The sequence below is a fragment of the Siniperca chuatsi genome, linkage group LG8 (genome assembly GCF_020085105.1).
Source record: "Siniperca chuatsi isolate FFG_IHB_CAS linkage group LG8, ASM2008510v1, whole genome shotgun sequence".
Lineage (NCBI taxonomy): Eukaryota > Metazoa > Chordata > Actinopteri > Centrarchiformes > Sinipercidae > Siniperca > Siniperca chuatsi.
In genome coordinates, this window is record NC_058049.1 from 19,911,242 (window position 1) to 20,052,519 (window position 141,278).

The window sequence follows — 141,278 nt, forward strand, 5'->3', positions numbered from 1 at the left end:
AATGCACTGATACTGTGGAATGGATGCTGTGGGTGGAGAAGGGGGACAGCCAGCCAGCAGTGACCGCAGTAAATGACGCAAGTAGAGAGGCTGTGATTTTAGTGTGGCACTCAAGAGTTCAATCAGGTGTGATTGTACTTAATGGCAGTGAACAACCACACCTGCTTCAAGCAGTCAATACAGACAGAGGAACAATGCCACTTCCCACAGGTGACCTGTCAACAAAGATGCTTTATCAGATCAAACAAGCATCAATGTACGAATTTACAAGCCCGGGACAATGTGCCACCATCAAATCTGTGAGCTCTTGTCTGAAAATAGGCCACAGAGGTATTCAAAAGGGGGAAATAATTTTGATCTGGCAGAACAGGACAACAGACTCTTTGAGAATGGTTGAGAAGAAGCTTATCAGGGTGCTGCCACCGTGACCGCACTGGTAGGATGGAATCTGGCTGAATGAGAGTTTCCATTCTCTCCACAACAATAGAAAGCCTTCTCCGCCTGCTTTCACCCTGCTGACTACACCCAAACATGTCTCCATTTTTTGACCTCTGCTGCTGTTTTGACTTATGTTATACATCATCACCTATGAAGAAAAATGCATGAGAAAGTATAGACATGCTAACATTTCACGAAAGTCATATCAGGTTTTTCTAAACATTGATTGTATGCACAAATGTTGTAGAGAAATTCTGTCTACTTTAAGTTCTAAAAAAAAATCTAAATTGACATATCTGTGAATACAAGTTTCACGCATAACATGCAAAATGAGCAGTTTCTGAGTTGTCTCTGTCCCTTAAGAATTTCCCATCCTTCTTATAGTGAAAACCAAGAGAAAAACAAAACCTAAACCTTTTAGCTGATCTCACCTGGCTGCAATCGTGTCCCAATAGCTCATTACTATGTATAAATTCTATCTCTGCTTTGAGCATGACACACTGAAAAATTGGCATCTTAAAGTGGCCATGTGGAGTTTTCTTGTAAACAAACAAAAGTTATGTTTACATTCAGTGTTACTAACCAAAAAGTATTGTATGTATCCTCAAGGTCTAACAAATATGCTATAAAACAATACATAAAACATTTTCACAGTTAATTATTAAATTTATTTAACTTTTTCATTGTTGGCACATTGCTACACATCTTGTTCTTGTGTGTGTTACCACTGCCAATTGGACTAGCATGAAACAGGCGTCAGGAATGTGTATCGTGGTGCCTGCAAGCTCCTGCATGTGCATCGTCGTAGGCGTGCATGATAAAAACAAAACAGGAACCCACTCATAAAAAGATTGCTCCACAGCGCTACTAGTGGTCCAAAACTCCACAGGGTATCTTTTAGTATTAAGTATTATGTATTCGTAAAATTTTCAAAATGCAAACTACTTTCACCAAACTTTTTGGTGTGCTGTTGATGGTGTAATGAGGAACGGACAGCAGGAGGAGCTCTTCACATCTTCAATAAAAATGAACACATAGTTTTCATGGTGACGATGGCGCAACAAATCAGGTGATAGCTCAAAACAACAACAAGAAAACCTAACAATCCCTGAAAGTATGTCTGGACTTGCAGCTACACTGACATCCAATAGTGCAGGCTTTGTGTAACAGGGGGAAATCTTCTCTGTCTAACTATACACAGTTTATGTCACCCTTGTTCATATGTTTATATCGCTGATAGTGGTGTCAGCCAACAGTCTCTGCGTTGTGTTTTGATGATGATGGCGGTGGACTAACGGCTGACAGTTAGCTAGTTGACTCCAACGAAGAGACACAGACAGCTCCAATGTCGATTCAATTATAATCTGTTTATTGCTTACAAGCACTTTGGATCTGGGGGATACAAGCCCGGTCTCAGTAAAACTATTCAGTATAAAATAAAATCATAATCAAAGGAAACTTACAATACTAATAAATGATTTCTGTAGCCAAGTTCAGTAACCATTAACTGACAAGTTATAGGGCCAATGGTCTAATCTTGACCAAGATCAAAGACAGATCAATTACACAAAAACACTACTGATGCAGATGGATTAGTAGACATAGATAATCACGCTGGATGTCAATATAGTTATTGTCTCTCTCAGATAGGCTATACATTAATATTTACAGATTTTCATTTAATAGTTACACACTCACCTGGGGGATACAAGCTCGGTCTGACTTGTTCCCCCGGTGTTGGGCTTTATAACTGCGTCGTTACCATGGATAGTGTGTAGCCTAGTATTACATATGAAATATAATACAACATACGGCATACAAATATGAAAATAACACAAATATGTATACCTTACAACTATCAAATAAAGGTAAAATTACTGACAAAATTAAATTCTATATTACAAGATTTTGCTATTAGACATAGTAACCATTTAAAGCTCAAATTATGTATTTATTGTAACATGCAAGAGGCAAATGTTACATCTGCATAATTCCTGCTAGTTCAAAACATAGATTCATATATGGTATTGTAATTGCCACAATAGTACATTCAAGATTAGGGCACACTATCCATTTAATGTATAAAGTCATTAATTCACTATGCGCATGTCTGGAATGTAGGAGCAACTCCTTGTAGTGCTGGGAAAAATACAAACTCCACAAATACTGCGCTGGGAACTGAACTTAGACAACACTGGCCTTTTTCACAGCAGACATTTTGACTTGTTACAGTAGGAAAAGCACAGGTGTTACTAATAACATTAATGATGGCTGAATTCTATTCAAGTGTCACGGTAAGCCTTGACACAAGACCAGGACCCTGAGCTTCTAAATGGAATTCAGCCATCATTAATTTCATTGTCTATACCTGTGCTTTTCCTACTGTGACATGCCAAAATGTCTTCTGTAAGAAGGGCCTATTGTTTGCCCCTGAGCCATATTTTGCCCTATACTGAGTACATACCAACCCGCAGAACATTTTCCAAAACACACCTTTTTGCTTTCTCTGTCATATCAAAACAATGGGAAGCCTTAGCAATGGCACTTAGTGCTGAAGGGAAGGTATGACAGAGAGCTCATTAATCATTAAACTGTACCTCCACCCATTAACACAATAACAAACTTGACACAAGGCTGACTTCAATCCCTGATATGAGTATATTTTAAGGTTTCTGGGGAAATTCACTGTTAATCTCAAATGGGAGATTGACTTCTTGAGAATAAATACATTAACAAACTGTGTTTTTGGTTTACTTAACACTGCTAATGTGTAATGCTGCATGAAAAAACATCATCCTGGCTCAGGGATGGAAAAAAAACACTTGGAAAATGACACATACTATAACACTTAGACCTGCATGACAAATTATCCAGTCAACAAAACTATTAAGTTGAGTTTCCTGCACTTATTGTTTGTTTGTCATTGTTCCTGCTTGTCTTGTTTTGTTCATGCCATGGTTAGTCTGATCACCAGGATCAGACCAGTTATTAGATCCAATCTTAAGGGATCACTCCTGCAATTTATGTGCAGTAGTCACTTAAAATTGGAATGTAGTAAATCATATCAGTGATTGATGTGGTGTAAGATAATGGCATCACACATATTAGTGTGGAATTTGCATCTCTAATATTTATGAAAAACAAATCTATGTAACTTACTGTATTATTGGGACAACTCATTACAGATTTAAAAATATTTTTAAAATCTAAGAAAGAAGAGTGAATCTTAGACCTGACATTGGTCAGGTGGACACAAACACCAAACTCCAAATTAATGCAATGTTGCTACGTGTTTGCTGGATATGTTAATACTGTAAGCAACTGTTTGCTAACAAGTTCACAAAATCAACTTAAAATGTGATATGTCAGTGTTTACAGCTTGGATCTGTGCCCCCAAGTGGCCAAAAATCAATCAATGCAGGTTTTAAAAACTATTTCTTTTGTGATTTTGTGTCTGTGTTACAGTTCTTAGTTGCATCATCATTTGCTGGGAAAGGAAACCAATTACAGGAGCATGACAGCACTTTCAGTAAGATCAAAAAGAAAGCAGGCTTAAAAACTGAGTGTATCTTTAACTGACAATAGGAGAGTTTAAATTCATGGTTGTTTCAGAAATGGGTTCATTGTACCCAAAATGTCTTCAAAGTAGCTCCACCAATCCATTATTCCCATTAGTCTAAAACTGTGGGATCATGATTATAAACTAGTTCCTGACTTCATGTATGTGCTGGTTGTGTTTTCCCTGTTTATACTTGTACTGCTACTTGTAAACTTTGTCCCACTTAATCAGTGAATATTAAACTGGAGGAACAGTACAAAGTACAGGTGTGACGTCCACCTCTCTGCCTTTCCTTGTCTGGTAATTAATCCCTTTCTATCCCTGCACCCATCTCTCTGTCATCTCTGTGACCGCCCTGGTGTTGACCTGTGGTGACGCTGCATAGTTGCCTGTGTATTGCTGTGCTGTAGGATCTCAAGTCCTCTAAGGCATACCATGGATTTTCCTGACCATGTTTGAGATTCCACACTCTCTACTTGACGCTAAAACCAGTGATAGAGATTCTTAAGTGAGAGGAGGGAAACATAAATATTACTGTTTCCTCAGAAAATGGGGAGACTGATGTATTGCTGTCATTGGTTTCTGCTCCAATGTCTAATAGTGGTATTATTAAATGTCTGATGGCCATGGCCTGTGAGGCCGAGGCCACCCTTGTATGACTCATTACTTTTACCTCATGCTCGAGGAATCCAGTGACCCATGCACACCACCCTGTAACGGACCTGACCACTGAACGAGACCAAAGGCTGATACCCAGGAGATTCCCTCACGTTAATATCTGCCAGACCTCTCTGCAGTCGGCTGCAGCACATGTGGGTTTAGGTCGCTGTCCAACTCAATATGTGGAGCTTTGAGAAGAGGTGTAGCAAATAGCTGACATGGCATGGTATCAGTGAGAATTTAGACATGTCATCAGCTCTGAATGATTCAGGATGGAGGCAGCAAAGAGCTTCTTCCTGTCAATAATTCATCTCTCTCTCTCTCTGTCTGTTTCTCTCTCTCACCAGCCAATTATACACACATGCACTCAGTCTCTCTCTCTTCTCATTCCTTCCATTCCTCATCGATCTGCCGTCCAGTCCTGGGAGGAAGAGTAGGAGGAGGACGGGTAAAGTGATCAGGCTATGACATCAATTTTTGGCTACCTCATCCTCAACACTGGATAATGCGAGTGTGTTTATGAGTATGGTGTGTGTATGTGTGTGAGTGGAGACGAGGATAGACTCATACCATAAGTAACAATTTCCTCCCTAGACATGAGGGGTCCTGGGACACTAAAGGGACTAGACTAGTCTAGACTAATGATTTCCACTATAAATAAAAACATCTCCTTTCAGAGCACCTTTTTAGTCCATTATAATGTAGCTGTTGTAGCTCATATAACAGTAATCTCAGTCTAGAGCTTCTCTGTGTGATCAAGCACTTGGCCAAAATCAATAATTAGAAACAAATGTTGTAGTTACTGTACAGGTGAGTCATGTAAAGCTTGATAATTTCTGGCTGATGAATATTATTACAGGAGTTTGGGCTGAAGCAATCACAGGAGATGACGTGAAATCTGCAGACAGGACAGGTGGGCACACCACCTGGTGGAGAGAGGGAGGTCTGTATGACACACAGGGGCACACACGCAGGCGGACGACTTGCAACACAGTCATTATTATGCTATGTGGTTGCTAGGCAACAAGGTGAATGCTGGAGTTCACCGGTGTCTCACATAGCCCTCCTTTCTCTTATCGCCACTCTTCTTGCTTAACTCACCGGCTGTCGCGATCAACACAGACTCACACAAGCATGCATGCTCAGACTGCCCACAACCCTGCCCACTTCCTCCTGTAAGAAAGCCTTTTATGGTCATTAACCTGAGCGTACAGGTGAAGCAACCCTTGAGATAAACAGGAGTGAATTTTGTTTGCTTGTTGAAACGGCATTTCTCAAAGTGTCTTCTCCCTTTTTATGGCCTGTCACAATCAATAAAGTCAAAGTTTGTCTTGGGTGGCACATGACAGTATCAAGTGATAAAGGTTCCCAATATAGAACTGAAGGAAAACTGGTAGCTATTGCTGGTAGGCATCAAATAAGGAGAGGAAAGCCATACACTCTTATCTCTGATGCAATCTTTTTATTTAAAATGTTTGTGGATCAACATTTTGGCACATTTTAGTCTCTTCAGGATTAAAGTCAGTTTCACAAGATAAAGATAAAGGCTTGCAAGATGTTTAATGGGTTAGGAAAGAAGACAAAAATATTCTACCACATAATTTAGATTATATATTTCTTTCTGACTTTTCTTTAATCTTGTTTTTTTCTTGTGAAATACTGGATAGTTCTACCTTTTCCAGTCTCTTACAATTATTCAAATTAAATAATCTGAGATACTGAGAGAGGAAAATTGCTTTTAGGTGGAACTGCTCACAACTCATAAATGCATACAGCCTGTGACAGAATTATACACTGCTTCATTTTGACGGGTTACAAACCAAGAAGAGTGTACAGGACAGGCGTTTCAAATCAGGTGGTCCATAAAATGTGGACTCCTTAGGCTACTGTTGATGGCCTTTCTCAGCCAAGATTGACCTCAGGACTCTATGTTCACAATAAAGGTTGCCAATCAGACAGAGCTTACTAATATCTATGTATGACAGGAACCAGACTTCCACCTCATGATCTGGTTTCTTTCCTTTGATCGATACATCACACACAAAGAGTCATGGACAGAATGACTTACACACAAAACACTACTTTATTTCGCTCCGATTCTGCGATACCGTCATCATTAGTTTCACTTTTATAAACTATTGACATCTAATCTCTGGCCGCACAAGCAGAGGGCATTCGCTGGAAAATGTCAGTAAGCACATTGCACATTTTATTCCAAACAACTTACTTATCATCACTTAAAACTCTGCCTGTTATCTAGCTGCCTGCCCTGGCCCATGCCACCCACTCTTTTCTCCATTCATGATACCAGAAAGACAATGTAGAGAGGACTTTCCCGCTGACCAATCAGCCCCCCAGTGGGTCCACATCAAATGTGGCTTCGGAGTCAAACTCACCCACTCATTCCTGGGTGCGGCAAGGATGATGAGACTCCTACAGTGTGTGTGTTCTCCATGTGTGTGTGTCCTTACATTGTGGGGTAGAAAAGTGGTCACAGAACCATAACAATAACAGACGTGCTGGAAAGAGCCCAGGGCCCTCCTAATGATGTCATGGTGTCTGTTTTGTGTGTATGTATGATTGGAATTCAACATAGTCACACACGTTGGGAAGGATGTCTGGAAAATGTTGATAAATGCTAAATGACTATTAGAAATAAGCTACATTATTATAGAAATTTAATATTTTGCTAATTTAAAGCAAAAACACTTGTTATAGCACAAGTAAGGTAAAGCAATGCTATCAACACTGTCCTGAGGGTCCCAGGAGACTGTTTTCAGACTTTGGTTCTTTGAATAGTAGTCTCACATGGTTTTGAATTTGAGCGACATTTGGCATACTAAACAATAAAGGCACACCGTGCTGGGATCTGTTTCAAGAAGCAGGTTTGTTGGATTATCTAAAAAACATTGTAGAACAGGTTTTTTTTTTTTTTTACATCAGATTTGAGCAGGTTCTGGGTTTAACTCAGAAAAGTTAGATAGCCCCATAAAGCTGCTTCTTGGAACAGGCCCAAGGTGTGTGGAAGTGTGTGTGTTTGTCTGGAAGTGATTTTGTATTAGGTGTGCCAGGAGGTTTATACAGATTAGTGTGTGTTCCTAAGGTGTGTCTATCGTTATCCAGGTTGTGACAATACAAACTTAAATAGCTAAACACTGCCTTCCATTGACCATTTCAGAGTAGAAAGTTGTAGGGAGACAGATTAGGCCCAAGTTTATTTTCTGTGAACTATTAATAAACATGGGGTCATTTTGAATTTGACATTATTATTGGCTTAATCCCTACAACAGCCAACCTGTTACTGAGGAGGAAACTGAACCTGTGTGCTATTGCTAGTGTTTTGTTGTTACATACTGTTGCTGTGCAATGATTACTTTTTAACTGATAAACATGGCAGTTAAATTTTTTCTCACTTGTATGACTTGCCACAATTACACAGGTTCAGTTTCCTGCTCAGTAACACGTTGGCTGTTGAAGGGATTAAGTCAGTCTCTTTCTAATCAGTAGGACATCACAGCATCTCTCTTCTGGTTCAGTAGGCATTCCTAATCATGAAGAGTTTTGGATGTAGGGATATAGGGAGTGCTGGTGAAGTAGGTTCCCAGTAATGAAAATGACCCACATACTAGACTTTTTGCCAGGTGCTGTCAGTGTTACATCCCCTCCAGATGTGAATGAACACACTTGTGCGTTCCTGTGGGGCTTTGAGTTGCTTCTTTCAGATGAAACAGTGTTTTGTTCAATCAGACACATGCACACACACACAGCCACACAACCACACACATACACATGAAAGTCCCTCACAGCTACTGGTCAGACCTCTCATTAGTTTTTACTGCTATCCACATCAAAGAAAGGGGCACAAATTTGATCTCTCTGGACTAACAAATTACACTCTGGTTTCAGTTACCAGCATCAGGTTTTGATTAGGAAATAATTGTACTGTTTTAATGTGACTGGGTCTTCTCATGAAAGGTTAGCAGATTTAGACATACCTTTAAGATGGGGCTTCATGTGCTGCTCTAGTGGTCTGTGGCACCCTCCAGTGGTCACAGTAGTACAATACTATAAATGCTATAAATTCATAGTAGCCTATGGGGACACCTCTTTATACTGAATATTAATGCTTTCTCTGTCTTAGAAAAATCATGGTGAGTTAAAAACTTTTTTCAATCACTTCCATGTCATTGTCATAGTGACTCCAAATCAATACCAAAATCACTGATAAATTAGTATTATAAATGAATGTTCATTTTTGCTGTTGCACACTGTTAATAGCAACAGTGTCCTCTAAAAGCAAAGAGTGAACGAGCTGAGGGTCGCAGCTTAATCAAGTGCTTCTTTGCAAAGCTGGTTTCAAAGCAAAAGCTGGCCAACATTTGATTACATTATAGTGGAAATAGCTAGCAATAACTTCTTCTTATGCACTTTGTCACCAAAGTCTCTGTATCTGGAAGTCAGAATGTTTATTAGGTTGTTGAAACTAATATTTGGCTTAATAAACCCAACATTGTAACCTTTTCTATAATGTACTTTTGTATTAATTTGGTGCATTGATGTAGTGTGCCATAACCAAGATGAGGAGTCGGGACAGTGTCGCTGAACATGCCCCATGTGACACTTGCCTATAAAGTCTTTAAACTCACTCCCTAATTGTCTTGTCCATTCTAGCCAGATCTCTCACTGCTTGGTTTAACATTTGATTATGGAAACTTTATAGTATTTAGTGATACATTAAAATATTTTCCAGAATACAATGCAATAGAAGAAGAAGAATGAAGTTACTGATTATATTAACATTTCATATGAAGGTCTTTCAAGACTATATTAGCATGAAGCTTACATGATTGTGAAGTTTTTACACCTCACTTACATGATCTGGCTGGTAAATAAATGCTGAGATAGTGAACTATAGAAACAAATTGATAGAAAAATAGATGAAGGCAAGAAAAAAAGAGGTATGCATATGTGACATATTTTATTGCCATTGTTGTTGTAGACATCATGTGCACAAACTCACTCATCCAATATTAGAGAAAGACAATAATAAAATAAATATGAGGTTCTTTTAAAACAGTATTTTCAAGTTTTTGGAGATATTTGTTGTTAAAGTACACACATCAGTATATTAGTAAACCTATTGATTTATAGTGCCTGTGCATTACTGGTTAACTTAAAGTATGATGTTCTTACACTGTATCAAAAATGACAAAAATTTGAATAGATAATTTTAATAATGTAATAATCTTAAGAACACCTCTTAAAAAAGGCTTCCTCTCTTGTGTTTTCAAAACTATTAACTCAAGAATCACATATCATGTTATAATAAAGAAGCCTAGCACAACAAGCAGCAGCAAATAAACAACAACCACAGAATCGCTGTCTTCAGTTGCAATGTGAAAACTCAAATAACATTACAGGCTAACATTAGACACCCCCTTTATACACTGTGTATTTAAAACCCAACAGGCTCCAGGAAGGCGGCCTCTATCCTCTATTTCAGGACCTTTCCCCCCCTGATGGGGGTAGGTTCGGGGGATGTTTGTGGTAATAGTCTGGTGGGGTGGGATTGGGGCTTGCATTCATCCCTGTAGGGACATAATACATACTCTCCAGGTAGCTCTGGTCCAGTTGTGGATGGTTCTGGGGCTCTGGCTTGGACCCCTGACCAGAAGGATTCCTGTAGTTGACCCCAGGCCCGCTTGGGTGCATTGTTGCTGTGGCAGAGGCCTCAGGATATCGGGGTGGCTGGGGCTGTGCTTGGGGGTGGGCTGGAGGAGGAGGAGCTGCATAGGGCATGTACTGTGGAGCAGGGGCGTACATGTTGGGGTTGTGGAGAGATGGGTAGGGGGCTGCTGAAGGAGGATACAGGCCTGAATGTGACATTGCTTGTTGTGGGATGAGCACTTCCACATATTGGCCAGTCTCTGGGTCAAACAGCATTTTTCTCAGTGGCTGTACAGGCACCTCGATATAAAAATACTTCCCTGTCTCAGGATCCAGGAGCACTCTGCGAGGTGTCTGTCCATAGCTACTCTCTGAGTACAAACTGGAGCTGTCACCCCCATATTCAGAGCCATAGGAAGGCCCCAGGCTTTGAGGGCCACACAGGTACTGGGGATCCAAAGGAGGAAGGCCAGGAGAGTGGCTGTGGCTAGGATCATTGTAAGGAGCCCCAGCCATGCCTGGTGGCTGTTGCTGGGGGGATCTGTGGACAGGGGGTCGTCGAGGGTCAATATGCTGGGGTGGCTGCAACGATCGGTCAGCAGGGCAGGCCTGCATGAGTGAGGGGTGGGGAGGGCCGGGAGGAGGCTGGTGGAGAGGCTGGTACATGGCCGGTGGCTGGCTTGGACCAAGAGGACTTGATTTGGGAGAGCCAGGCTGGTAGCTAATTGGCTGAGGGTCAGGTCTGCACTGGTGGGTACGAAGAGGGGGCTGAGCCACTGGGTAAGGTAATGCCTGTCCTGGAGAGAGTGGAGGGGCAGGGGGGGTGGGGTTATGTGGGCTGCGGTGATGGTGAGGAGGGGTGAGACCAGGGTGGGAAGGGCAGCCAGCTGTGCAGGAGCAGGGAGGAGGGCGGGAGGAGGGTTGATAGCGATTTGACCTCCTGGGGGTCAGATCTGGGAGCATGAGGGGACTGAAGCTTTCTCTTTCATCGTAGCTTGGAGGGTCATCTGAGGCATAAAAACGCAGATCTGTTCTTTGAGAGCGCTCGCTGGAGAGTGATCTGTAGCATGGCTGGTGTGTGTGTCCTGGCACTTGTGTTGTGGAAACAGCAGTGGGTGGTTTTGCATTGTTTGAAGTTACCGGCATTGCTTGCTCATGAGGGTATGCCATCCTAGAATACTGTGGTTGGCTGTCTGGATCCATAACAGCTGGCTGGCTTGGCTGGTTGGCTCCAGCTGAGACAGGTCCAGAGACTTGGTTTGCTTTTGGGTCAGAAACTGGACCTGGAGCTGAGGTTAAACCTGGGTCAGTGGCTGATGTTGGAGCTGTAGCTAAGGTTGTGGGTCTTTGTGTATAACTAGAGATCTGAGGCGAGGCCCCTGGCTTTTGCTGCCGACCTCTGTCATTAGATGCCTCTGTCTCTGATGGTGCTGTTGACTGGTTTGAGAGATTGGAGATGGTGGTTGCTGTTGTTTTGCATGGTGGAGGTTTGAGGCTGGATACTGCAGACACAGCTAGTTTTCTTGTATAGCTTGATGTTGATGTGGACTCACTGGAGATCTTTCTATATATTGTCGGTGAGGACACTACAATTGTTTGAGGCCTCTCCTCACCTTGTGGTTTTACAGTTGGTGTTGTTGCTGATGGTCTCTGTGCTTCACTTGGCATTGCTCCTAAATCTGCAGGTTTAAATTTGCAGCTTGGTTTTGGAGGCACAGCTGGCTTATGAGAATTTTTAGCTATAGATTTAACTTCAATGGTTTGAGGCCTGTTGTTTCCTGTAGAGTTTGAGGGTATCTCTTGTTTCTGTGTTTCTTTAGACAGTGACTTAACCTCAATTGGCTGTGGTCTGAATCTCCTCATTGCAGGGGACCTTGGGGGAAAAGATGGATCTAGTCTTTTCACTGCTTCAAAATCTCCTATTTCCTTCTGTTTTGTAGGAGGTGGCGTTTGCTCCACCGTATTCCTTAGCAGAGAAGCACTTTTTTGCATTGCTGTGTCTTTTACGGTAGGCTTAATGCTAACTCCCTCATCTTCTCTGGTCTTTGAAAGGGTGTCTGTGTTGTCAGACACTGCTGAGGGGCCTGACGTGGTGGATAAAGAAGAGAATGTTCTCTCTCTATGAGACTCGATTCGACCTCCATCTGAAGGAGTGGTGGTCTGAAGGGGGATCTCCAGGCAGTTCACATGCTTACAGGGAACCCCTTTACCTTCAGCTGCATTTTGGTTGTCACCCACAACTGCTCCAATGTCAGCTTGGTAGCCTTTCTCCTTTAATAACATGGAAACTGAGTGGCCACTGCTACTAGGGGTACTACCAGGGGTAGTGGGCCCAGGTGAAGGTGAAGCAGCTGGGGCTTGGAGTGGGACGGGAATCTCTTCCTGGGCTGGAGATGCACATGTCTTGGTCCTGCTGGATCCATCCCTTATTAACACTACAGCAGTGGACACCTCTCTTTCCTTACTGGGCAGTTTGGGGAGGCTTCCGAGCATGGGAGGTTTTCTGTCTGTTCTAACCACCACAGGTTTGTCCTCATTGTCTGGCACTTTATGCATTTCTGTCTTAGCCTCTTGTGTTTTTGCTGCCATGTTTAGATCATGTTGACATGGCTTGGAAATTGCTGTGTTGTTTGCATTTGAGGACTCGGTGACAAGCTTTGGAGACGCCTGGGGTTTTTCACCTGGGTTCTCTGAGTCTGTCTTGCTGCATGACATTTTATTTTTGTCTTCTTTCCAGCAAACAGCCTTGTATTCTATTTGCATTGGCTGTGGACGAGACAGAGGATTTCCTTTGCCCTGAAGAGATGGAGATAAGGTTAGCAGCTTTGAGTCTTTTATCTCCTCTTTCTGTTTCTCTTTCCTCTCCACCCTGAACTCCTCTTCCCTTTCTTCCCTCCTCTCCTCCCTCCTTATTTCTTGCCTTACCTCCCTCTCCTCCACTACTATGACCTCTTCCCTCCGTTCCTCTTTTATTTCTTCCCTCCCTTCCTCATTATAATTTTCCACCCTTTCTTCATTTACATTTGATGGCATTACAGCACTAGTTGCCTTGAAGGACAGGTTATATGTATTTTTTACAAGCCGCCTCACATCTCTAACTTTGTGAATGGGGACCTTAACTTGATTATTCCCATTTCCTTCTTCTTCCTCTGTTTTCTCATCTACACTGGTCTCTACCCTTTCCTCCTTTTCTCTGAAAGACACATCTGGTGAAGAAGCCTCAGGTTTGTTTTCTGCCTCAGGTGTGAGACAGACATTTAGGGGGGCCTTCTTTTTCTCCACGGCTTTGAGTTTAATCTCCTGTGTTTTTGACATGTAGGCACCCTTTTCACCCTGTTGGAGTTGTTTATGGTCCTCTGTGTTTTCACATTCCTGGTCTCTATTTGTCATCCTGGCCTGCATGCTGCTGGCTCCAGTGGCAGAAGGAGCCCCTGTGTTCCCGGCAGTGGCATTTGCTGACTCACCACCCTCCCTTTCGTCCCATGCTTTACTGTCATCTGCTCGTTGTACTCCAGTTCTTAACTGGTTACTATCAAATGGCACTTTCAATTCAGATCTCATTTCAGATCTTAATAAAGTTGCATTCCTGCTTTGAAAATCAACCTCTTCACTCTCAGTCTGTGAAAAGTTAAAACTTCTGCTGCTGCTGGATGAACTTGGCCTGTTACTCGATCTTACTCCAAAACCTTTTGGTGGTTTGGCTTCCTCCTTTGTGCTTGGTTCTCCTCTCACAGGAAGACCTTCAGATGAAAGACTATAATCTGACTTAAGACTGGAACTCAGATTATGTGCATCAGGTTTTGGGGATTTATTAAGTGTTGCCACTGCACTCTCGGTTGGTGGGCTGTTTTCCACAAAAGTGGGGCTCACTTCCTCTCCTGCCTGCTCATCAGGTTGTTTATCAACACTTTGCATCTTCTTGGACAACACACTCTTGATGAGACAAGTGGCCATCTTGGTTTTAGTGCATGTTTCATCCAGAGAAGCAGATTTCTGGAGTTTGGATTTTCTTTCATTCTGTTGATTGGGCTCAGGGCTGGGCTCAGAATGGTAGCATTCTTGCATTGCTGCTGGTGTACTGTGTTGTCTCACGAATGTCTCTCTGGAGTGACTCTCTAGAGATGGGCTTTCCACCATCACTGGTACCCCAGGACTGCTATTTTCACTGCTCTCATCCTGCTTCCCTTCAGCATTACTCTTTCTCTTCAGCTGGATCTGTCTCTTTGGCACTCCTCTTCTCACCATCCTGGAGTCCTCTCTTTCCATGGCGACATCTACGCACTCAAAGCTGCCCATCTCATAGCGCCTTGATGGATCTAGGCCATCTGAGTAGTATGCAGGTGGTTGCTGGAAGGAGAGTTCATCATTGTCCAGCTTTGGAGCAGAACCCCTGAAGTCAGCATAGGCCAGCCAGGCGGCATTGACCCCAGCTGGGCTCTCCTGGGTAGATGGTTGAGAAATGTTGGTAGATGAACGGTGGCTGGAGTTGTACATGTCAAGATAATCTACCTCAGGGCTTGAGAGGCTGTGGAAAGCAGAGTCTGTAAACCACTTCACCTCATTGTCTGCCTCATCAAGCTCACTTCCCATGCTGGAGCTGGAACTCCGGCAGGGCCTGTTTGCAGCCACACGTCCAGGAGCACTATTCTTGTTCTGGGGCGCAGGAGGTTGAAGTCGTCTGCTAAGACCACCACCCCTGTTGTCTTGTTGGGAAGCAAGTCTAAGCAGACTCTGTTGTTGCTGTAGCTGTCTGGTGGCAAGCATGCTCTCTGAATAGGAATGCACTGTTGGCAGTCCCTGGCGGGTCTCTCTGCTTGTGGGAGCTGTTCTGCAACTCACTGGCCCTTTTCTATTCCTGGCATTGAATGACAGCTCAACCTGTTCCCCTCTGTAACTGGCATCCCCCTGCCACCCCTTCCCCTTTTCAGGAACCCGCTCCTCCCTCTTACTCTCTCTCTCCTTCTCCGTATCCCTTTGCCTGTCCCTACCTACCTCTCTATCCTCCTCCAGCTGCATTTCCCTCTCCATCTCCAATTGCGTTCCTAGCCTGACCCAGTGGGCCTGGCTATTATTGTCAACAGGAGCAACATTGGGGCTTTCCTTATTTGTCAACACTTTCTTTAAATTACCACTCTGTGAAGATGTTACAACCTGAGAGGGGCTACGGCTTCTGTTCTGCCACTGTCTGTATGGTTTCTCAGGGGCTATGATGTGGACAGGTGTAAACCTGGTGAGTGGTGGAGAGGGAGTCCGCCTTCTGTTTACATGGTGGGCCATGTCCTCTGTGAACCTCTCTCTGTTTTCACGTCTAACGCTGTTTGACAATTGTCTTCTTGCGTGCTCAGGTGTGCAACCTGATTTTAATGAGCTGCTTTCAGAAGTTAGGGAATAAGTAGTGAAGTGAGGCTGTGGGTTGTCCAGACTCTGCAGAGGTGAGTTGGATGGATCCCTGTGGACAAGTGAAATGTTTGGACTCCTGTTCTTAGATACTAGAAGATTAGGGGAAGGAGACTTGATTTCAATGGCTGGATTATTATAAGGGTCTTCTTTATGAAAAAAGGTGGGGCTAATGGCTTGTTTTTCCTCAGAGAAGGTTAAACTCAAGTTATCCTGATGGCTTGCTTCCTTTGGTGTTGCCTCTCTCTCTGTGCTTTGTTGTTTCAGTGAACTGTCTACCTTTTTGACAGCTAAGAAAGGTGAAGTAGATAAAGGTGAAGGAACTGCAATCACTGGTGATCTGCTTTTGATTTGAGCTACAACTGATTTGTCTCCACTGTATAATTCATATGAGGGTGACACACTCTCTTTTTCCAAATGTGTGGGGTACTGAATTTCTGTGATATCAATTGAAGAGGAATCCCCCTCAACCTCAGCTGTACATGTATTTCTTAGAGGAGGAGTAAGATGTGTATCTTGAGAGTTGTACTCTATGGAGAGGTTTGCTGATGAATGTTGATGGTACCTCTGCTCAGGAGATGGGGCAACAGGTGATGGATCTTTACTTCTATGCTGAGGTGAGGGACTTTGATACTTGTCAGATGAAGGGGTTTGATATCTTGGCTCAGGTGAGGGAGTGTAATGCTTTGACCGAGGTGAAGGTGTTTGGTATCTACGTTGATGCGGCAGAGTTATTTCAGGCTGCAAGACAGAGCTTTTGAAGCCTGATATATGAGGTGAGTCTTGTGGTGTACCAGTGGACTCTGCTAAACTGCTTTGTATACCGTCTCTGCTTGGGGTAGGGCTCCTTGCTTCAGGAGACACAAGTGTCCTACAAGGCTCAGGGGTGGAGAGACGTGAGAGCTCAGCAAATGGGGGAGTGTCCCTGTCCTCAGGCTGAACAACAGAGTAAGAAATCCCAGTGATATGAGGGGACGAAGTGAGGCTTCTTGATGAGGCAGAGTCAAAGTGAGGCTCTAGGAGAGGAGAGACTGATATTGTCTCCACTTCAGAAGACTGCTCTCTCCTACTGACCTCAGGTGAGGATGCTGTAATCCTGATTTCAGGTGAGGGGGCAGTATGTCTGTGCTCAATGGAAGAGCAGTTGCTCGTAACTCCAGGTGATGGAGATAAACTATAACTTACCACAGGTGAAGACACCTGGGTCCTGATTTCGGTATGTGTTGAAATGTCTCTTATTTTATGTGAGGGGCCAAGAGAGGGAGTTCTTGTCCCAATCTGAGCCAGAGAGGCAGCACTGAGCAGGCCAGGTGAGGGAGCTGTGTGTCTTAATTCAGGTGAGACACTCCTCTCCACAAGCTCAGGAGATGTTGCTATTGAAATGACAGGTGAGGGAGGTGTGTATCGGGGGGCAGGTGTAGACACAGTACTGACAGATTCAGCTGATAACCTTGTATCTTGGCTCGCAGGAGTAGTTGCGGTGTCTCTTCCTGCAGTGGAAAGATCTGAAATCAACTCAGGGGTGTGGGTAGAATCTTCAATATCAGGTGTGGAGCCTCTGCTGAAGAGATCAGGCAGGGAGACCCTCCTTCTTAGTTCAGGAAAAGGAGATGATGCTGGGGTATGAGGTGAGTAGGACCTATTCTTCAGCTTGGGAGAGACCAGTGTTTCTCTTGACTGGGATGATAACTCCGTACTACTGGATGAAGGTAATGGAGATGAAAGGATGGCTCTAGATTCAAAGGATGATTCTGTAAAATCTAGAGAAAAATCTTTGGATGTGGGCTCAGGTGAGAGACTGCTGTGTTGATCAAAGTAGCTGCTCTTTGGCTCAGGTGAGACTTGTGCTACCCTGAACTCAGGTAAAGATTGGTTGTTCACTGATTCAGAGGAGGATGAGCTGACACAGTTCCTAGGCTCAGGGGAGGGACTTGGATTTAAAGACAGTGAGGGGCTGTTGTGTCTATCTCTGAAACTAGGAGTGATTCTCCTTGGTTCAGCTTCTGATTGAGTTTCTCTAGGATTAGATGGTGATGGTGAACATCTTTTTTCAACTGAGGAAGAAGATAAGGATGATGCTCTTCCCTCTGGACTGAGGGTATAGGGGCTGTTATGTCCAGGAGAGGGGGTCCTCTCACCAGTGTTGAGGACTTCAGATGATGGGCTAGCTGTACTAAGCTGAGGTACTGGTGATTTGCTTTTTGGTTCTAAATTTGGGCTACTGTCCACAGAAACTTCTGGATGCCCTGAGCTCAGTCCCTTGCCCTCCTGCTGTCTCTTCTCTGAAGACTCACTCTGCAACAGGGGGCTGTAAAGCCTTTCTCTTGAATCTTCAAAGCCCTCCTCTCCTTCACTGGAGCCCTGTGCAGTGTGGTAAGAGCCAGAGGAGTCGTTCAGATCATCCACCAGGGATGATGCAGCAGCTGTTCCGTCCACCTCCCTCTGAGAAGGGACAAAAGCCCCTACAGCAGGGCTGCTTGAGAGGGAGGGCGACTCACAGTCGTCTCCAAAAATGTCACACAGGCAGGTAGTCTCGGAAATGGCACTACGCTGACTAGGGACGTTGATGATATCGAAGATTTCAACGTGGTTGGGGGTACCGTCACGGCACAGGGAAAAGGTGTGGGGGGCACTGCGCAGGAAAGAGTAGCTGTCCCCCTGGAGAGTCCAGCTGTCCATCGCTCGTCCAAAAGCTCCAAATTGTCACTGTGGCCAGTCCCGTCTGCTCCTCTAGTCTGCTCTGGGCTCTGTTCCTGGACTAGAAATAACATATGGTCACCTGGAGGGTGTGTAGCTCATTCATTTATGTCCCTAGTAACACTGATGAATATCATCAAGAGGCAAAAGCTTATTAATAGCAAATATAGAGGCTAAAGCATTGTGCATTGTTTCTGTTTTGTTAGCTTGCCAATAGCAAATTCAGCTTTTAACCCTCAAATGTTCTTAGAATACTTACAATGCACGGAGATAGTAAGCCTCCAAAAGGGGTTCAGAACATTAATATAACTATGCCTTAAAAAGCAGTAGCAAGCAGCGTGAAATCGAAATAAGAGCATATAAAAGAGCATATAAAAACATTAAGCTGACAAAAATATTTAGTTGATACCAGAAATTCAGTGTTTCTACATGTACTTAAAAGCTCACAAGATTACATCAAGACATTATATATGACGTGCAACTTATTTTGAATTACAAAAACTGAGATTTATTTATCTTACATATATGGAAAGTGACAATATTTATATTAGCTCTGCCCAATACATACCCTTTATCTAAACTTTCCACATTGCCTTGGTGTAGGACTGACTAGAGAAAGAGAGCCTGCTCCCTGTGCAAATAGAAAAAGACAGAATGATTGGTACTGTACCTTTAGCCAAAGATGAGGCTTTCCCAAGGGCATCGAGTTCCTCTGTGTTGTAATAGCTGCCCCTCATCCAGCAAACTGTCTCTCAAAGTCCACAGCTGAATCCAGTACTGAGCAGCTTTGTACAGCTCAGTCTGGCAGTGTGAAACTGGCTAGACAACTTCAAAATGTAAAAGGCACTGCCATGTATCAGACTTGAATAGAAAATGTAAAGAGGGGCATCTTGCTCAGACCCATTACATCCTCTAATGCTCCCATCTCTATTTCTGCCCCTCCCTTCTGAGCTGGCCTTAGGGAAATTGCTTACTGAGTCTAACCTGGATCTTTTTTCTTCTCCAGGCTGGTGTTTGGTTGGACATTGGCTTTCCTGTGTGAGCTGGGCTAGGGTGTAGCGCTGGGGGTGGGTGGGTTTATAGTTAGCAGCAGGTGCTGATCCGGCCAGGATGGATGAGTGCGCCTGGAATCTGACACTTACAGCCAGCTCAGTCACAGGGCTCCTCTATATATAGACCCATACTATCAGGGCCAGATAGCCATAGCTTTAGCTGTTTGCCTGGGCATGCTGGTGGGGGAAGAAAGTAGAAATACAGAGCTTGAAGTACAGCCCACACATGTCCACTTAACCACTACATATGAGGTTATACTTAACATTGAGGGTGCAGTTAATGTATGCTTGTATGTATGTATATGTATGTATGTATGTATGTATGTATGTATGTGTGTGTGTGTGTGTGTGTGTTGAATGTGTGTAAATGAAACGTTGTAGCTGGGGTACAACGGGTCAAAGTTTAACACTGACGACCACCCAATTGGCTCACTGGCAGAACTCCTGTGCGCTGCATGGTAGCCAGCACCACTTGCATAACGCTCTCACGTTTTAAGTCACGTTTTTCCTTTTAATGTCTGGAAATTGTATGTTCTATTTTAAATTCCCATTTAAGCTGTCACACAAATGTTTGATGAAAACTGTCAAAACAAAAGGGATCATGTAATTTTAATGTACTTATTATTGTTGCTACAATAGCAGCACCCTCTGAGCCACATTGAGGCTGTCTGGGCATGTTTTATGGTAGTGAGTTTGGATAAACCCTCTGTCCCTAACCTAATACCTCATGGGATAACCATTCATTCTCAGTCATTAAATCAATCAGGGCAAGCCAATGGAAAATCTTTGATTGTAGCCCCGACTGAATGTTGCATAAGGCTGTGACTGAGGGTATATTATATCTGTCGTATCAATGGGTTGAGAGATCACTTTCAACACTGGAAAGTCAACAATCTATTATATGTATGGCATCATACATATGTAATTTGGCCCCCTTTTCTGTCTGAAGTGTCATACATTGCCACAAGTGCACAGATTTTTAAACTTAGTCCTTGACCTTGGTGGAGTTAGTGCAATATGGCTCTACTCACAGAACTACTGTATACAACAGCTATATATCTTTTTTTATTAATACTGTACAAACTCATTTTTGTTTATAGACTTGTGTTTATAGACTCCAGATGAGTGATTTCATATTTTACTGGAGGCTCTAATGGCATGACAAACATGAATCATCAGCCCTCTGAACTCTTAACAGGTACTAAGGAGAGGATGGATGATATGATTAGAACTTATACAGTAAACTGGCATGCACTATTTCATGATGTGTTATAAATAAACATAGATATTACTTGAAAAAACACAGAGTGAAAGTGTAAAATATGGTCTTGCAGAACAATAGTTTTAAAAGGTTGGAGAGGACATCATGCATGCATGTGTGAATGCATATGTGTGTGCTCAGTATGAGATAGTGTGAATTTAAATGTACAGAAGTGCTGATAAATTTGAACCTCTGTGGTTATGGCAGCACAGTAAACTGGAGGAGGACTCAGAGGGAAAGAATGATGAGCACCTCAGCAATGGGGAGCTTTAGTCTACATCACTGATAGATTAGTCACACAGCCTGTTAAAGTCCAAAGACCTCACCCACACTTGCAGCAATGCAACACACCATTAAGCCATGCATAAAACAAAAACTGTGTGGGCATCTATAAGTGGAAAAACGTAATCTAAATCAAGGGGCTTAGCAGGGAGACTGTCCACATGTTGAGCAAATGTCAAATGCTGTCTGGCTCACTTCCTTATGTGTGACGATAAATAAACATGGCTAACTTTTTAAAATTCGTTACGGCTAGGTTACTTTTCCCCCTTGTGTTCCATCTGTGGGATATGATGCTAAATAAGTGTCCAGTATTAATGACAAACAGTAAGAATATAAACATAAGATCACATTTCAAATCTATCTTTTTTAAACTGACCTAGTTGCTCTTTTAGGATGTGATTAACTTTGCATGGCCTAAATCTAAACAAGCCACATTTCTAATGTTAGCTATATTTGAATGTTTTAGCTATCAGTGATGGACAATTTTGAGATACTTGTACTCTACCTAAATATTTCTATTTTATGTTACTGCTGTACTTAGGCCAACTAGTTACTTGGCTGATTAAGACTTTACATACAAAACATATATTGGCTCAAAAAATATGATGTATTGCTACAGATGAAACTACCCAAGAGTACACAAAATAGTTAAAATGAGCTCTACCTTGACCAGCTATAACAATAAAATGTTGTTTACATGGTGATGCATCAGTATCCTTACTGTGCCAACCTTTAAAGGATGAGTTGTGACAGCTTCAAAACGCCAGCGTGCAAGAGAGAAATGTGATTCAAGTGAAAATCATATGGTGCACGAAGAGCTGTTAGTCTTTGATGTCGCAGAGAACATGACTTTTATTGTGAAATGTCCAGTCAACGCAGAATGCGACACAGGAAGATCCGCATTACGACTGCTGGAGCAGTGTTGCCATAACAGGAAAGTGGCTAACGCTAATGTTTGCTAACTAATTAGCAGTATAGGTGAGTGGTGTTTATTTAAACACATCTTAAAATTCAGTTTAACGGCGATAGATGTTTTAAGTGTTGGAATAATACAAAATAATGAGGACAAGCGGGTTGTCATTCTCTACTGAAATTATTTGGGCCTTGTCAGTCAGCAGCTGGCTAACATCAACTAGCTAAGTAGCTGCTAACGTTAGCAACGGCGAGCTATTGTAGCTAGTCAGCCGCTGTGAGACCGTTTGTTTATGTTTGCTGTGCGACAGCTTAATTTTCCAAATTACCGCATCGAATCAAAGTACATGGTTAGCAGTTTGTGGCACTTCATATTTATCAATGTTAGTGAGTAATACAAATACGAAACGTGGCATTTAAATATTAAAATAGAAATCTAGCTTGCGTTTATGTTGGTTAACGTTAGCTCTATTACGGTAACTGCTAAGTAGGCATGTCCTGTATTCAGTTTATAAGCGGTGACTTACAGCAAACCTATACTTTCTTACTTCTAATAAGTAAGTAATAGTATCTGAATGCAAACCATCTGCTGAAACAAAATCACCGATCAAAATTTTCTTTCGTTACCTGATGATTCAATTATACATCTGTGTGGTTGAGACGCTAGTGGCGACTAACGTTAATAAACACCAGGCCGCAGAGTACACTGTGTGCCTGCGCTTAATGTTGTTAAGGCCTTACTAGTTGTTAGCAGTGTTACACTAGGCCAAACTTTTACTGGGTAGGTTTGCCTTTTCTTCTCTTGATTAAAAAAAATAAAGTATGTTTACCTTTTGTCAAAGGTCTTGTAAAGCATGGTGCCTCAGTGCTTGGACTGTCTCGTTCAAGAGGCAGCTGTGTGACAATCATGGGATTGTCAATATGATATCAGTTTAGACAAATACTGCAGGCAACTGATATGTGACATTAAAGTAAAGGAAGGGGATCCTCAGCTACATATTTAATACATCCACAATCCAAATTTGTAAGATTTTCTTTTGTGTAAACTATAGAGTTCACTGAAAAGAGAAAACAAAAACATTAATTATTTGAGTCTGACCAATACATAAGCTGGGCTAATATATCGCTGTCTGCTGATTGGTAACAAGAAATTGCATTTCAGAAGATATCTTTGAGGTGGTTTAGAAACAGTGGTGCCATTACATAGCACTAACACATTTATTTTTCAACATTAAAGGGTCATGCCTAGTACATATCTTGGTCAAAATTATTTAAAAACAAATTTTAAAGCATTGTTAAAAAAATGATTTGTTATGCTTTGTATTTAGGAAAAAAAAGGGGGGGGGGCTGAAATGATTAGTCGATTGGCCAGAAATCGATTGATAAATTGTTTTTGTTTTGTTTTGTTTTTACCTAGTTCCAGCTGAGGATCTGCTGCTTTTGTGTCTTATGTACTCGTAAACTGAATATCTTTGGGTTTTGAGCTGTTGGTCGGACAAAACAAACAATGGGAAGCCATCACCTTGGGCTTTGGCAGATTAATCTAGAATGAAAACAACTGTTATTTGCAGCCCTAAAAATTTCAAAAAACACTAGCCTTTATATTCTTATCCAACTGTCAAATATCGGTATTGGCCTCAGAAATCCAGTATTTATTGGGCTACATTAATAGTTCACTGTCTTTGACCTGTATTTTTCTCTTAAATCTAGGTGTTGTGTGTGTGTGAGTGTTCCAGTCTGAACCATGGAACAGTGTGCATGTGTTGAGCGGGAGCTGGAGAAAGTGCTCCATCGCTTTGTAATGTATGGCCACCAGTCTGAGGAGAGGCTAGACGAGCTCCTGCGCAGTGTCTGTGAGATACGAGGACAGCTAGTTGCTTTTGGTAAGAAAAACTGATACACATAAGATGACTGAACACTAGGAAGATATAATATTTGCAAGTTAAGTTAATTCAATCTTCTTTTTATAGTAGTTTTAATTTATTTGTCCCATCAGAAATTAATATTGTTTGTTATACTTTATCAGTGCTGTATCATAACTCATCAGGCACGTATTACTTTATTTTACTATTATGTTTTCCCTTTTCTCTCTTGCAGGAGTACAAGATGCAGACCTATCAGTCCTATCTCAGACTATGGCACAGTGTTGTAAGAATATCAAAGAAACAGTGCAGATGCTAGCCTCCCGACATAAGGACATCCATGGCAGTGTGTCAAAAGTGGGCAAAGCCATTGACAGGGTAAGGACAGCCAGCAACTTTCTTTAACATTTAACATTTGGCATGCATATACTTAACCTCTGATATGCTTCTCTGCAGAATTTTGATGCAGAGATCAGTGCTGTGGTGGCAGAGACAGTTTGGGACACCCCAGAGAGACAGAAATACCTGAGTGAGACCATTGTGGAGCACCTCTACAGACAAGGGATGCTCAGTGTAGCAGAGGATCTTTGTCAGGTAACTGTGAAACCTTCAAACTAATGTTTTTGGTGTAAACATTTAAGATGATTCCTTTCCGAAATGTATTAATGCAAATTAATTGAACCAACATTATGGGGCTTCAAATCTATTGTAATCCTTGTTTTTTGTCAGGATAAATAACCAAAGAATTCCTAATAATTCAAAATTCCCTTGTCTGTTTTGTAGGAGTCTGGTGTAGTTATAGATATGAGTATGAAGCAGCCTTTCTTGGAGCTGAACAGAATCCTTGAAGCTCTGAGGATGCAGGACCTCAGGCCGGCACTAGAGTATGTTTTTCTTTTTACTGTTATCTGTGTCTAGACCGTCATCATCTTTGTGAAGAGAGTAAAATGAGTTGATAGACATTTTAGCTGCTTTAAGTTAAAATGCACTACAAGAAGTACAGAAACCTTTATCTATACAACATAGCACAGGAAAAATGCCATATAAGAACAGGGTGTTTCATAATTGCAGAAATGCTTAAGCTACTTTCCCGATCTGGCTGACTCTTCAAACTTTGGGAAACTCTCTGGCTACTTAGTCGAAGCTACCACTTCTATAAAGCCCAAATATGCTTGAGAAATTTCTAACTCCCTCTAGTATCTTGATTGCTATATTATGTGTCTACATAGTGGACTGTACTTATTCATGTCTGCGCCTTTTCAGGTGGGCTGTGACGAATCGGCAGCGCCTTTTGGACCTGAACAGCAGTCTAGAATTCAAGTTGCACCGCCTGTACTTCATCAGCCTGCTCAGTGGGGGAATCGGCAACCAAATGGAGGCCCTGCAGTATGCCAGGCATTTCCAACCCTTCGCCTCTCAGCACCAGAGAGGTATGATGATGATGATGATGATAATAATAATAATAATAACAATAATAATAAAAACTTTATATAGCAAGGTTACAAGGTGCTTCACAGGGGAAAAAAACAGCAGATAAAAACAACACAGATAAAGAACAGCAGATAAAGAAAAGCCAAATAAAAACAACACAGGGATCATTAAACATCTGGGGATAAAATAAAGTTGAATAAAAATGTTAAATGGACCCAGAGTGGTTAGCAGCCTACTTGTATTTGAACCGGGATGGCACGGTTCCGTCCGGTTGGTCTGTTGCTGAAGTTCAGCACATACGGTGGTGTGAAAAAGTGTTTGCCCCCTACCTGATTTTCTTTTTTTTTTTTTTTTGCATGTTTGTCACACTTAAATGTTTCAGATCATCAAACAAATTTAAATATTAGTCAAAGATAACACAAGTAAACACAAAATGCAGTTTTTAAATGGTTGTTATTATTAAGGGAAAACAAAATCCAAACCTACATGGCCCTGTGTGAAATAGTGATAGCCCCCACCTTTTAAAACATAACTGTGGTTTATCACAACTGAGTTCAATTTCTCTAGCCACACCCAGGCCTGATTACTGCCACACCTGTTCTCAATCAAGAAATCACTTAAATAGGCTAGACATCATGCTGAGATCCAAAGAGATTTAGGAACAAATGAGAAAGAAGGTAATTGAGATCTATCAGTCTGGAAAAGGTTATAAAGCCATTTCTAAAGCTTTTGGACTCCAGCAAACCACAGTAAGAGCCATTATCCACAAATGGCGAAAACATGGAACAGTGGTGAACCTTCCCAGGAGTGGCCGGCTGACCAAAATTACCCCAAGAGTGCAGCAACGATTCATCCAAGAGGTCACAAAAGACCCCACAACAACATCCAAAGAACTGCAGGCCTCACTTGCTTCAGTTAAGGTCAGTGTTCATGACTCCACCATAAGAAAGAGACTGGGCAAAAATGGCCTGCATGGCAGAGTTCCAAGACGAAAACCACTGCTGAGCACCTTTTTGGAAGGTGTGTGTCCCATTGCATCTGGGGTTCTGCAGCAGGACAATGATCCAAAACGCACCAGCAAGTCCACCTCTGGATGGCTGAAGAAGAACAAAATGAAGGCTTTGGAGTGGCCTAGTCAAAGTCCTGGCCTGAATCCTATTGAGATGCTGTGGCATGACCTTAAAAAGGCAGTTCATGCTCAAAAATCCTCCAATGTGGCTGAATTACAACAATTCTGCAAAGATGAGTGGGCCAAAATTCCTCCACAGCGCTGTAAAAGACTCATTGCAAGTTATCGCAAACGCTTGATTGCAGTTGTTGCTGCTAAGGGTGACCCAGCCAGTTATTAGGTTTAGGGGGCAATCACTATTTCACACAGGGCCGTGTAGGTTTGGATTTTGTTTTCCCTTAATAATAACAACCTTCATTTAAAAACTGATATTGTGTTTACTTCTGTTATTTTTGACTAATAAATTAAATTTGTTTGATGATCTGAAACATTCAAGTGTGACAAACATGCAAAAAAATAAGAAATCAGGAAGGGGGCAAACACTTCTTCACACCACTGTAGCACAGCACATGGACAAAAACAATTTCCATGATTAAACTTTTTTAGATAAGTTAAGATATTCAGGGCTATCTGACAACTGAACAGTGCCTGCTGTGCAGATTAGTAGTGTCAGTTGAGTCCGAGGTGGTTGGATCCCACAACGCAGTAATTGTAATAAATACAGGAAAGGCTGAAAACTAGTCTCAACTTCACTTAACCAAAAATTGCATTTTCCAATCCAATTCTGGGTGTACCTGAAAAAGTGTTGTTTTTTTTAAAATGCTAATAATGTTCAAACTTGAAACAGCATCCAGAGTCAAGACATTTGAAAAGCTCTTTAAGAGTAGACTTCTGAGAAACAACTGAGTAGACTAATCTGGGTATGTCTTTGGCTGTGACACAAAACACTGTATCAGGCATAAAGTGGACACAGTACCACACCCAAGAGCACAGCTCTAGGGAATCTAGATCGGTGTATTAGCCAGTCATCATCATCAGTGGTATCCCCCACCCTGAGATATGCCGGGTGAGTTGAGGTGAGAAGGTGTGTGTGCATCACCGCAGTGTCTCCCATGTGTTCACTGCTGCAATTTTACACACAAGCTATACTAACTTAAATAGTACTTGGTGATATATGCACAGTGTTAGAAGATATTAAAAACTACTGACTCTGAGACAGTGAGATAGTTATGGCTCACTACAAGTGCAAGGTGTTTGGTTTGAATGTTTATGATAACGTGGATCTATAATTAACATTTGATATTAAGTGAAATTAAATGTGTGAGAGGCATCATTATACAATCTGGCTTCAATTCACCACCTCACCAAGTGCGTCGCCAATTTCCCCTATAATGTGCGTATGGATGGGTCAGTTTACTTACAGGTGCTCACATTTTCCCGTCAAGTTTGTTTTTATAGATCGCAACTTTTGTAGCGTTCGCCTCTTTCAGGCCCCGTTTTGTGCGTACTACACAACGGTTAAAAATGAGACCTCTGATCTGTACTGGTTGGTCCATGAGAACAGAACTGATAACATTGAATAAGATTTTGGGGTTATGATTGTTTTTGGATGTTATGTTTGCTGATCTTGCATCTCTTACTGCTGTCTGAAAGTTTGCCATGAATTTTTTGTGTGTGTTGAGAATGATTCGTGACTTAGTTAGCTTCCACTTGTGTTCATATTTTCTGCATGTCGTTTCATGGATCGGGTGTGATCATTAAGCCAGGGGAGGGTGTTTGATTTAGGCTTTCTGGTTTTCAAAGGCACAGTATGGTCCAGAATGGAAAGACAGTGACTGTTAAAAGAGGTTAATAATTCATCCGGATTTTGTGGGAATGTAGTGGGAATAAAACAACTGGAGAAGGTGTCACTGACTTTGGCTGTAGAGTCAGCAGTAAAGATGCGAGATCGTATGATGGGTTGAGGTTTTAAAAACCAAGATGAGGAAGATAAAGGACCTTTTTAAAAATAACAGCTTTGTGGTCCTAGACATCTATTAAATCAACATTCTCTGGGCAAAAACCAGATGAAAGTACCAGATCAAGGATATAACCTTTTGGAGTGTGTTGGTTCTTTAACTGATTGTAACAGGTTGAACGATTCAACAAGGTCTAAGAACTCCCCAGACATGGGGTGAGAAGGACAACATACATGGACATTAAAGTTGCCCAGAATAAGCACTAGATAAAACAATAGATAAGATTTCAGAAAATTCTGTAATACAACTGTTGTGCCTTGGAAGTCTGTAAACTAAAATACACAGTAAAAGAGCAGGACCATGTAATAAGAAAGCTTCGAACCTCAAATGAAATAAAATTACTAAAGGAAATAGGACGGCACTTAAAACATTTCTTATGAAAAACAGCTAAACCACTGCCTCTCCCACGGGGTCGAGGAAGATAGAAATGTTTAAAATCCGGGGGAGGAGCCTCTACCAAGGCAGCAGACTCTTCTGGAGTCAACCATGTCTCGGTTACCATAAGAAAGTCCAGTTCTGCATTCAGAAGGCCAATTTTATTGTGTATTTCATCCAGAGTTGAAGGCAGTTGGGCAGATGCCCCACTGGGATGTAGGTTGGAAGTATTAGCCCCCCCCCCCCCGAGGCCTTCTGGGGCAATAGGGCCTGTTGTTGCAGATTACTGGAATTGTAGAAACCGGAGGTGACTGACAGGGGGAGCACTGTGCAGGTGTGAGAGGTGGGGAAGACTGAAGGGAGCTGTCCACGTTGCAACTGGACCGGTGGTATTTATGGTGTTGGAAGCGATTTGAGAGTCCAAAGCAATTGGTTTCCCTACTGTAAATAGCAATATAAGGAATGGAAGAAATTATGGGGTAGCCAGAGGGTCTTGGCTCCACATGAACAGCGGAAGAGGAGCATGGGAAACCATCAATAAAACTGGTGCTAGGACTCTGGGGACGACAGTTGTAGTGGGACTGGTCAGAGAGAGTGGACATTGGGGAATTGTTTTGGCTACCTGATAGTGGAATGCGTGGGTGGGCAACACCATAAGAAATGTTTCCAGACAGCAGTTTTGCCCCTAACCAGTTCGGGTGAGTGCCATCATTTCTAAACAGCTGCCTGCGGTCCTAGAAGAGGTTCAAATTGAGAGTATACAGGGACATTCCTGACACATACACAAAGATGCTTAACTTGAGTTGTGTTTCACTGTTTTTCTTAAACTAAAGAGTCCCTACATCAATTCGGTATTTGTATTATAGTAACCAAGAAGGAACGAAAGTGTTCTAAATGCAAATACATGATTATTATGAGGCCTACCTCACAATACTCCACACCTGTATTTTTTTTTGTCCCTGCAGATATTCAGATCCTGATGGGCAGTCTGGTATACCTGCGTCATGGCATTGAGAACTCTCCGTACCGCAGTCTGCTGGAGACAAATCAGTGGGCTGAGATCTGTAACATCTTCACCAGGGATGCCTGCGCTTTACTGGGCCTCTCTGTAGAGTCTCCACTCAGTGTTAGGTTAGAAAACCATGAACAACACACTAGACCTCATCTCTGATTTTCTTTTGTATAAATGTAAAGATTTTAAAAGTTGAAACAATTAATTAGATTTTTTTTTTCAGTTCAAGATGAAGCATAAATGGTGCCATTGCATTGTCATCACTATGTTGTCTTATTTACAGTGGCTTGCAAAGTATTCATACCCTTGAACTTTTCCACATTTTTTCACGTTACAACCACAAACGTAAATGTATTTCATTGGGATTTTATGTGATAGACCAACACAAAGTGGCGCATAATTGTGAAATAGAAGGAAAATGATACATGGTTTTCAAAGTTTTTTACAAATAAAACTCTGAAAACTGTGGCGTGCAAAAGTATTCAGCCCCCCGAGTCAATACTTTGTAGAACCACCCTTCGCTGCAATTACAGCTGCAAGTCTTTTGGGGTATGTCTCTACCAGCTTTGCACATGTAGAGACTGAAATTTTTGCCCATTCTTCTTTGCAAAAAAACTCAAGCTCAGTCAGATTGGATGGAGAGTGTCTGTGAACAGCAATTTTCAAGTCTTGCCACAGATTCTCACTGGTATTTAGGTCTGGACTTTGACTGGGCCATTCTAACACATGAATATGCTTTGATCTAAACCATTCCATTGTAGCTCTGGCTGTATGTTTAGGGTCATTGTCCTGCTGGAAGGTGAACCTCCGCCCCAGTCTCAAGTCTTTTACTGACTCTAACAGGTTTTCTTCCTAGATTGCCCTGGCTTCATCCATCTTCCCATCAACTCTGACCAGTTTCCCTGTCCCTGCTGAAGAAAAGCATCCCCACAGCATGATGCTGCTTACCCCCATGTTTCACGGTGGGGATGGTGTGTTCGGGGTGATGTGCAGTGTTAGTTTTCTGCCACACGCTTTTCGGCCAAAAACTTCGGCCATCTCTTGGTAGGTTTGCAGTTGTGCCATGCTCTTTCCATTTTCCGATGATGGATTGAATTGAATGGATTGCTCCGTGAGATGTCCAAAGCTTGGGATATTTTTTTTTATAACCTAACCCTGCCTCAAACTTCTCCTCAACTTTATCCCTGACCTGTCTGGTGTGTTCCTAGGGCTTCATGGTGCTGTTTGTTCACTAATGTTCTCTAACAAATCTCTGAGGCCTTCACAGAACAGCTGTATTTATACTGAGATTAGATTACACATAAGTGGACTATTTACTAATTAGGTGACTTCTGAAGGCAATTGGTTGCACTGGATTTTATTAAGGGGTATCAGAGTAAAGGGGGCTGAATACTTTTACACGTCACACTTTTCAGTTTTATTTGTAAAAATCTTTGAAAACCATGTATAATTTCCCTTCCACTTTTCCACAATTATGCGCCACTTTGTGTTGGTCTATCACATGAAATCCCAATAAAAGACATTTACGTTTGTGGTTGTAACGTGAAAAAATGTGGAAAAGTTCAAGGGGTATGAATATATTTGCAAGCCACTATAAGTCAATGCTGCCATGTCGGTTTCTCTGCAGTTTTGCATCAGGCTGTATGGCCTTGCCAGTGCTGATGAACATCAAGCAGGTGATAGAGCAGAGACAGTGTAGCGGAGTCTGGACGCACAAAGATGAGCTGCCTGTAAGTCCCTTTGAATTTCCAGAGTGCGTCTAGCACTCCTTTTCTTTCTTTTTCACCATTCAATTGATTCACATCATGTCTATTTATGTAGATTGAAATCGACCTCGGGAAGAAGTGCTGGTACCACTCTGTGTTCGCCTGCCCGATCCTCAGGCAGCAGACCTCAGAGAGCAATCCTCCCATGAAGCTCATCTGTGGCCACGTCATCTCCAGAGATGCCCTCAACAAACTGACTAATGCTGGGAAGTAAGTCAGCAATACAGCCCGATTGACTGTTATGTGCATGGTAGGATAAGGCTGTGTGAATAGCAATGGTTAAAAAACTTGTTGTGTTGTATTATCTGAGATCATAACAAATAACTCTTACATGCTCATTCGTATTGAATTATTTTCAAGTAAGTAACCAGATATAAACCAGATGTAAGCACTGTTAAGTCAGCTGCCAAAACTGCATTGTAATTAAGAGCTATATTGTTAGAAAATCACACCTAGAAGACGGATAGCAAACGCCGACGTTGTGAATCGATTACTGGTGGGTTTTTGCATTTAAAATCTTAATGTTCAGCCGGGCGACTTGTCATAACATGGATTTTCTAGTGCAATTTCTAGGAAAGAGCACTTTTCAGAATAGTTTCTGCTGCCAACTGAATTATCACACAGCAGTAACATAACATAGCAAGCAAGTATGTTTTAAGCCTGCAAGCAGTACTGTGGTGAGATTAATGGAAACCAATGGATTTCTATAAATTAAGAAATCAATCAAAAGTTTATTTTAGAAAATGGCCAGCTATATAAAGAGTACAAGATTTATAGTTAATCAGCCAGAACAACAAATATGGTCTGTTAAACTAACAAACCACACACTGTAACAGCTTGTTCCTGCTCTCCTCACCCTCCCCTGTCTCGTCCTCAGGTTGAAATGTCCGTACTGCCCCATGGAGCAGAATCCGTCACATGCCAAGCAGATCTACTTTTGATACCGCACACTGTCCTCATGAGTAAGGATGAAGTTCCCTGGAGCTCTTTGCATTTCCAGGACCATTTGCTCTGGCCCTTTTCCTCTGTCCCTGGCCTCTTGGCCTGTTATTGTAAGCATTAAGGTTTTATCCCAGTGCTCCTCTGGACAGCCTTGGCCATCCCGTAACCCACCTCGGACCCTCCAACTTTGCGTAGTATACAGAGTCCAGCGGGGATGGTCTACTACAACCTATAGTAGAGTGAGGAGTCTGTCAGTAATGAGAACATCTTCACGAAGAAGCACCTCTGAAAAAGGATCATTTATTGAAACTCATTTGCAAATGCCTGCAGTTATAGGCTTATCTTTTTAAAGTATGTAATACTTGATAGTGTTTGTTTTCTCTGCTTTATCGACTGTTTGAGTTGGAAGACTGCTTCTTTTTTCTTTTCCTTTTTTGTGACAGAAGCAGTTGAATGATTATGAATGGGTGAGTGTGGGTAAATGGTATAGATAGGCAGTTTCTGATTTCAGGTTGGTAATAAACTTCTATTACATATTAGAAAAACCGCAGAGTAACGAACTGTGTTGAAGGTTTATTATTTGCTGGTGAAGGGAACTGTGGAGGTCTATCTTGAATTGAACTCTTGAATGTGACCCATTACTCCTCCATAATGTAATAAAGGCCTCACGTAGCTTGAAAGTCACTTTTGGCTGATGTATCCGTTTGATCAGTAGAAAGATTAACTTATCAATGGTGGAACAGCTTTTTTTTGTGACTGACTGCACCAGCAAGATTTTCCTCATTGTAGAAGCCATTTGTCTTGTTCTATGTATGTATTTAACAAACAGTGACAAAAAAGAAACAAAAAATATATACTACTGTGAAATGTACTTTGTTTCTATTTTTCATTGCAACTGCCACAATGGCTCATGTAAAATAGTGAATTAAACTGAACAGCAAAATGCATAATCAACACTACTGCGTAACTTTCAGAACTAACGACTCGACGGTTCACATCACGGTTGTGCCATCGCCTCACTCTGCCCCGCACTGTGTATCCTAAGCTTGCACGCCATGTGATTTGGAGATGTAAAGTGGTGTGATGGTAGCCGTATTGTCTGACTTGCAGTGGCTGTAGGCTTGTGATTCAGCTTTACTCGTCGTGGGTGGGGAAGTCCTCTGATCATTGTGGCTGTTGTTTAATATATACTTAGGAAAATGCCTCTGCTGCATATGTTTTGCTTTTATTTGAGATTGAGTCAAAATACAAACATTCAAATCCATACATTTCCTCAGGGCTCATTGCAACAGTTCATACCACACTTTGCAGTTAGTATTAAAGGTGTACATTTATATAAGGAGTCTTGAACAGAGATTACACATATTTCACTATTGAGGCTGATAGTTTGGGTGTTGTTGGAGTTTGTATATATTATTCAACCGGTGATGTGTAAGCATACACTGGGAGAAAGTGTGTCACATGGTTAGTTGATCAATACTAATAGTGCAAGTTCCTGGTGTCCTCTTGAAAATGGTGATGTCACCTCACACTCTAGTGAGGCTAATTTGTTCAGCAAGCACCCCACCAGCATAGCTCATACTGACAATGCAACATTACACTCAGAGTATAAGAAACATTTTTATCTTGGTTTCATTTGGAATGGGTTAAAGCACGTTTTGTGTGGACTTTCACTGAATTTCCTCTGTTTTTCTTTCTTTGGTTGACAAATATTCATTGCTTCTTCGAGTGTTCCTTCAGATAGACTGCTAGCACTCTGCACTTCTGTCATATTAATTTCGTTGAATGTTTGCATTTCCTGCTTTTGTGTGTGCAACTTTTATTGTAAATATTTATCCTCTAACATGTTTCATATACTTGCATCTGAAATTAAAATAAAAATTTATACTCCAAGTCAGTTTTGGAGGCATGTTCTGGCATTTGGTGGTGGACTGCTCCTACCATCACTGACCATTTTACGTCATGGTTTTACAGCTGCTCGGCCTTCCTTTCTTCACCACTTGGTGGCGCTATTGCTGTATTATCTATACTTGGACCAAACAGCCTTGAAGTCTATTAGATGTCAAGCTAGAGGTTTTAATTTGAAGTTTCACGATGAGGAACCATTTTTCCCCCATATAAATTATACACTAATGTTTAATAATCATTAATTCATCAGATAAACAGCACTGATGGCATTCAGCGCTGCAACCCTCCTACAGAGTGATAACGTGTGAGGTAAGAATCTTTTCTCATCCCACTTCAGTGAACCACTCCTGAGCTGTGCAGTTATATTAAGCCCCAGTTTATATAATGTTTTAAATGCCAAGGTAGGGGCCTTGTGAGTAAGCCACAGCTCATAACTATTTAGATTACGACCCTGCACAAAAAAATTAACGTGCTTTATGGTCTTCCATGTGCTGTCTCACTTTTCACACTATTTTATTTATATGCTCTGACTTCAAAAGTCAAGTATTAAGCCTTCATCCCTGCCAAGATATCCTTAGCACTCCACTGCGTTCTAGTTTGTACATTTGATGGTTTCCATAGGAGTGCTAATTTCTTGTGCAAACAGGGAGTCTCCTCTGTTTCCATCTCAGCTGACCTTCCACCTCTCTGCCGTCTGTACTGCAGGAGCTGGTATGTGAGGACTGGCTGGGGTAGAGCAGGGAGGGCCTTAGAGAGAGGCTGAGATAAGGATTGAAGGTTAAACCTCTAAAAGCCACATTAGTCCCAAAAGCCGCCACTGCTCTGTCCATTCTGTCATAAAGCTCCTGTCCTTGGGTTTTATTGGCACGCTCTGTGGAGATTTTAAGCCCCTTCAGAGCAGGCAGGCGTCTGAGCCCTCGGGTGAATGCCATCAGTTACGCCTCTAACATTTTGATAAGTGATTTCTGGTGAGTTTAATTCAGACAACGGTAGACAGAAAAGCTTATTATAAAGCATTTTGCACCACTGATTTACACCAGAAAACGACAACATAATTTTACACCACTTCATAAATGTTTATTATGAATCCAAAACAAACATATATTTATACTGTACAGTTTTAATTCCAGTAAATAGACAAGAGTCACAGTATGTTGAAAGGTTGATGGAGAGCTGGCTTTTGAATGTTCATATATTAATAATAAACAATACAAGAGAACAACTTCACCTACGTCATGCATTTGATGTTATTGGCTGTGCAACAAATCGCACAAGCAGGGCAGTCATGTTCAAAACCATAATCTATTGATTGCTTTCATTGCAATCAAAAGATGTGGAAATATGCCCATTTAAGACAACAGTGTGCTTGTAATACAATGACAAAAGGCCAATCAAATCAAAATTACGATATGTACAAAATATATAGATCGCACCTGCTGAAAACTGAATGAGAAAAAAGTTCAGTTTCTTAAGTAGGGTACACCGTTTTCTTGATGGCAAAGAAATAGCATTAGTACCTTGGCACCAGATAGTTTTAATCCTCGATACTTAACCCAGAGATGCAGCTTTCCTCCCAGAGCCCAGGTGAACCCTGAATCCACATAACCTTCTGCACAGACTGAACAGGTTGAGATGTTACCAGACCACACAAAATCCCTTTGGTTACTGTCAAGACTATACTGCAGTCCAAACCAAAAAGTAACTACCAAATGAACACAAAATAGTAACAATCAGCATATCAACTTGCTCATTTACAGGTTTATAATTGGACAGAAGTCTTAAGCAGGACAGTCTAGGTGCTTGGCTGTATTTTTATAGAATTGACACTGAAGCACAGACAGTATTTCTGTGCAGCTACCCTCAGTATTTGTGTGCTCTGTAGGAGTTGATTGGTCCAGTCTTTGCAGGATAAGGACATTAAACAACAAGGGGGCATGGGCAGAGAATATCAAACGGATAAGAACCTATGGAAGCCAATTTTTGCTAGGAAAAGAAAAAAAATTGATTAAATGTTATGCCTGATAAAAATACAATTATTAATCTAAATCAAAATTCTGAGATAATAAGTTGAATTTTTAAAATAGTAAGTCAACATTTTGAATCACTATCTCAGTCTTGACTTAATATCTCATACTTTTGATTTAGTAAGTCAACGTTTTGACAGAGTATCTGATAATTTTGACATAGTAGATCAAAGTTTGACTTAGTACCTCATAGTTTTGTTTAAGAAAGTCAACATTTTGACTTATATTTGAATGTTGACTTAGAAAGTCAACATTTAATTTATTTACTCATAATATCACATAATTTTGACAAAGAATTATGAGATGAGAAGAACCTGAATAGTAAGTCTATTTCTTTTCCTTTTCCTGGCGGACATGGTCTTCCGTAGAAACCATACTACAGGGAGAAAACAATTTGCATTGCAAATAAGCCACATTCAAATTTCAGATGATTCAATTCTCTCTATCCACGGCAAACCAGAGGAAGGTCTGTCCTCTTGTTTTTCACCTGCTCTCTCATTCCTCAGCTCTGGCACTTCTCTTTCCAATGTCCCATTTCTGCTCCCTCCTCCTCCTGCTCCTTCTCCTCCTCGCTCTCTGCCTGCCCTCAGCTGGTGCAGTTCCCTCTCCAGTGCTTCATTGCGGTGGTACATCTCTAAGTAGCTGGCCTGCAGCTCCTTCTGGTAACGGATGACCTTGTCCTTTTCTGTCTGCCATGTCTGCCTCTCTTCCTCGAAAGCTGTGGCCTGGGCCTCACTCTGGCGTCGCTCCAGCAGAAGTTCTGCGCGCAGACGCTCCTCTGTAGGGCCCCCGCACCCTCCTGCAACGAAGAGGTTCACATTGCTTCAACTACAGTCCAGCAGAGCCGTAGGGGAAATATAATGAAATACATTGGCTGCTTTTAAATGTTCAGAGAACTCTGCTCCTGACCTGGTTAGTCAAATAACCTGATTTTGGTTCCAAGCATGTAAACATCATAACTCAAAATAACCCAGACAAGCGCCTGCTGTGTTGATAAGAAACCCAGTTTTAACCATCAAAGCACATAATTCAAACACTGCCAGTGATGATATGTACACACATTTAAGAGGCAGATAATAAAACTACCTATTGCCCCAGCTGAAGGACTCTCTTCAGCTCCTTTTCCATCTTCATGTGCATTCTGAGAGGGGGGTCTGCGACGCTGTGTCCCCTGCAGGACTAGCTTTAGTGCATCTATCTGGCCCTCCTTGTTGCGCAGCTCTGTGCGGGTCTCCCTGAGCTGCGTCTTCAGCTGGAAGAGCTCACTCAGCTTCTGGGTCACCTCCGCCTGGGAGTCCCTCAGCTGCTGCTTCAACAAGGAGATCTCCCCTGACTTCTGGCAAACCTGAGAGATAAAGTAATGGGAAAATAAGGGATAGGGGCAGGAGAAACAGACCTTAAGGTCTACAGACCTTATTGTGATCATTTTAACAGGACAAACAAGGAAGGAATTCAGTTATCTCCACTGTCCCCTGTAATTACTACCTTTTAAGTGCTTCTCCCTGCCATAAAGTGTCCTTCCAAGCCCTTACCTCCCACTGCGTCTCCTCCAGAGTCGGACTGGTTCGCTTTACCATGGCTCCAGCCTCCTGGCTCCTTTCCCTTTTCAGGCTGTCGAGCTCCTCTTGCAGTCGGTTCTTCTCCTGCTGGGCCTTGAACAACTGCAACTGCAGGCTGCGATGGGAACGCTGGGCATGCTGGGAAACCTGACGCAGCTTGGCAGCATATAGGCGTTTCAGCTCCTCGACCTCCTTCTCCCACAGACGCTGTTTCCCTTCAAACACCTGCATGCGGCGAGCAGATGGGGGTCAAACTTCAAAAGAAATGGAAGTATAGATTGATGATGAAGAACAGACAAATCCAATGAGATTCACCTGAGCGATGGCGCCCTCACTCTCATCCAGGTTTCTTTTCATCTGTTTCAGCTCATGTTCTTTCTCCACCAGGCGCTCCTCCAGATCCCGGACCTGGAAGAGACAACATGACTTACCAATCTGTAAATCATACTGACCTGCTCATTTCCCATCCATCTGTCCAGTACTCACCACCTCCTCGACAGACAGGGAGAGTGTCCATTCATAAGGAGGTGGAGCCTCCCCTCCATATGGAGCCAGACGGCTCAGGGTCGCCATGCTCCGACACGCCATCTCCCCTATGGCCACGCCCCCTGACCCTACAGCCTTTAGGCCCAGAGGGGTGCGGTCCAGGGAGCCGATGGTGTTGATGTGGCCCATAGATGCACTAGGGTAAAAAAAGGAAACCACGAAGGCCATTCAAATCTCTTCCATCATCACTACCCACACAGTCATTAAGTATAAAAAATCAATTATAGCTATACTTCTTTTGAATATAAAGTAGACAATAATGCTGTGGCAGACCTGATGTGAGCCAGGTGTGGGCGGAAGGGAGGCCGGTACGGCGGCAGGCTGCTCATGGAGTTATGGCCCGAGTCTGACAGGTTATCATCCTCCTGGCTAATTCCACGCACCGAGGAGAGGGCCTACAGAGTCATAATTATACAGTCTTTCATCACTGTAACATTAATAGGCTGAGAAAAGATTAATTTTAGTCACAAATAATTGCTGAATAAAATGACAAATCATGAGTAGTTAATTGTTTTGTAATAAAGGTACAAAGACTGGATCCAGTTCCCTGGCCCATAGCTCAACTTTCCACCAAGTAAAACTGAAGTCTATGAAAAGGTTTTCGAGATATTCTGACAAGTAAACAACCAGATAAATGGACTAGCCAGCTCCTTGGCAGAGGTAATAACTGGGAATGGCCATCAATTCATGGGAACTGGCTCAAGGCTTAAAGTTACAATCATGTGTTCAGATACCTTGTTACCACTGGATGTCGGTCCTCCATGACGGGAGGGTGAGGAAGAGGAGGAAGAGGTGGAGACAGCTTTAGGGACATGGGCGTAGGCTCTGTGCAGCCCGTTAGAAACGCCATGGTCCAAATCCTCCGACTTGGAAGATGGATAGAGGTTCTGCATGGAGCTGAAATTTTTGGGGGTGACAGGCTTGAAGGCAGAAGACCTAAAACGAGCCTGGAGAAAAAGAACCAAGAGCCAGCAAAGTTGAGGGCACTTTTAGAGGATGCAAAGATAGTAGAAAGTAGCTGAGTGAAGGCTAAAGGGGAGAGAAAGACCTTACTCACAGCAAAGGGGGCTGGGCTATGGAACATAAATCACAATGTTTCTATTAAATCAATGCTGTTCCACCCTCTGTGTTCTTAGCGTTGATCAATTCAAGCAAAAAAAGGTGAGATTTGATTGCAGCAATAAATTCAGAACACAGCAAGTGGCAGATTCTGGAAGAGATTTAAGGTTGATTTATGATGGTAACAGGCTATGGGGGTGTTGCATCATGCTGACAGAGATGTATAAATGTGATACTGTTCAATTTTACACAGCCCAAGCAGCCACTTGCTGGCTGTATATCATTAATAAAAAGAACTCTGAGAAGTCATTTATCTGCATCTGTGCCTGAATCGGTGAACAAGACTCAGTCGTCCTCATACCTACTGTTTTCAGGCATACTTTAAAGTAACTTTACTTAAAGTACTTTTAAGATGTAATACTTTATGATTGCCCTGATTCTTTAAGTTATCAATATCTCTTAGTAATATATGTCTGGTGGCCATGTAATACACAGACTTGTTTCTTGTCAGCTCTAGCTGAAAATGAGATAGAATAGCTTCCTAAGTCAAATCAAGACCTTTTATGTTGAAAGAAGTTTAATAATCTAATGCAAATGTTGATTAGCAAAATTATGTTTCTTTGATAAAATAATAGATTTAATCACCCAAAAATAAGATAAAACTTTCTTGAATTGACCTTTTCGCAGTATTTTAAACAACAATATTCACCTTTTCGTACTTGCCCCCACTTGGCAGTGAGTTCTTTGTCAAATCTACCTCGGTGCCGTCTTTATGGTAGACCTTGGCATATAAGTTGTCCTCCTCACGGGCACTGGCAGAGCTGAGGCCAGAGATAATGTCCTTCTTGCCGTCACTGCTTGGGCTTGCTTTAGGCTCTTTTCTGTTTGGAAGCACAGTAGGTCAACTGAGGTCAAGTCCTGTCACGTTTTATAGTACCTTGCAGACTACTTCGCCTTCAAAATTGCAGCATGTGAAATGTGCTATGAAAGCATCTGCTTCTTTATAACAGCACTCACCTGGTGATGTTGAGGTAGTTGAGTAGCTCTCTTTGGGTGAAGCCTTTCTTCAGGAGGCCGTTGGTCTGTTTGGGTCTCACCTGGGGCACTGCACGGCTGCCTTTAGTCGGAGACACATCTGGCCTCTCCACCAGACTGCCTACACTTCCCATGCTGCAACGGGAGGATAGGGGCGGGGCTGGGAATGGGTTACGGAAGTTTTTGTTGGGGCCACGGGTCAGAGGAAGAGTCTGGACTGAGGTTGCCATTGGTTACAGGGCTCTGTGGGGGGGTGGTGTGCTCTGTAAAAAAGAGAAAAAGTAAAAAATGAGCTGAGTGCTCAAAGGAAGGTGAAGTAGGTAGACCAAGATAACCATGCTCTTGATGGCACATTTAATATTTCAAATGCCAGGTACCTGTTCATTCTGGGCTTTTTAGGGCTGCAACTAACAATTATGTTCATTATTGATTAATCTGATGATTATTTTCTCAATTAATCGATTAGTCGTTTGTCTGTAAAACGTCACAAAATGGTAAATAAAATGGCCATCACAAATTCTCAGCACCCACGGTGACATCTTCAAATGTCTTGTTTTGTCCGGCCAACTGTCCAAAACCCAAAAGACCTTCAGAATTTTGGTATTGTTTCTAATTTCCTGTCGATCGTCTGATCGATAAATCGTTGCAGCTCGAGGGCTTTTATACAATCACTGTAATAACAAGACTAAGAGTCTACAGCCATGCTAGCGGCTATGTGAGGTTGTACTTTGGCACAGTGGTGCTTTGAGCTAAATGCAAACATCAGCATGCTAATATGCTCACAATGACAATGCTAACATGCAGATTTTTAGCAAATATGTTTACCACGGTTACTATGTTATTTTAGCATGTTAGCATGCATTTACATATCAGCATTTGCTAATTATAACTAAATACAGAGTCAAAGTCAAGGGATCACCAAAGTCAATAGGAAATAAACTCCACCTCTTGCCTGTGTACTACCCTGCGTGGATGTTGGTCTCTGGAGGAAGAGCTGACAGACGTTTCATCAGCTGTGTTTCTCTGTACAGACAGCTGTCTCAGGGCACAGCTAGAACAACTCAGCTTCCCACAACATCACAGCATAGCGCTTCGCTCCAAAACAAACACACACAAACTGACCTCCATGAAAACCCTTTTATAGGAGAACAATTAATGTAAAATGATGTCTTTACAAAGAGGACAAATCCCAAACCAATTTGAAAATGTCTATTTCATGATGCAGTTGTTACAGCATCAGTCTTGCCACCCAGAAGCTCATATTATCCTTTTCCAATGGCAAATCAAAAGACTACAGGATCATGTGAAACATGTACTCAGTGAGGGTTATGTTGTTTTTTTTTTTTTTTGAGGTAGGGCAGCATATGTCACATCACAATCCTGTTATGTAACTCTGATCCAACTAGGTTACTAAAGCAGGCCGTAAGAACAGCCTTAAAAAAATAAAAAAAGTGCTTTGGTAACAATACACAGTATGGAATATTTAATCAAGTGTTGCAGCAGCTTATTTTGTTTGCAAGTTTCCTGTCTCTCATGAAAATCATGTGTATCCAAATGTACCAGTCACACTTCATAAGTGTAGCATGGCCTGAATAAATGTTTTAACAGATATGATGGCTGTCTGTGTGAGATTAGGTTTCCTGTCAGTTACAGCAGGCAACATTTTGTAGATAAAAAGAAACAATACAATGAACTCTTGACTGACAAAACTAAACCAAGTTGCCAAGTTACCCCAACACCTACCTAAGAGGCACTATTGTTTTGTCAACTCGAGTTTGAGCCTCTTCAGCTCCACGCAGCAAATCTTCTCTCTACAACCTCCCCACCACCATCAATTGTCAAATCACCCACATATCCCCTCCCTTCCTTCTTTTCAGACAACCTCATTAAGGATCACTATTGATTTCACCCTTTTGACCCTCTCTCTTCCCGTGCATAAACACCCCCAGCAGCCATAAAACCTTCTTGAGACCATAAAACTCACAAACACGCCGCAGTCTTTCTAACTATAAATGGGACCAGAGGGAGGCAAATTCTCCTTTTGTGCTCAGCCAGCTTATGTGGCACACATAGAACAGGTAGAGTTTAAAGGGCCATACTGGATATTTTGCTTGTTTTAGCACATTAACTACCAATCTTGAATACTTAACATTACTGCTAACCATTTTTCAAACCATACCACAAATTTTGAGATGATTTTTTTTGCATTCAAGGACATCAGATGTTTAAGATATGGCTGCCAAAAACACGCTACTGTAAAGGTATGTTGTCACAAGATCCAACCTGAATGATCAAGGTGAGCATTCAAACCTGTTCCTACTGGCTCCTGCATTACTATAAACAATAGCACGATTTACAGAAAAATAAAGCAAAAAATGGTCACTAGGATGGATTGATTACCTATCTCACGTCAGTTTCAGGTTATTTTTTTAAACAATAGTGATATGAATTGAACCAAGCTTTGGAAACTTCTTTTTAATAAAATTTTCATTATGTAGTCCTACATGATTTGTTGGAGGAAACATGCAAAAACTCCAGTATCGTGGTTGCTCTAGAATGCTTTGGCAGGTGCATGGCTGCATAGGGGGCTCAAACCTGGACTCGTCCAAATTAATGACTGGGCCATCCTGCCAACTGACCGTCAGTTCTCTGTCAGTGCATACTCAGGACACACACGCTACCTTAAAGCAATTTCTCTCTCTTGCTGTCACACCGAAATATACTATGTACGAGCACAGACACCAGTGCAGTGACACTCTGGCATCTCCTCTTACTTCTAATACAATCCACATTTATCAAGTGCTTTGCACTGCTGGCCTCAACAGTTATAACAATTATGCAAATGGATAAAATAGGCAGAGAGAGCTGTGCAAATGCAGCTCCAGCCCCACTCCACTCAGGGCTCTCCGCCAGGCTGAGATCAAAGCAGCCCAAGCTGCTCATGTTTATATTCATGAGGTACTATTTCTCCCAATGTAAAACTTCCCACTAAAGCATCCGGCTACCTAATAAGCCAATATATGACAGGCTGAACTCAGGCTGAGGAAAGAAACCCGATAATCAATGATGATGAATCTAATAAAATAAAATGTGACACTCTGTGAACTTGGAACGTCTCTGGTGCCGTCCGACCAGGACAGTCTTACTGTGCGCCGGGTCAGAGTAAGACATGATGGATATGGGTCAGTGCAGGTCATGCTGAATGTTTATGTGTCTGACACCATATGAATAAATCATGAGTGGGCCAAACCTAATGGCCACTGGCCAAGGTCTGACACAGTATTTTTAGGTAGAGTATTTTACTCTGTTTGTGTGTCTTGTATCTGCCAAAGACATGAGAGGCCAATCAATACTTGATGGGAAGCTGGGGATGAGGTGAGGGTTGGTGAGGCAAAGCAATTCCTTTTGGGGTAGACAGGAGGGAAAAAATCCTGTTAGGCTGCAACCACAAATCTTGCAGGACTGAAGAAATCTTGCATCCAGTTTTGTGTTTTCCTTAATTGCCTTCTAGTTTATGGGCCCAAGTAAACCAGGAGACACAGCACGATTTACAGCCCAGCCCTGACTAACCAAGGGGCCCTGAAATGCAACACACCTCCTTAAATCACACACACACACACACACACACACACACACATAGACAGACACGGATCAAAGCAATGCTTCCTACCAGCCTTGAACAGTTATGGTCTAATTGAAAAGTGCTCTGTTCTTGATTTATGTTTCTTTCAAAGCAGTGACGAGCTTCTTCAAAAGCTGCTAACTTTGATCAAACATAAAACTGTTTAACATCAGCGTATAAAAGAGCTGTGTAGGTAACAGATGAACCTCTCTATCCTTCCGATACTGTGCACTTTTACCTGCATCTGCTGTGCATGTTTCTAGTGGCCTCCTTGTGTATTGCTGTAAACTGGAACTCTAAAGTAAAATTAGTACATGAATGAAAACCTTTCACAGATTTACCGACTATATCTGGTCATCACACCTTGTCATAAGTACCTTGTGGGACTATACAGTTTATCAAACTGAAAGAGGTATCAATATAAAATATTTTCCAAATTTTGTCTGAGGGAAATATCACCACGTGAACATGGTGCTGGTGTGAGTCTCTAAAGGCTTGCAGTGAAGGTTTTGGCTTGAGATTTCTCAGGATGATATCCTAACTCATCTAGAAAACCTTACAACTGCCACTCTACTACAATCACAAAGAAAACAAAAAATGCAGCCTTCAAGAGGAGGGTTTAAAGAACTCTCTCTCCTAAAATATTATAATCAGGTCTCCTGTGGGGAAAACAAAGCTTTCAATGAAATGCTTGAGCGTGAAGAGTGGACATTTCAAACCCTCAGAGACACACAGATCAGCACTGGGACTGAGACAGAGGAGAGAAGAACGGGGAAAACAAATTCCAAAGATGCTTTGCAGAACACAAGCTCGGGCTCGTCAGTTTTTGTTGCACAAAACGCTCACTCCCACGGACGCTCACTCGCACTTGTGTGCACGGGTCACTCAACACAGCCCCAAAAAAAGCATATGCACGGCTCGCAGCAGCAGATCCTCTGCCCTCTTCCCTCGGCACTCTCTCTCCCCTGCTCCATGATCAAAGTTTGTTTATGTTTGTGGGGTAACTTTGCAGGTTACATCTAAAACTCCCACACAACACACGCTCTGTTACATTATATAAACTCTATCAAAGCTGTGCTCGCTAGTTTTCACAGCTGTTAGTTGTGTAAAACACTATAGAGCGATTACCAAATCAGCCACTAGCCTTATTTAATCTATTCTACAGTGAACTGCAGTGATATAGTTAACTCCTACTTCTCACTCCTGATAGCCTGACGGCCCTCCTTTTGGGACACTTTCTATCAACAAACAAAGCCATGGCAGGATATTATGGTGGTTTGTTGAAGTGTCAGAGGTTTGACTTATCATGCTTACAGAAAAAGAGTACAACAACACTAAAAGTCAACAGCCAGGCTAGTGCATCTGTGGGGCTGTACTTAGGCACAATGCTTTGAGCTAAATGCTAATGTCAACATGCTAACAGTTTAGCAGATAACATTTGCCATATTCACCATTTTAGTTTAGCGTGTTGGCATGCTAACAACATTTGCTAATTAGCACTTAACACAAAGGTCAGGTGAGGATGATGGGAACATCATTCATTTTGCAGATATATAGTCATAAACCAAAGAACTGCACAAAATTATGATGATGATTGCGTTAGATGAAAAGTCAGAGGATCACCAAAGTCATTAGGATTCATTGTTTGGCAACCATAAAGGTCTAGACAACATTTCACAGCAATACATCAAATATGAAATATTTGAGATATTTCAGCCTGGACAAAATTGGTGGACTGATGGACCAACCAACCCACATTGTCATCCCAAGCTAGCGTGGCTGAAAATAGACATTTTCAAATTTCTATGGAAATGGGAAATTGGTGTTTTGGTTTACACTGCCACATTTACAGTTATGTTGATCAATGTGCATTGTTCCTGTAAAATAAATGTATTGGAGGAAAATATCAAAGAAGAAAAAAGGTATCACTGTCTATGCCATTTACCTGCCCAGGGATCTCTGAGAACTGTGGCACAAAGAAACGACAGGAGTGACTTCTTATCAACAAATATGTTGCCAAAATAAAACAAGTAAACACATCTTCCATCACAAAAGATTCAGGTGTCCTGTAGGACAATTGATAACATAAAAGCTTTAAAACAACACCCATCTTAAGCCAATCAGTGCAGCTTTTCAACATGTTGGATCAATTATCCCATATACTAATGGTTATTCTGGATGATCTGCTTCTACCACAGAGAGCACACAATTCAATTCATGTAAATTCAAGTGTTACTTTCATCTGATATTATGGTATTTCAACTGTCTAAATTTGTCAGCAGCAGCAGGGTGAGCTGTGCCGTAGGCCGACTAGGAAGGAACCATCCTACAGGTGCAGCAAAGGAGCGCTCCACTCTGACTGACTATTGCATGCTAGGGTGTAATGAGTGAGTGTGAGAGTGTCTCTGGCTGTGGGGCATGACAGCCGAGGAGTGCTCGGCAGCAGCCTCTAATTGTTAGCAGGTTATTCATTATGGATGGGAGACAATCAGGCAGACAGACCTCGTTCCTCTCCATAGACCCTGAGGCCATACAGAGGTGCCAAGGCGTTGAAAAGCAGGGTCATGAAATGTTCCTTCTTCTGCGCGTCTGAAGGCAGTTTGTGTGCCATGTAGCATCATAAATCTGTAAAATCTGACAAGACACAAGCTACACACAGACATGGAAATTTGGTCAGATGCCTCGAGCTACACTGCCTCATGGTGATTCTTGTCTTCTGTTTTCTGAATGAGAGAGCAGACAGAAATTACCATAAAAGGTTGACTTTCATTTCATGACACTAAAGATGAGGAGCAGTCTCTCTGTGAAACATGGGACATAACTCACTGGCGGTTAGAGGTGGCGGTCCTAAAGCTGAAGGCCCAGTGTTCAGTCTCACACTGTCTCCATTGATGACGAACACTTGAGTCTTTACAGAGGTCAGCAGGTCATATTTGGTCATGGCCGTAGATACAGGGTGCTATTGAGCACACACACAGTTAGGAGCAGACAGACATTTATTTTGTTCTGACAAGGGAGAACTGCCACATTTTAGGGAACACTGGAGCAGCTTGTATACTATACTACACCATGGTATACACTCTGGATTCATCATTATGAATAAAATATTAGTCCAGCTATTTTGCTGGCACTGTGTGGTGCACTAATATGGGTTTTTGAAGCAATGTTTTACTGATAATCACAATTTTGTGGACAAATCTCAAGGTTTACCCCTAGTTATGACTGAAACGTATAATAACGCCATATAATTAGTGTGTCCAGTAAATTTACAGTATATCAGACGTATTGAAAGATAAATCCTTCCTCATCAAATGCTGCCATCCATCTCATTATCTTATCTTAATATCTAGATTAAATTACATTTTAGTCGTTTAATGGATTTGAGCTGGTTCCTTCTCCAAATGGCTCTCTGATGGTGCTGAGCAGACAGATGAGACTTCTAAATTTGAACACTAAATGCTATCAAACTCTCCTGGGACAAATTGAGAAACAAATGGCTAGGGGATTAGGGGATCTGCAATTACATCAGGTTTCATTTTTATGAGCCCTTCAACTCGACGTCTCACAGTCCTGATCATGACTGGCTGGCTCTGACCTGGACTCACTCCACTAAGTCAGCTGTCAAGACTTCCTCTGAGGTGAACCAGCTGAGGTTGGTTTCCTCACTTTGCATCTGTTAGCCTATTGATGGCGGTCTGCACAGTGTGCCTTGGCCTTTACTGCCCCTGCTGACTTTACAGTATTGTATTTCTGCACAGAATTCAATTACTGACTCTGACTACAGTAGCAATGTTGGGGTTATCTGGGGTGACTGGTTGCAATGGTGTTTCATGGAACCTCATTGATCTGGATCTGACTGATGTTACATAAGGCTGCTTCAGTGTGAGAAGATGGCACCCGAGGGAGTGTGTTCACAGGGCCACCTCTTACCTCCAAATGTATTATTAGTGTTATTTATGGGACAATGTATTCGATAACAACCCTGTTCTGGTTTTCTTCCAACAGTACAAAGAGTCTGTTTTGTTAAAATATCAAAGAGTCTTCAATTTGTGGTGTGAAAAGGATTGATTGCATAATCCTTAACGTTGTTTAGATGAATGCCTGTGTTGATCCCTCTGTGAGGTTACAAGTTCAACCTCTATGGGTGTGTGATTATGTGTGTGTGTGATAAAGAGAGATTACTAGCAGCATAAGGATAAGTACCTAACATCAGTGTTGTTTTAAGTGACATCCACTTGCCCTTCACTCGTCCCACACACACATACACACAAACACACACACTACTAATCTACCAATTACCCTTAGTGGTAAAAACAACGTGCTAACCAAATAAACCCAATACTAGAGGTAAATCTGATAAAGGCAAATATCATTTAAAAACTTATTGTGGGTTCCTTCACTAAATTACTTTCTAATTTACATGTATCCAGCAAACAACTGCATGTCTCACACTATCCATCTATTCCACCGTCAAGCGAGATAGTGAGTCCCGCATTACTAATCTGGGGGTTGAACTGGAGGAAATACTCTCTGAACGAATTCAACTGTTGCTAAAACACTGAGGCTAAAGCTGCATGTTCCAGGTAAAAGTCAGTTTCCTCACCAACTGATGATCCATGTGGAAGACATGGGAAACAACATTGTTCTTGTATTACACCGTAGAGCTAGTCAGACCTAGTATTATAAGGAAAAAATGTAAGATCAGACAGTTATTTCATTCTAACATAACCCTGTTTGGCTGCTGAGCTTACTTTTTTTGTGTTTTCAAACAGTGTTTCACTTTTAAAGTAACAAGAAAAAAGGCTCTTAGTGCTGTCCCAGGTAACGTTGTGCTGGGGTTGCTGACAGAGCTCCTAATGTTACTTTTAGGGGGCTTTCTGAAGGACCAAATCCTCCAGAAAAAAAGAATTACTGTATTTGTTTGGCCCTGAGACAAACAAACCTTCCGAACTAGTAGGGGGGATGCATCTTTACACTGCGGGAGCAATTTTGACCAATCTTGCAAGCATGACACATTTTGTGCATATATCTCTTTATTAAGTAAAGTGCCTGGCATGATGAGATTGCTATTATTGAAAACCAACATGTTTACTTGTTTTGAGACTATTACAGTGAAGAGAAGATTATTCCTTCAGAGTTTTTCCATCAGCAACATCTGCGAAATCACACTTGATAAACACACATATTGCTAGTCTTCCCATGATGCCATCAAGGCAGTCAACAACTGTAAAAAACAGCACCATACAGACATATTTCCTCACCTAACATCATTGGAATTTGTGAGAAAGCAAACAACAGAATGGCATGCTATTAATTTAATCTAATCTTGAATCCATTTAAAATTCGCTGTTTGGTTTCTGTTAACCTTGTTAGCAAGCAGAGCCTGTACAGTGTTTGCCAACTGCTGCAATCAGGAGAGCTGTATTCAACACAGAGCAGAAGTTCAGAGTGAAGAATGTAAAGGGAGAGAGCGATGTGAGGAAACAAACTCACATTCCTTACATTTCTCACCAGGTAATTATTAATGTGCCTTCACATCACCCATACAGCACTGATATGGGTGATGTGGAGGGCCCTGGTTTCCCTGCTACAGGCCCTCAAGTCTTGTGGGTTATTTAAAAAACAACAACTAAACAACAGGGTCTATTATCCAAAGCCCCTTAGCTCGCATGAGAGCTATGTTGGTAATATCAGTCATTTAATGAATGATAATTCTACCACATAATCAGAGCGGGGGAGCCATATAGTGTTAAATTGAGCTGATAAAGACAAAAGCACGCAAGCTTGTTTCTTATTAAATTCATTACAGCGAGGATAGAGGGGGACGTGAGCAAAGACTCTCTCTCTTTTCTCTCTGTGGCTTCTTTGTTTCCTGGAGCGGTTCATGTAGGAGTCACCGTTCTGTGATTACAGCAATAGAAATCGAGTGGCTCCCACATCGACCCACACCTGAACCAATTCCACTTAACAGCAGCAGTGAACGTGCACGCATCTATCCACACACTGTCAATGTCAGACCACACACTCAGCACAAACACAAACAGGAGGATGTGTGGACCGCAGCTGAAAATTGATTGGGATTCAGAGGAATACGCAGTTGCGGATTGACCCACAGTATGACTGCTTTAAATTTTAATGCTTTCCAACTTAGGCCGCAGGTTTATACCGCATAGTTAAAAGGCTTTACTGATCACATCCCAGCAAACTTTTTCTTTGATCTCAACTGCACTCTAACACCAGAAGATGAGCCGAGGAGGCTGCGTGTCACGTAGTAAACACTGACGCACACTGATGCCGAGTCAGAGGATCAGCACTTTTTCCTCCCATGGTGTTTCTCTGTAAATAAAGCGAGTGTTTGTTTTCTTCGTTAGTACAGAGAAGCAGCACAGTGGGAACTACTGAATAACGGCTTGTTCAGTCAACACGGGTCACAGCTTTACTGTGCAGAGTTAACAATGACAACAAAACAACAAGAAAAACAGGAGTGAAACGTTCACCTTGTGCGGCTGTGACATTTTGCCTCAAGCTATGCAATTCTTAAAACACAATCGGAAAGAACAAAGTCAGTCCAAGGAAATCTTGTTAACCAGCTTGGGTACAACACTGAGCCGTGAATAGTCCTCAGGGGGAATTCCAGGGCCACAAATAGACCGTCAGACCATCAAAAAAACACAGGAAAAAAAAACTGTAATGGAAAGAGGGTTTATTGAAGAAATCAAGATGCCCAGCTCAGCGGAGCAAATAATCCTGTATATTGTTGTTTAAGCACCATGTGGCTCCATTTTGGGACATTCAATAATTAACAGTTAATTAGCATATGTTCTGTGCTGGGAGCGAATGGGGGAGGCTGAGGCTGCTGCTCAGAGTGACGTCATTCGCCCAGGAGAAAAGATTTAGTTAAAAAGTTAGCTAATTCCAATTCAACTCCACTGCAAACAAGCATGCCCCGTGGGCCTGAGTAATTAACAATCAGGCTGCTTTCCTCTCCTCTCTGCAGCTTAAGCTGTTCTTTGACAATGCAGCCTGAAATCACAGTGAGTTCAGAACATGTTGAGCTTGCTGGCATATAAATAAGTCAAAGTACCCCAGCAGCAAGCTTAGGAATGTATAAAATATACACATACAGGTTAGGCGAGTTCTTGCTTTGATCTGAAGCCCAGTATCACACAGTAGACTGTGTGATACTAGACAAGTTTTTCTAAGCAATTAAAAATAAACAGAGATAAAAAATATAGGTAGGAACTTCTTTACCTGTCTGTTTGTCCACCTGAAACTTCACTTCTCTGCTCCTAGTCCCATGCTCACTGTTTTTCTCTCTCTTTCTGTTTCAGGCTCGCGCTACTGATTATCACGCCACATGACTTCCTGTTTCTCAGTCTGTGATGGCAGTTGGGAGGTGTGGATAGGAGGGAGCTGCAGGCCACGACAGGATGACACTGCACTGATCTAAATAGAAGACTAAGCTGATCTTAAGATGTGCGTGAGGATGGTTTCACTACACACAGCAGCATCACTGCAGATTTACCTGTGTGTTTTACATAGGAAACTGAGAGAAACCACTAAGTTGACCTCTGCAGCAGCTATAAGTCAGTCTGGACTTCCCTGAGAGAGCCTGGGACTTTCCTGCTCACACTCCACCCTCTCCTTTTTCCTTCTCTTCCCCGCCTCACCTGCTCATCTCTTTGAGCCCTCTCAGGAGGCCAGTGTGGTTGGACTTGTTCTCCCAGTTCCAGAAACAAAAGCCCCACATGTGAACCAGCTTTGAGACGGTCAATCCAGACCCTGTATTGACACACGAGAGCCAGCTTCACCAGACAAATACCAACGATGCAATGTGTCTTGTTTTTGCTCACGGAAAATAAGACAATAATGAGGGATCAGACTTGGGTTAAAGGACAGACAGCAGGAACACAGAGAAAGAAGGATGAGGGTAGGAAAAAATAAGAGAGCGCATATGAGAAACCAGTGGAAAATGAGAGCATGTGGGGGTTGTCTCGGCGTGGACCGTCTGGACAATAGTCTGAGTGTAAGTCTCCCTTCCTGAGGCTGGGTTACTGGACAGGTTCTGCCCCGTATCAAGTTACATAACTCAAACTGGAGACACTTGCATCTGAGGTGGGAGAAAAGAGAGGACATTGTTCTCTGCTCCTTAACCAGGAGAGAGTGACTCCTTTCTTCGCCATGTGATGTAGGCAGCAGAGCTGAGGGGAGTGGAGGAGGTATCTGGACTTCTTAAAGCTGGCACCAATAGGTGGGCACACAGGAATCCCAGCTAATAAAGCACCTTGCCACCCAGAGATGCACTATGTAGAGATTGGCAAGCTATTAAAGGCATTCCAGCAAGAATGTGATGTTTTGTGGTGCCCTTTGGCCTGCCCAGTGCAATTTGAAGAAAATCAGCTGAAAAATGAAAGGAGGGGATAACCCCATCAAAGCTAGACAGCCCATTCTAACACTTGAGCAGGTACCACTGTAACTGTCATTACCTCTGAGCCCCACAGGCATATCCAGTCTGAGATTCCACAGATTCTCAGTTGTAAGTCTCCCAGCTGGCCAACAGAGCAGCTCCAACAAGAAAGTTCTGGGGACCTGGAGGAGTGGTGAAGGTGGTGCATGTGTATGTGTGAATGGATGGAAAAATGGCAGCAGGAGGAGGGAGGACAGGGTAGAGAAAGAAAAGGAATGTGGAGATCCATAGATGGAAATACAAGGCAGAAACAACAGAGAGGGACGAGCCGGGGCCTGCTTGCAGATACTGTACCTGTCTGACCAGTCAACTAGACGAGAAGACAACCCGGGCTAGACTAATTTCCTCTGCATAAGCTCTTCTGGACAATAACATTACAGGAGGCAGCTATGGGAGGCACGCTGGATCTCTGGCTCTTGAGAAATAACATTATCCTGGGTCAGACACCCACCTGAGCTCTGGTGTGTCTGTCAGTTTGGCCTTAGTTATTTTACAAAAACATGACATTTTCAAATTCTGTCAGTAAGGATTTAGAAGAAGCTAGCAGGACTATTTTATTTCACAGAGATAGATTTCACATAAAAGTGAATGATTAGAGAAGAGTTCAATTCTTAAAGTAATAATTTGACATTTGGTGAAATATGCTTATTCGTTTTCTTGCCGAGAGTTAGATGAAAGCACTGATGTGACTCTCAAGTATGTACAGTAAATATAAAGCTAGAACCAGCATATGTTTAGCTTAGCTTAGCGCAAAGGATCACTAATTAACACTTTTTACCTCATTTGTTTAATTTGTATCAAAACCGAAGTGTAAAAATGACAATTGTTTTGTCTGGGCAGATTTTGTTACCTTTGGACGCAGCCAGGCTAGCTGTTTCCCCCTGTTTCCAGTCTTTGTGCTAAGCTAAGCTAACTGGCTGCTGGCTGTATATTCACACTTACCGAACAAATACTAGAGTGGTATCGATCTTCTCATCTAACTCTCAGCAAAAAAGTTAATGACGTGTATTTTCCAAAATGTCAAACTATTTCTTTATAAAACAAACCAGACAGGTAAAAGATGACCAATACAGTGCCAGTGAGTCTTAAACATTCTTCCCCTTTACTACCCGTGTGACTTAATTGAGACATGCACAGGTCACGGTAACTGAATGTAACCTTTAAATATACCGCATTGATTTTATGTAAAAGAACAGGATGCGACAGCAAACTGAAATGCTGTTGGAGAGAACAGAGCTGCGGCTGCCTCGACGATATAAATAAACAACAATGCCCACTCACAGAGGAGGGCTTCAACTCGTGGTCTTTTGTTCTGCAACGCTACAACTCTTCAGACTAAATAAAAGAGATAACGGCCAAGTACTCTGCACACACATAATTCATCCCAACACACACATTGGGTAACCATTGCTGCTGATATCTATAGAGGGCAGGTGAGTGCGGGCACTCCTTATGGGGAGATAAGCCCGATCAATAAAAACACGAGGAAACAATAAGGCTGCGCTGAGGTGAACACACCGCGGTTGACTCACAGGGAAAACTTCATTTGTTAACAAGACAATAGTCCCAGGACGAGATTACCTCTCTCTGACAAGATGCTGTCAGAGTTAGTGGCTATTTCCGTCTGCCCTCTGAGTTGGTGACATTTAGAGACAATGGTCACAGTATGGGGTCTGTCCACCCTCCTACACTCTCAGACCTTTCCCCTCTGAAGGTCAGAGGGTGCCGCTTGTCCCATGAGGTTAAAATTATTGTTCAGCAGTCAGGTGGCAGGTCAGCCAACCATGCAGTCAGTAATAACCCAGGAAATACTGTGCACAGTAGACTTTACTATGATTAAATATTAAGTGCATGCTGGGTCTGGTTCATCTGGCACCATAAGAGAGTTTGATTAATCAAAGCTAGCAAGCTAGCTCCTCATTATGCCAAATCCACCCATGCATATTCACACTTACACTAATATATCATCAATCTGTGATGTTCTGTGTTATTTTGTGAAAAGTTTTCAAAAGTTTTTTTCTGTTTTTCTGGCAGATAATGTGGCTATGTTTAAGCTTCATCTAAAAATGAATGTAGAAATCAAAGTTTTGGCTGCACAATCACATCATCTACTTTATGTAGTAGACAGCAGGTATGATGTTTGCAGAAGGTGGACAGAGGCTTTACATTCAAAGTGTATGGAAAGAGCTCTGACCTATTTGGATTAGACAAGGAAAGCAGAGAAAATACACTTGCTCTTTGCTTAGATGCCTGCACGCTGTCATATATCATCAGTCTGTTTTGTTCGCATTCTAGGTGTTATTTTATGATTGTAGTAGACTTTGTTTTTCTGCCTTGACCTGCCTTATCTACTTTTTCTTAAGTCAGTGACACCCTTAACAACTTGCCAATATCTACATTTGACCTGCAGGTATTAAAAATTTGAACAGTGTTAAGTGTTTAAGGGCAGATTTGTCTTTAAAGCAATATTAATAGATTTATTTTGGCCACTTGGCGGCAATAGAACAAGCTGTAAACACGAACACTGACATATCATCACCTTATAAAGTTGTTATAGCTAATGTGTTAGCAAAATGTTGCTTATTTACACATCCAGCAGATGCAGTGCAACATTGCCATTCATGTGGAGTCGTGTTTCTGTTCACCTGATGAATTGAAGTCCAGTATTCACTCTCCTTTTGGCTCTATTTTAGTCTCCTCCAACTCCTGAGGGAAATGTCTGCCTCTTTGGCTGCTAAATGCTCCACTATGTTCATTAGCTAGTTGCTAACTTTGTCTGTGGGCTTTTAGAGCGTTTTGCTGAAAACGCTGCCTGCCAAACAAAGGCTGTAAAGTTGTAAAACCAAAACAATGAGCTGAAAGATGATGTACAGCTGGGTGATAATTCTCTGTGGGTTCCTCACTACAAGCAACTTTATTCACATTACAATAGTCAACTTAGCAATTGTTGATATAAAAATATTGATTAGTGCAGCTTTAAAGGTCCAGTGTGTAACATTTAGGAGGAACTAGTGGCAGAAATGGAATATAATATTTGTAAGTATGTTTTCATTATTGTATAATAAACTGAAAATAAGAATTGTTGTGTTTTCGTTACCTTAGAATGAGCAGTTTTTATCTGCAGAGGGAGCGGGTCCCCTTCCATGGAGGTCGCCATGTTGCACAGCCATGTTTCTACAGTAGCCCAGAATGGACAAAGCACAACACTGGCTCTAGATAGGGCCGTTCGCGTTTTTCCTACATGCTTGGAAGGGGAGGGTGATGCGAGCGGTATTCAATGGTTTAAAACTGCAATTTCACCGCTAGATGCCACTAAATCCTACATACTGGACCTTTAAGGCGTCTCTAGGACAAGTAGTTTCCTTTTAATTTATTAAGTTGTAGTTTTATTATATTCTAGTTTTAAATCTGTCAAGAGGAAACGTCAGAAATACTTCAAAGATCAATCTTCAGCTATAAGGAAACACTTGCCACTTGGGGATAATGATTATCTTGGGTGTGTTCTCTGTCGTGGCACTTAGAAAACAACTCAGTTCAAGTGTGTAAGCCCTGCAACTAGATCCAGCTGAATTTGTGTAAAATAAATCAATGTTTTACTGAGGATGTTTGTGTGGACTGGTTAGTTAATGTGGTTAAACAACTTATCATCTAGTGCAGAATTACATAGGAAATATTTTCTGGCAGTTAGTTACACAGACGAACACTTTCTCTAGATTCTACTAACAATAAAGTCATGCAAAGTATTACCATTTACTGTGATAGCTTTGAGCTAAACAGCCTTATATCCAACAGTGGCAGAATCTAGGCAGGCAGCCCTGCACGCCTGGCCAAGCCCCACACTGATTTTCTTAACCCGGCCAGGCTTTAATCGCAGCAACAGACGGCCCAGAGAGCGTATCAGGCCAGCCACAGGCAGAGGGATGACTGAGGAGTGAAAGCTCTAAGTGTAAGAGCATGACTCTTTCTCCTCAGAGCTATCAGGCATGGCCATGTCCAAAGAGTCTATGAGATGAGTGCAGACAGTTGAGAGAGCATTGGGTAATAGGATAAACCCAAGATTAGGAGCAAACAATGAGATAATGGGGAGGAAAATCTGAGGAGAGAAAGAAACAGAGTTGAGGAGAGGAGACAGACCGAACCCAGTGAGTGGAAGTAGGGCTGATTAGTGTTTGATTAGTTGGCTGGCCTGAGGGGAAATCTCTGTCAACCAACACAGTGCCATTACAAATGTGCTCTCCCTGCTCCACCATCTGCTAGACTGTAGTATGCATGACTGACCTGCTATGCACTGACATGCTACAGAACAAGAAAAAGCCTAGCAGTATATTGTGGTGCCGTTCACAGTGGTGACAAGGATGTTGGATTTGTTGCACCTTTATTTAAGCTTTACATCAGGACTAACATCATACTGTGAGAATACACCGGCATAGAGTTGATTCAAAATTACTGTGGAAAGGAGTTTGTATCCTCCTCTCTTGATGTTAGGCAACATTTAGCAAATGGTCAGCAGACATCTGACAATTCAGCAGAATTAGTGTTTCATCAGCTGCTGGTGCTTTAAGGAGATGCATGTATGTATGCACACACACACACACACACACACACACACACACACACACACACACACTGGGGAGTGCCAACCCCCTGGGAGCTCAAACAGCTGAACAAAGACATCACATCAGCTGTCTGGTTGATTCTGCTGAGAAAGAAATAGACTGTGCTAATAGGTTGTTGAAAAAAATCTACCAATAAGCTTTTAGCTAAGAGATGGGCTTTGCGATATTGACAAAATCACGCATTGTGATACCTCTGATCGTATACCTCAATGTTGATGATGTGGCAATAATCAGTGTCACCTCTTTGAGAAGATTAAAAATACATGATTGGCAAGCAAATAGCAAATATTTTAATAATTGATATTATATATTTCTCTTAATGTTTCTAAAATTCTCTAAAATGGTATTCTTTCTACAGTGAGACAAAACAGAGAAAATCCATCGTAAACTTCACAGATGAGAAGTTTTAGTCAGCATATGTTGCTGTATTTGCTTGATAAATTACCTAAACAATCAACTGATCAATCCAAATGATCTGCAATTAGTTTTCTGTAGATCCACTGATCGAGTAATCGGCTGAGCATACACTATTAAAAAAGGCCATTGTGGGGAAACAACAACAGGTGATTCACTTTATTTTAAAGCAGCCTTAAAGGCTCAGTTCACCCAAATAATAGAAACAACCACATTTTGTCACATAACACTAGTGGTATCTAGCCAGTGTAGCCATGCAGTTAGTTTGTGCTGTTGAGTCAAATGTCATTTTCTTTAGCAGCACAAATTAAATTCCATTTCCATTTTATTTGGTTTGGAACAGAAGTTTCAGACACTAACTCAAAACTTCTGCACAAAAAAACTAAAGCTATCTGCATGGATAGATACCACTGAGGAAACTGAGAAAATATGATTTGTGTGTGTGGGAGTGTGTGTGTGATTTGGGTGAACTGACTCGCAGTCAATCCTGATCTCGTGCAACTCTATCTTAACACCGCACTATTTGATCTTTGTTTTCGCAGTTGATGATAAAGGAGGGCTGATGGCGAAATCTCATCTCTCAGCCCCGACTCTCAGTCACCTCTGTGTCATACAGAAGTGGGCTGGATGAAATGGAGAAATGCATTTTTGTGTGGTGACTTTAACCCTAAACAATACTTAAGCTGTCTCAGTGATTGCCATGCAGTGATCATACACATTCACTTGACAGCAGTGTATCACCTCAGTATCACCTCTTTGAATTCTCCTATAATCCATTCCTAAATTACAGGAATGGTTACCACGCAGCCTTCAACAACAACTCACACAGCCATTGTCTCTCCATTGTCAGTCGTGCGCCTTCACTTGCGTCAACACCAGCATACACCCATAACCACCACACTCAAAGGACTCACCCTGCAATGCTCCATGAGTCCTCAGGTCAGAGGTCACCTGTGGCCTCTGGTCTCCACGACAACAGCCTGGCAGTCCCCAAGACTGAGCTGGTGCCCCCACACACACACACACACACACTCAGGCTCTCTCACACACAGAAACTGCTTTTGTCACTGCAGGCCAAACACTGCAGTGGAAGTGCATTAGACCACCATTGCTGCAAAGTCACAGGAAACAAATGGCAAGAAAATCATCCATCAGTTTCCTTTTTCTTCTTCTTCTCCTCTCTTGCACACAGACACGCTGGAAAATCGTGCAAATGCCAGGACAACAGTGAAAACACATTGTAAGGATTAACCCTGATTTAGTTACTAAAAACTCTGTGATCCAGTTGAGAGCAACACTGTGTCATTAGTTTACAGGCTTTAATGTACACAGTCAAGCACATCTTCAAGTTTATTTATTCAGGTCTAGTCTGCAGAAAGTTTTGAACATGCCATCCTCATGGACCACAACAAACCACGCACAAATACTGACGCAGACTCCGGCTGCATGTGCAGGGGGAGCGGATCACGAAAAGATCAGAAAAAGTGGCGCTCACCATATTGTGCATGCAGGACATCTCTTGGACCAGCTCTGGTACTCTGCTGCAGTTCTGTCTCTCGCTGGTTATATAATGAAACAAACGGCGTTTACGTGGCTCCGCAGGATATTTTCCAGGACTTAGTGCGGAGCAGCAGGCAGTGATCAGCCCGCTGGCGGCGTGGAGAGAGAGAGAAGCGCAGGCCGGGACCGTCTCTTTTCCCTCTCGGAGGTTTGAACAGCGGAGAGCAGAGTGAGAGAAACACGAGAGGCGGGGAAGCACGTGCCTGTCCCTCGGCAACTGGACTGACACACTTCAGGTTGTGAAGAGGGACAGCGCCATCTAGCGACCAGGCAAGTAGGTGCAGTAAAGAGAAACAGTTAACACCAGGGCTGCGACTAGCCCCAAGGACCCCAAACCCCCATGGCCCCCTAAAGTCCCAGGTTCATTGTTTGCTTGATTGGTTTTGGTAATTTGATTAATTGTGTAAAGTAGGCTACAATATTAACGAATGCGGGTCCTGCTTTATCAGTCTTGTAGTGGGGCCCTGTGTCAAAATCTTGTTTTTAAAAAAATGTGTTATTTGAGTTCATATTGTGCTCACATGCTGCATATTCCTAAATGTAGTTTTACCATAAACTAACTGAGACACACACACACACACACACACACACAACGCCTGGGGTCAAATGGTATTATTTCCAAGTGGTAGTGCTGGTTGGTCTCTGGGCAAATAATGAAGCTGCCCTGTGTAGTGCACTGTTTGCACTTGGGTACATACATTTTTTTCAGTATTCAATTCAATTCAAACTTTATTTCAGACTCACAAGAGGGTGTATAACAACATTCCCCTATTAATCTAATAATGAGATTATGGTATGGTATTACAACTTAATGTTATTAATTATCAACATTAATTATCACTTAATATATCACAATATTGAGAATTAAAGTGAATTAGTGTAAAACTGCATGATATTGCAGATGCTGTGACCCATGTTTATGAGCTCAATATCTCACTCAGAAAAATAAACCGTCTGCTTTATAATAACAATAATATCATCATATCATCATAACTGTTTATTGTATTTTTATTTTCTATGTCTATCTTCGTCTTTCATGCACAGTAAGAAATAAGTAGAAGCAACAATGTGTGTATATAAAACTTTTATTACACAAGCTTGAAGCACAACAATTTACATACATTCATCTAAACAACAACCTCTTTGTTAGCATTGTAATGCTGCAGTGTATTTTGTTGTAATTATGTATTTATATGTGACTGATAAAATACTGTTTAATATTGTGGCGGAGAAAAATGCTACACCTGATCTCCACCCTCTCTCTCTCTCTCTCTCTCTCTCTCTTGTCTTAGGTGATATCATCCAGTTTTGATGGTTTATGGTTTCTTAGGTTTGGCTTTGGGGACCACTTTAACGGTTGTGGACACTGATGTGGCTCCTTGCAGGTTCTGGGCAGTGCAGGTGTATGTTCCCTGGTCCACGTCCCTCACCTCGTCCACCAGGAGGACAGACTGAGACTGCTGTTGAGCTGCACCTCCACCAACTGGACTGATGCTGTCTTGCGTGTACAGAGGCCTCCCAATCTGCAACCAGCACAGGTGCTCCATTCAGTTTGATATAGAAACACATACTGTACAGCATGGGAGAAAAGCCATTAAGTCTACAGCTTAAATGTTAATAAGTCATTAATAAATAGTTATAGACCTGGATGCTTGATTAATTTGTCTCACAACCAGTCTGAAATGTACAGTGGTGTGAAAAAGTGTTTGCCCCCTTCCTGATTTCTTATGGCTGAAGAAGAACAAAATGAAGACTTTGGAGTGGCCTAGTCAAAGTCCTGACCTGAATCCTACTGAGATGCTGTGGCATGACCTTAAAAAGGCAGTTCATGCTTGAAAACCCTCCAATGTGGCTGAATTACAACAATTCTGCAAAGATGAGTGGGCCAAAATTCCTCCACAGCGCTGTCAAAGACTCATTGCAAGTTATCGCAAACGCTTGATTGCAGTTGTTGCTGCTAAGGGTGGCCCAACCAGTTATTAGGTTTAGGGGGCAATCACTTTTTCACACAGGGCCATGTAGGTTTGGATTGTTTTCCCTTAATAATAACAACCTTCATTTAAAACGTGCATTTTGTGTTTACTTATCTTTGACTAATATTTAAATTTGTTTGATGATCTGAAACATTTAAGTGTAACAAACATGCAAAAAAATAAGAAATCAGGAAGGGGGCAAACACTTCTTCACACCACTGTATATACAGTTTATTGTATGCATCAAAATGGCTTATTACAGATCTGTAGAGCATTCATATTTAGATTATTATTATTATTTAGATTTATTAACATTATCAAACAGCTGTCTCTCCCTGAGTGTCTGACCTGCTGTCCTGGGTATTCCCAGGTGAGCTCTACCACCACGTCCTGTTCTCCCACCACAGAGCAGCTGACACGCAGATTCTCCCCCACAGGCACCGATCTTAATGAGGCCTGGATCACTGGAGCAGGAGGAGCCATGGGGTCTGGTGGCAAATGTGGAATTTAAGTGAGTTATGTAAGATAGATAAGAGAGATAAGTAACACCAAACAATAATTTAACAGTGATTGTGTGGTGTTTGCATGTTCTGCCTGTTTTGTCCGTTTTTCTCCTGCATTCTTAAAAAGGTACATAGGTATGGAGTACTACATCGCCCTCTTCAAGTAGTAGCACTACTTTATGTACAAGTGTGGGAAAAATACTACTCAATGACAGTGACAAGAGTGCGAATACAAACAGTTAATTCTACAGCTGCAATTAACAAGTATTTTTATTGTTGATTTTTATGTTGATTAATCTGTCAGTAATTTTTTCTGATTTATCGTTTAGTCTATGAATGTCAAAAATCAAAGTACAACTAGAAAAGGCAAAGTACGAAAGTCGAAATACAAATACTGAAAGAAACTGAATTAGCAGAAGCACTGAATCAAGTTGAAGTGTCAATTGTGTAAGGGCTGAGTGAATTTGAACTATCAGCTGCAATGAAAGTTCTGAAAAGAGTTGAAGATGATTCAGTTCAAGCGCTGAAAGGAGTTGAAGAGTCAGTTGAAGTGTATGTGGAAAAATTTACCTGGAAGTGAAAGTCCTGAGAAAAATTAAAGCCAGTTCAAGTGTATAAATTGAAACATGATTTTAGAGTCGGCTGAAGTGTAAGCGCTAAAAGCAGTTTGAGTAAATTGTGTATGAACAATGGAAGTCGTGGGAGTTTGAAGAGCTAAAGAAATGAATGCTGAATGTTTTTTGTAGTTGTTCGAAATGAGACCTTAAACCTGAAAGGGTTTGAAGTGACAGTCGAGGTCTAAGCATTGAAAGGAGTCGAAATGTCAGTTGATTGTTTTGAGGTCAGTTGTTTGTCAGCCAAAAAGTACATAAAGTATATAAAACAGAAAAAGCAGTAAATCCTCACATTAGAAAAAATGGAACCAAGAGATGTTTGGCCTGTTTGCATGATAAATTACCTTGTCAAGTGATTATCAAAACTGTTGTCAATCAGGTTTTGTGTTGATCGCCTAATTGATTAATTGACCAGAATTTCAATGCTTGTTACTTTCCACCCCTGCATGCACGTTAGGTGGACTGGAGACACTTAATGGCTCTTAAATGTGATCCTCTGTATGAATACATTTGTCAGCCTTGTGCTGGTTTGTCTACCTGTACATAGTATTTCTCTGCCTTCCTGTCTGATGCATGCTGGGAAAGGCTTTGTCCCTGAAAGCAATAGGCGACAAATTAATTTGTGATTAAGGGAATGGACCACTTAGTGGCAGCACTCACAGTTAACATAGATGAGCATGTACTTGGTGGAGCTCTGCCTCAGGCTGCCCAGACTGGCTACACAATACAAGCCTCCAGCATGATAAGGCCGGGGGCGATGAATGGTGAAGCCCTTCTTGACATTAAAGGAGATCTCCGTCCCATCCACTGCCACCTCCACTGGTGGAAACTCGCGGTGCAGAGTTACTTTGGCCTCAGGTGACGTCACCTGGCAGGGGAGGACCGTTGGCCAGTTGGTTCTCAGCTGAATCACCTCGTAGTAGTCAGACGACGGAACAAACAGTTCATGTGGGTCTGATTGGTGCAGTGAGAAGATATGGCAGATTGATGATAAGATAACATGCGAATGTAAAAAGGCTTTCTATCAACCTGATGGTGAAATAAAGCAGAGGCCTGCAGTTCTGAGAAGTGCACGTGCATGAATCAATAAAGTTTATTAATTGTACCGGGAAAGAAGACGAAGACCTTGACAGCTTTGTCATACTCCTTCCTGCAGTCTGTGTCTTCACAGTACATAGGAAAACAGGTGTACTCCCCTGTGTCTGCACCAGTAGTGTTGACTAATGTCAGAACCCCATATCGCTCGTGTTGGACAATCCTGCAGAGCCAAAACAGCAAACAGTCATAGAACATACTGACTTTCCAACAGATTTTATCATTATATTAGAATAATAAATTGTACATCATGCCTAATAAAGATTTATTGACCGCGTTGCGTACCTGAGCCTTCCATCATCATCCTCCTCCAGATATGAGGGGACGCTCCACTGCACAGGTGTGCCCCTGCACCTCAGCTCCAGAGTGTCTCCTGTCTGCACACTTATAGTTTCTCCCACCTTCTTAAACTTCCCTCTGTTTAGCACCTATATGTGGCAGATAGAAAATCACACAGCTACACAAAAATATCACATTTTTCTGTGTTTAATAATGTTCCTTTAACATGTCAAAAGTTACTGTGTACTAGATGAAATACTTGTGTCAGGAAGGTCTGTGCTGGGGCTGCAGGTGTAGCTTTGATCTTGGGTTTGGCTGTTACAGCTCTGGGTCCTTTATTTGTTGATTTCCCAAGTTTGGGTTTGCTTGGCTTGGGCTTCCTCCCCGGAGTGGTCTTCTGTTCTTGGGCATCTTTTTGACAATAAGCTACACAGAGTCATGATACATCAATAGTTTGCAAATATAGATACAGTCAAATGTTTAATGATATGAATTGAGTGATAAGTAGTTACTATCTTATAAAAAAGAATACAGTAAGATTGCTGTGTGTGGTAATGGTGTCTAGAGTAAGCCATGTCATGCATTGGGCAAACAGAAATCTCCCCTCCTTAGTAATTCTAGGAACACATGTTCACAGAACCTCTCAGCAAGTGAATAAAGTCACTTACCTAACTCGAAGATTATGGCACAAATAAAGAGAGTGCTCAGTACCAGCCTCCCCTTTGACCCAGACAAGTTCACCAAAGGCATGATTGATCAGTGGGATATCAAAGTGGTCTGTGGATTGTTAGTTCATGCAGTTCACAGAGAACGTACTGCAGAAACCAAAAGGAAGGAAAGAGGGAGAGAAGACGAGGAGGGCAAAGCTTGCAAAGTGAGCAGTCAGCTGTTTAACAGAATCACACAAATTCCTCCTCCTGAGAGTGGCATTAGTACCCCAAATTCCTCCTGACTGGCTCAATAGAGGCTTTCAAGCCTGTCTGGACCAATGAGGGTCCAGAGACAGAGGCCCCTCCATGTGGAATTGCACAGCCTGTTTGCTTAGCTGCTGGACTGGAAGTGTGCTAGCAGCAGAGTCTGGCAAAAGACGAGGACTGTGGAAGGTTATTAAAAGCATTTGGTTCCCAATAAACCTTGTGTCCTACATAAACTGATTGTCTTTCCACAGGTAAAACAAATCACAGGCTTGACCAGCTTTTTAAAATGCACAAAATCATACATGGAAATTATTATCAACTTATCTTGTAAGTCTTGTCTATTAATCTGTTGTGAAAGGCATACAGCTTTTAAATTTTTCATGTTTCATGTAATGTATCAAATAGCCTTTTATATAGTGCTTTTTAACATTGGCAGGATTGTAGTGTGATTCAATTTTCATCCATCAACTTAACCAATATTTTTAAACATAATAATCTGTTGTACAGATTGTAAATCCCTCTCAGAAGAACTTGAGATTTTAGGCTATATAAATAAACTTCACTTGACTTGACAATATCTCTATATTCACCAATTATCCTCTGACAAATTACATGTTTCTAAACAGGAAAAGAAATCAAGGTGTTGCATATTTGATGAAATCCATAGCCTGCTGTACCCAGTTAGATCAATGTAAACCTTTCCTTGCGAATGACTAGCTAAGCCACAACTTTGAACATGACACAGGTAAGCTGCTGTGAAAGGTCCTTTTGTTCCCAGTGAACTCAGTGGGTAGTGAGCCGTCACTGGCTCTTTATCCAAGATTCCAAGTGTGGAACTTTTTACATTTTTTTCATCAACATGCCCTTCAGAAAATGAACTCCAAATTGTAGTCATCTTGAAAACTGGATTCTGTCTTTTTTTAAATTTTTTTATTAAGGAATACATTTAAAATATATAAAATTAGAAAACAGTTTCCATATTTACACTTTGAAGCAACAATTAATAAAGTAAATCTTAAAACAGGCTAAGTACAAGCTAAACATGACATTCACAAGATCTTCTGTATCTACATTGTACATACTTTTGTACAGTCTAACTCTATTTTGACATGTAAACAAAATTAAAATTTTAATTAAAACAGAAAATATCTACATTTTACAATTGATTATTGGTTATTTAAGTGTAATAAAATAGTAATTATCAACAGAAAACACAGGTGTGAACTACATAGATACAGGTAACATATACAGGTCCAAAAATATGTCAGGCATCATTTCAATGTTGACAATGACAATATTTAGATAAATTACAAACTCGATCAACATGTAAAAAAGTGTCAGTGTGGAATAAAAGTTAACAAGTTGGCCCAGCCGTCCATTTCTCTGTGTTTCAACACTGTACACCTGTCAGATGTTGAACACTGCAGAAACAGATCAGTACCTGTGCATGTAAAACAGTAGTTACACACTTAAAGCAGTTACTCACTGTAACATCTCAATCTAGTTCTCTCCGCTCCAGCCCAGCTCAGAATTTTTCTTCCTTAATGACGTCCTTGTCTGTTTTGCCGCTGACAGTTTCAATCCTCATCTGGCCGGCCATGAGACGCTTCCTCTGAACACTGTTACGCACACCGTAGCCAAAATAGATGAGTAACCCTGGAGAGGGAAGATGGGGATCATTACAGTTCAGCAACTAACTCGATAAAAAACCCTCTAAACCTTTCAAGCAGAAATATGGTCTTACCCACTAACATCCAAATAGCGTATCGTATCCATGTGTCTCCTCCTAACTGGACCATCAGGTAGACGTTGATGAGAGTACTCACTAAAGGCAAAGCAGGGAGTAAGGGCACCTGTGAATGGAGAAAATAAGGGATGTGAAAGGATTTTCTAAATGTGGGTGTAATAGTTCTGATGCACAAATGAAATATTCTCACCATGAAAGATGCCTTGGTGGCATTTTGTGGGTGCCTCCAGATGAGGAAAACGATGAGCAGCAGTATGAATGCGAGGATGGAGACAATCAGCACACACCATGCTTCCATACGGGCCAGAGCATCTATGGCTTTGGTCAGGGTGACACACAGTGCAACCACGCATGCAACTGCAGAAGAAGATGAGATCAGTTTATGGACCAGAAAGACAAAGGAATTTTCAAATAAATTGTTGGTGGTCAAGAAAAGGTACTAGAGTGCTAAAGAAACAACTGAACAGCCACAAATGCTTCAGTATTGTTTGCCTTACATACCAGAGATTAATGTCAACATTGTGACTGTCTTTGAGGTGTATGGACTGGGAGATGATGGAGGCTTCAGGAAACCGAACTTGGTGTTTGATTCTATGACCTGCAGGTCTGTGTCTTCAGATGGACCTACTTGGTACCTTGATTGCAAAAAAAAAAAAGACAAATTCAGTTCGTTTTTCAGCATTCAAGGTAAAGCACTGTGAGAGTGGAAACAGATCAAATAAATATACCTCAGTATTAAGATGCATATGGCCACGAGTGTGTAAGCAAACAGAGTGCCGATGGACATCATTTCCACCAAGGCTTCCAGGTCAAACAGCAGAGCCATGATGGCTAAAGATGACAAACAGGGAATACGCAGTTACTTCAAGTCCTAAAACCTCACCACATGTACATAGAAACCTATGAACAGCTGGAACATCTGTACCTGCCACAATTCCAGACGATATGGTAGCTATAGCAGGACTGCCCTTGGAGGTGACTTTGCTCAGGGGTTGGAAAAGCAGGCCGTCTCTTGCCATGGCGAACAGCACCCGGGGCATTGGGAACATTGAACCCAGCAGGCTGGAGAGACAAACGCAAACAGTGTCAGTCAACGACCATCTGACTCGGTAACACTTTACATTACAAGCGGCAACACACAGTGTATTTTTCCAAATTTACAGTGTAATTTTTTGTACTACCAATGTAATATCACAGTACGCACCGATACAAGGGAACAAGATGAGAAGTTAGGGAATAAAGGGGGTAACAATCTGGGAACTTATATTGGTATTTTTTAGCTACTGGGTACCTATTCTAATATTATGGGGTACAGTATGACCTACTGAACAACAATCTGGCATTTGGACAGTTTTTAATGAGAACTTATACTGTAAGGGGGCAGCACAGTGGTGCAGTGGTTAGCACTGGCACTTCACAGCAAGGAGGTTCTGGGTTTGAACCTTTGCATGTTCTCCCTGTGCCTGCCTGGGTTTTCTCCAGGTGCTCTGGCTTCCTCCCACATGTTTTTATACAAAACTCAGAAGCCAAAGCTCTGAAATGTTTTTCCCTAACTTCTCATGTTGTTCCCTTGTACCTATCAGTATGCACTTTTCTGATACACTGTTAGCACAAACAATTACACTATAAATTGGGAAGAATTACACTGTATGTTGTGGGGTGTATTATAAAGTGTTACCAAATGCTTTTAGTTCCAGGCCAGCACAACTTCTCTTTAATTTAGAAACAGACTGGCTGAAAGACTATTCCCTACAACATCTCTATGCGGATTTGTCAGTTTGCTGGCATTGTGTCTCAAACTGATTTGAGTGATGGCTTATTTTATTTGAGAAAGTGTTTGCTAATGATTGGTTACATAAGACCCTACGCTTTCCTGATAAATGAAACTACTTTAAATTGCACCTTGAAGCCAGACTGAGATTTGTGATGATTCCTTTGTTTCTTGATGTCATTTGAGGCCCTTCCTGCCCTTCACAGATGGCAGTTCTTGAGAAAATATGTGTTGCGTTTTTATCATATGCTGTATATCTCGTCTTGTTTCATCTTGTCAGACAAACAAATGAAACAAAACTTTCACACTGGTGGTACATGCTGCACTAGCAGAATGCTAGTTCCCAATGAAGCACTAATAGTATCAGTCTAATCTGAGAAAACAGTAAAACTGCTGATCATGACAGATTCAGTGAGAACATTATATGTATATTATTTATCAGTTTTATGGTTAACAATGAATATTTTTCATTGAACTCACAAAAGCTTTTTTTTTACATTCTGTCAGACATTTTCATAAGAAACATAGTTGACCATAATCTTCTTGATCTATGCTAAGTTAGCATGTTTTCTCTAATGACAAGTCACATTACATGACCCTGACTTTACTACCAGTAGTTTCATACCTGGTGGACAGGGCACACAGCGATCCCACAGCCACGGCGTATTTGGCGGGACCCCAGCCGACATATTCAAAGGCCACTGGCAGGGGGCTTTTTTCACTGAGCATGTAGTAGGGCATCATCAGGGTGAGAGCAGCAGACACAGCAAAGTAGGCCAGGAAACAGATAAGCAGTGAGGCCACAATGCCCAGAGGAACAGACTTCTGGGGGTTCTTCACCTCCTCACCTATGAAGAAAGTCAGTGATACTTTTAATGATATTCCTCCTCCAGCTGTTTGGGGTCAAATGAAATTAAAAGAGCAATATCCCACAAATATGACAAAGCCTGTTATAATTTTAATATCACAACAATCCTTGTTGAATCTTCATGCAACAAATTTTAGAAGTTTTAAAAATTGAAGCAAAAAGAGTGACTGGGGGTAAAATTGGGTGTGTACTGTAATGTACTGGGAAATTTCCGGAGCTTTTAGCCACATCTCATGATTTTCATCAGATGGAGTTTGCTCAGTAATCAAGGAGATGGTTCAGTTGTTATCAGTTGACCAAAATAACTTAAGTCACATGATAACTGAACCATCTCGATGACAACTGAGCAAACCCCCTCTGCTGATGAAGGCCAGACACTTTTTACATTCACATGATGAATTATACTGTTCAGTTTTGATGAATTTTAATATTACACAGCAAATATGTTCCTTGAACCTTTTTGTTGTATTTTTCTGTTAAATTAGTAGCTGACATAAAATTCATTAATACAATGCTGCATTTCATTGGAGGAAATAAAATCCTTACAATTTAATCATATTTCAGCAATAGCACACCAAACACATTGAAATCTGTTGCTACACATTTCTGCTTTGTCACTGTAGCCTACATACAGTGTTATGTGTATTTGATATATTTCTTAAATAAAAGATCATCTACTGGCAACAATCTAACCCAAAATCTGTGGAAATCAGGGACATGTTTCTATCTGATCACCTATGCATTGTTTTTAACTGTGAATTCGAAGCTGTAAAAAGAAATACAGAAGAGCAGAACGCAGATGGAAGAAATCAGGTCTCCAGGTCCTCTTTGTGGCCATGAAAGAGTTATTACGCCTTTATAATAGGATAGAATATGTCATTTCGCTGCACTTATTTCAGCCCATCAGCACAACCCCAGATTCCTATTTAAGACTGTGGATCAGTTAGTTAACGCAGCCTCTTCTTGTGCCCCTGCTGATTGTGATGCTGATTGTGAAAAGTTTCTTTTGCACTTTGCTGGAAAGGTGGAGTTAATAAGATCTGATATCACCCCCAATCCTGCCTTTTTAGATGTGGATCACCCGCTCAGGGATTCTTTGAGCAATTTTTCTGCTGTTACGCTGCCTGAACTCGCAGACATCATGTCTCTTATGAGAGTGTCCTCCGGCCCTCTGGACAAAATCCCAACTAGGTTTTTATTGGAAGTTATGGATTATATATACCCTTTTGCTAAAGGTCGCTGTCTACTGGCTGCGTCCCTGAATTCTTTAAAACAGCTTGTGTCCAGCCAGTCTCCAAATTGCCTTTTATTTCTAAGATTCTCGAAAAACTTGTATCTAAGCAGCTCCTTGCTGCTGTGGAAAACAATAATACCTTTGAAAAGTTCCAATCTGGCTTTCGTCAACACCACAGCACTGAGACAGCCCTTATTAAAGTCACCAATGACCTTTTAATGAATGCAGATGCAGGCATGTGTTCAATTCTTGTGCTGTTGGACTTAAGTGCTGCCTTTGACACAACTGATCATGGCATTCTTTTAGATAGACTGAGGCACTGGGTGGACATATCTGGCACTGCACTAGACTGGTTCTCATCTGTCCAATAGGAAATTCTGTGTCAGCATTAATAACTTCATGTCATCCTTCTCCCATATCAAATACGGTGTGCAACAAGGTTAAATTCTGGGACCAATACTGTTCTCCTTATACATGCTTCCCTTGGGCGATGTCATCTGCAGACATGGTATTTCTTTTCATTGTTACGCAGTTGTACCTCCCTGTCAAGCCCACTGACCTCAGTACGCTGAGTTCTCTGCAGGACAGCCTGTCTGACATAACAAATTGGATGTCGATAAATTTTCTTCAGCTCAACTAAAATAAAACTGAAATCCTTGTTATTGGGCCCCAACACATCACTAAACAAATACTGCCATCTACTGGTAACCTATCACAACATATCAAGCCTGTTGCAAGAAGTCTTGGTGTCCTGTTTGATAGCAATCGATGTTTTGAGCAACATATCACTAAGCTTGTCCAATCATGTTTCTATCACCTCAGAAATATTGCAAAACTACGATCTATTTTAAATCTTAGTGATGCCGAAACTGTTGTACATGCTTTTATCTCCTCACGCCTTGATTATTGTAACAGCCTGTTCACTTGTCTTAATCAAAAAACTTTGACACAACTGCAGACTGTACAAAACTCAGCTGCTAGGCTGTTAACCAGGACCAAGAAGTACGACCACATAACGCCTGTTTTAGCCTCTTTACATTGGGTCCCTGTTGGTTTTAGGATTGATTTTAAGATCTTGTTGATTACTTTTAAGGCTCTTCATGGCCTGGCCCCAGATTATATTTTAGACCTTGTAATACCTTATGAACCTTCACGTAGTTTGAGATCTTCGGGCAGGGGTCTCCTGTCTGTTCCTGAGTCTAGGATGAAAACTAAGGGGGACAGAGCTTTTGCTATCAGGGCACCGAGGTTCTGGAACAACTTGCCCGAAGAAATTAGGTTATCTGAGTCAGTGTCTTTGTTTAAGTCTCTTCTCAAAACGCATTTTTATCTGAAAGCAAATCCTGATTTTACCTGAACTGGTTGTTTATTTTATTGTTTATTTTATTGATTTTGTGTATTTTATTTCTTTATATCTCGTCATTCACTGTGGTATTTTATTCCTCTTGTTGTGAAGCACTTTGTACTTTGTTTTGATAAGTGCTCTATAAATGAAGTTTTATTATTATTATTATTTATTACCTGTTGTAGCGATGCAGTCAAATCCAACAAAAGCGTAGAAACATGTTGCAGCTCCGGCTACTGTTCCATTAATGCCATAGGGGAAAAATCCACCCACTCCATACACACTTGTCAGATTGGCAGTAGAGCTCAAGTTTCTGCAGTGGGTGAGAGAGCATTATTTTGTGGTTATTTACAGCAAGATGAGCAGGAGAGCAATACTACTGTATTTATGTAAGACAGGATCCTGTACACACCCAAACACAGACCAGATTAGGCTATCTCTTTGATGCACAACATGTGTCAAAAGTGACCCAACTGAGTTTTTATTTTCTAAATCTTCCTCAATTTACCTGTTTTTGATTATCACAAATCGTTATTTTATTTTTTACTTTGAATAAAAATACATGTTTTGTATCACTACCCTTCCAATACACAACATGGGTCAAAAATGACCTGTATGTGCTCAATGCCTACACCAACATCTGAAAAAGCTTGTCATGCCGCATATGAAGCAATCTCGGAACCCACTGGCTATCAACGACGATTTAACCTCTGGGGGCAATGGCCAATGTATGGATGTATTATGGATGCAATTCCCCAAAGACAACGTCTGTCCGTCAACAACTGTCTGAGAGTAGCTTTGCCATCAATCGGAAACGGATGTGTTTCTGCAGCTGGGGCAGTCACAGGCATCTGTTGCCTTCATCTCCCAAAGCGTAGGTTGGATAGATTTAGGCTATTATTATACATCCATGGGCCATTGTTCTGGGGCTTCCAGTGTAGCCAGCTTATATCCAGTTAACGGATATCTGGACCAAGACTTCCTCTTCCATGCAGGTCGTAGACTTCAAGGTCTGTTTCTACACGATAGGTCTCTCCAGATACAGATCCATCCCATTGTGCTGTGTACACCCCTGTTTCTGAAATGATCCCAGTCTCTGGCAAAAAAACTAATGTGTGGTGTAGTTCCACGAAGGAACATTTCATCAGCTTCTCTTGTGTAAAGATAGACTGCTCCTTGGTCAAACAAGTATCCCGATACCCTAAAATATTCCACATCCCATTCATACTGTGGAGCCCATGCCTTTTGATCCAGAAAATCAGTCAGGTTTTTAGGGGAGGACTTTTTCTTTCTAGGAGCCATAAGCAGATCAGCATCAACAAGATTTATGCTTCGTTTTGGAGTCAAGACCCCTGAAGGATTACCTGCATGCTCCATGGCCATGATGTTGACAGAATCAGTGCAAAATGGAAAAGAAGCATGACAAATCAGTCACTCAATCGAGATAAAGCCGTAACCCAGAATCAGTGTAAAATCTCTGTCAAATGTAGCAGCCGTCATCCCACAGTCACTATTTAGTATATGACCTGCCCCCCACAATGACGCTACATAGTTGTACCATGTCAAAGCCACTCCCAAAAACACTTACACCAATTTAACAACATCCCTGCCCATACTGGGGATCAACAAATGCTCTGGGGAGGGGTGGGGGGTTGAGAAAGGAAGGTATGTCCAGACATGTCTGCACCCTAGACATGCGTGTCACAAGAATGCTCGTGCACCATAGGTCATATGCTTGTACGTGAAGGTCATCGGGTCATGCGCGTGCACATGAAGGTCATCAACCCCCATGTGTGCTCCCGAAATAGTCCCCTTTATATACTACTGCCATGCATGGAATAACGGGAATAATGGAAATGAAAATGGGTCATTTTTGACCAATTTTGTGCATTAGAAGGGGTTGGATAGCTTGCATCAGAGGGTTATATTGCTCTTTGACTTTACTTGAGTTCTGCTGTGGCATTTATTAGAGCCTCTTCACTGATTTGCCAGTTGGCGATGTCACCCTTGATGAATCCTGAGATGATCACAAACAGCAGCACCAGGATGTTGATCGCTGTGAAGATCTTGTTGATTGTTGTTGACTCTTTCACTCCAAATGCCAGCACACCTTCATGGAAAACATGGTGAATGTAAATTTTTTTGTATGTATTACTGTCGCCACCTTAACAACAACAGTTTAATCATTTTACCTGACAGTAGCAAGACGAGAACAGCAGCAAAGACATCTGGGTAAGGTGCCAGGCCAGGGAGGCCCATGGCTGCATGTTCTTCGAAGTATTTCGATATGACGCCCCCTATAAGGTCATCAAATGTCCCACTCCATGCCAGTGCAACACTGGATGTCCCTGAGCAGATTGTGGCAGAAAGATGCAATAAACTAATCAGCCTGATTAAACATTTAACTGTAGTCAAACAAAAGGTAATGATAGTAATACTTCCTCCCCTGCATCTGTTACACTTCATGACTCAGTTATTATAAACCACAATCCTGGTTTATGGGGATATCAACATGGAAGCAGTGAATTTAACAGGTGCTGTTAAAAAAATAGAGATTTTTAGTGAAAAAAAAACAAAACCTTTAAGTTTAAACTTTTAGCCAAGAATCTGCCTCTACAGCAGGTGAAAGGTTACAGAGCGTTTAAGAGTCTCATGTTGATGGTTGATCATTTATGGGTTTCAGTGTTCTCAATGAACCAAAAATGTTACATAAGAGGAAAATATCTGATTTTCAGAGGATGGAAATCACAAGTTTAAACCAGAAATGAATATTAAGATAGAGATTAAATTGAAATAGTATTTTTTCTGAACATTTTCAGCATATAGAGGCAAAAGCACTTATCATTAACATTTCAAATCAACTGTTTATTCAATAAAATAACTATAACCTACACCACTGAATAATAGACATGATAATCAATTGTAATCGATAATGTATGAAACGAATCCTGTGTATCACACTTGCCTATGATGTAGGAGAGTAACAGATTCCACCCAGTGATAAAAGCCAGTAGCTCTCCAACAGTCACATAGCTGTAAAGGTATGCTGAGCCTGTTTTGGGAACCCGGGACCCAAACTCTGCATAGCACAACCCAGCGAATATGGATGCCAGGGCGGCGATGAAGAAGGAGATGATGATGCTGGGTCCAGCAGTGTCTCTGGCCACCTCCCCAGACAGGACGTAGACCCCAGCACCCAGAGTGCTGCCCACACCAAGGGCCACCAGGTCCAGAGTGGTCAGGCATCGGTTAAACGTGGACTGCTCCCCCTCGGGCTCCAGAGGCTTTGTCCGAGACAGACTCACCAGAAAGGACTTTACCCCGCTGCACGGCATGCTTCTAGGGGTTTGGATCAGGATGGAAAGATGTGGGAATGATATAGGAAGAGACAGGTGGGAGTGCAGTTTGATGATATTGAGAGAGGGGGAGAATGTGGAAGAAAGAATGAAAGGAGTGGGGAAGAAAGGGCGAATCAGTGAACCTGTCAGTGAATAATTGTCAGGTCAGCTCCACAGTAGAACATTTCCTCTTCAAAGAAACATTACTCACAAAATCAAATTTTAGTAATAATACAGTGGCCTTACATTTGGCAAAAAGAGACTAATAGTGTTCATATGATAAAATTTAACACACATGACATGCTCTACTAATGTTTCACTGAATTTATATTAAGGACAAAAGAAGACTAAATTCACTCACCTCTTTTGCGTAATCCCCTGCCTCACAGGTGTGCTTAGAAGAGACAAATAATAGGATCCGTCATTCAGCTTAATCACATTATTCTTTTATACATGCCTTTCTTTATCACCTTCCTGATATGATAGTGCTGATGTCTGGAGTTTTCATTGCCGCCCACAGCACAAACACCCTGCTCGAGGACTGCACTTTACTCAACCTTCAGTTACTTCCTTGAACATGTCTGAGGAATGCAGGAGCTTCATTTATAATTGCTCTTCCCCCTACCAATAAAAAATGTTTTTTTGTAATTTAATAAAGTGTGTTCTCACCTCACCAGAGCATTATCTTATGTCAGAGATAATGGCTCCTCTCAGCTTGAGTCAGGGCTACTTGTGATCAGTCACTGCTAAAATCAGATGAATTTTTTTTAAAACAGTGAGAAATAAAGATGAAACCTTTATATCTCTCTTCTCCACGTTCTATAGGCTGCACTGGTGATAGACATGCAGTCGTGTCATTTTACCTGTGTTGGCATATTTTACATAAAAAGGCATTTTTTATTTTCTTTACCTATTGTAAATGACTACACCTGCTGCACAGTTTCTTCTGAACCAGAAGTAATTTGGTCATTAAATCCACATTTACAGTATCTGACACAGCAGTGACGGAAGAAATGAAAAGAAGGAATTAACTAACCATTAAGGACATCAAACAGGGACAGTGTTACATTTGTTTGTTTTCTTTTCTTAATTTTGGGGGGGTTTCTGTACAAAAATTGTGAAATGCGACTGTTCTTGTGAGTAACTCGTGTGTAATGTAAGTGAGAGCTGTGGCTTTGATCATCTTTTCATGATTATGCCTTCAAGATAACCCAAGACTTTAAGATACACATCTATGACTTTGGAGTTTGTCCTTTACAAACAGGAACCAGTAAAAAATAAACGTCTGAACATGGCAACAGTATTATAATAAAATTATAATATTATTTTAAAACCCTGACTAGTTTCCCAATGTATGAAAACCATGAATAAAACATGGTTATTTATTATAAAAAGTAAGAATGCAGAGTTGTTGCTTTTCAGACAATACGTCATACCTTCCAGAACTATACTGTATCTTATCAAATGTTTTTACATGCATGTGTTGCTCTGTGATCTTATTACTGCAGCTGTGTTGGAGTTTTCCTGCTTGCCTTATAGGAGCCGTGTCCCCATCTCTACCTGGAGGTGTGAGCCTGCCAGACTAATGGCCCTGTGAGTTAATGAAACAGAGGAGGACAAAGCAGCCTTCATGGCTTATGCATGCAGCAGGCTGCACACTTACTCTTTGAGAGGTAGCTTTCGGCTTCTCATCTCCCTTCAGGGGATTTCAGCTCACCTAATCCCCCTGGCATCTACTTACTGCAGGCAGGAGGCGGGTGGGAAGGCAGCCTTTGTGGACGGTCAAAGTACCTTTGACTAAACTTAAAGCTCAGGCTTCCTATCTGCAGATCTCAGGTTGAGATACCGCTGAGATACCGTTTCCAGAGGGACACTGGAGTAATGCTTAACTAAGTAACAGCTACTCTGGACATGATGTGCAGCTTTAAGATCAGAGGGTTGAATTGGATCAGTGAAGCTCAGTTAATGTTCATTAATAAGTAATTTATGGCTGTCTGCTGTTCATATAAAGAAACATCTCAGATGTAGTGTTACAGATAAATATTGTTGTACAGCATTTAAATTCACAGATGCAAGTTAAAGCAGATGTCAGGGAGTTGAATCTGACTTGCTGATGGCAATTTCGTTCAGTAGATACACAAGTTCTTTACCTTGTCTTCAGTCCCACGAGGAGTGACTGGTGACTGTGTGGTGAAAACAGTGCAATGAAGCAAAAATATCCGGGCTGTTGACTTGGATGAGGGAAACATGATTTCTACTGCGATATATACAAGACTGGCCCGTGTGACCCTCCCACTCAATAGAGTTACTTACAAAGTAGCCTTTCTCACTCCCGATCAGTTTGGTTCATAATGTGCTCATTATTGCATGGAAGGCGCAGGGTGAGAACTATGAACAGCAAATCCTATTCAGAATGTCAAAAATGCTTTTGTGTTCACTTCATTTGTTGTTTTGTTTTCACAACTTTTCATTCCATTTTTTAAATTCATGAATTTGTGGGATGGATACATAGATTTCAGGGAATATAACCTGTTTTGGGCTATTTCTCAGAAGTTCTGAGAAATAGCTGGGAAAACAGAAATTACAGTTTCCAGATATCTCTGTTATTGATGCAATAAACTATCACTGGTTAGTTTAGGTCAAATGTATATGGCTAAAAGGAGGGAAAAAACATGTAGATTGTGAAATCATGGATGCAATCAAATTATCAGAATCTGAATCTGAATCAGAAATACTTTATTGATCCCCGAGGGGAAACTCTTTTGTTACAGCAGCTCACTATCACGTCAGTGACGCAATGACGGTCAGGTTCTCATGATCAGTGTGCAGTGCATTTTCAAAGCAGAAGAGGTCAGTACAACAATTAAAGTTCATCACTGGTACCTCCCACCTCCATCTGTGTTTACCTCATATGGACCCCTCTCACTCTGAACACCAGTGGAGGGACGATTAGAGAAGCTCCAGGATAATATGATATGAAGTCATAAGAATAAGGGAAAACAAGTCAAACAACCAAATTTGATATTTGATAGACTGGGCGCAACATGAACTGTTCAAATAGATGCCTGAGTAAACAGTGTCCTTCATGTTTAAGCTGAGGTCAGTGACACTGGGGTTGGCTTCCAGTCAGAATGAAACATACAGAGTCATGCTTCTGCTATGTGTGGCACTGGACTGTCTGTAAGCCTCTGAACTTCCTGGAAATCACCTCTCCTCTTTCATCATCTTTTCTGCCACCCCATCCATACAATATCACCAAGAATTAATGTAGTACTTAATAAAACATCACAGGAACTGTAAGACATAAATCTGTGGGCTAAAAATTGTTAAATTGCTAAAAAAAGTTTGTATCAATGTTTGTGCCTCTTATCACAGCACCCCCCCCCAACTATGCTCGTGTCTCCCCCTCTTACTGGAATAGACGCCTGACAGGACAGAAATAGAGCAAGCTCTCACATCAGTGCCAGCAAGCTCCCTTCACATTTGAACTCTCAGTCATGTGACAAAGTTGAGAATGTTTTTAAAGACAGATACATGTTTTGTCTACTTGTCTGCAGTAAAATAAATGCTAGAATGGAAGCCGCTGGTGTCTGCATTTTCAGCCTGATAGGCTGGCGTCCTCCAGATGCAGCAGCAGCTGCAGAAAAAAGATGTGCATAAAAGTGGGCGTAAAATAGTGCAGCCTCCGTGAGTTAGAGTTCAGTTAGGACTGGATGTTACCAGGTCACATACGTTTTAAATAGCATTCACTTCACCATAACACATTGCCCTGCTACATTCAGGCTCACACACACACACACTTCAGAGAAGCTGCGCGAGAGAGCGCCGCAGTCGTTGCGTCAGAAGACACGTAACGGGACGGCCTGAGTCTGACCGGAGGAGACGGACAGAGCGGAGACAGAGAGACAGCAGGAACATCTCACCGGACACTGATACTTCCTGCAAAGACAAGGTGAGCCATTATCTGTCATTTGGAGACATCTTCACTCCGATTTCAGCCGATTAAAAACCGCTTCAGAGACAATAGATTGCGATGGAAATACAGTTTGTTGCGGCATTATTAAATGTGAAAATGAATTGCAGTAGATAGCAAGATACCACTGGAAGTCAGTTGGAATTTAACTAAGTGAATAAGTGGATATAAAAACAACATAATGCACAACAATCTGTTTTATTACAGAGAAAAGTCTAAAGTTAGAAAAAAACTAGTTAGATATAAAGCCTCCGAAGTTTATTCCACTATGTGGGTACAGATAAGGGTGGGGCTCTGTATATGTAGAGGCCCAGTCCCCGCATACCTTGATTCTGACATTAAGTTAAACTCTGCCTGCTATTTTGGGAGAGCTTCATTTTTCTCTTAAACAAACCTGGATTGAGTTTTCTCTCTTTTTCTGTGTAGAAAAGCTGCATGGGTGAAAGTCTATATTTGTCAAACATTTGTCCTCTCAGTTTGATCTTATCTGTAAAAATGTATGTCATTTTGCACTGTGATTCTAAATTCAGAAATATAGTCAGTCAGGCAAAGTTAGCAGAGCTAATTTCGCTATAGTAGCTGGGCCTCCATATGCTTTACTTGTCTGAATGGCTGCATTCATTATAGGTTAGAGTATGGCAGCATGGAAAATGTGACTAAATAGTTTTCCCGTCAATTGGCTTAATGCAAATTCCACCCGCCAACTTGTCATTTTAGGTGAATGTGAAGTCAAGTTTTATAGAAACTTGTCTCCCTGTTCTGGTTCTTTAGCTGTGCTGCAGAATTACTGTAGGTGGTGATCAGTTTTAACCAGCTGTCAGGCAGCACACTGAACAGACCACCCCATTAGATTTACTCAGGAAAAGGAGGGGTCATGCTCATGCATACTGTGTCTTTGCAACATTATTTCCCGCACATCAGAGGTGAATGACACCTTTACCAGGCCAGGGATGTTTTGCAATGATTGCTATCCAGCCCTACATCAGCATTTCTCTCTCTTCTAGGCCTGAAACTATTGATTCCTGCAGTGTTGACACAGAAGACCAAATATAGAAATGGTAAGTAGACAGGACCGTTCTCATGTTGCATTATGTAAGTATGATGTGGATTATATCAGACTGCTGACCAGATCTTGTGTCTATGGATGGTTTTGTGTATTATTGAATGAGGTGTGGACAGAGTGGGGTCATTTTACTGCCACCTACCACCATGCAAATCCTCCCCGTCATAAAGGCAGCAGTGTAGGGTGTCATTGTTACCTGTGGTGCCTGCTCATCTGATAGAAACACCGACAGCATCTTTCCAAAGGCAACGGCTCTGTAGAATTATCTCAGGCTTGTGACAGACGTCCAACTTTATTGTCCGAGCTGTATGTCAGTGCCCTGTCATTCTGATCTTACTTGAGGTGAAACACACACTTGCTCTTAATTATACTCTGCAAAGTTGTGGCCTTGGCAACAGAAGAAACAAGCAACACCTAGGGAGGAAGGAAGGAAGGAAGGAAGGAAGGAAGGAAGGAAGGGGTAGAAATTTAGCTCATAACATTAAATCCACATTTTCCACAGGAAAGGCCCATCACAAGAAATGTCATTATTTTAGTTAAAGGCCTGTTGCTAGGGGCTTGTGTTTGTGGCCCTGTTGCTATGTGGGTGAAGCTTTCCAGCTGTCGTGAAGAGTGATGGTCACTGTAGTGAAGCAGAGGATTAGAGCATGTGCAGTGGCCCCTCAGCAGGGTGGAGAGCACATTTTGGCTGACTGCCTGAATGCAGCAGTAATCTTTACAGCAGCAGCTGCGGTTTGAGTTTTCCATATGCAGGCCAGGTTTTATTATTTCCCACAGTGAATGAGCTGGTAATGTCACAGCTTCATGGGGCCAAATTGATAGAGCTATGATCATTTCAGTGTGAGCAGTAACTTTCATTTTTAAACAATGTCCTCATGCAGAGCTTTATATTTTCTTTACATGCCAAATGAAGTTTGTTTGTATGTGCTGTTGTATGAGAGACCCCTGCAAAGGGAGCTACTTTGTGTGCAACCTGACTCCCTGCTGCTCGTACACACCCTCTGTCCCTGCCCCAACACACAGACACACACATAGACATCAGGCTTTCCTCTGATCTGCTGGGGGTGAGACAGGTGCAAGCAGTCAGCTGCTGTAATGGCAGACTTGGCTTCACCTCCTGTCTCAGTGTCCCGTCACTGCCACTTTTACACGGTCCACTACTCACACCCTGCAAGGAGGTGTGGGTCAAGCCAGTGAATTGTTAGAAAGCGGGATGTGCAGTGCAAACTTGTGACCCTGAAAAAGCAAAGTGTATTTTGAGTCCTAATCTCCTGACCCTTAGTTGGGAACTCTCACAACCTCTTTCTCAGCTTTGTAAGCTGACTGGGTTGAGGTGAGCAACTGCAAAAGTGATAGCAAATGTTGGAGGAAACGCTGAACAGCCAGTCTGTAATAGAACAAGACTAGAGCCAGGCTAGCAGCTCTGTGAGGCTGTAAGACACAGCAATGCTTTGAGCTAAACACAAAATACAGCTGAGGCTGATTGGAATGTCATTGTTTCTGCAGGTATTTGGTCATAAACCAAAGTATTGGACAAATTAAAGTTTTGACATGATGATGGCGCTAGATGAAAAGTTAAGGAATCGCCAAAGTCATTGAAATTCATCCTGAAGGGGACATGAATGTCTGTACCAGATTACATGGCAATCCATCCAGTAGTTATCGAGATATTTCACTAAAAAACAAAAATGTCAACCTCATGCTGGCACTAGAGGAAAAGTCAGAGAATCCCAAAGTCAGGATTCGTTACCCTCCAGGGACCATGAATGTTTGACCAAATTCCATGGCAATCCATTAATCAGTTATGGAAATATTGCCATCCCTAGAGCCAAGCTGTTAGCGTGGCAAAAAAATTAAATAATATATTTATGCTATACCAAGAATTACTGACTTATTCCCTTTAAGCAGGCACGTTTGTTTCCCATGGCTCTATTGTTTGTGGTTTTCTAAATTTTTTTGCAATTATTGTTGTTGCTATGACTTTTAGACTTCCCTGAGCTGTGGCTAGTAGCCTCACCTCAATAGCCACAACCCAGCTGGGCACTGTCAACACCAACATGACACACATCCACAGTTCCACAGACTCTTCCCCTGAAAACATCCCAAACATAATTAGAATTCCTGTTACAGATGCACTGGAGTATTTACAGTATACACAAAGGCTCGGCTAGAGAGACAATGTGATCATGTATATGGTCTTTATATCTACCTTTAGTGCAAAAAGTTGTTCTTGAATTATCACAATTAAAAATGTCTCACCTCTGAAATTCAGTTGAACAATTTTTCTTACAGGTGTTCAGAGGCACAACAACTGATGCTCCGGACTTTGATCCAGTTGCTGATGCCGAGACCCTTTACAATGCCATGAAAGGCATCGGTGAGTGCCTCACTCCTCCATGGCTTTTGGTCACGGAGGCGAAAATGTCACCTTCCAGACAGCAGTTGTTGAGATGAAGGTTGTTGTTGTGTTCCTCAGGTAGTGATAAAGAGGCCATACTGGACCTGGTCACCTCAAGAAGCAATGCACAGAGGCAGGACATCATTGCAGCGTACAAAACCAGTTTTGGACAGGTACAAGAATACATAATCATCCTCTCATCTCTTATCTTTTATTTTGCTAAAATAGAAACTCATTTTTCAGAGATGGTTTGAATATCCTGCCATACAGTGACTTACAACACATTTAGACAGAAGTTCATAACTCCATTATGTTTTTGTTGTTTCAACAGGACCTGATTGAGGATCTGAAGTATGAGCTGACGGGCAAATTTGAGCGTCTCATTGTCAGTCTGATGAGAACCCCAGCCTACCTTGATGCCAAAGAAATCCATGATGCAGTCAAAGTAAGACATTTACCTCATTACCTCAGTAAGATTCTTTATCACATCTAATGAAGCAGAAGCTCCTTCATAATTTTAATGCTTAAACTTAATGCTCTGTTTCAAGGGAGTTGGAACAAACGAGAGATGCCTTATTGAAATCCTGGCATCTAGAAACAACAAACAGATACGTGAAATGGTTGCAGCATACAAGGAAGGTAAGGCGTGTTAAATAAGATGCCATTTTAGATCAACATATTATTTGTTTAGCATCTCTCAACATTTTACATATGTGTCCAGCCTATGGCAGAGACATGGAGGAGGACATAACCGCAGACACTTCAGGTCACTTTAAGAAGATGCTGGTTGTTTTACTTCAGGTCAGTTTACTGAGGAGTTGACATTATTATTATTATTATTATTATTATTATTATTATTATTATTATTATTATTATTATATACAGTGACTGTCTTAGCCACAGCACCTTTAAACACTGACTGATCAGCAGCATGTTGTTTTGATTTGATGGCTCCAGGGGACCAGAGATGAGTCAGGAGTGGTGGACGCAGACCTGGTGGAGCAGGATGCACAAGTGAGAATTTGAGCATTTTATGACTAGCAGAGAAGTGCAACATGCTTGGGCTTATTGACTTTATATGGCCTTTATTTAAAAAATCATTGAAGTGTAACTTTTTTTTAACTTTGTGTATATAATTTACTTTAAAATAATTTTCTTTTAAAGTACCTTAAAGGTGAAACTTTTCAGTATATTGCCACTTTGTACCAGAAGAGTGTGCCTATATTATTCAAGACATTGTTGAAACAATCAAAACATGTATCAACAAGACTAACTAGCCATGCTAGCGGCTCTGTAAGGCTGTACTTAGACACAGTGGTGTTTTGAGCTAAATGCTAACAACAGCATGCTAACATGTTGTTTAGCAGGTATTATGTTTACCGTGTTTACCATCTTAGTTTAGCATGTTTACATGCTAACATTTGCTAATTAGCACTAAACCCAAAGTAGGCTACAGCAAAAATAATGATGGGAGTTTCACTAGTTTTGCAGGACAAATAGAAGTTTTTTTAAATTCTAAATGAGAAGTCATTTATGGATTGGCAAAGTCAGTAGACCTCCTCCTCCAGGGACCTTGAATGTCTATATAAAAATTTTATGGCAATCCATCCAACTATGGTAGAGATAGGCTAAAAATTAATTTGCAATGTACCATTAGGTTACTAATTAAAGTAGATAAGCCCTGCATGCAATGATAAACTTTGGATGTCTGAAACATTTTGTATTTTGATTTTCTGCATGATCTGATCCTGTGCTCTCTTACCTCTGTGTAGGAGCTGTATGCAGCTGGAGAAGAGATGTGGGGGACAGACGAGGCCAAATTCATCATGATCCTGGGAAACCGCAGTGTGACCCACCTCCACATGGGTGAGCGCAGCTCTCAGGGAAATTAACACGACTGTGAGGCATCCAGACATTCCCACTGCGAGCGACCTCAAGTCTCTCAGGAGTTAATGGCACATTAGAAGTTGTTGTCTGAGTGTAATTGTGGAATGATGAGTTGTAGCTACATTGTATAACACTCCTCAACTAGTCCCTTTTCTGTCTAATGCCAAGAAAACAGTCTGAGGCCTGCTGTTCAGAACTGAAATTTAAATATGTGCATCACAGAGATCAGGTCACAAAAGATGAAGAAGAAAGATGACAGAAGAAAGAAGAAAAGACAAAGTTTTTTATTTTTTGATAAAGCCAAATGTAGCATTTGTTCAAAGTAAAGAGGCCTTGCGTAACAAGACTCTACAGCCATGCTAGCAGTTCTGCGAGGGCGCACCTGTTTTATACAGCCTATGGGGCGTATTTACTTGGTGCTTTGAGCTAGCATCAGCATGCTAACATCAGCATGCTAACATGCTAACAATGATAATGTTAATATGCTGATGTAGGTTAATATTGACCAGATTCACCATCTTAGTGTAGCTTGGCAGGATGCTGACATTTGACAAATTAGCACTAAACACAAAGTACAGCTCAGTTTGCTGGGAATGTCATTAAGTTCTGCAGGTATTAGACGTCATAAACCAAGATACATTCTGACCAGCTGATGGGGCTGGATGAGAAGTCAGGGGATCATCAAAGATATCAGAATTTATCCTCAAGGGACCTTAAATATCGGTAGCAAATTTTGTGGTCTGCTCACCAATCATCAGAATGAACATTAGATACCTCAATGAGCATGAGATAAATAACATTACTAAATGTTGTCTTCTGTTTGTTCAGTTTTCGATGAATACGAGAAGATTGCAGAGATGTCCATAGAGGACAGCATAAAGAATGAGCTGTCTGGGGACTTTGAGAGGCTGATGCTGGCCGTTGGTAAGAAACACACTGAAAGTACGGCTTTGTGATGACACGGGGAATGTCAATTTAACACAGGGCTCTCTTCTTGGTGTTTCTCACAGTCCAGTGCATAAGGAGTGTTCCCATGTTCTTTGCCAGGCGCCTTTACAAGTCAATGAAGGTAAACATACTCTAAGTAAAAATAGCCCAAACTATTTGTAGACAGATATGCCTTAGCAACACAGTCAAATGTGTCATTATGACACATTGTTCTTCTTGGTGGCAGATTGCAGTCTAACTTTTTGATATGATATTTAAAATTGGATTGGGACTACTTATAGTTGCCTTAGTATCCTGACCCTGAACACTTGTCCTCTCCTTCATTTCCAGGGACTCGGTACAGCTGACAACACCCTGATCAGGATCATGATTTCTCGCTCTGAAATAGACATGTTGGACATTCGAGAGTGTTTCCGTTTAAGATATGAGAAGTCTCTTCATAACATGATTAAGGTTGGTTAAACACTAATAAGTTTTTTAAATTTACTTAGAATTAAATAGCATCAGAAGATCATACACCCATAACCTGATTCTGCCTGTGTTTAAACCTGTAAGGACGACACATCAGGGGATTACAAGAAGACTCTGCTTAATCTGTGTGGAGGAGATGATGAGTAAGTTACAGTATGGCTGCAAGCAGCAGCAGCAACCAGATGGGGGTGACAGAGCACCACTTTTCAGGAGTTATTGTTTTCTGAGGGGGGTAACACAAAAAATGTTTATTGACTTAATGGGAGAGGTATGAAAACAGATCTACCATTAAATATATTTAAAACTCTTTCTTCTATGTTCCTAGAAATGTACCCACTGTACCGCTTGAGGTTTTGGCTTTGCTGAGTGTGTTCTCTTGTGTCAAACTGATCATTGCAGCTTAGCTGGAGAGTTCTTCCCTGAAGCTGCTCAGATAGCCTACAAGATGTGGGAATCAAGTGCCATGACCAAAGTCCAGGTTTGGGCATCATCTGCTCCCACTTTAGATGTGTCATTGCATGTTTGGGTTGGCAGTGGCATGCATCCTAATTACCTGCTGGCCCTGAAATGACCTGCTTCTTGCAGTGCCACGAACCTGTGCTGATAACACTGCCATGCAAGGGCACAGATCTCATTACAACTTAGGGGGGGACCACAAACATGGAATTTTCTCAAGAAGTTTTACGGGTATAATCAATATAACAGCTAGCTAGTTTAGCCAGCTAGCTACCTCTGAATATGGATCTGGCTGGGGATAAGTTAATTCACTTGAGGCGGTAAACACAGTCTGGTTACGTTTTTGAACCTTTTATTCTGTTGACTGGTAGACTTTATCTTAGTTTGAACAAAAGTACTCACAAGGCATCAGTCACAGGACTAGCCAGCAGTCACTAATCACCAGCCACTAGACTCACTCACTGAAGAAGACGCAACTCATGTGCTACAGAGATGGAATCTGGGAAACGTAGTCCAATAGCAAGCAAAGGAATCAGGATAAAGTAAACCGTTAACTTAATTTCCCAAATTCCCACTTAGTTTAGTATATGGTTCAGACCACTGAGCACGATACATAGGGGGGACATAAACACAACACTTTGTGTTTATGTGTGAATTATTTCAAAAGTGGAGTCTGCTTCTATTAAATATATATTTTCAATTACATCATTTATTTAGAAATAATTTATGGGTGGCGGCAACTTCATGTTTTTCAGAAGTTTGAGGGGACTTGTCCCCTACGACCCCCCCGGGATCTGCGCCCAGGCTGCCATGTCTGCACAGTGAAGGCTTTGTGTAACTCTGGATAAGATCAGAATGCTGTTGACTCAAATACAAATAGTTTTTGTTATAATGCACTCTCCAAACCACTGTTTGCCTCGCTTTGTCCTTGGAGTGAATGTCAGAAAGATCTCAGCATTTTGGTCAACAAAAGCTCGTCTCACTAACGCTCCGTAAAACTGAGTTGTTTTCCAGCCTGCCCACCTTTTCATTGTTGGTGGTGTCAAGGCTTCTAACCTCAAGAGGGCACACCTTCCCTCAAATGTCAAGAGAGTATTATCAGAAATCTGTTTTCAGAATTATGATATCAGCGGACTAATCCAACGGAACAACTAATTCTTTCCTCTTTTTCATATATTGTAAAGTTTTGCATGTTTAGTGCTTCAAGCTTACACATCTGGTGTATTTAATCGTATTTAATTTAATATGTATTTAATCAAGTGAAACTGTTTGTTTTTGTGTGCGCGCAATTATTGAATTTCACACTTCTCTGTCATTCCACCACCTCAGCTAAGGCCAACACTCCGCCCTGCACCCAATTTTGACCCTGCTGCTGATGCACAAGCACTGAGGAAAGCTATGAAGGGATTCGGTATGCAACCCTGAAAACTAAAGCACATTTACACTGCTACAGTTTTACAAAACAAGATATACAAATGTTACTGCCTTTTACTGCCTACAGGAACAGATGAAGATACAATTATTGACATTGTTGCGCAGAGAAGCAATGCTCAGAGGCAAGAGATCAGACAGACCTTCAAATCCCTCCTGGGAAGGGTGAGAGAAATTCATCATTGAAAATCAAAACCTCAACAAAACTAGATAAGGACTTAATGGATATGTTAAACTCAACATGACTTTATAACAACTCAGTGTGTTTAATCTGTCCTCAGGATCTGATGAAGGACCTGAAGTCTGAACTGTCAAAGAACTTAGAGAGGCTGATCATTGGGCTCATGTTGACCCCCGCAGAGTTTGATGCCAAAATGATGAGGAAGGCAATGGAGGTACAGCTGATCCAAATCACCTAATGATTTTCTTTTCATAAGTGACAGGCTGCCTACAGGCCTGTGCCTGTAGATACAGGTGTTGACATGGTAGTGATACTATATGTGTAGTAGAGAGAGAACCCGTGATGACTGATGTTAGGCCCAGAGAGGTATAGTTGGTGCTTGAATGCCATGACAATTACACTGAATGTATTTGGAAGTCAAATAACTGCATTTTAGGTATTTCTAACTTATCAAACACTGACTGAATTTCCTTGTGTCGAAACCTCACTCATCCTTTATTCTGAACAGACAAGAATTGAGTGCAAAATAATGTTTTACAATTGTCACTTTGATGCAGTGGAATTTAATAATTTGCTTATTTGAAGGCATGCGGTCAACATATAAATCAGTACAAGAACTAAATAGACGACACCTGTTTGCTGCATTTCTAAGCCTTGAATGGTCACATGCACTGAATGGTGCTATTTAGGCTTGAAAAAGTCAAGGTACCCCTGTACTGAACTGTGACTCAGTCTCTTCAGTGAGGCATGAGGTGATCAATACAGTATTAGGAAGGTCTGTCATTAAAATACAAATGGAGATTATAAAAATAAGAACAAAAAATAGTAAAAAAACATTGATTTGTCAGTACATGTGAGGAGGAATGTTTCACACGTACTGCCTTGGCGTGGTTCTTGTTTATCTGTTGTTGTTTTTTTTTTTGTTTTCTTTGCTCCTCTGCCTTTTTGTGCATAAAACTCTTGCTTTCGACAGGGGGCCGGGACAGATGAACATGCTCTGATCGAGATCCTGGTCACCAGGAGCAATGAGGAAATACATGCCATGAACGCTGCTTATCAGCACGGTGAGTTTGATGTCAAAAAAAGTCTTTAAAATCACTTTCTTCTTCTTCTTTCTTCTGGAAACCTTTTACATGCAATGTATCATGTACCCACTCTGCACAGCCTATAAGAAGTCTCTGGAGGAAGCCATTCAGTCAGACACATCAGGCCTCTTCTGCCGCATCCTTGTTTCTCTTGTGCAGGTAATGTTCTTCATCGTGAGAACTTAGACTGTGTTTAATTTCCACGCCCACTCACTAGCTGCAGTCTGTCTGCTGACTGTAGCAGATAACAAAAAAGCTCCATTTCATCACACGCACAGTTTTCTTTCACAATGTCTTACATATTAAAGAAAAAACTAAATGTTGGTGGTGAACCACTTATATTTCATCATTATTCATTTACATTTAAACGTCTTTACTCTGTTCAGGGTGCAAGAGAGGAGGGCCCTGCAGATGTGGAAAGAGCCAGTGCAGATGCTCAGGTGATTTAGTGTAAGACATCCTGTAACATTTCACTGTGTTAAAATATGAAATGGAAGAATGGGTTTAAATGATTTTGTTCCCGTTTTTCTACTCAAACCTATCAGGAACTTGCCGATGCATGCAATGCAGAGTCTGATGACATGGAGATGAAGTTCATGAGTGTTCTGTGCACCAGAAGCTTCCCCCATCTTAGAAAAGGTAAAGGTCAAGACAGACAGATCACAGTGGTCATTTGATTACAAATGTAATAACAAAGTGAAATGGATCCAGCTCATGATAACTGATCATACTTCTTGCTATTCACAGTATTCCAGGAGTTTGTCAGATACACCAACAAGGACATTGAACAGATTATCAAGAAAGAGATGTCAGGAGATGTCAAAAATGCCTTTTATGCAATAAGTAATAACCATCTTTGGTCACCTTAAATATTATAATATTGTGCTTTTTCAGTGTGTCACAGTGTATACTGCTAACAACATATAATCTGACTCCTCCTAAACCCTTTCCCTTCTCTCTCTTTGCTTTGCAGTTTGCAGTGTAAAGAACCAACCCTCTTATTTTGCAGACCGTTTGTACAAAGCCATGAAGGTATTTATTCACAGTGCTTTGAACATGTTTATGCTGTTGTATAATTCTAGCTGCAGGCCTGCAGCACGTCACCAGGGCCTTGTAACCTATTTAGGTTTTGTGTCTCTTTCTGTGTACTTTTTTGGTATTGCTGCTGCTGAGTGCTCTCAGACAGTAGCAGCTACTGTAATTAAATCAGAATATACAAAGTATCTATTGATCTCCTCTGCAGGGCCTTGGTACAGACGACAGAGCGCTGATCCGCATCATGGTGTCCCGTTGCGAGGTTGACCTTTTCAACATTCGTAAAGAGTTCAAGGAAACGCATGATGTCTCCCTCCATGAATTCATCCAGGTAGAAACTATGATTGTAAGTCAGATTCTTTGTCTACTAATACTCCTGGTTGGTTTGGTGTTCTCATCTCATCTGTGTGTCTCTGTGGAGTTTTTGTCTCTTGGCCTTTGTCCTGCTCTGCATGTGTGTGTTGCACATCCTTCTTCTGCTGCTGTGGTGGGGTGGTGGGGTACGGTAATCTTGCTTCCTGCGGTGGACTATGGGTCTGTGGCTACTTCACAGCTGTTAAGGAATTTCCCTTGCATGCTTAACTTCCTCTCTATATCCGCGTGTGATTGGTTGACAGCCGCAGAGACAGGAAGTACCCAGAAGCAGTTCTATAATAACTTTCAGATGAAATCACCGTGACACCAATACAGACAAGCAAGTAGGGTGCTCTGGATTGGCTTTGCCAGAAATATTATCAGATTATGCAACAGGAAGGATTGCCATATATTGTTTATTCTGAAGTGTACATTTATTGGAAATAATCTTTTTTTGTGTAGACAGTGCTTTTTAATAGCATATTTTTAGGTTGTCAATTTCAGTTTCAAAATAAATTTTGATTCAAGCAATTTGTCAAATAGTAAGTCTGTGTATTTATTTGATAAATTTGCAATTGCAACCAATTTACAGAAAAGTTAGTGTCACTGACATCTCAGAGCAAACAGATGCATTTAAAAAAAATTAAAAGAAATAGTTTTCTTGCTGAGAGTTAAATGAGAAGATTTATACAAATCCCATATCTTTACATCCACCTACCAGCACCTCTAAAGCTACCAGCTCCAGCTTTAGAGGTGCTGGTAAGTGGATTTTGTTACCTTCAGATATAGCCAGGCTAGCTGTTTCCCCGTTTTTCCAGTCTTTGTGCTAAGCTAAGCTAAGCAGCTACTCTGTGTAGCTTCATATTTACCATACAGCATGGGAGTGGTATCAATCTTCTCATCTAATTCTTGGCAAGAAAGCGTATCAGTGTAATTCCCAACATTAGGAACTAGTCCTTTAAAAAGATAAAAACTTATATAAATGTGATGATGATTTTAAAGATATAAATCTGTATCTACAAGTGTCAGCTGATGTTAAGGGTAATTCTACTTTTAACTCCCTTGTTGATTTTAGTTTACTTTAGCAGAGTTCTGCTTGTCCCCATGACACTCATTCAGTCAACATTAGTTAAAGATAAACCCTGCTTTCCGGTTTCAGCTCTGTGATGACCAAACGTCAGCAGGCATAAACGTGATGAAAACTGTATTTTCCATTAACTGAAGCTCCTTCTGTGCATGTTTTCCATCACTGTTCAGGGTGATACCTCAGGAGACTACCGTAAAACCCTGCTGATGCTCTGTGGAGGAGAAGATTAAACTTGTCACAGCTCTGCAGCTCCGTTCACAGACTTCAGTGAAAAACCATGAGAGAAGCATGATCACAGAGTGAAACTGTGGTGGTTAACGTCAGTATCTATTGTCAGTGTCCCTAAACTGCTGCCACTCCTCAGCCAAACCACCTGACCTATGACCTCCCAGCCTTCCAAGCCAGTTTTCTGCTTTCCTGTCTGATCGCCCTGTCCCATCAGGATGATGTCTTTCTTTTTTTATATCATATGTAACATGAAGATGTTTATGTTGGTGTGGAAAGGTGCTTCACATGTGCTGCATATTGGAAATTAGAAAGTCAAATAGTGCCTTCAGATTGCAGGCTGTCCAATGATTACTGTGATTTTAAGGTGTCATATAGACCTGAATAAAATGGTTAAAGATACCAAAAAAATTGTCTTTTCTCTTTCTTCTTGCAATGTTGGAAAACATTTTAATACATTTCAATATATAAATTAAGTTCATGTTAAATGTAAATCATACTAGCTCACATTGTCTCTGTGTGTTCTGGGTGGGGTGCCCTGGTTTGTATCTGGCAGGGCAGTTCAGTGATTAACTGTGTTGAGACTGGCAATAGCAATGGGTCTAGCAGAATGGGAACAACAATATGTAACATCAGGAAACTCCCTCTCCAATTCAATGCCTCAAACTCAAAAATACAGATAAGTTACTGTTGTTCATAAAGGTGAACTATATGTAAATAAAGGCTGATTTTAGAATAATAATTCATTCAAACTAATGTTTTAATTGCATAGCAGCTATTAGCTAATGTTGTAGAGCCTAAATATAAAGAAATCAGGCTAATTTTAGCTCTTACAACCACTCTGCTTCTTTACATTCATACACACTGTAGAGGTATAGGCATGACTTCCTCTGCTACCTGACTACCTACCATGACTGAACAGTTATCTCTAACCCTAAACTGTTAAATGAGCAAAAAGAAAACATGTCGTTTACACTTAACTGTAATAACATGTCACTTTACACTTCATTTCATGCATCTTAGTTGGACTTGTATACTTGATAATGCCAAAGAAAAGTAAAAGACAGCTGCCTCTGTTCTTGTCAATGTCTCAGTTCATTGCGTATGTGTGAGCGCAGCTGTTGTCAGGCCATCTTTGAGTTAAAAGAGGAAAGAAGAAAAAAAAAGATGTATGTGGTGAGGAAATCCCCTGCAGTATGCCAAAATCCAAGGCAACAAATACAGTCTGCAGCAGTCAGTCACACTGTTTTAATGGCGCACCCAACCTGAAATTGCTCCATTTGATGATAATTATAAGAGATTAAGAGATGACTTCAATAGCACATTAATATGTAACCAATGTCAAAATATACACTGTTCTTGAATTTCCCTTTTGACAGCTTAGGGACGTTTGTACTGTGGTGTTCAAAGCAGCTTGTACAGCATAAATTAAATAGATTGTAGTTTACATATTTCAAAGCTCTCATGTCCTCAGAGAGAATTATGGGTGTTGCTTCAGCCTTTGACTTTTTCTCCAGGATTGTGGTGGCAACATGATGTGATCATGCAAACAAGCCACATACTATACTGTATGTAGTATACTATATGTACAAGTTAGTTAGTATATATTAGAGGTCATCTGTACATTTTTCTTGAATGCAGCTCAACATGTCGTGTCATATTTATGTGGCCTCCTCTATCTATTCACTTTTGTTGACATGCTTTAATGTGTGCAGAGTGGTGTATGTGCTGCAAGCTACTGTACAACATTAATTAAATGCATTCACTTTTTTCCCCTTCACATGTTGTGTCACTCAGTAAAGGCAGGCCACACAGTTGGACACACACCAGGTTATGTTCAGGCTGAGCGTACAGTATCAGGCCATTTTGCTGGGTTATGGGAATTCCCCAAGTCTCACAGTGAAATTGCTTCCCCCTTATTCACCAGTTTCCTTAAAAAGTGGCTCTTCGACACAAGCTGAATGTGTGGGTGAGTTGTTGTTTATTTGTTTTAACATTTGAGGTGTAGTAACAGAATAGATTAGATTTATTTATTATTTGTGGGGGGGTTGTATTCAGGGTGGGCTGAATCATTTTATGTTGTCACTGAAATGACTGTTGTTGTGCTCTGTTTGGAACATTACATGGGAGGCAAATGTAACAAAATGAAGATTGATTTCTGCCCTATATGTCAGAAAAAATGCAATATGCTCTATAATTGTATGGTATTTTCTGTCTTAGGGGGGCTTTTTAATCCTAAGTAAATGCTCTAAATACTATAAATGTAGTAGAGCTGGTAAATACAATGTTTATTGTGTTATATTTATTTTAAACCTGATAAATATTTATTTATTTTTAATATGATTATGTAATGCATTACAACATGTCAGCAGATCACATTCTATGGACATATTGCTAAATCCATGTTAAGTATTCTTATTAAAACAACAAGATTTGAGATGGTTTAAAGACAAAACTTGAATGACACAAAATGTTGCTTAAAGATAAGATTTGTTCATTCTCATTTATACATAAGCCTGAGAGAAATGTACTTGGCAATCTGTCACACTGGTTTCTTGGTTGTAGTGAAAGTCTAGATTTTAGATTTTCAATAAAAAGTGAAAGAGCCTGTTAGAGTTAACACTGAAGCATATCTAGTGCCAATGCACATCTCATCCATATTGTGATAGAGATGAGGATGTCTCTGGTTTAAGGCCTCGAGAGGACAGCTGGAGTAACTAGTCGGCTAACAAAAGGACATTTTGTTAGCCAACTATGCCAGAGCTAATGACTATCAGCTGCTGATTTCTGCTGCTAGGAGATTGGAGGCTGGATTGTCCTTGTGTCTCAGCGGGGTGAGGTGCATACTCTGTACTGTGGGCTTCAATCTGATGATTACCCTTTCCCACATGTCATCTGCTCACTCTTCTGTCTTTGTACAATGAGGAAAATGCTTTAATGTGTTTTGGAAAACGTAGGTTGGGGGAGAAAACAAAGTGTTCAATTTGTTACCCAGGAGGACTAAATGATTACCCTGTCCTTCCTGTCTCCTCAGTCTTTTGTTTTTGTGCTGGCAGGCTCAGAGTCACCAGCCTGTTTATTATTTCAACACATCACAGCAGCCTGAGATGGACAATGTACACCTATAAACAAGGACAAGGTGTGTGTGGTGGCAGGCACAGGACTGAGGAAAAAACAACTTCTGTGTGTGAACTGTATGTTGGCTTTTTCTGCCAACTGATGATTCCCTGGGGAACACATTCAGTGTTTTCTGGCCAATGGGACACGGCTGTTCCACATAGTATATGGTCTAAAATGTTATTGTCTGTTGTTGTACGTGGTTTTAATTTAATCTAAAATAGTTTAAGCTGCATTTATATGTATGAGAAGGATTGTTAAATAAGGTTTATTGTTATTAAAGCACACACACACCCATTACAGAGTACACACGTCACAGGCTGTCTACAAACTCTCTCTTGTTTTATCACTAATTCACTTCTTCTATTTCTTTACAGTATGGTTTTCATTTATTTATCAGAGAGGTTGAGTCAAAGAGACAAATGAGTAGCCACATCCCATAAATTCTTAACTGTGGAAGGAACTATTTAAGATGAAGATGACCGTTTTCATGAAAGCTATTACTAAACTGGTTTTTCTATTACAGCAGTTTAACCATTAGCTCTGCCTCAGTATTACTGGTGTATGCCATCATTGTGCACTTTTTTTGCATTACAGGAAGTAACAATAGTGGCTACATAAAGACAAAAACAAAGGTGTGATTCTGATTAGTTAAGCTTTATCATAAATCATGTCGTGTTTAATGTAAAATAATTTGCAAACTGGGTGTTTCGTGTTTACACAGCATGCTTCCCCTTAAGACCTCCAAGGCTGATACTCTGAAATCTAAAATCATTATGGAGGGTGTTTGTCTTATTTGTCTTTGTGGACTAGCAGCAGTATGTTTTGTGAAGACTTTATGGTAGTTAAATTAATCATTTAGACCCATTATAGAGTCATAGAAACATGCAATTTGGATTACCAAGTACTCTTGTGTGCTTCAGTGAAATTGTACACGGTCACAAATTGAATTGAAGTAATTTGTGCTTCCACTTAGCCAAGGAATGGTCTTTGTAACACCCTGAAGAAGAAATATGACCGCAGATTACCTGTTTGTTAATTCCCACAAGATGTCACTATTGCTCTAAATTATTCATGTTTGAGCAGTCAGAAAGAGCCTGCAATCAAGTTCTGACAATTTAGTCAAACATAGATATTACTGGATGTGGCACAGTGACTTGTGACTGTGACTGACATATCATTTTTTAAAAATGTTGTTTTTGACTTCATGACCAGAAAAAACATGAGATTTAAACTTCATTGTGGTATCACTTTAAAATAACCAAAATTCCAGGTGATATTAATGTATCACAATGAGAGCTGACATGATTAGTTGATTAATCAATTAGTCTAATTAGTTAATTGTTTAAGTCATTTTTTTTAGGAAAAATGTATTGGTGAGTATAGTGTATCACTTCTATGATTAACTGCTGGACAAAGCAAGCTGTTTGAATATGTCAACTACAGGAAATTCTGATGGGCATTTTTTGTTTTATTTAAAACTATTTTTTGATATTCCATAGACTGAACTATTAATTGAAAAATAATCGTCAGATAATCAATAATGAAAATAATAATTTGCAGCCCTAATCACAATATGAACATTATATCTCTTAGCTCTTATACTAAATATTTCTTGTTAACCTATAGTTTGGATTTAAAAAGCTCAGTGTAACTCTATTGCCCTCCGACTTCAGAGGAAATATGTGTTGCAATCACAGAAACTCCCACCAGTCCCTTGTCTAAAATGATCAATGAAGAAAAAAGTCATTCAGTGAAAATGGTCGGGTTTGTCCCTGGCCTATGGGGGATGAGTTTCAAGAGGTAAAAAGAAGATTAAGAAGTCGTTTAATTAAAATAATTACGATTCAAGAGAAAAATATGACTGTTTTAGATTATCAGTTTTACTCACCCTACTGCCATCGTGTCATACGAGCCATTTTTGCTACATGTAAGTTTTCATATACATATTTAAAAGTCCATCATGTGAACAGGCTTGATAATTTTGGTAAAATCTCTACCATGAAATAGGAATATGTGAAGCATTTTGCTCCAGTGTTTACATTACAGTCTGTGGCTCCTGTTGGTGCCCGGGTGACAGGGAGCTGTGCCCTGATTGGTCCGCAGGGCTGTCAATCATCGCTGTTTACATCAAACGTTGCGAGGTGGAATTTCCCAGGTTACAGCACAGACCAGTAGACCACTTCCGCAATAGATGTCTGAGGCAGAGAGACGAGAGGCCACTGCCAGCTGAAAGGTATCCAGACAAAAGACACCTCTTTGTTCTTTGGTTTGTCGTTTAACTCCGCTTTCCGACTGACTTACTGCATCGATAAAAGTATCTGTAGTGGGTAAAAAAAGAGGAGTTAGCGGCTTCCTGTCCCGCACTGTCATCTAGTGTTAGCTAGCAGACAGCTAACGAGGATGTTGCTAGCAATTTGCATGACAACAGCGAAAACTAATATTAGCCTTCTTCAGCCAATCAAGGTAGCTATCATTAGCTAGATTGTGCTATATTGACTCTCGTCTATTGGGTAGATGTTTGTTAGCAGGATTCACGTAACATTTAGTATTTTTTTCCTCTGCTTTTGTCCTTATTTTTCTTGGATATGAATGTTGTAGTTGTCATATTTAGCTATTACAAACGTTAGCACATTCTTGCCATATGTTTCACTCTGGCAGGGTAGCATTATGGTGATATTGTTCCTTCAAAGCTGTCGGTTGGTCTTTATTTTCTTCACCGGGCTTCACCGATAGTTTACACTCGTCCTGCTATAAATTATAAACTGAGAGGGGGATCGAAAAGGTTCTTCTAGTTGGGTAACTTACAGTACATACAATAGCATGTCTGAGTAGGTGGTATTTATTTCATTTGCAGTTAAGACGTAACAGGAACAGCATTTGTACACTTTAAACTTTTCAAACATGACTGTTTGCAATGCAAAAAATGCTCAAGTGGTTTTTCCAGTTGCTTCTCATATTGCAAAGGGTGGAGGACCATTGTAGACCCAAGTCCTCAGTCCTCGGTGTTTAAAGGCTTTACTATGAGCACTTTTTTTCTGTAAAAGTCAGCTACCCCACTGAGTAGTTTCCTGTACTTTATATGTTTTTAATTAAGTTGAAAATAACAGTTTGTGTCTTATTTCCACAGTTCAGAGGACCATGTCTAGGAAGTGAGCAACGGCGATGGAAGGGAAAGGCCCGTACCGCATCTATGATCCAGGTGGGAGTGAGGTCAAGGCCAGGGAGGATGCCGGAGGGAGAAGCAGCTATCGACAGCTACTGGAGGAGAACAGCATACTGAGGGAGCGGATGATGGGACTTAAGAGCTTAGGTAGGTTCCTAAAGACAGAATGGACACCTCAAGGCTGTAGATGGAGGGCTAATGCCAACTGCTCTTTGGCATTATACATCTGTTGTGTATCTTTTATTTTTTGTCCTTGTATACATACAAAGACATTCATTTCTTTGTCGTAGTTTGTAAAATCTAACAGAAAACTGTGTTCAGCTTGCATTTTGTAGCAGCGCAAAATTATTATTTAATATTAACTTAATGCACACACAAAGACATCATTATGATGTCTTCCATAATAGATTACATAACTGAATTTCCAGTCAAAATATACAAATGCACGAAGGAAATTGTCATGCTGCAAATTACATGGAGTGTAGTAAAACATGATGATCTTCATTGGTAGTTTGTTGAAAAGCTTGTATGCCAGTGATGTGAATGACCTGATTGCTCCTTTTGTGACTCACCAAAGGAGTGCTACTTGCAAAGAATTTCTCACTGAACTTCTGTAATATCCTATATGATGACTACTCATGCTGATAGATCTAGCCTTAACAATGCTTGTTGAAAACATTAAGTTGTGAAGTGAAATTCAAATCAAGTGCTGCTGGACAGAGACAAGATCTCTCTGAAACTTGCAGGTGATTTGCTGGAAGAGTCTCAGTCAGAGGCATCGAGGCTTCGGCAGCGAGTGGAGGAACTTGTGAGAGACAACGAGGCCCTCAAGTCCTCCAGCTTTGCCGCCAGTCTGTGTATGGGAGGGCCCATTCAGACTGAGACACAAAGTAGGTCTCAAAGACTTTATGAACTTGAACTTTGTAGACATATTTTCATATTTGTGAATTATTACTCTGGACAGTGCTGTAACCATATGGCGTGCTGTTCTGCTTTACTAAAACTTTCATTAACCTTGGTATTGGTTTGGCTTATTTCAGGTAAACCCTGTTTACAACCCACTGCAGAGCAGAAGGAGGAGCAAACAAGCTGTTTAGGGAAGACCCTTCAGCCTGAGAAGCCCAATGTAAGTAATTTGTACTGTGTGTTAGAGCTTTTAGTACAGGCAGAAGCAACTTTGTGATGGTTGTAGAATTGTAAATAACATTAGATGACATTATAAGGGCCTAGACAATAACATCTGCCAGCTCTCAACTGGAGGATGTTTACTTTATTCTTACAAGTTTACAGTATGGACACTGCATGTACTATGTTGCTACTTTTTGGTCTTTCCAGGAGGCCTCATCTGAGTTTGAGGTTGTGACTTCAGATGCCTTGACTGTATGTACTGGACTTTTTATTTTTATTAAATTTAAGATTAATCATTTTCCAACTACCACAGAAACTCACATTTTGTAGTTCCAAAGAATCTTTAATTTTAACAAACAATTTAGTGTGTTTAGAATATCACAATACGCTAACTCCCAAAAGAAATTATTCTGTGTAATTTATTTAGGCTAAATTCAACCTTTCCACTTTATAGCCATTTCCTCAACATTAGGAACATATCCTTGGTGCGGTGACTCACCAACAAACTGATACTAATACTGGTAGCTCCAGCCTGAGTCAGCCAGGGGAAAGTCCAGGATTATTACTGACTAGAATTACACCGCTGATTCATTCACACACTAAATCCTAGGGGATGTGTTAATAGGACACTATGCCAGAATATTTCAGGCACACGTGTCTAAACTAATGTTATTGACTAGCCTGTCACATATATTGTAAAATTCTATAGCCTGCTTTGGCACAGTTTCCACACCTGAACAGAATATTTTTGGTAAAAGTATTACCACAGTCAACTGTAGTCTGTGAGGAATAAATTTAAATCAGACAGGACAAACTGGTTTGACTTAAATAAATCAGCTGCTGCTTTTCATAGAAATAGCAGCACGATGACTCTTACAGTATGTTGAGTATGTTGATCTTTCAGTTTTGTGCTGTTTGAAATACATATGTAATTGTTAGCTCACACACTGAGTCAGCTTGAGAGGAAGGGCTGACTGGTTGTACACCTGTGTGGGTATCTCCAGGCCGGGTCAGTGGCAGGAGTAATCCCCGTCCTGCCTCAGGAGAACATCGAACTAGCGAGCCAGTTGAAGAGACTAGAGAGCTCCTTCAGCATATTCGCAGAGGAGTCCAACCCGAACCAGCTGTTAGCTCACCTCGGTCGCATGGCTGTGGAGTTTCACCATCTTTCCTCTAAGGTCCAAAAGAATGAACAGAGGACCTCCCTCCTACAGGTATGTGACACAGTGACTGTATGACAAAAGTAAATAATGCAAAAGCAACCATCATGCTCCTTAGATTGATGCTATTTCTCAAAGATGGCTTTATAGGCACTTAAGCATCATACTGTGTGTGTGTGTGTGTGTGTGTGTGTAAATATATATATATATATATATATATATATATATATATATATATATATATATATCATGATATGAATTTAATTACATTTTTAAATTTAATGTAATGTATAGGACAGGAACTTTTATGACATGCTAGATAAGTACAACTTAGGGGCTATATTTTATAGTGAAATGTCCTTCATCTCTGCCAGCTTGTAAAAGACGTGAGCTGTGTATTCTTTTTGTGGCAAATTTTATTCGTAGAGCATCGTGAGAGGATGAACTTCTTTGTTTGTAATGCAGTGATATATGTAAGAAGTAATATTTATTTTTTTTAAATGTTGTTTCACCACTGCAACAGTAGTTTTGGTGTCAGTTGTCCATGTGGGCTGGGCACTTGTATGTACATGACATACACATACAGTAAACAACTACAACTACTGGCACAACATGGGCTTTCCTTCTTTGAACACATTGTAATTTGAACTGTAATAACTTTATTGCTTTAGCACATTTCTAAGCAATGTTACAAAGTGCTTAGCAATAGAAGTAGAGTAACAGTTTTACATTTAAAATGCGTATTTTTAGCCAGTACCAGTGGAAGTACATCACCACCATTCTGAAACACATTACGGCCTAATTTTTATATAAAGAGACGTAAAGCAGTATTTGCAGTGACTTTTTTCTTTTCAAAACCTCTCAGATAAACTGAGAACTCATGTTGTGTGGATTGAAAATGGGAAATATAGGACCATGTGTTAGAAAAACATCTAATTTTGTGTCATCGAGGTGGGAAGTATTTCCTTATGAATCTGCTCATACAAATGTACAAAAGGTATTCCAACATAATTTTCACTCAAAGTACCTTTTGCGTTGTACCATTGTCTTTAAAAGCAATTACTTTCGGCCATGTGCGGGCATACAGATGTAAAATGTGGAGGTCATACAGAATGATGCTAAATATTGTGATTATTATTGTGTTTTTTGGTTTTATAGACTCTCTGTGAGCAGCTCAGACAGGAGAACAATGAGCTTCGAAAGAAAATGGAAGAGGATCATCATATCAGGAATCGAGACTTGGAACAGCTGAGGTAATGTTTTTTTCTTCTCTCATGATTTGACTGGGCTTTGTTTTGCTTCTGCTCGAGCAGAAACATTATTGTTAGTAAGGTCAAACAGAACAAATCGTGAGATCTGCAGTATATTCCCTACAAACAACTAAACAATACAAACACTCTCACATCTCATTCCTCTGGTCTTTTTTTAAACTGTGGGGCAATTTTGTTTCTCATTACCTTTTTTAGAATGTAGTGTGAATCAGCCTACCATTACTGTTTTGATGACAGAACTGTACACAATTGTTACTTTATCATGGATGTTGACAGTTGACCAGGCTTTCACTTTTGATGGGGTATTATTCCACTGCTTTTTGTTGGCATCATTGCACCCAGTGGGTATTGTAGGTTCTTCCCAACGGACATCCTGAAGCTGTACCAAAACTTCTCTGGGAATGGACCTTGCTCACGAAAACTATCACTTTCGTTTTCTTGCTGATTCAGACAGGAGAATCAGAAGCTTAAGGAGTTGGTCACTGGAGGAGCAGCGGCGGTAGCATCATCTGCAGCGCCATCTGACACCGAAGCCCCAGAGGCCAAAGAGGAGCTTGTGAAGGAGGAATCAGCCACTATAAGACCTAAGATGGAGGCCACCACACCGCAGAAGGTATTTTAAATTAACTTGAAAATGATTTTTTTCACATTTTACAACTTTGCTTACTATAAATACATTTTCTCAATGAATTTGTGACTTAAAACTTCCCGATGTGGGGTTAGAGTAATGGAGGAATGTTGTGGATTTAGGAATGTTTTGTGTGCCCTCAGAGTGGAAAAGCTGCAGAGAAAAACCCAACTAAACCCTGTGATGTAGAGGTGTATGAAAAGAAGATCAAGCTTTTGGAGAAGCAGAGAAAGGATGTGTCTTTTTTTTTTTTTTTTTTTTTTGCTCTTACTGCTCATCCTCTTTTGCCATTGGGGAAAGTCTCTGTATATTTTGTTTCCTATATGTTCAGTGTCATTTGTTTCACTTTCTGGCACTGCTTACAGGTACTGGAGGTGAACAAGCAGTGGGACATTCAGTGGAACTCCATGAAGTCACAGTTTGAACAGAAGGTACAGTAATGACTTTACAGTTGTTATGAAGGGTGTGGGAAGACATGGCTGTTTCCTCAACTGATGTAGAGCTGGAGAACTACTATCTAATTCTCTCCGAATTCCTTTGAAAAAACACACCCACTTTTAAAAAGTAGAACACATTTGTTCAGTTTTATGAAATTGCATCAGTTCAATCCAATCCACCAAAAAAATCTTGTCTGATTTTTATTAGTTTTAATTTACTTAAATGTTCACTTTGGCTTGTGTCAAAGTTCAAAGACTTCTTTGTCACGCCAGGGTTCTTTTTCAGATTTAAAGCAAAGCACTTAGATGCATCTGCATGTACTGTACAAAAAGTACATGGATTATTTATCCTACATTTTCCATAAAACTGTCCTTACTAAATTTTAATAATGTATGTCTTTAGAATAGACAGTTATTTATCTGTTGCCCTAAGTTCAAAATGAATTCTATTCAACTGTGTCTACCACTGTTCTCATTTCGGCTTAATTCACTTACCTTCTGTTACTTGTAGAAACACATTTAGAAAATGATAGTTGAATTTAGTTTAAAGTTTCTGCATTGACTTTTCCCAAAACAAGCATAAACTGGGCCATAAAATAGGTGAACATTACTGAACACTATACAGTCAGAAAATGCCAAATAAAACAATTTAATTTTGCCAGCAGGCTTCAAAATTAATACCTGGAGCATTGTGACACCAATGGTCACGTTTTGCATTATGTTAATGGAATAATGATAATAAGTATTTTTTTCTACCATTAAAGTTGACATGTTTATCAAACAAGTGAAATGAGAAATGGTACCGATTTTGTAATTCGGAAGTATCTTTAAAGAACACAGGACGCTGATGTTTGTGTGCATCAGTTGACAATGAAGCAGCTGTGTGTGTGTGTGTGTGTGTGTGTGTGTGTGTGTGTTTCTATATGCTTGTCCAGTGGAAAAGGTGCAATCTTGCAATAGCTTGCTATCTGAGAGCATACTTACCACAAGGCCTGTCACACCTCAGTAAGAATTCCCCTCACCTCTCTGGTACCCGCTGACTTCCTGCTGTGGTGCAGTCAGAGGGCAGCAGAGACACACATATGTACACACTCTCACACTCATACTCACACACCTACGCTTCTGCACACCCACAATTATGAACAAACCTACATTCACACTTTGTTGAGAAAGGGACACCATGCAACCTTGGGTTTAAACCACAGAACCCTAGATATATCCATTTGCGTCACTAGGTTCGTTCATATTTTACACAAAAACAGAACTGCGTGTGTTTGCAAATGTGTCCCTGTGGCTTAGTTTATAATTTGATAACACAAATTTCTAACACATTTCTAAAGCTATATCCTAAGACACGCAACAGCTGATGTTTATCAGAGAGTTATCACTGAATCACAGTTGTTCTTTTTGGTTTGTGTTTATGAGAATTGTACCTTACAACTGTGATTAGTGGATTCAATGAATGCTGTCCTAAACTAAATGGTTTACATCGTCCCTCAGATCACAGACCTCAGACAACGGCTGGCTGAGTCCCAGAAAACTGTGCTTGAGCTGGAGGCAGAGCGAGAGCAGAGGCAGCGCGACTACGACAAGAAGCTGCTGCTAGCCAAGTCCAAGATTGAAAATGTACAGGTGAGAAAACAAAGACACAAAGCCCAAGTAAAATTGTTCTAACATTTCAAAATCAGGACACAGAAACACAGAATAAAATGTTTCAGGATACTTTACGAAAGGTGTCTCCAATGTTTTTGGGTGTGTGTGTGTTTCAGGGCGAGAAGGAGTGCCTCAACTCCGAGACCACTGAGCTGAAGCAGAAGATTCGCTACCTGCAGGATCAGCTGCTGCCCCTCAGTAAACAGAGGGAGTACCAGGAGAAGGAGATCCAACGCCTCAACAGGGTGAGCGTGGAAGAGCTGCAGAAAGAGAGATGAAGAACAGAGACTTTTCTTTCTGTGTAATACTATGTTTTGTCTTACTTCAGGCTTTAGAGGAAGCCTTAAACCTGCACTCCCCTTCATCCTCCCAACAACCACCTGGCCAGGGTAACTTTGCCGATGCAGCCAATAACCTGAAGAAACAGGAACTGCTCACTCAAATTGCTGTACTAAAGGAACAGGTCAGACATGCAACAAAACATACACACACATAAACACAGTTGTATTGCAATTATACATGCATTTCTTCAACAACTTTTAATCATTGTTTTGTACTTCAGGTGAAGATCTTTGAAGAAGACTTCAGAAAAGAGAGGAGTGACAGGGAGCGAATGAATGAGGAAAAAGAAGACTTGAGGCGGCAAGTTGAGAGGCTTCAGGGTCAAATTACTAATTTGACCAATCAGGTATGCTGTGCATTCACAGTATATTATCCTGTATGTGGCATGAAAAGCTTTAGCTTTTGTTTCTTACATTGAATAAAAATTATAACTGAACTGCTCTCTAATGTGGGATTTTTATTTATTTGTTGTGATTGTGTTTCAGCTTCATCAGGCGCAGAACGAGTGTCAGAGAGAACGTACAGAGAGATGTAAGCTGGAGAGACTGCAGATGCAGCATCACAAACAGGTACTGACTGCAGCTGAGATCTGAGGCTGGTAGTGTTGCAGACATGTTCATATTTTAAATGAAATTGTGCCATCAGCCTGGATAGGTGATATGTTTGGTCATTTTAGCCAAGTAGATTTAATTAGGGCCATTCACTGAAAGTTGGTCTTCAGCTCTTCAAGCCTTTGAGATGCCTCACTGCAGGAGGATATGAGTTGTGGTAAACCTTGCAGTCTAACGCCCCCTTGTGACAGAATGCCGTCACGTAGATGTTGACTATAATAAGTTCATACTGGACAAATCAATACTCCACGACAAGAGCCTCACTCCAGCTAGGTTGTTTGTCAGTGCATTCGGGATCAACAGGTGGAACATTTACACAGTGGGAGGCAGTTGCAGTAGGGTTGAAGGTCAGCAGTGGCCCATGTTATGACAGGGCCACTGCGCTCACTGAGAGTAGCAGCCGTGCACTGATTGGGGATCACGTGTGTACTTGTGATCACTCGTAGGGGCAGCAGCAGGAAAGACGTACCTCAGACCCCACGTCAGGCTCAGTGAACGGCCCGCTGAGCCCTCCCTACTGTGGTCCCTTTGTGCAGGTGGGACCGCAGGGCCTTGAGGGCTGGCCCATACACTTCCCTCCCCGGATGCCCAATGCAGCAGGCGCCACAGCCACAGCCGCCGCAGCACCGCCCCCTGTACGAGACTTCCAGCCTGTTAACCCGGTAAGGGTCCTCCAAGGCCCCTCTGTCTCTGTCTCTGGAGTGACTCTGGTTCACTGAGGAAACAAGGCTCTTCTTTCTCTTGCCTCTACTCCCTATATCTTTTGGGAGGAACAAGCAGATGTAATTAGGTCTAACTGTAGCTCAGCCTAGCCACGCTTACATTCAGTAACAATTGTTAGGTTACGGCAAAGACTTGAGGGCTGTTGGTTGTGATGAATGAGTATATTTAGTGATTTGAACTATGGTGGTGTTTTCTCTGTGGTCAGGGTTTTCCTTGGCAGTCGTCATTCCCGCAGCCCAGAGGGGCCAGAGCAGTAGGAGAGAGTTCAAGACCACCACCAGAGAATGCAGGTATGGTACAGCCAGCCAAGTACAATATTGTATTCTTTGTTTGTTTCTCTATACCACTCTATAGCACAGAGGAATAATATGTCAGGCTTTGGCTACACAGACAATACTTGTTAGTAGGATTAATTTATTGTGGTTTTAGTCTTTTCTTGAGATTTGTTAAGAAATATAGAATATTGCCAGTATTATCCTTTCATGCATTTTGTATATTTTCTAAATCATGATTTTGCCACACAGTGGCTAAATGTTTACAGTATTCATTTTGAATGAAAAGTGTGTTGCAGCAAAGTTTGTGACTGAAGATAATGCAGTCTTGTTCCTTTGTGTGTCTGTAGATCAGTCCGCAGCAGCCGCTGCAGCAGCTGGAGCAGGAGCAGGATTTGGAAAAAGGGAGCGACAGAACATTGACCCTGGAAAGCACTAAAGCATCACCATACCCACCTAAAGGAGTCTGGGTAGTAGCATGAAATCAGTTTGTTTTTGAGTTGAAAAGGTGTGATTTGATCTATAATTTTCCTACTGAACTGTAGATATCCTATTGTAATGTTGTTTATACTTGCGTTTTATAAGGCTATTTGTGAAACACTTCGCTATTCTGAATATATATATACATGAAATATTATTTAGATTTTTTTTTTTTATCAGGAACTTAAGTCATTTGTTAAATAGGTTGGAATAATTAACTTTTTTTTCCAGAAAAATATACCTATGTGATTGTCTCTCTGCAAATATGTAACAACTTGACACTTAGTTTGTTACTTATAGGGTTACAGGAAGCCATTCCCCAATATGACTAAGACTACATATACTCATTCCAACAATGAATGATTATATAGGTACATTGAATCATACAATTTACAATGTGAATGTTAATTGATTTATGAAGATTTCTTCATTACCATCGATGTTACAGAACTGTCCCATATGTGTAACTGTTCAAAAGTGGTTGTTCAAATACAAAATTTTCGGGAAATGAATTTTGATGGTCTCATACCAAAAACATGATTGTGATTATTGATAATTTATTTATAACCTGCTGTTTTGATAGTTGCATTGACTAAGTGTAAATCATTGTCTTTAGTAATGCTGTTCTTTCTATGTTGTTAGTGTAATCCCAATATATTGTAGCTATTGACATTGTATGTTTGTATCAGACACAGTACACAATGCACAGAACATACACAGCCTTTTTTTCCCCATGATGATGGACCTAATCTCATTAAACACAACACTTCACTTGACCACAATTGAAGTAATCACTCATCCCGATTTTCATTTATTTTACTGCATCCTGTACGATTGCTCACAGTTCAGCCCCAAAACCTTTAGGCAGCAGCGATGACAGTCTTCCTCTTCATCTTGTTATTTAATGTTAACTTAAAGTTAACTAAGTTGTAATCAGTGCAGCTATTACACCTAGTACTGAAACATTAAAATTCTGCTCAACAGAAACAGAAGATTGTCATCAGTATTTGGAGGCCCTAGATCCACTGTTACAGCCGCTCCTCAGAGGAAAACCTCTGCCAGGATGTCTGGCTTTGCGCTCCTCCCATTTCAACAACCTGTAATCCGTTCCGTGCTGACTGATCTGTGAACTGCTGTAACAAAGTCAAGAGCCCTGATAACAGACACAGGATCCACACCTCAAGACAATGTGTGTTACCATTGTAAAAGGCAGAGCCAATCTCAAATTAAGCCACTGTTTTAACTGAATACCAATTAAAATGTCCTTAGTATAGTGTATATCAGGTAGTCAGATGAAGGGCTTTAAAAAGTGTGCTGATGAATTTGAAAAAAAGGCTCCATTTTATCAAGTTACTGGGAACAAAATCCTGAGGGGTGAGCGCTGAAATGAGAAATTAGCGGAATTGCACTTTGAAAGGTATGCTGTAATTACTGGCAGTTGTATTTTCTTGGTTTGTAGCCCTTTCTTTTTTGCGGTAGGCAAAAGCACATGTGAGACTTTTTGTAATTGACTGGCTTAATAAATCTATTCTAAATGTCTATTAGCATCTCACCCTACTTATTCATGTTCATATTTTGCCCATTTTTATTGCAGGATAGAAATGTCAGGGGGCCACAAATATGCTGCATCATCAAGAAAGGTCTGCACATCAGTGTGTTCTCCATGATTTATTGAGTAACATTTAAGCTGTAATGGCTAACAGGTCCTGGGATGAGAAAATGGCATGATGCTGTGGGATTACAGGGCAGCCTGAATGCACTGAAGGACTGTCCTGAACCCCAGACTCCAAAGAGGCACCACAGAGTTCATGTTTTCATGCCTCCTCTTCATTCAACATGCCATCTTCATGCATCAGAAACTGTTAACATTACTCTCTATTTTACATTCTACCATAGCTCTACTTATCCTTAGCATCTCACTACAGTTACTTCATTAGATGGACAATGCTGTATGATGAATCAGATCTAATTAAAAATATCCTGCGTGTATAGTTGGAGCAGGTATTTGCGAATGTCAGCTCGGACTTCAGAAATGTTGACAGTTGGATGCCACCTCATCACCGGCTTCCCATCTGGTCCCACCAGAAACTTTTCAAAGTTCCACTTGATGTCATTGATCTTCAGAGGTCCCCAGAACAATCTGCCGGTGGGGTCACCAAAGTCGTTTCCAACTGGAGGGCAGGAGTTCTGCATGGGGGGAAAGCACAGGATTATTATGAGAGTGCAATGTCTGCACAGTCAAATGAACAACCTCCACCTTGTTTTTTTAGTGGCTCATAAATCAAACAGCTGTTAATAACGGTTTATATTTGGGAAATACCTCATACTGGGTTTGGCTGTACATGTGCTTCTGTGTTGGGTGTAAGCACATGTTATGCACTATTCAGTAAACAAGTGAGTGTGACCTATCAGGCTAGACTAATGAGGTTGAGATGTTTGTCTGAAGGGTTTGTGCACAGCTGGAAAACAGCATTAGTAATACACGTGATTTAAACTACTATAAAAAAAAACAAAACAAAAAAAAACAGGCTACATCTTCAGTATAAATGTACGTTTAAAAAAAAAAAAAAAAACCACATTGCAAGCAGACCATAACGTACCTTAAGGAAAGTGAAAACCTCTTGCTCGTCTTTTCCATTCACATCACCTTTCTCAAACAGCAGGAAGTTTGGAACAAATCCATTGCCTGGTCTAACATGCCTGGAATCCAGAAAGAGGGCAGCTTATCAGTGGACGTGCCTCTCAGCACTTTGTGGCTTGGCAACTGCCCTAGATTCACTTCGAGCTGAGCAAAACCACACAGTCGACTGCAGTGGCTTTGCTGTGGCTATAAGATGAGAACCTGAGACATAAATTCTGTGTGTGTGTTAGAGAGGCGACTAACAGAAACTGATCTTATTGCCAAAGGATGTTTTCCCTGATTAAATGAAGCTTTGTTGATTGACAAGAGGATTTACAAATATTGCAAATTCCTTTCTACATCCAGCTTTGAAGGTTCTTATGTTACAGAACATTACAATATGTATACTGTCTACTACTACTACTACTACTACTACTACTACTGATTCTCATGTTTTCCCATCTAAATTCAAATTCTTGTTCTTGCAGCATAAAGCACTTTCAAGGTTTTTAACCTAACTGCAATTATATATGGCTTTGACCTAATTGTCTAATTGGTTAGGGTTTATAGTGTAATTCAGAGAGTCATGGCTGATACTGATTTGCATTGAAAGAGAAACATTTCTCACTTTAAACCTGGCAGAATTTCATCTTTTTGCCCTGGTTCCTGTTTCCCAAATTGGTTGCTGGGAAAGGCGAGAATGGTGAGTCCAAGAGCTTTCATTTCCTCGTGTAGTGCATTCAGTTCTGATAATAGAAAAGAAGAAAAAGTTAAAATGTCTTCAGGTGGAGAAGCTTGCTTATTTATAGTGCAACACAAAACAATGATTCCTGTTTCTTACCTACATACTGAAAGGTGTATCCTCAGTATGTGGCCACATTGATGAAGAGGACACTCTTGCCTGTGTATTCACTGAAGTTCACAGTGCGACTCCCATTGAGAGTCTTTGCCTGGTATTTGTAAATGGTGCCATCTGTGGATGGCGTACACCGCTGGGGGTACAGACACATGTCAAAGCAGGTTAGATTTGTTTCAACTGGCCAACATAATCATCAGTATTTTTGAGATGATTTTTTTTATTAATCAATTTTTGTGTGTGTGTGTGTGTGTGTGTGTGTGTATAATAAAAAACAAAACAAAACAGCAAATGCCTTCCATATAGACTTAACCTGCAGGACATGATACACCCATTATTTGCTTTAGAGTTGCATTTTCTACAACACCCATTTTTTTAGCCAATAGTGGGCCTTGACATGAATTTGACCTCTCTCACTTCATACAAATGTTTGATTATGGGGTGGTGTGTTTTGTAACATTTCAGTCACCCACTCCTTTTAATGATTTGGTTCACCCGAGTTATTTTCTTAGAAATGTTTCAAAGTGAGAAAAAAAACAAACAAACAAAACATTGCTGCTTAACAAACTTTAGCCACAAACTTGTTTGTTGGTTGAATGTGCTGCTACGTATTTATGAATATGTGAATAAGTAAGTAAATAATAATAAAATAACAGACTGTTTGATTCATAGTCCTGTGACTATGACAAGCAAAAATGCCAAACATTTGCCAGTACCAACTTCTCAAATGTGAAGATCTGCTGCTTTTACTTTGTCTTACATGATGGTAAACTGAATATAATCGGGTTTGAAACATTTGTTAGGCAAAATAAGATATTTTAATGTGTCACTTTCGGCTCTGGGAAGTGGTGATGGGCATTTCTTTTTACACAAAAATCGAGAAAATAATCAGATTGAAATCGATAGTAATTGTTAGTTGCAGCCCTGCACGAGTCCCAGATATATTTAATATGAGGAAATATGGCAATTGAGACAATATCATTGCTTATTAATCATCACAATTTGAATTTACTGAGAAATGTTGAGAAGGCCCTGAAGATCAACTAAACAGTTATTCTGTCTACTGCAGTCTGTCCAGTTTCCAATATCCAATAATGCAAATATGAGGAGCTTATTTACCAAATGGATCCCAACGCTTTCACAAATCAAGGGACAGCTGCAACAGTCACCTTTCTTCCTCCTCATACCTCTGTTGTTGTAGTAATGTCTAGACTACTGACATCTGCCCCACTACAAAACACAAGCCCAGTGTCAACAGAGCAGAGGAACATTGCTCTCCAAGAGCCAGAGCCACTTGGTTAAATTAAAATTCACAGCCTGAGCTAGATCTCAGTTCATCTTGACCCACTTATCTCTACACTCTTGCATTTAAATTCTAACAGTTATTTTATACAGTTGAGAGTGCAATACAAAAGGTGACCCTGTGTGTGTGTGTGTGAGGCAGAAAACAGAAGCTGCAGAATTGTCTGTGTTACATGGGTGTCCTGTTGATGTCTGCTTGTTATGTAATTTGTACAAGTGCGTAAACCACTGGGCATTAGAAGCCAACATTTACCATTATTTAAAACATTTGTAGTAGCTGATTTACTTTTAAAAAAAAAGGCTGCAGAATTTAAATCACGCTTAAATATGGATTAACTACTTACTAACTTTTTGTTGTGGTTGATTGTCTCATATGTTGCAAACACTGCAACACAAATCCTTATGGTGTGAGAAAAAAAAGAAAGGTCTGGTAATGAGCATTCTGATGAGTAAAGAAACATGAGCAGAGGACAGATCATTAGTGCCCACATTTTTAACAACTTTCACAAGCTTATCTGTCAAGTGGAACAGTCTAGAAAATCCTGACAAAATGGCAACTGCATGAGAAAAAGGCAGGTTGCAGAGGTTTATACTGCCCATCAGGGGTTATAAGAGATGACAGGTGCTGCTAAATATCCTGCAAAATGCTATCACACACCTGTGTAGCAGTGGGATTGTTGATTTTGTGTTGGGTTTTTTTTTTAAATTGCCTACCATCTGCACTGACCATGTAAGTCAAATCATCTTTAAAATATAAAGCCAGAATACAGTTTACAACTTCTTATGTAGTAGGTTATATACTATCTTCAAACAAATACCACTTTCTCCTGCTACAGCTTTATTAAGCTTAACGCAGCGCAGGTGTGAACGGTGCCTTATTAGCAAATACAGTGATGTCATCTGTCATCAGGTTGTCTGTCTTTTCTATCTGGATCCATATTATGAATGTGCTGTGTGTGTGTGGAGATCAACAGGTAACCTACCTGGGTGAACGGGTCTCCGGCGGTGCAGGGTCGCAGCACACCGAGCAGCAGCAGCGGTACGAAGGTCCACATCATGCCGTCCTTCCCTGACACGGTGACTGCTCACTGTGGATGTCTGTCCGCTTCTCCCTCAGGATGAATTAACTCCTCTGGCGGGGGGGCGGAGGGGCCTACACAGCTGGCTGGGATGACGCCCTCTGCTGACGTAACGGCGTACACAATGATAGACGAATGAATGAAAACATTTTATCGGATATATGGAAAGTTAGATAACTGGTATCACAGCAGAACCACTGTTTTGAGTGTGCATTAGCAGATCTCTTTATTTAGTAATGACTATGTAGTTAATAAATTACTAAATAACGTTCTCCCTTAACATTCACTTCCCCAAATTAAGACATTCTGCCAAAAATAAAGCAGTTGACTAGGTCTCTGTGTGTGTCTGTCACTCTGAGCATGACTGGTGCCTAACCTACTGTGAACATTAATAAACAGCCTTCATTGAGACCTTTATATAAGAAAATAAATGAAAATTATATAAGAAATACATTTATAAAAGAGTCCATTGGAGTGACAAGCTGAACTTGACTGAATCTTAATGAATACAAGATGATAAGTACCACCTTCCCTGAAGAGAGGAGAAATGCTGTTGGTTTAATTTTTATTCATGGATCATTTCTCCTCCCAGGGGCTGTTGCCATGGTGAGCTGGTACTTGGCCATATGCCCTGTGGGTGGCTGACAGGCCTCTTTCCATTCCTGTTAGAGTACCCCATTGACTATATTTTACACAGTGTTCAGTTTCTCTCCCACAAGTCAACATATAGTCTTTTTACAGCAAGGCAACATGAGTGTAAAGCTATAATGCAACACAATTAAAGACAAATATTAGAACCACGGGGGGTTACAGCAGTGTTGATGATTTAATAAAATACAGGTACATTTTATGACTCAGAACTGTGAGACCTATATCCAAATGTTACTATCTTTTATGGTTACTGTTATGAAATATTTCTCTCTCCTACATTTCATTCTCATCACACCCTAAACCCTGAATAGCCTTTTTCTCTGACCTTGACTAATTTGCACAAGATGTTCTCATCCCTTGCTCATCCCATCTGTTTTGTAATCAATCTTGCAACTACCTCCTTTTTTCTATTTAGGCTACTTCTTTCTCATCTCAAGCTTTGTGTAAGTTGTTTGTTTCTGACTTTATATATTCCTTTATTTATTAATTATGATCAAAGTTAAAAAAAAAAGCATTTGCAGGTTTTTCATGCAAAACTAGTCTGGTGTGGAAATGGATGATTATGAGACAATGGGCCCCCTGGCCACAGACACATAAAAGACCTGCGCCACTTTTGGTCATTTCGCTTCTTCTTAGTCTCATTCAGAGGAAGTGAAGTGCTGCTGTTGGTTCAAAACTGCACTGGAACTTCAGTATTTTGTTCATGCTGGCTATGAAGCGAGGCTGTTTACCTACTTTCCAGAGCTTCTTGCCTCAACAGAACAATACAAAATACTAGAGGGTAATTATAGGAAACCATCAAAGGAAACTTGTGGTTGCATTTTCTTAAAGCACCAGTTCAGTCAAAAATGTGTTTTGTTTATTGTTACTTCACTTGGATGTTTGACCTTCACTGTGCAGAATGATGTATGTGCAGAGTTTGACACATGAAGGCTGTTTTCAAATTCATCTGCTGAAGGAGGAACGTTTCTCAGTGCTCATCTTATATCTGAGTTTAACACTTGTAGCTAGGCCACAGGCATGATTTATGACATCACAGCTAGTTTTCATGATCCAATATGCAACTTACACAAGGGTGGTGTGGAAACTCAAAAACGTCCAGTATACATAGCCTACAGTGAGAATGGACAGGAAGTGATGTAGTAGACATCATGCGTCTAGTTAAACTTGAAATGAAAAATATTTGCATATTCACATTCAACACACATGATCCGGACATTCCTACTTTTGATTAAGCTATCTCTTTCTATGTTCAATCTCTTCAAAGATAAGTTCTGGCTCCCCTGACCCCCTTGTTCCCCTGGGCATGTGTCCAGTGCCGTAACTATCCATGGGTGTGGGGATTGCAATTTCAATATCCACCACATGAAGTCGACATTGGGCACACTGTGTTTCCTCAAAGGCCAGACAACTAGTGGTGACATCAATATTAGCAGTGCAGTCAGTGAGCCCACGGACTAGACTTCGCTGGTCAGAGATGGCGTCCCTTCTGCAGCCAGATAGAGTTATTTATCTGGTTCGTGGGGAGAAAAAGATCAGAGCCCCTATATCTCAACTTTATTTCTGTCGCTATTGTAGTGAGCTACGATCTCTGGAATGTGTGTCTCACGAGGTATGTGAACGTTTTCCCTTACTATCCTCTGGTTTTCACAAGCTAGCTGTTAGCTTTATTTAGTCAGTAGCTACTTTGTTGTTAGCCGGCTTGCTAGTATCTTTGACAGGTAGGTGGGATTAGTCCAACCACCTCGCGCATTGTATGGCTAAGCCGCTTGTCAATCAAGAGTTTTTCCAACAGTCTCCTCATCTCATTGGTTGTAAGCGACGTTTAACTTCCGTTGGATTCAGCGTTATGCCGAGCACAGCATACATGGGCAAACAAGCTAGCTAGCGCTTACTATTCTTTGAGCTTAACGTTAAAGCACTCGGTTAGCTCATATACAAAGAATATAAGTGGCATGTCCGACAAGTAAAAACAATTTGTTACAACGTTAGTCCACCCCAGCTAACGTCTTCACTGTCAAAATCCAGCTTGTTAACGTGGCTCACAGTTATGGACACACCCAGAGTGAGATGTTTCATCTATTGCAACTTCAGATTTCTAGTCAGTGACTTTTCTTTGGAAACATGTGATTACTGACAGTTCATACGACAAACCATCAAGCTTGCATCATGAAAAGAAAAATCACGCCCCCTCAGTACCACACTGCCTAAAGAAATGCTAACACTTTGATAATCCAACAATTAGGAAGCCATTGTAAAATAAACTTTAAAATGTGGATGCACAGTTTGACTGACTCCTCTCTTGGACCGCTGTTTTTGGTGATCAGGTGGACTCCCATTATTGTCCAAGCTGTCTGGAGAACATGCCATCTGCAGAGGCTAAGCTTAAAAAGAACAGGTGAGACTGACATGCAGACACATATCGATACAGCACTCAAGGAGGTCATTGCTGACTTTGTGTCTGTCTGTTCTCCTTACTGCCTCATATTTATGTCATTAATGTCCTTTTATTCATTCCTGATTATCTGTCTCTACTGTAGGTGTGCAAATTGTTTTGACTGCCCATGTTGCATGCACACTCTGTCTACTCGGGCCACCAACATCCCAGCTCCTCTGCCTGATGATCCCACCAAGACGGCCATGAAGAAGGCCTACTACCTGGCCTGCGGCTTCTGTCGCTGGACCTCCAGGGATGTGGGAATGGCTGACAAATCAGTAGGTGGGTGCGGATATAATGTAGACACATTAATGTGGTCATATTTACAGTATTTCCTTCAAATATTAACTTCAATTAGGAGTAAGAAGCATCAACAGTACCAGAACACCATAATGTGTCAAAGTCCTGCTCATTAATTCAGCTCATGAAGAAAGATATTATCCGTTGTATTTGTTTCTTATGGCGGTTTAAGTCTCATGTTTTGGTGACTTTATTCACTGCAGCCAGCGGTGGTTGGCAGGAGCCAGAGAACCCTCATACTCAGCGGGTAAGTTTTCCCCTGTGGTCATTTAAATTCTCTCGAGTCGCTCACATGTTTCCTGATCATGCATTACTTGTTTTTGAATAGATGTGTCTCTGAATAAGTGACACCCACACACAGCCATCTCGAGGCAAAAGCAAACTAAGTGGCTGCCTAGTTGCTGAGGCCACAAACAACTAATCATAAATGCCCCCTTGTCTTTTTATTGCACAACATTTCTTTTATTATGGGGGGGGGGCTTGGGTTACCCTGGCCCAATCCTTCATCACTTTTGTTTTATGAAAAAAAAAGAAATACATGAAGTATTGATGACAGGTCTCTGGATGAAATTTTTGTTCCCTACAGATCAACAAGCTGATCGAGTATTACCAGCAGCTGGCCCACAGAGAGAAGCAGGAGAGAGACAGGAAGAAGCTGGCCAGGAGACGACAGTGCATGCCTCTGGCTTTCTCGGTACTCTACTCCCTCTGAGCCCAGTTCTGCCTTTTCAAAACTTTCATACCTTCTTCTTTAACCTTTTCAAATGTCAAACAGCTGTTGTCTCACTGTAGTTTGTTAAAAAATGTGCTGGTACTGTTTAAGAAGAAAGTAGATCAAGAATTATATGCATTTAAGAGATTTGATGCAGAATCTCAAATAATGTCAATAATATTACCAAAGGTATACTCAAAGTATGTGCCATTGAGGATATTACATGATTAGCACACCTTTAACCAAAGCAGGCTGGATTAATTGGCTGTATCAGCTGCTGTAGTGTTTGGTTGACGTGCAAGATTGACACCATGTCTATACTTGGGCGGATAAATATGAAAATGCTGTTGTCTATGTGGAAATGACAAACATTTTCAGGTTACTTTCAAAAAGTTCCCCATCCACATTGACATTTGAAGACAACAGAAAACGCCATCTTATTCTGTCTGAAATTTAGTCGCCCTGGTGTGGACATGGTCTTCATGCTTCTTGAGCTTGTTGGCACACTGTTTACACCTCCTGCTTCTACAATACTTAACATCCAATAATGCAAACCAAACCCTTTCCTATTGTGTATTGGAACCATTTTTAAACACATAAGCGGTGATGTCCTGCAGTTGTTTTCCATCACTGATGCATTTCTGTTGCTGTTGCATGTCACCAAATGCCACTAATGTTTGCTAAATTGCTTTGGTTTCACCTGGTTCTTTATTCTCTCTTTTTTTTCTTTGCTTATGCACTCTGATATTTTGGTTTTTACCCTCCAGCAACACACAATTCATGTGGTGGTGAGTTGTATTTTTCACAACTTCTTTATCTCTGTTCCTGTCTAATCTGTTACTGAGTGACCTCACAGATCACATGAATGTCTCCTTGGGTAAATGAGACTGAGATCCACACAATGGGAGCCTTTATGTTGGTTAGAAGGAGAGAGGAAATAGAAGACTTTGTTGAAGTCTGTGTAACCAGATCAGAATATTTTTCATACTAATTAAGTCCTGAACCCTCAGTCTGTCAGAGTTGATTCTCTCCCACTATCCTGTGCAGAAAGGCTCCTGTTAGCATCTCTTATCACGAGACAAATGAAATTGTTTTTGGCTTATTTATTGTTTATTTAAATGTAAAATACCATTTCTTTACATTTTTGTTTTTAAAAGTTGTCATAAATTCACCCTTCGGGTCTAGACCATGTGTTGAAAGTAGTCATGTAGAAAAATGTTTGTAGATTAGGTCATTTGATAAATTATCTTGAGTCCTCCTTAATTTTCAATAGGCAGGATGCCTGATCTGTGTGTGTGTGTGTGTGTGTGTGTGTGTGTGTGTGTGTATCCAAATTCATTCACTCAGGAAAAATATGGCCTTGGAACCAGACTGCAGAGGCAGAGGTCTGGAGCCCCTATATCAAACCTGGCTGGCCTTTCGTGAGTGGTCTTTTGTCATATACTGGGAATTGCTGCTGCTTTTGACTCCACACATGGAAAAGAAGTTTTCCTACTAAAACTTGTATAAATTTTAAAGGACAACTCCCCTGGTTTCTTCACAGTAACTGCACATTGTGTACATATATATTATTGGTGACTTAGATAAATATATTTTTTACCTTCCAGCAGCCATTATTTCATTAATTTCAGTGTGCCATAAAAATCAATTTGCAGAGCCTTGAAACTTGGCTTAAAATACATAGGTAATCCATCACAGTGTACAGCTCGTCACCCTTATTTTTTTCTCAAAGTTACATCATCACCTTGTAATAATACAGTTGTGAGCAAAGACCATTGACCATCTGAAAATGAATAATTGGCTGACAAAAGGCACTGTATTGACAAAGTATGCAGTCAGATTCACGAGACAAACGTAAAGCAGGATAGGACACCATGAAAATAATTGTGTGAAAAAGTTGTCTCTTGTTTCAAAAGGCTGCCGTTCAGTAGCCAAGTCTAAAATCACGAATGTCAAAGTGTCCTTGAAGGCACCAGCATTGAGTTCTCAAAACTGTATTTTCCAAACTGCATAACAATGCAACTTTAATGTAACTCTGACAAAAAAATAAAATAATAATAATAATGCTGACTGGCAATGTAACATATATGTAGGTTATTTATAGTTAATGTGCTAATACTTCCATAACCACCTGTACTATTAGTAAATTTGTTGTAATGGGTATGTAGTCTGAGTGGTGTAAATATTAGAAAATCTTACTATGCTTTACAGTGTAGTCAGCTTTCAGGTTACATTAAATGCCATCACTATAAGACACACAACAGATTCATAGCAGTATTTGTGTAACTTCACTAGCCTTAAAGAGGGTGAGGACCAGAAGGAGATCACCATCGAACCTGCCCAGGCCCTTGATGAAGTGGAACCCCTGCCTGAAGATTGTTATACCGGGCCCATCAGCTTACCAGAGGGTAAGAGTTTGTTTAGAACTCACTAAACAACACCAATCTTTTTTTGAAGTAGAGTTGAATCGTTTTGTTGTGTCCTCCCAGTGACCACGCTGCGCCAGCGGCTTCTGCAGCCTGACTTCCAGCCTGCAGGGGCGTCTCAGCTCCACCCCAGACACAAACACCTCCTGATGAAGCGCTCACTGCGCTGCAGGGTCAGTACCACTTCAGGCTTTTACTCTCCTGTTCAATCAAAGGCTGTTGTTTTTATGTAGATGACATTTAGATCATCTTTTTTATTTATTTTTTTATTTCCTTCTCCAGAAATGTGAGCACAACTTGAGCAAGCCAGAGTTTAATCCCACTTCAATCAAGTTTAAAATTCAGCTGGTGGCTGTGTGAGTATCGGTCATCAGATGTTGATCTTTTTTTAATTATTGAAAAATATAAATAAATAAAAACGAAATTCTTGCTAAGTGCTATATAACTATAAGCACATGTTCAGGAAATTATTCATACAAAAGTATCTTAATCTTAAACAGATTTTGTTATTTTTAAATGAAAATAACCAAAAGTTATACATGATCTAAAATGGTGTCCTGGAAAATAAATCCAATTGACTGTTTTGGGGTAATCCATTACTGTACAAATAGCATGCTGACGTTTGTAGGAGTTTGTTTGTGAATGGTTACGTTTTAATTTGTACCACCAAAGATCAACTCTCAGCTTTTAATGAATGTGTTTGAATGCTGTGCTGAACACTGTCAGTGTGTTTGAGTGTTACAGTGTATTGATTGGCCTTCTGCCTATTCCTCCCACAGGAGTTACATCCCTGAAGTGAGAATTATGTCCATTCCAAATCTTCGGTACATGAAGGTGAGTGTGTGCACTGGTTCTGGCATGTTGAATATATCTGTTACATGTTTTATTCATTCTGTCCATAATCTTAACCTCTATAAGTCGAGTCTGTAACATACTGTTAAAACCAAGTATTCAACTTTGTAGTGTTTTCAATGACTGAACGCTGCACTGAAACCTAGCTAACTCACCAGTAACTAAATGGTCCATTTTAGTGAAGACCATTAAAAGAAGACCAGAGTTGCACTGCATTACCTTATAAGTGAACTCAGCCAGCTTTGAAACTTCCGTCTTTGCCTCCCTTCCTGTCTGTTTAGGAGAGCCAAGTGCTGCTGACTCTGACCAACCCAGTGGAGAACGTCACCCACGTCACACTGACTTCTTGTGAGGAGGAAGATCCTGATGACATCAACAGCACTGCCAAGGTACTTTCTCCTTTTTATTTGTTGAAATAAACTGTAGTCACAGAAAGTATCAAACAGTTTCAATTAGTGGCCATTGCATAAATACTCATTACTGTACTACCAAACATGCTATGATTTTAACAGTAATGGTGTAAATTCTGCCTTTTTATTGATTGTTTGTCTTTGCTTTAATGAGATTGAAGTTCAAATAATCAATATTTATTAATGCTGAATCTAAAGTATATGTTAAATCTGAAAGGAGTTTCTCATGACAAACATGTAGAAAATTCTCTCTTTGGTTACTAAGACTGAGCTTAAAGGCTAGTGAACACTGTGCTTAAATTTGTCAGGTGGTCAGAAAAAGTTCAATGGGATGATCATTAAGTTCCAATTTGTCTGAAGATACACAGTTAATCACTAAAGTCACTTTATTACGCAATAATATGTCAGGGCTGTGTGTCTACCAGCTTGTTTGGGAGTACTTTTGCCCCACACGGTGGCCAAACAATGAATGGAGCTTTAACTGCTGAAAAGAGTATCATGGCTTAAATACAGATTATAAGGAATGGGCACATTCACAGATTGTGGCAGTTGTTTACCACCCGCCTATTCTTAAACATTGCATATTATGTCAAACCTGCAATCTTACCAGCCAGCTTCAGAGAACGCAGGGTGGTCGGCTCCTTCATACTGCCTGTTCCTTATGGAATAGGTAGCCTCGTCATCATCTCATATGCAGAGCAGTTGTGTCCCATTTCTACCTCCATCTGTCAGCTGTCACGCACAGCTAAGAGTGCCGTGTTCCTGTAGTAACTGGTCTGCCTGTTGCCAGCAGCCGCTGCGAGGCTCTCAGTGACTACAGGCTGTTTCTCTTGGCCTCTTTAGTGATGAAGTCATGGGCCAGACTGGGTAAGGAAGAGCTCCTGGCTGAAACGGAGCATCTTCATGACCCATTTCCATTCACATTAAGGCCAAACAGAGTGTGCAGTACTGTCATTCTGCTTCATCTGATATTCAAACACCTGGAGGGCAATGTGAACCGCAGCGAGCCCTGCTTGGTTGATTTCATCAACCAGCTCTTTCCAAGGCTGGCTTCGCTCACCTCTTACATATATATTATGTGTTTCATCTGAACATTGTGTAAGTTTGCTGATGACTTCAAGGATACAGTAAATTCATTTTACATATAAATGTGATCCTAAATTATTTTTTCCCCGCTCACACATGACACAGTTATGAATGACTTGTTTTCTGAGCAGTGCAAACATCAGACAACATCACAAATCAGGGACTTCACATGAAGTCTGCAAGGAGCAGCAGCAAGTGGTAATTTAAGAAACTTAAGGCCTCCCGGAATGACAAAATGGTCATCCATAGAGTCTCAAGCTGTTGTCAGAGGCACTCAAAGGATCGGACCAGAGACAAAATTGTGAAGTGATTGCTTACGTCTGTAGTATGACCGTAACCTAATTTTATTTAACGTTTAGGCAAATTGCCATACACTTCATTGTTGTTCATTGTACACTTTTTTTCTTCTTGATCCATTCCCTAATGATTTCTTAATTCATTCAGAATTGGATAAACTAAAGCCACTTTAATAGTAATTAACAAACCATTTTCTGTCCAGACGTGTGTTAAGACATGAAAATACTCCTCTTGGAATAATGATGTGTGATATGGTTTTTCCACAAAACTTTTAATTACCCTGTTAAAAATTCTTAAAATAGATCTACTAAAAATCCAGACTATGAAAATGCAAATATTATTCACTTCAAAAGTTTAAATACTAGACACTATTCTCAGTGTATGTGCACTGTAGGCTTTAATTTTTCCACATAACTCTTGTTGTGTAAGTTTCATACTGGACCATGTTTGGCTTCCCAAACTAGATGTGATGTCACAAAATGATGCTCGTACATGCACGTCTTACACTCCGATTTAAAGGTGAGCACAGAAAAACTTTCCTCCTTCAGCAGATGAATGTGAAAACAGGCTTTTAGTGTCAAACTCTGCACATACATCATTCTGCACAGTGAAGCTCAAACCTCTAAGCGAAGTAACAATAACAAAAAACACATTTTGGAGTCGAGGGGGATTTTATGTTTTTCCAAAACACATAAATTGACATTGTTGTGCTACGAAACAGAAAAGACTGAAAGTCATTGAATGTTGGAACTATGTTTTTTTTTTTTTTTTTTTTTTAGATTATAGTACCCAGCAAGGAACTGGTGTTGGCAGGAAAGGATGCTGCTGCTGAGTACGATGAACTGGCTGAACCCCAGGACTTCCAGGATGACCCAGAGTAAGTCAATATATACACACACACACACACACACACACACACAAAGAATTAATAGCGTGAGGTAACTCTTAACCTGATCCCTGTGTCTTTTCCACAGTGTTGTTGCCTTCAGGAAATCCAACAAGATTGGTTTCTTCATCAAAGTGATCCCTCAGAAAGAAGAGGATGCCGATGTCACAGTTTCATTTAAGATCCGACACGACTTCCGCAACCTTGCAGCTCCCGTCAGGCCAAGTGAGGAGGGAGCCGACACCACCACTGAGGCCATTTGGCTCACGCACCATGTAGAGCTGAGGCTGGGACCACTGGCTCCATGAACATGAAAACTCTGTTTACCATCAAACAGTCCAAGTGTTGGGTTCTTTGAACTAATTTCTTTAAACTGTGGAATTAATTTAATTTACAAATGATTTCTGATTCTGCTTATTGATATGTAAGAACTATTTGAGATCTACTTGGCATACAGCTCTTTCTAAAGTTACATCATCAGATACATTGTGGAACATACAGTGATTGCATGATAGCCCAGTTTATAAAACTATATCAAACCAAGTGCATCAGGTTTAACTTCACTTAATGATTTTTTTAAAAATTAGTTTGTTTTAATGTTGCTAAATGCAGTATCCATATATACCACGATATACTGTATTTCACCGCATCATCCTCCTCAGCTTAAACACCATACCATCTATCAGTAAAAAGCACTTTTAGTGTGAGGTTACTTTTAGGAAACAGAACCATATATATAAAATTACTTATTGAAAAATGTTAAGTTTTGTTTTGTTTAGAAATGGGACCTGTCACAGTTGTGCATACAGTATTTTCTTAAATGGCAAAGCAACTATAACCTCCCAGCCTCTGTCTCCACACTTTAAGTATGTTTTGTCTTATTAAATGTATTAGCTGTGGTTTTTTTGTGTGGAATATTGGTCTTTAAAAATTTAATATAACAAGATGATAGAAACGGTAGAGAATAAATGACTGAAGTCGATGAGCAGAATCAAAAATCATAATTGAGAACAATCCGAACAATTCCCAACTGTGCAGCACACACCTCTGTGCTTTTAGCGTATGCATCCTTGTCAACATCCTTTTCTGCAGACAATAGTATCATATTAACTCGCATGCTTCAACTGTAGTAAATATCGCACACGTTAGACAATGTCATCTAGTTACTGATCCTGTAGTTTTCTTATCAGAAAGGTTCTTCTTGGGTTGAAGGTGATACCTCCCCATAATTCTACTATTGTCTGAAGTCAAACCTTCACTGGCACTATGGAGAGGATATATAAGAAGCTCTGTAAATTACATGAAATACAAAGTGTTCATCATTTACATGTACTGAGACACTATAATTTTTTGTCTGATTTAATGTGTTTGTAGAATTCACCGACTTGTCTGTCGGTGTATATCGTAAGCTGCTGTCATTGTTGGTTTCAAGTGTGTTAGTAAAACAGAGCCTTACAACAAACACAGTTAATCCTCTGTACCGGCTAATAAAATAATGTGACACTGTAACGGACCTCTTGACTTTTCTTCTTTTTTTTTTGTCTAGGGGCTGACATGACTTTTAAAGCAGTTGAAAGTTTTGTCATGATTTGTGGCTCTCTGATTCACATGACTGTCAAACTCCTCTGTGCTTTGTGGTGTATTCGTTCTCACCACAGGATGGCGCTACAGGCAAACAGCTTTTAGACAGCAGTTGCATGTGAGATAGCTTTGTGAAGACATAAAAGATCATACAGGGACATGTGTTCTTTAGTATGATCTTGAATTACCCCACAAGCTGAAACAGTACATCTGATTATAGTAATGTTTGACTGAGAAGACACAAGGCACTCTGATCCAGACAGAAACATTTGAATAATAACCCAAGCAAAGCTGGATGTGTTGTTTTTTTTTCAGGATATGAGTCATGAGGATAAAATGTCTACTTGTCAACATTAGAAGTAGACAGTATTGGAATTTGTGTTCCAACAGATACCAGTTTGTATTTAGCACTTATCAGTCCTGTTTAGTGATGCTTTGCACACATGGGACAGTTTATTGCCTCTGAAAACGCAGATCAGATATGTGTGATGCGGGCCTGTTGCAGTTGTCCAATGAGGCCCGTCTGGTGTGCAAACAGACCAACTCTGTCTGAGTAATAAAGCCATGATTTTCTTTCATCTTCAGCGGATATAAACAGCTCAGAAGAGTGGCCTGTGTGAGATCCATAAATCACCCTGGAAGATGAGGTAATAAAGCACACATGGAGTGAGTCCGTACCACTGAAACAGCCCCGACTCCCACTTCAAGCACAGCTGATAATAGCAGTAGCCGAATTCCAGTGCACAGCAGAGGTGTACTGTACCTGCACTTGCTGTAAGACTACTGTCCTGCTGGGAATACCATATTTTATAAAACAAAGATAAACACTTGCTATGCTTACATTGTCATGACTATACTTTAATTTAGATAAACAGAGGAGACAGTGATTGAAAATGACTAAATTGCATATATGGTAGTGGAGATTTATGTAGAAACCTTATAACTGACTCATGAACATTTTGAACGAGCCCCAAAAACACCGTCTGGAAGACAAATTCTGGATTCTTCTGGTCAGGATAATATTTTCCTGGATCAAGACTCGAGTTATTTCATGCTCGGCATCAGCGTGTTCTTATTTGTAGAACCTCACACTGTAAACAGCACAGAAATTTGACCTGTGACCATGTTATGGGGATTAGAAATTAATATCAGGGTGTTCCAGCAGTGTTGAGTAAGTAAGTGGGTTAGCAAAGGACTTTCATGTCTCTCCTTCCTCTGTTTTTCCTCTTTTGAAGACTAACATCTTTATTTATAAAGACAGACCCAGCCAGCCTTGACCAGACGAAAAATTCCTCACTGAATTACAAGTTTGACTGCACCCAGGACCTTTCCACAATTACGTCATCGCCCCAAACTGCCAGTGACTCACCCACAGAGGAAGCATGACACAAAAGAGGAGAAAAGCTACACCTCAACAGAGGCAGTAAATTCCCTCAATCTAATAAAAAGATGGCATCTAGAAGCCTGCACGACTATCACTTCTCTATGGATTACCCCTCTCATGGATCAACTGTACACTACTGCCTACTGTACATGAATGAGGTGTGCTTTCTTCATTAGATCTACTGCCAATATTTTCTCCTGCTTGTGGACCAGAATAGTTTGGACACGTCCTGTTTCTGGGCATGAGGAGGAGAAGCCTAAGAAGACCTCGTTTCGTTCACATCACGCTTTTTTAGGTTGAGCAGTAGGCCTGGAGGTGCTCTGAGTGATTAATCGCCTCCTACATTTTCTGCTCACCAGACCATCATCTGGTTAATTAGAGGTAATTGATGATGTCTACCCAGATTAATAACTGTAGGCATGTGGGCTTCCAAAGCTGGGGAAGCCAAACCTGTGAAACCTTAGCTTTTCAGCTCTCCATCTCCCTTCATTTCCTCTTGCTTTCATTCTCAGTCTGCATTCTAATGGCTGAAGGTTAGTTGGAATGTTGACTTTGGACGCCTGGTGGAAAAAGATCGCTCTGAGAAAGCAGCAGACCCTCGACACCCCCTCTGAGCCGCCGCCCCCCCCCGTCAGAGACGCAGACTGCAGGCCTGTGCTCTGTGCTTTCATTTCTTATTTGCTCAACTGCTCACCGGGTGCATTACGTGTGTTAGGGCACAAGTGTGTCAGCACCCCGAGCTAAGGCCAGTGCCACTTCGGGCAATCTTCTGGAGGGCTGAAAGTCTGCTGTTTGCTCAGCATCTTCCCTCTCAATGGAAAGACCAGAGTAAAGATGAAATCAGACCATCAGTATTAGTCTAGTTTAGTGAAGGAAATAAAACCCTTAAAGGAATAGTTTGACATTTTGGTTAGCCCCATTTTTGACCATGTGCTACTCTGTACATTACTTAATGATTCGGTCACACAGTGTTCCCTTTGCAAACCTTAGGAGAGACGTAAAACCGCTATTTCTTCAAATACCTTCAAAGGTATTTTTGTGATCCCACAGATGTCTTCTGTCTGCGCAAAGAGCTAAAATGTTTGCCCAGTGTGAAGCCAACGTTTAAATCCAGTATTTCTACAGACTGCACCGGCCACTGCCTGGCCTGAGCAGGAAAGAAAACGGTTTTGGATGGACAGACATTTTGTCATTTTGGGCAAAGATTTCTGTGAGATCTGTAATCTGCTGCTAGATAATAACATTTTGATTCAGCCCCTAAGGTTTGTGTAGGGAATGTATAGAATGCTGAGGTCACAAATGTGACTGCATTTTGTGAAATATGCTAATTTGCTCTCTGCTGAAAGAGCCAGCAGCTGATTAGTTTAGCTTAGCATAAAGACTGGAAACAGCATAACAGCTTAATTTAGGGATTGAACAAACAAGACCTAATTTGTTAATTAGTGAGTTTTAGACATGCTGGTAGTAGATTTTTTTTAACCTTTGGACAGAGCCAGGTGTTTCCACCTGTTTCCAGCCAAATTTAACAAGAGGTGATTTTCACTAGCATGTACAGTATGTGCTGAGTTATACTGACACCTTGAAGATCAACTTGAGCTTGCCATAGTCACACATAGGCCTGAATTTTCCAAAAGGCTTTGGGTCTCTTTGCCCAGATATAAAATTTCAGTCACAGGACATTTTGACCTGGAGCACAAATGACACGTTTATTTGCTTATGTCAGCAAACAGGGCAGAGCTTGAGTTCCTATGACATTTATAGAAAAGGGTCATGCATCTCTGCACCTGCCACACTAAGATCTTAATTCAATGATTCCCAGCACAAGATAATCCTCTGTGGTCTACAAGTGTCCACCCAAACAAGGTTCATTAATTGCCAAAAATGAATTACATGCCCCAAAGAAATTCAGCCACACAGCAGCAATAATGCATGTTCAGTAAATAAAGGATTTCAATTAGGGCAACACTTGTAATAGAAGCACTATTGTGCTCTCACTGTGGACATATAGCCGGAGGCTTCTTGGGCAGCTAAGCCCCATTAGGTCTTGCTGATAGTGTGCTGGCAGCTGAGAATGTGTAGATAGATGTTGAAGACAGAGGTGGCTGGTTTCCACTGTGTTTCTGCGTGCAGCCAAACCCACAGAAGCCCAGCCCAACATTACCCACCACCACACCACAAATGCTGGATATCCACATCCAGTATATTCACACAAGTTCCCATCACTGAGCAGTGCCGTATTCCACCCAGGAGAGGCTAAGTTAAATCAATGTAGGGAATCAATGAGAGCTTCATTGAATTTATAGTGTAGGAATATGAAATGTCAAACTGTAGATGTGGATTTGCTGTAGACTCTATCAGTGGTACATGTCACAGGCTGAAGACGCCCTTAAAAGGCTAGAGGACAATAAAAATCCCCTGCAGATGGAACCTTGTTGGAGAAAACAGATTTTAAAACTTTTATATCAACATACAGTGTGTGTTTTTACTTGCATGATCATGGTTTCACACATAATGCTTTGTTTTGCACATTAGAGTTATGTATTATATATGAGATTTATATAATTTATAACAGAAGTTCTCAAGGGATCCCAAGATAACTCGCCAGGTGATTAAAGGGATAAAGAAAAAATCCTGTACCAGAAAATTTGTTTATTATATTTTTTCTTGTGGAATATTGGATACTTTCACCTCTTCGGGGCTTTTAAAAATCCATCAAATGAGACACATCCGAGAAGGACACAATCACTACTCACATCCCTTGACTACATTAAGACCATTACCTGTGATGAGAGGTCACAAGTAGGTCACAAGCCAAAAAGGTTTTGAACCACTGATTTAAAACAGTATTTCAGTGACATATAGATGGTATCCTGATTTAAAACAGTATTTCAGTGACATATAGATGGTATCCTGATTTAAAACAGTATTTCTGTGACATAAACGATGTATCCTGCCACCAGATGTTGGTTTCAGTTGAACATTCTGTTGCTAGTAGCAACCAAAGTTCTATGGCAGCTGCAGTTCTACTGACATTGTTATATTCACTATTTTGTCAGATCTGTGACAGGCATGTTTTATCTACTCCCCAACATGCCCCAGGATTATAATCTTTAGGTACTATTATTATAGCTGCTTTGTGATTGATTTGTGTTTTGTTAATTTACTGTGATCGGTTTATTGCTAACCATGCTAACGAGTATGCTAGCTGTCTAAGGTTAATGTTTTGCTAATACAACATTCTAAATAACTGTTAATTTTACTGTTGGGCTAACTTTATGTATTTTACTCTTGTGGACTCTATATGAATACTTACTATATGAAGATTAATTACTGTGTTGTACTTCCTGTGAGAAATTAATGTTGACCTTTCTCTGGTGTTTCTTCCTGGCATGTGGGACAATGCAACTAATTTGACAGTTAGCCTAGTTTTGTGGATCTAGTTTCAGTCTTACTATACAAATGTATCGTTATAACACCTTTGGTCTAACTATTGTCTATGGCATTTCATCTTTTACAGATTTGTAATCATTGAGATTGTTGTCCAAAAATGTTTTCACAATTTCAAAATGGCTTCCAGTAAAGTCTTCAGCCATTATTGGAAGTGTGTTTAGCTGGCTGCATGTGCAAGCTGGGGACAGATTATACCTTGCCATCCCTGTTAAAACTATATAAAACTATATATAAAAAAATATATATACAGTATATAAAAAAAGGAACATATAATGAGATCATGATGACATACAGTTAGTGTGAAGACATTTTGTGTCTAAACTACAATATATAAAAATTAATGGTATAAATGTGAGATTTAAAAAAATCTACTGTAGGCAATAATCATGCAAGACAAAACCTACAAATACTGTATGTTCATATGTGAAGCATATAATTTCACATTTTATTATATACAGCGTATGGTTTGATTCTTACAGATTTTGTTTGCCAAACTCATTGAGTGTGAGGTTTCATTCAATTCCCTGAGAACGTGTTGCAGCTGATGCAGCCACAGATGTAGAGGGTTGTATTTACATTCAGTATTGATTATTTATCTGTAAAAGAGTTTTATAGATACTCAAGCTCAGCTGTGGAAAGAGATCCCACAGGGATTGTCAGCAGAGAACAGAGGGCTAAGTTACAAATTTCAGTCATGCCCAAGGAATTTAAGACAGATTATACCTTGCCATCCCTGTTAAAACTATATATAAAAAAAGGAACATATAATGAGATCATGATGACATACAGTTAGTGTGAATTAATTTTTTCCCTGTGGGACAGATTGTTGTCTGGTTAGATAAACTCCATCTATTTTGAGCTTATATAAAATCTACAAGGCTGTATTAACTGGGCCTTTTCAAATACAGAAACAGAGATATAAATGAAATGAGCCCTGATAAGCCTGACAAGAGGATGGAGACTACATTCACTAGCTGAAGCAGAAATTTCCAAACATTTATTATTTGAACACGGATGTCTGCTGTCTGAGGGCTCTGGCTGCTGTTTATACAGACTAGACTGAGGAGTGTTTCGCTGTGAGGATGTCCTCAAGCATTGCCAGGCCTTGTCGCTGGGTGAAGTTGCTGCTGGGAGGATCTGGGTAGACCGAGGTTTGTTGGCTTTTGTTTAAACCATGTTGTCCTCTTTAATTTCCTGTTGATGGGGCTCACAGATCTGATTTCCTGCCTACGCGGGAAAGATAATCTTGTTGGCAATCCGCTGACTTTGGCCACGGTGACTTCTATGTAAGACAACCTAAACCCCTCTCCACCACCTTCACTGTTCCTCACTGGATTTTCACATCTGTTGTGTGTAATTTCACAATTTAGTTTTAGTTTTGATGGGAGAGAGTGTATAGGAGAGAATGAAAATGAGAGCTACGACTTAATAAAAATCTGGTTTTGTATAATATGTCTGACATTGCATAGTGTACGGTGATATTGCAGCACAGTAGAAGTGGCTCAGCCTGGTCGTAGGGTGGAAGAAGGTCACAGAAATAGAGAAGGAATAATGAAAGATAGGGAGGGGGAGAGGGGTCCTGAGGAAATAAAATATCTCTTCAAAGGAGGAGAATATTTTGGTCTGGGACCAATCTGCAGCATCTGTCATTCCTTTCCTGTGTAACATCCTCTGATAATGGTTGAGACTTAGCAACAGGGACTCCTCATACGATCTCACTTCTTCAGCCACACATTTGAATTTACATGCCTCTTCTTTCCATATGTGTCTGCAGCTGTAAACTATCATTTGTGTTCAAACTAGATGCTAATGGTTGTCAGTGGGCAACATCCAATATACAATAATATCAACATTAGCAGGGCAACGAAGTGGAACGTCTGTGCTAACTGCACGCAGCAGCTCACCCACAGCTACAGATATGGGACTGCACTCCAGGCCGTGCAGCAGTAATACATCCCTGACATCTTTCCATTTGCCAGAAGATGGATGAGCTTGACCCCTGAGTACTTGACCTTGTTCACCCTGAAGCCAGAGCAACACTTTCCCCACTGGATCAACAATGTTCAGAGTTAAAAAACTTTCCGTCCGCTCAATGTTGAAAGGGGGACCACCTCTGAGGTGTAGTTTCATACAGATTAGAGTCACGTGGAGAATTTTGTGTTGCTGTTGAGATATTCCTTTAAATGAGTATGAGTAAAACAACATGTGGGTGTAAGCCTTAGGACTGCAATGACTTCATGTTTCTGGTGTAGCTTGCACAACATTGTTAGCAGGAACTTATGCTGGCAAACGTCCAACACGATGTGTTATTAAGGGCCCTTTTTTCTTTCACTTCACTGAGTTCATAAATATTTTCATGCTGAGGGTTATCATAACACGACCTCATCAAAGGCTAAACAAAGCATTCCTTCTCCTTTTGCCAGGATAAAAATCATCTACATCTCCCAGTTCTCCCTGTGTATTTTCATTTTCTCCCTCTTACTCACAACTTTTACTGACATCTTTACTTTTTTCTCCTTTTCTTTATTTCTGTGGCCACCTTTCCATTTGTCCATCCCTCCTTCTTTCTCTCTTCCTGGTCCACCCAGCCCCTAATTAGAGGGGAGTAAAAATAAGATCGCCGTTGCTAAGCTTGACAGACCAGGAGTCGAGCAAACCAGGTTTTGCTGCCAGACGAGAAACCTTTTGGGCACGTTTGCCAGTATATAGCCTTTAACTGGGTCACGAAACTGAAACCCAGGCACAACTTTTTAGTGCTTTAAACAGCCCTCTGGAGGCAGAGAGCTCCAACCAGAAGGTCAAACATCCCCTCAATCAAGACCCCCAAATCCCAGACACCTCAGGGACTATGGTGCTGAATTTATTAGAGAGCTTTTACACTGGTTCGATTACCTGTGGGCTCGAACAGGAGAAGGTGGTTTTCTTGAGTCAGCCTGAACAGGAACTTAGTACTGCTAGCTATTTATTTTCTCATTTTCTTATTCAGCACTGTAACTGGATAGGCCCAGATGACTGCCGCTGGCTAGATTGGCAAGTGTGTATTTCAGGCTGTTTATATTTGGGTGTGTCTCCAGGGACACTCTCATAACTTACATGGCTGTTATATCAATACCCGATGAGTTTACAAACAACATTGCATTGCCAAAGCTATTACTTGAGGTCATTATTTTTTTTAATTCACTTTTATAATTACATGGTTGTTTATTCTGCACAGGAATATTTTGATAGACTGAATACTTCTGTTTAGAAGATCTCACACCAATAATGTTTTTTTTCTACACTGGATGTTCTGTTAAACATCGTGTCCTGGCATTAGTCCCTCACCAGTGAGAAAGAAAACACAGTATTATATTCAGCTACAACACCTTGTATTGTGACTATGTGATTTTAGTTTGGCAGTCAAATAACCTGAGCTGAACCCATTTTTTTCTTGGAATGTTTTCAACCTCTGCAACCTATGGGAGTGCAGTTTCTGCAAAAAGAGGTATTTGTCACATACTTTTTCTCCACTTGTTTTAATGGGTTGTGTGGTGTTGCCTTACATTACTAAAGGTTTATGAGGGGAAATATGGTAGAACCCAAACTGTTAGTTAACCCTGGCTGCAGCCAGTAATTAGACTTGCAATTGGAAAGCACACACGATGGTTACTGACTCAGATTTAGGAAGCAGAATGCTGGTTTGGATTTAATCCCAGAAGAAATGGTCCTATCCTTTCTTTGATTCTACAGACAATAATAACATTGTTGTGTTGCCTGGTGTGGGTTTCCAGTCTTGTATCGACTTGATTGCTCACATTGCCCGCATTTAGTACGGTTAGTTTTTTGTTGTGTGATGCTCTCAAGCTCCTTGCACAAAGGAATATCAAAAATCAAAAAGGAATAATTCGACATTTTGGGAAATACTTTTTTGCTTTCTCGTAGAGAGTTAGATGAGAAGATCGATACCACTCTCATGTCTTGCTAAATAAGAAGCTACAGCCAGTTAGCTTAGCTTAGCATAAACACTGCAAACGGGGGGAAACAGCTAGCCTGGCTCTGTCCGAAGGTAACAAAGTCTGCCTACCAGCACCTCTTCACACTCACTAATTTACACTTCACATCTTGTTTTGTTTAAAAAACAAAGTGTAAGAACAATAAGTTGCGGAGTCACTGCACTCACCAAGAAACAGTCCTACACATTACCCCCCATAAAACTGCAAATGGTCATTTTTACAATTTGTTTTTTGCACTGGTTAAACAAAGAAGATGAATTAGTTAATTGGTGAGTTCTAGAGGTGCTGGTAGGTGAATTTTGTTACCTTCAGACACAACCAGACTAGTTTTTTCTACTTTATATGACAAGCTAAGCTAACCAGCTGCTGGCTGTAGTTTCATACTGAACGGACAGACATGTGAGTGGTATCAATCTTCTCATCTAATTCTCAGCAAGAAAGCAAATAAGCATATTTTCCAAAATGTTAAAGTATTCCTTTAAAACAGCAAGGACAGTTTTTTTTTTTTTGCTTTTCCTTTTAAGCATCCAGCTGTGATTTTTTTTTTTTTGGCTCCTGAACATCTGATAAACTTCAACTCCTCTTCTAGTGACTTCCTCAACATTCATTCACCAACTATTTATGGTCTGCATGAAATATTAGGGTTATGAGACACGCTGGACTCAGCCGAAAGTCTGAAAATACAGCCCACACATATTAAACCTTGCTCCGTTTCTCAGGACATGTTTGGCAGAATGACTAGTGGGTTACTGTTTTTCTCAAATGGAATCTGACCTAGTCAGTGCTAGACTGCTCTGAGCAGAGAGGAGGAGGAGGAGGAGGAGGAGGAAAGGGTGTTGCGGGGGATGCTAACATAGAGAAGCACAGTACTTTCCTATTCATGCTGGCTGGCAAACAGGTGGTCAGGAAATGACACAGGGAAAGTGCTGCTCTCACACCTAACACACACTTTTTTATTTCAGCCAACCACCACATCCTCATGCACTCCATCTCTCTACACACACACCCGCAGTCTATCATCCTGGTTTTTACCCACACACCCTCTGTCTATCCCGTCCAAATCAAATTAGTGTCATACATTCATCCATCACCTCAACCCATTGTAGTAGGTGTGTACCTTGGCTCATGGGTGCAGCTTTTATTTAAAAAAATTATTTTCTACTCATGTATCTCTGATTGGCATGATTGTACAGTAGTCCACTAGAGGATCCTGTTTTCATTCCTTCAACTTTTTATAGATTCATGATGTGCCTTGTCTGCATTTTGTTTGCATTTTGGCCTTAATCAGAGAGCAAAAGAAATTTTTTTTTTGGGGGGGGCTGGATGTGGATTTCACCATGACGGCCCCGTAACTCATTTTCTTGACTGGAAAAGGAAACAAAGGGGCATTCACATGGCAACGCACAATGCTGACATCTGTTTCAGCATCATATTGAATAAAACTTCTTGTATTCAGCTGGCAGGACAAAATCTAGATGTACTGCCCGTCATCAAAGTCAACTTCGCCTGTCGGCTTTGATGTCCTCCATATCATTTTTGGCGTAAAGCCTGCTATGACTTGTCTGATCGGAGAAATGTTACATTTTTCCAGATTTTCCCGTGGTTTGTTTGATGGCAACAGTGTGACAATCGCTCATGAGTGATCTTAAGGGAAAAAGAAGTTACATTCCTCATCGGACCCTCCTCTCCTTCTGGAGAGCTTTGGGACAGGAACCAAGAAAAACAACATCAGGGCTGATAAGACGTTTGGCTGTCTGCCCTGTAAACAACAAAAAAGCAAAAGGCTCAGAATTCCTCACATCCAAATTCTGCCATATCAGTTTTGGAAATACCCACCAGGCCCTGGCTGTCTGAGTTCATTGTGTGTTGGTTAGCTCAGAGCTCGCTCTGCAGAGAGATGGTAAGCAGACAAGAAGGATTCATCAGGCTGTTGTTGAAAGGCAGATTTAGCACCCTGTGTCCAGTTAGTTAGCCATCCCGGCCTGGGCCTGCTCCATGCCCACTTTCTCCACACATCTGCAAAAGCTTAAAACTCAGTGGGCTGGATCACAGAGACAGAGCTGGGCTTTGTCAGACCTCAGATTCTCTGCCAGGACTCAGCCGAAATGGATTAGAGACTCTGTCAGAGAGCATCAGGGGAGGACCGAGTTCACTGCCCCCGACCAGTAGCCCTGGTCCCTTTAGTTCATCAGAGCACTGGTTTGCACAGTACCAGTGACTGAGGACTGCTCTCCATCCCACTGAAGGGGTTTTCTTTGAGAGCACTGGAGAGTAGAGGCAATGCAGTCAGCAGAGTCATGGGTATGAGAACACTACAAAAGACTAAACAAAGGCGGAGAGGGTGGTTGAAATAGACTACACAAATGCCTCTCTTCATTTTATGACTTCTGCTTCTCAGCAATAACAGCTTACCCTGGTATTTCTGTCTTTATGCCTCCTCCTCCTCTCTTTACTCTCTCTGTCACCTTCTCTCTCCTTTCTCCTTGTTTTTCGTCTCCAGGCCTCTCACTCGGCTGCCATATAATGGCATGTGTTTTGATTGGTGCAGCATGGGGAAGCCGGGTATTGTCTGGACAGGATCTAGGCTGAGATCAGCAGATAGATCGGATGGTAGTTTAGGGCAGTGCTCGAGCTACCAACGTCATCTTTGTTTTAGTTGGACCTTGCGAACACTTAGCTAATCCTAGAAAAGAGCCAGACATGCAGGAAATAGGAACTTGTGAAAACAAGCAACCGGTCCAGCATTATTATTATGTCGAACTCAATCATTAGAAATGTTACTATTGATTATGTGTCCAGATATTATCAGACATCTTGTTTTCTTTTTGAGTACACTGATATGAAATGTAATCAACAAAAAGGACTGATAACTGGGGAAAATTATATTAAATGTTGAGTTCCTGCTATTTCCCATCTGTATTGTATTTTACTTGCTCTGAATGGAGTGAAAGTTTTCAGCTTCACCTCCCTATGTTGTCTGAGCATCCTGAATGGCTGATTTCATGGTTGGTTATGGCCCACCCAGCGTTATAATTGTCAGAAGTGCACAGGCCTAGCTGCCTCTCGCTGTGAAAAAAGGGGGCTGACACTGAAAGGAAGCAGACAACTGATTTATGTATTCTGGCAAAAAAGCAGACAATTAATTCCTGGCAACAGGCTCAAATTACAACATGCTTGGGTTGTTGTGGCAGGGGTGCATGACCTGAAAGAACTGGCCTGTCAGTGCCATGAATCTGCTATGATATAGAGGGGTTGATAGCCAATATGAAACAGGGCGTGAATGGTAATATATCCCATATGGTGTTCCACGCTTTGATTAATCCAGAAAGTCAAAATGTTTCAAGACTTCTGTTAGGATCTATTGAATGAACTGTTCATATCAAGAACAAACACAGATTCATCTCAGGCTTTATATGATGTGTGCACATGTGTACATACAGTATATAGAGTATAGGCTACTGTATGTATTCATTTAGAAATATTAAGGTTGTGAGTCCAAGTCCCCCATTGCAGCTCCTACCAACCCTGCCACCTTCAGAAAAGTTTGACCAGACACCAAAGTCTGTAAAATTATTTGGATTTTTCATATTGTATTTTTCAGTCAACTGATGAATACAATTTTCTGTACATTTTATTTTCCTACATTCAAGTGGGGAAATACTGAATCCTTGGCCTCAATTTTAAATATATTGAGTCTAAAAATACTGGAATCAGCCTGTATTATGTGTGTTTAAAATGTGGAATGTCATCTTTTCCCAGGTTGCTAAAACTACTAAATTCCTATAATAAAAAAAGAGTCTACAGCCATGCTAGCTGCTATGTGAGGTTAGGCACAGTGGTACTTTGAGCTAAATGCGAACATCAGCATGCTAACATGCGCACAATGACAATACTAACATGCTGACGTTTAGCAGTGTGACCCAGTGATGGCACTAGATGAAGAGTTAAGACAAAAATCAGTAGGATATGTCATCTGGGAACCATGAATGTCTGTACAAAATTGCATGGCAATCCATCCAATAGTTGTTGTTGAGATATTTCAGACAGACCAACATTGCCAACTACTAGAGCCATCATAGAGGCAAAGACACTCATACTGTATTGGTTCACAGTAAACACATGTGTGCAGAGCTCTGTCAACTGAGTCGACATGATGTGTCATCTTCATGTCTTCCAGTCCATCAGAATTCATTTCTTGTGTTACACACTGTACTGCTGTCAGAGTGTCAGGATGGCCAGAGGGACAGTTAGACAGGAATCAGAATATGTGCCCAGTTTGTGATATAACTTCCTCTCCTTCAGGGTTAGACTCCACATCGCCTGATGTTCTGTGGGATTCAAGGCCTCTGAGGCTTTCCACAGTGTGTCATTTCCTCCCAGGAATCCGTGGATTAGTCATATCACTTCCTATTGTCCTTGCCAGGCAGTGGCCTACTTGGCCGCATCTCTTCTTTGTCCATGGCTGCTTTTATGGCCTTATGGTTGTGCCATGGTCAGCATGTCCACTACTGTCAAAAACATTATTTTCTTTTCTTTTCTTTTTCCTTTCCCATTTAACTGTTGGAAAATTAAGTTGTGAAATTTGAGTGCAGTGGAACTGTCATACTTTTCAACATAATTCCCAGGCTTTGAATGGCATTTGGCGGAGGACTTTAATGTGTGGCCAAAGGCAGACAGCATCCAACAATCTTTCGAAGCCATTCCCGTATATGGTGCTGGTTAAACAATTACAGAAACATTTAGTTGCTCATTTGATGGTAAGTTCAACTTTGAGTGATAAAAGCCTGGAGTGTGTCATTAAAATTGGAAAGTGTTAATGAGAAAACAGTTGCTTTGACGCTTTATTCCCTAAACCTAAACCTTCACTGTGAGGCACATACTGCTCTCTTTCCTGAAGGAGAAGTTGGCCTCTGGTTTGATGAAAATAAAGGAAATAAGGGAAGAAGAGAAAAAAAAAAGTTTTCCATCCAGCTCCAAAGCAGCCCCTGGATCTGCATGTGGAAGTTTTAATGGGAGTCAGATGTGCTCCTAATCAAAGGAATATGGCGGGAAATGTTAGTGAGCCCAAGCAAGGAGAAATGGGACTACAGGAACTGTGATAAGACTCAAGCGACAGTAACAAATTACACTTCTTGACTTCAGAGCCAACTAACAAATTCACTGTAGGCCTAGAGTTGATTTTACCTCTGCTGGGAACATGGTCATATGATGGTGTTAAATGCCATTTATGAGGTGCTGTACATTATGGGAGTAAAGACAAAATAGCTTGTAAACCAGGGACAGGCTGTAGATCTTTTTTAGTGATTGTAATATTAGCATTCTTACATAAAAGCAATGCAAATTCATTTTCCTGATGTTTCCTGAGGAATCCACAGAGAATTTTCACCCAAATCTGCAGGTTCCCCTCAGCTCTACAGAGCATTTTAGTATCTTTCTGCTCATTGTTTTGGTTTTATGGCCCACAACTTCACTGTTTTTGTTCACTCCCCCTGCTCTGCATTGTTTTTGGCCACAGCTGACAGCTGTTTTCAGCAAAAGAGCTCTAAAAACCAACTGTACATTACCTGTCAAGCACCAAACTTCAGAGAGACAAAGTTTGTGACTAGATGCAGAACATAGTGGAGCATTTAGCTGCTAAAGAGCCAGATATTTCCTTCAAGAGATGGTGGAGACCAAAAAAAGAGCTAAAAGGGGAGTGAATATTGGACTTACATTTGTCAGATTGCCAAAAACATGACTCCAATTGAATGCTAATGTTACTCCATATCTGCTGGATATGTAAATAGGCAACTGCTTGCTAACAAGTTAGCCATATCGACTTAAAAGGTGATAATATGTCAGTATTGTGTTTACATTTTGTTTCTGCTACCCCCAAATAGCCAAACATTTAGTTATTGCAAGTTTAAATGACTTAACAAATCCTTCTGCCTCTTCTAATATAATTCTGTCTGTACTGTAGTAAGCAATAAAGCAAAACTGTAATAAAAATTACTGGCATTGACCTTTGAGTTATGACTGATATTAACAACTGCATTTGCATTAACGGCTTCCGTTTAGGATTCTTTGTCCCCTCCAAGTTTGTGTTATATTCTCAATATAATGATTTTCTCTCCACAAGACACTGTTATTGCTGCTCAGCGTATTTTTGAGCTGATGTAGCACATGTAGTTAAGACTCTGGTAATGCCACAGTAGCTTGCTCTATCCTGTGACAATGGCATACCGTCTATCTAATAACCCACTGCACCCGATCTCGCTCTGTCTTTTTGTCACTCTCTCTGTTTTCCAGTCATGCATCCTACTTATTATATATTTTAGTGCCTGAGCATGCCCAGAGCACATTGACCACCAGCCAGCCGGCAGCATGAAAATGGAAGTGATGATGTCAAGTGCTGATACACGTTCACAGGAGGGGAACAAACTCGGCCATTCGTCTTTGTCAAACCACAAGCACCTTTCCTCTGCCTGTAGACTAAACACACTCGCACACAGACAGGAACGCATTGTATGCATGCATGCTCATGAGTACACACAATCAAATGCCACCACAGACATAAAAAACACATTGTAAGACTTACATATATGTACCAAGAGACCGACAGACATGCACAATCATTGCAGCATGCCAAACATCCACTTGAAAGTACTGTATATCTAATTTGTCACTCGTCTGCCAGTTCATGGGGTCCCATCTCTTCTGTGGTGACTTTTACTGTTTCTGAAGCTTTGTTTGCATCCATCAGATGCTCACAGACAGACAAACCGCAGAGCTGTGACAGCTGTGACTTTAAACTCTCTTAAAATCCCCTAGGTCATGCACAGAGTTCATGGGAAAGCAACACTTAGTCTTCAGCCCCCTAAGACTGCTCAGGCTCGATTATAAAAGGACATTTCATTGCACTCCATTTTCTGAACCAAACTGGCTTGGTTCACAGTGAATATCTGTGGTCTCAAGAGTACTAATAAAGCCGGTGGAGTAGGAAAAACCAACAAAGAAGTCAAAATAGAGAATGAAGTAAAAGACAGAAACTGTCGCAAAAACATGAGACCATGTAGGAATCCTGTCGAAGCATGTTTTGTCTATTTACAACACACTCATTGCTGCTTTCTGGAATGCCTGCATTTGACTGGGAGAGCAATAATCAAGAGAGCTGCAGGGTATGGCATCCACACAAGAGAGGTTATGGGTATTCAGCAGTTTGCATGAACTATATTTCTCCCTCAGTCATGCCAGTGGGGAAAAAGCTTAAAAAACACAGTTGTGTGGGATGCCTTAAAAAAGAGCCTCTGGTGTCTGTTTTTATTTAGCATGCTGCATTTCTAAGCATGGAAGGGCCACAGTGGTATCATCCAGGTGGGTGGCTGGTAACAGTAGTGGATGAGGGGTTTTCTTGAGGCGTAGATAGGTTTTCCATTACAAATTGTATCAGGTGAAAAAACATGTTTTCTTAATTGGTCATTGTAAAGAGCAAAAACCTTTTTCTTCTCAAACCCATGTGCTAAGCAGATGGGATTAAACCTAACCGGCATTCACAGGCAGTTATAGATAAACAACTTGGATTGGCCTACGGTGTAACTTCCTTTTTACAATAACAAATGAGTTCACTATAAATTGAAAAGGACACTTCCTCTGCACGCAGTGTGAATAATTTGGGTATTGATTCCACATTGCCCTACCTTGCTAAGTGTCTGTCAGGGGTCAGCTGCAGGAGCGGACATGATGGAGGATCTGGTATTTGTGGGAAGAGACAATGATGTCAGAGCTGCAGCGATTTCTCCAGACGTCCGGATGAGGCCATGTCTGCTGTCAGTAAGGTGCAGCAGGCTGAATACACCTGAGGCCGATTTAACAGTTCTGGTAAAGGTGTGTGTGTGTGTCTCTGTGTGTGTGTGTGTGTGTGTGTGTGTGTGTGTGTGTGTGTGTGTGTGTGTGTGTGTGTGTGTGCATGTACATGCAAGTACACATGTAATTACACACACATACACCATACAGAGTGCAGAGTGAAGCTCCAGTCATCTGAATTACCTGGCTAGAGCTCAACATAGCTCACAAGGGCATAGTGAAAGGTGGTGTACCAAGTTCAAAGAGTTAATGTTCCTCCACATTGTGCTTTCATAGATTGAATCACCAACCTGTGGTATTAAAGAATGTTTTCAGTCCTGTCTGGTATTTAGTTTCCCAAGTGAGCAATTTTAGGAGTTATGTGTCATTAACAGTCACAGTTGATGGAGAAGAACTGAGGAAGAGCTACAGCTGCTTCTTTACTTTTACTATATTTGAACAGAAAAAAACAAGACAAAAATTCTGTCTGTTGTTGGAGGGATGAAATACAGAGACGTTGCTGTTCTAACATCCTTCCCACAAGCGGGGCAAAAAAGGTTTATAAGGTTTGTCAGGTATTTAGATAAAAGGCCAGGGTCTTTCCTAAATTAAAGGAAAACTAGTTTATTGCAACTTCTGTTTCTTTTTCGTAGCTCCTGCCATAGGTTCTATCAGTTATGATAACACTGTACAGGCCAAAGTAATTGCTGAGATCTTAGG

At 40.9% G+C, this 141,278-nt stretch overlaps 9 protein-coding genes across 30 annotated transcripts; 4 read left to right on the plus strand and 5 right to left on the minus strand.

The window, feature by feature from the left end:
• Positions 1–9,618: 9,618 nt before the first annotated feature.
• On the minus strand, positions 9,619–23,259 carry si:ch73-43g23.1 (serine/arginine repetitive matrix protein 2). Of its 2 annotated transcripts, none has more exons than XM_044206297.1 (3): positions 22,756–23,259; positions 18,987–19,049; positions 9,619–18,479 (listed from the first exon to the last, which is right to left on the minus strand). In XM_044206297.1, exon 3 carries the CDS (start codon positions 18,398–18,400, stop codon positions 10,157–10,159), a length of 8,244 nt encoding a protein of 2,747 aa, XP_044062232.1. In that variant the 5' UTR covers positions 18,401–18,479; positions 18,987–19,049; positions 22,756–23,259; the 3' UTR covers positions 9,619–10,156. The 2 variants fall into 2 exon arrangements, with proteins under 2 accessions (XP_044062232.1, XP_044062231.1); XM_044206296.1 differs by lacking the exon at positions 18,987–19,049 and adding an exon at positions 19,089–19,647.
• Positions 21,837–34,233, plus strand: rmnd5b (required for meiotic nuclear division 5 homolog B). The gene is made up of 10 exons (XM_044206298.1): positions 21,837–21,991; positions 23,636–23,808; positions 24,023–24,165; positions 24,244–24,381; positions 24,571–24,671; positions 25,051–25,217; positions 29,586–29,751; positions 31,260–31,362; positions 31,454–31,608; positions 32,276–34,233. Exons 2-10 carry the CDS (start codon positions 23,670–23,672, stop codon positions 32,337–32,339), a joined length of 1,176 nt encoding a protein of 391 aa, XP_044062233.1. The 5' UTR covers positions 21,837–21,991; positions 23,636–23,669; the 3' UTR covers positions 32,340–34,233.
• Positions 34,234–35,300: 1,067 nt separating this feature from the next.
• n4bp3 (NEDD4 binding protein 3) lies at positions 35,301–59,341 on the minus strand. 4 transcript variants are annotated; one of them, XM_044206302.1, is made up of 10 exons: positions 59,086–59,341; positions 40,454–40,734; positions 40,194–40,317; positions 39,112–39,324; positions 38,651–38,772; positions 38,318–38,513; positions 38,147–38,239; positions 37,805–38,056; positions 37,359–37,617; positions 35,301–37,071 (listed from the first exon to the last, which is right to left on the minus strand). In XM_044206302.1, the coding sequence occupies exons 2-10, from the start codon at positions 40,699–40,701 to the stop codon at positions 36,689–36,691; spliced, it is 1,890 nt and encodes a 629-aa protein (XP_044062237.1). In that variant the 5' UTR covers positions 40,702–40,734; positions 59,086–59,341; the 3' UTR covers positions 35,301–36,688. The 4 variants fall into 4 exon arrangements, with proteins under 4 accessions (XP_044062237.1, XP_044062234.1, XP_044062235.1 ...); XM_044206299.1 differs by having other exon boundaries at positions 40,146–40,317; positions 59,086–59,340; XM_044206300.1 differs by lacking the exon at positions 59,086–59,341 and adding an exon at positions 51,345–51,482 and having other exon boundaries at positions 40,146–40,317.
• Positions 59,342–60,221: 880 nt separating this feature from the next.
• On the minus strand, positions 60,222–64,623 carry LOC122880818 (platelet-derived growth factor receptor-like protein). 2 transcript variants are annotated; one of them, XM_044206304.1, is made up of 7 exons: positions 64,283–64,623; positions 63,874–64,025; positions 63,621–63,763; positions 63,347–63,498; positions 62,901–63,194; positions 61,472–61,611; positions 60,222–60,673 (listed from the first exon to the last, which is right to left on the minus strand). In XM_044206304.1, the coding sequence occupies exons 1-7, from the start codon at positions 64,362–64,364 to the stop codon at positions 60,467–60,469; spliced, it is 1,170 nt and encodes a 389-aa protein (XP_044062239.1). In that variant the 5' UTR covers positions 64,365–64,623; the 3' UTR covers positions 60,222–60,466. The 2 variants fall into 2 exon arrangements, with proteins under 2 accessions (XP_044062239.1, XP_044062238.1); XM_044206303.1 differs by having other exon boundaries at positions 63,874–64,040; positions 64,283–64,603.
• An 821-nt stretch (positions 64,624–65,444) lies between these two features.
• Positions 65,445–77,091, minus strand: LOC122880820 (cationic amino acid transporter 2-like). Of its 2 annotated transcripts, none has more exons than XM_044206309.1 (13): positions 76,985–77,091; positions 75,196–75,228; positions 74,462–74,835; positions 73,689–73,844; positions 73,441–73,606; positions 71,673–71,809; positions 68,675–68,897; positions 67,204–67,340; positions 67,007–67,109; positions 66,780–66,913; positions 66,469–66,635; positions 66,276–66,384; positions 65,445–66,187 (listed from the first exon to the last, which is right to left on the minus strand). In XM_044206309.1, the coding sequence occupies exons 3-13, from the start codon at positions 74,829–74,831 to the stop codon at positions 66,057–66,059; spliced, it is 1,833 nt and encodes a 610-aa protein (XP_044062244.1). In that variant the 5' UTR covers positions 74,832–74,835; positions 75,196–75,228; positions 76,985–77,091; the 3' UTR covers positions 65,445–66,056. The 2 variants fall into 2 exon arrangements, with proteins under 2 accessions (XP_044062244.1, XP_044062243.1); XM_044206308.1 differs by lacking the exon at positions 76,985–77,091 and adding an exon at positions 75,305–75,357.
• Positions 77,092–78,325: 1,234 nt separating this feature from the next.
• On the plus strand, positions 78,326–91,839 carry anxa6 (annexin A6). 2 transcript variants are annotated; one of them, XM_044206306.1, is made up of 25 exons: positions 78,326–78,786; positions 79,812–79,865; positions 82,163–82,247; positions 82,347–82,441; positions 82,600–82,713; positions 82,817–82,907; positions 82,990–83,069; positions 83,226–83,282; positions 84,041–84,134; positions 84,984–85,079; positions 85,166–85,224; positions 85,434–85,556; positions 85,659–85,717; positions 85,974–86,052; positions 87,360–87,441; positions 87,532–87,626; positions 87,743–87,856; positions 88,616–88,706; positions 88,807–88,886; positions 89,114–89,167; positions 89,273–89,366; positions 89,475–89,570; positions 89,701–89,759; positions 89,971–90,108; positions 91,374–91,839. In XM_044206306.1, exons 2-25 carry the CDS (start codon positions 79,863–79,865, stop codon positions 91,431–91,433), a joined length of 1,998 nt encoding a protein of 665 aa, XP_044062241.1. In that variant the 5' UTR covers positions 78,326–78,786; positions 79,812–79,862; the 3' UTR covers positions 91,434–91,839. The 2 variants fall into 2 exon arrangements, with proteins under 2 accessions (XP_044062241.1, XP_044062242.1); XM_044206307.1 differs by having other exon boundaries at positions 89,971–90,093.
• A 1,411-nt stretch (positions 91,840–93,250) lies between these two features.
• tnip1 (TNFAIP3 interacting protein 1) lies at positions 93,251–107,955 on the plus strand. Of its 13 annotated transcripts, none has more exons than XM_044206313.1 (18): positions 93,263–93,397; positions 97,676–97,858; positions 98,458–98,601; positions 98,752–98,837; positions 99,047–99,091; positions 99,844–100,053; positions 101,158–101,252; positions 101,721–101,883; positions 102,042–102,134; positions 102,264–102,329; positions 103,836–103,967; positions 104,105–104,233; positions 104,317–104,451; positions 104,551–104,676; positions 104,816–104,899; positions 105,388–105,603; positions 105,870–105,954; positions 106,287–107,955. In XM_044206313.1, the coding sequence occupies exons 2-18, from the start codon at positions 97,711–97,713 to the stop codon at positions 106,373–106,375; spliced, it is 2,046 nt and encodes a 681-aa protein (XP_044062248.1). In that variant the 5' UTR covers positions 93,263–93,397; positions 97,676–97,710; the 3' UTR covers positions 106,376–107,955. The 13 variants fall into 13 exon arrangements, with proteins under 13 accessions (XP_044062259.1, XP_044062248.1, XP_044062249.1 ...); XM_044206314.1 differs by lacking the exon at positions 93,263–93,397 and adding an exon at positions 96,616–96,781 and having other exon boundaries at positions 106,292–107,955; XM_044206311.1 differs by lacking the exon at positions 93,263–93,397 and adding an exon at positions 96,624–96,781.
• A 114-nt stretch (positions 107,956–108,069) lies between these two features.
• Positions 108,070–112,336, minus strand: gpx3 (glutathione peroxidase 3). Of its 2 annotated transcripts, none has more exons than XM_044206327.1 (5): positions 112,178–112,336; positions 109,878–110,028; positions 109,665–109,782; positions 109,017–109,116; positions 108,070–108,603 (listed from the first exon to the last, which is right to left on the minus strand). In XM_044206327.1, the coding sequence occupies exons 1-5, from the start codon at positions 112,250–112,252 to the stop codon at positions 108,382–108,384; spliced, it is 666 nt and encodes a 221-aa protein (XP_044062262.1). In that variant the 5' UTR covers positions 112,253–112,336; the 3' UTR covers positions 108,070–108,381. The 2 variants fall into 2 exon arrangements, with proteins under 2 accessions (XP_044062262.1, XP_044062263.1); XM_044206328.1 differs by lacking the exon at positions 112,178–112,336 and adding an exon at positions 111,012–111,136.
• A 2,001-nt stretch (positions 112,337–114,337) lies between these two features.
• dctn4 (dynactin 4) lies at positions 114,338–123,839 on the plus strand. 2 transcript variants are annotated; one of them, XM_044206325.1, is made up of 14 exons: positions 114,338–114,536; positions 115,252–115,322; positions 115,465–115,643; positions 115,865–115,908; positions 116,248–116,355; positions 117,141–117,161; positions 117,721–117,794; positions 118,669–118,781; positions 118,863–118,972; positions 119,082–119,155; positions 119,579–119,633; positions 119,933–120,040; positions 122,224–122,321; positions 122,419–123,839. In XM_044206325.1, exons 1-14 carry the CDS (start codon positions 114,402–114,404, stop codon positions 122,636–122,638), a joined length of 1,410 nt encoding a protein of 469 aa, XP_044062260.1. In that variant the 5' UTR covers positions 114,338–114,401; the 3' UTR covers positions 122,639–123,839. The 2 variants fall into 2 exon arrangements, with proteins under 2 accessions (XP_044062260.1, XP_044062261.1); XM_044206326.1 differs by lacking the exon at positions 117,141–117,161 and having other exon boundaries at positions 114,341–114,536.
• The last annotated feature ends 17,439 nt before the right edge of the window (positions 123,840–141,278 follow it).

Bases quoted from the DNA above. Each gene is read 5' to 3' on its own strand.
- si:ch73-43g23.1 (XM_044206297.1), bottom strand. From the start codon at position 18,400: ATGGACAGCTGGACTCTCCAGGGGGACAGCTACTCTTTCCTGCGCAGT.
- rmnd5b (XM_044206298.1), top strand. From the start codon at position 23,670: ATGGAACAGTGTGCATGTGTTGAGCGGGAGCTGGAGAAAGTGCTCCAT. The intron at 24,166-24,243 runs GTAAGGACAGCC...GCTTCTCTGCAG, and splicing joins TGGGCAAAGCCATTGACAGG to AATTTTGATGCAGAGATCAG. The intron at 31,609-32,275 runs GTAAGTCAGCAA...TCTCGTCCTCAG, and splicing joins AAACTGACTAATGCTGGGAA to GTTGAAATGTCCGTACTGCC.
- n4bp3 (XM_044206299.1), bottom strand. From the start codon at position 40,701: ATGGCAACCTCAGTCCAGACTCTTCCTCTGACCCGTGGCCCCAACAAA. The intron at 39,325-40,145 runs GTGAATATTGTT...CTTTTTCTCCAG, and splicing joins GTGGGGGCAAGTACGAAAAG to GCTCGTTTTAGGTCTTCTGC. The intron at 38,773-39,111 runs GTATCTGAACAC...ATGACTCTGTAG, and splicing joins CGACATCCAGTGGTAACAAG to GCCCTCTCCTCGGTGCGTGG.
- LOC122880818 (XM_044206303.1), bottom strand. From the start codon at position 64,364: ATGCCTTTGGTGAACTTGTCTGGGTCAAAGGGGAGGCTGGTACTGAGC. The intron at 63,764-63,873 runs GTATTTCATCTA...TGCCACATATAG, and splicing joins CACAGACCTTCCTGACACAA to GTGCTAAACAGAGGGAAGTT. The intron at 60,674-61,471 runs GTCAGACACTCA...TGCTGGTTGCAG, and splicing joins GGGAATACCCAGGACAGCAG to ATTGGGAGGCCTCTGTACAC.
- LOC122880820 (XM_044206308.1), bottom strand. From the start codon at position 75,342: ATGAAAACTCCAGACATCAGCACTATCATATCAGGAAG. The intron at 67,110-67,203 runs GTACAGATGTTC...TGTCATCTTTAG, and splicing joins ATCGTCTGGAATTGTGGCAG to CCATCATGGCTCTGCTGTTT. The intron at 66,914-67,006 runs GTATATTTATTT...TTTGCAATCAAG, and splicing joins ATATGCATCTTAATACTGAG to GTACCAAGTAGGTCCATCTG.
- anxa6 (XM_044206306.1), top strand. The intron at 82,248-82,346 runs GTGAGTGCCTCA...TGTGTTCCTCAG, and splicing joins CAATGCCATGAAAGGCATCG to GTAGTGATAAAGAGGCCATA. The intron at 85,225-85,433 runs GTAAACATACTC...CTTCATTTCCAG, and splicing joins GCCTTTACAAGTCAATGAAG to GGACTCGGTACAGCTGACAA.
- tnip1 (XM_044206310.1), top strand. From the start codon at position 97,711: ATGGAAGGGAAAGGCCCGTACCGCATCTATGATCCAGGTGGGAGTGAG. The intron at 98,602-98,751 runs GTAGGTCTCAAA...GGCTTATTTCAG, and splicing joins CATTCAGACTGAGACACAAA to GTAAACCCTGTTTACAACCC. The intron at 104,452-104,550 runs GTCAGACATGCA...TTTGTACTTCAG, and splicing joins TTGCTGTACTAAAGGAACAG to GTGAAGATCTTTGAAGAAGA.
- dctn4 (XM_044206325.1), top strand. From the start codon at position 114,402: ATGGCGTCCCTTCTGCAGCCAGATAGAGTTATTTATCTGGTTCGTGGG. The intron at 114,537-115,251 runs GTATGTGAACGT...TTTGGTGATCAG, and splicing joins TGGAATGTGTGTCTCACGAG to GTGGACTCCCATTATTGTCC. The intron at 115,323-115,464 runs GTGAGACTGACA...TCTCTACTGTAG, and splicing joins GCTAAGCTTAAAAAGAACAG to GTGTGCAAATTGTTTTGACT.